This window comes from Phocoena phocoena, chromosome 18 (genome assembly GCF_963924675.1).
Source record: "Phocoena phocoena chromosome 18, mPhoPho1.1, whole genome shotgun sequence".
Lineage (NCBI taxonomy): Eukaryota > Metazoa > Chordata > Mammalia > Artiodactyla > Phocoenidae > Phocoena > Phocoena phocoena.
Window position 1 is genome coordinate 79,397,820 of NC_089236.1, and position 144,179 is coordinate 79,541,998.

The window sequence follows — 144,179 nt, forward strand, 5'->3', positions numbered from 1 at the left end:
TGGGCTCCGCTAATTCTGTAGCTGGTCCTGAATCAAGGCCTTTCTTTAATATTCTTTTTGATGAAATTAGATTAGACGTGGGCCTACAGTCCTTCTGCTACATAGCAGTCTCAGGTGGTCGACTCGGGAAGGAGCTGGTGGGATTGCTTGGGTTGCAAGCTAAACTAGCCACCTGTTCATGGAGTATCACTTTTATGTGAGAGATCACTTCCTGGCAGATCAGCTGCTTATTCAGACACAGTGATCTGGCAGACATTTTCTCCAAGAAAAAGGACAATGTAAGCCTGTCACTTTAAAGAAAGTAACTGACAGTTTTGTTTTCAGTGATAAAAATTGAGGTTTCAATCAAAAATTCCCCAAAATGGGTCTATCACCCTGAGCTTCAAAGATTCTTCATACCTAAAGGCTTTTCTGATGAGGTCAGTGGTGATATTAATGAACGTGACTTTTTGATATTGTATTACGCAATGTGTCCACATTTGCAAGCTGTCTGTAAGTCAGTGCACGGGCAGAAGGTCTGTTCAAAGTCCAGTGGATCTTAATGTAAGTGTATGAGCAGTTCCTCAGTGTAGCTTTAGGTTCACATTGTAACTAACTTTTTAAGAAACTACCACTTGCTGCGCTGTGGTGTAACATCAGAGCAGATTATCCACATTTACCTGAGAAAAATGCTCATTCTTTTTCCAGCTATGTGTTGGAGGGAAGCTGCATTGTCTTATACTACACCCAAAACAACATACTGAAGAAAGAGATGAGAATTCAACACCCTTCTATCTAAGCCACACATTAAAAAGATTTGCAAACATGTAAACCAAGACCATCCTTCTCATTAAATTTTATTTTGGTTTGGAAAATATCACTTTTCATAAAAATATGCTCTCTTTGTTTACTTATATTTATTTTATGTGATTTATTATTATTATTTAAATAAATAAATATTTTAAATCATTCAATTTTAATATCTATTACTGTAACCATAGGTAGATATAACTCATGCAACAAATGCTGTTTGGCATTTCAGTAACTGTTAAGAGCGTAAAGCTGCCCAGAGGCTGAACCGTTTGAGAACTGCTGCTCTTCCCACTGCGTCAGCGCCGCCAAACCACCACGTGGCACAAATGGATGTATCTATGAAACAGGAACAGACTCACAGGCAAAGAGAACAGACTTGTGGTTGCCAAGGGAGAGGGGGAGCAGGGGAGGGAAGGATTGGGATTTTGGTGTTAGCTGACGCAAGCCATTATATACAGAATAGATAAACAACTAGGTCCTACTGTAGAGCACAGGGGACTGTATTCAATATCCTGGGGTAAAGTGTCATGGAAAAGAGTTGGTATGTGTATAACTGGGTCACTCCACTGTACAGCAGGAATGAACACAGCACTGTAAGTCAGCTGCATGCCAGTTAAATAGGTTGGAAACCCCGCCATGTGGCAGACGCAGACCCACTCCATCCAGGAAGCAGAGAGACAAGCATTGTCTTTTCTGTCTGTCATTTCAACCCCACAGTGAAAAGCCAAGCTTCTGTCCTCTTGGACACATAGGCCCGGCTTCCTGAAGGATGATACAGCAGCTCCCCTGCAAGAGTTGAGCGGGACCAAAGCCCACGAGGGCCTCCAGATGTGGCCTGGGTGATCTGGACGCATCTGCAGGAGGTAAATGACTTCTTTCATGTTAACCATGAGCCGTGTTAAGGGACTTCCGGTTCTGGACAAGATGAAGTAGACACACTTCTCTCTAATCCTCCCACTGCTATACGGCTTGTATATCAAACAAACATGGAACGGTGGGGACAGGTGGAGAGAAGAAGACAGGCAGGCCGTGGACATCAGGACCCAAGGAATAACACGACACATTCTCTTTGCTTTGTACATCCCAGCTGAGAAAACCAGAAACACCAACGGGCGCGGACAAAAAAAGTGCCAAGAAAAGCCAGTTCTCTCTAACCAAAGGATCAGGAAAGGGGTCACCTAACAAGACAGAAACCCTTTAGAGGACAACAGCCTCTTCCAGCCAAGCACCAGCAGAGGCCAAGCAGGGAGACTGGACCATACCCCCAACCTGGAGGAATGGAGTTCCCCAACCCCCTGAGGGGGTGGTGTCAACGGAGGCCTGAACTCCTAGCCCTGCCCTGAATCATGAGGTCCCCTATCCCCAACCCCAGATGTTGATGGAGACCCAGTGAAAACATTGAACTTTCCCCTCAATCAACAGCACAAAGCAACAGCCTCAGAGGAGGGCTGCTAAAACAGAAGATTCAAATAAGAACCAGAGTCTTGTAGCGTAAGATGTCCCGGACACAACTGAAAACCACTCCTCATAACAAGAATCCAGAAAACCTCAACTTAAGTGAGACAAGGCAAGCAAAAGACACCAACACAAACCTGATATGGATGTTGGAACCATCTGACAAGGATTCCAATGCCATCATCATAAAAATGCTTTGGCAGGTAATCACCAACACACTTGAAACAAATGTAAAAATAGAAAGCATCAGCAAAGAAATAGAAGACATAAAGGGAACCAAATGGAAATTTTAGAGCTCAGAAACAGGATAAGCAAATCAAACACTCACAGGGTGGGCTCCAGAGCAGAATATAGATGATGAGGAAAGAATCAGTGAAGACAGAGCAGTGGAAATCACCAAGTCTGAGCGGCAGAGAGAGGCTGAAAAGAGGAGGAGCAAAGCCTTCCGTGGGCCCGAAACAAAAATCTAGTGTTTCTGTCACTGGAACCTCAGAAGACAAGGAGGAGGAGAAGGCTGACAGTATTTCAAGAAATAATGACTGAAATCTGGTGATAAATGAAGAAACCTTTAGAATCAAGAAGCCAAGGAAAGTGCAAACAGGATAAATGCAAAGAAGTCCACACAATAGTCAACCTTCAGAAAACTGAAGGCAAAGACTAAGTCTTGAAACCAGAGAGAAACGATGCTATTTACAAGGGGAAAAACACAAGGCAAAGACACTGGAGACCAGAAGGAAGTGTCACAAGTGCTGAAAGAAAAGAACCATCAACCTAGGATCTTATTTCTTCAGGAATTGAGGGGAAATCAAGACACTCTCAGGGAAAATGAAGAAATTTATTGCCATCAGAAGAATAGACAGAGGGAGTTCTCTAAACAGACAAGAAGTGTTGAAAGAAGGAATCTTGGAACATCAGAAAGGAAGAACAGAAAGAATGAGACTAAGGGTAAATACGATAGACTTTCCTTCTCCTCCCGAGTCGTGTGACCCGTGTTTGTCGGCTGAAGCGAAAATGACAACACTGCGGTTTTCAATGTTTGTGGAGGAAAGCTCAAACGGAGGAGGATAGAGAGACCTACAGAAAGTTTCTATACTTCACTTGAACTGGTAAAATGACACCAAAGCAAAATGCATAAAAGAATTGTATCAAGTAAAACATGAAATAATTCACGGATTGCAGAAAACTTCAAAAGAGAAAACTCACTGAGAATGGAAGGGGGAACTCACAGGGCAGCCCCTGGGATGTCAGCTGGGAGTAGAACAGGTGGGGGAAGGACACAACCCTCTGAGCCCTGCGGAAGCCAGCTGACGAGATGCCACCTCCTGCCCTGCACATATTGAGACAATCAGGCAACCTCCACAGCCCCTTGTAAAGTGGAGTAAGAATTCGAAAGCCAACAACAAACGCTGGAGAGGGTGTGGAGAAAAGGGAGCCCTCCTGCACTGTTGGTGGGAATGTAAATTGGTGCAGCCACCATGGAGAACAGAATGGAGGTTTCTTAAAAACCTAAAAACAGAGCTAACATATGACCCAGAAATCCCTCTACTGGGCATATGTCTGGAGAAAACTCTAATTTGAAAAGATACATGCACCCCAATGCTCATAGCATCAGTATTTACAACAGGTAAGACAAGGAAGCAACCACTATATATAAAACAGACGAACATATTATATAGCACAGGGAACTCTACTCAATACTGTGTAATGACCTATATGGAAAAAGAATCCGAAAAAGAAGAGGTATATGTAAATGTATAACTGAATCACTTCGCTGTACACCTGAAACTAACACAACATTGTAAATCAACTCTACTCCAATATAAAACAAAAATTAAAAAAACATGGAAAAAATTGCATACAAACAAAAGAAGTAACATTTTTAAAAATAAGAAAGTATATATATTTTCCTTCCTCTTTTCATTGATGAAGTAACACCATTAACGGTTTGCTGTGTACTCTTTTCTCTGCCTATAGAAACATAGATATATGTTTATGTATATATATAGTAGGTTAATAGGTAATCCCACTTTGTACAGTACTCGGCAACTTGCTTTTTTATTTAACAGTATAAAGCGGACATCTCTCTAACGTGCACGTGTATGACTATTTCTCCTGGCTGCAGAGTATTTTATAGTATGCATGAACCACTAGTTATTCGACTCTTTGCCCGTTAATAAACATTTGTTTTGTAAAAAAAAAGAATCCAAAAGCCAAATGCAGTGTATCTGCTCCAATCCAATGGTTCTGCACAGCCTCTCTGCTTACTAAGATGTAAGAAATACTCAAAGCCGGTAGGCTTTCTTCCTGTCCTGAAACGTGAGGGAGGTTTAACACTTTTAAAGAACTCTAGTGATGTGCAGACGGAGGGCTGGGAAATCTACTCTTTGGTGGTTTCCGGGGTGCTTGTTCTCAAGCGTGGTTGCAGGTGAGAACCCCCAGGGGTTCCTGAAATTCCTGCTGCCTGGGCAGTACCGGCTGCAGGCTCCCCGGGTCCAGGCATCTGTCCATCTGTCAGTCTGTCTGAAATCTAATGTCACATTTCACTCCAGCGTGCAGCCAGGCGACCGATGCTCTGGAGTGAATACCAGACCTTCATCTAGTTTTCTGAATTCAAGAACCTTTTAAAATCTCACTGTTGACCGGAAGTCAAAGAAACAGCAGGTGACACGGCCAGAGGACGTGGGCACTGAGGCCTGGCGTCAACCCCAGCTGCCGTGCGTCGGTGCTCCTGAGCCAGTTTCTGGATCTCGTGGAGTCTTGTTGCCTCGTCTGCAGGATGGAGATGGTCCAAGCCTTGCTCGGTGCTTGTCAGGGTGAAACCCGTGAGGGGGTGGATGGTGGTGCCCAGGAAGGTGTGTCCACATCCCGGCGCCCGGAACCTGTGACAGTGACCTTGTCTGGAAAGGGGTCTTTGCACATGTGACCAAGGATCTCAGATGAGATCATCTGGGATTCTCTGGCCCTGAATCCAGTGACGAGACAGAAGACATGAAAACTGGCCCGTTTCCCTCGTGATTAGAACCACGATAGTGATCACAGCGCTGTGACAAAGAGCTTTGCATATGTGTGTTCATGGGGGCGGGGCGGGGGCGGGCACATACAAGTCAATAACTGTATCCACACCTGTGACGGTTAATTTTATGTGTCAACTTGACCGGGCTAACGGGTGCCCAGCCCCCCAGACGGCTGGCAAAACATCATTCTGGGTGCTTCCGCGAGGGAGCTTCTGGAAGTGACGCGCATTTGAATCTGCGCACTGAGTGGAGATCGCTCTCACAGGGCCGGCAGGCGTCCTCCAGCCTTGGAGTCTGACTGGGACCCACATCACTGGTTCTCAGGCCTTCGGGTTTGGACTGGAACCGACTTTCCTGGGCCTCCAGCTTGCAGACGGCAGTTGGAGGGACTTCTCAGCCTCCATAATCATGTCAGCCGATCCCTCGTTAATAAATCTCTTTCTGTACATCTCTGTATATCCTACCAGTTCTCTTTCTATGGAGAACCTTGACTAACACAGTATCTGGACATACACCTAGGCATCTATCTATCTGTCTATCTGTTAGCTGTCTATTTATCATCTATCTCGAAAGCTACTGAATTTGTACATGGGTTAATAGGAGGAAACTTTCTAAAGGATTCATTTCTCCCATGCAACTTGCCATAGTTTTCCTTCTTGCTGAATGTGCGTTTTTATTTTACACAATTTTACTAAAAATGTCTCTAGTTTAGGATTCAGAAAGAATGGGACCTCTATTGCCATACAGGCCACCTGAAAAGCATCCCTTTTTTTTCCTCTTCTTTTCTTTAGATCCTAAGACTTCCAGAACATGGGCAAGACAAGACATGCATGAACCTTCTCCATACTTGCTTCCAGGGACAAGAGCCCTGGACCAGGGTCTCATCAAGAATCAGAGGGTCAACTAACACACCATTGTAAAGCAATTATACCCCAATAAAGATGTTTAAAAAAAAAAAAAAATTAAAAAAAAAAAAAAAAAAGAATCGGAGGGTCCTAAAGGACACCTGCCCCTCTGCTGTCCCCGGCAAACAAATGTACAACAGGAGACCGTTTCTCAGCATCCTGTTAGAGAAGTGTAAGGTGACACCGCCAGTGCGTATTCAGGGTCCCGCGCTCATGAAGCTCTCCAGGGATGAGCTGCTCATTGAAGAGGGTTGGGCTGTGCTGTGCCTTCTGTGACCAAGAGAAGAGGCATCCCAGGGGTCCACCCAGAGCAAGGCGCTGCAGGAGGGCCAAGCTCACAACACAGGATCCTGAAGATAACAGACTGCAGAGCATTTGTTTTCTGGAGAGAGTCGTTGCCATGAAGTCATAAACGCAACCTGCGGCTTGATAACCAAAACTTCAGCTTGGTTGGTTTGCTTGTTTTTTAATTGCGGTGAAACACACACCAAGCCATGTACCACCCTTACCATGACTAGGCACTGTCAACTGTCAGCTCTGCACAGGCTGACGTGGGACCTTCTCATCCTCTTCCCAGAGCATCTCCTCCTCCCCTGCCACCAGCCCTGGCCACGCATCAGCTTTCGGCTTTTACAACTATCAACCAGGATCTGATAGAAAGATACGGAAAGAAAGGAAATTCTGACCAAAGGAACTGGGGGCCGTGAGAAAGATCGAGGGTGTCTCTGGAATGGGGGGAGGCCCCGCGCCAGGTCCCGGGGTCTGCGTGACGTCGGAGCCATAGCTGTGTGACCGACACGCGCGGCTTCCCGGACCTGAGAGCTTCTGCCCCCATGCACCTGTCTTTCATGACTGTTGTTGCTGACCTCCTGCGTGAAAGGTGCCAATCCTTGTAAATCTCGCTCTCCATGAGGTTACGTTGCTGCCCCCGGCAGTTCTGAAACTTGCTAGAACCCTCTGCTTCTGCAGGTGGATTGCTCCCCAGCACTCGCAGGCCCCAGGGGACACTTTAAACCTTTGGCATTTGAGGAATCAAGTTCGCAAGCCCACGCCCCTGCCTGTGACCCTGCCTCTGCGGTGGAGGTGGCCCTCAGTCCCAGCACAGGCACAGCTGGCCACCAGGGAGGGGACCCAAATGTCCCGGCACATCCGCAACTTACATCACAGACTTGTCTCTTTATGGAGCTGACGCAATGCCGTTTTGTGTCCTTTTCACACACCAAGAACCCAACAACCGTATTCATTGTGTGGCTCTCACACCGAGCCATTGATCTTCTCACCAAGAAACCCTCAAGGTGATGGGACACTGTGACAAGGTCGCTCCTGAAGGGAATGCCCTAGGCCAGGGGAGCGGTGCTCTAGGTGGACGCCCAGTACCACTCAGGCCAGCGTCCCCAGCAGAGGCATTCGCACGCAGCAGGAAGGCTAGCGGGGCCAAAGCCTCACACACAGGCCTCTGGAAACCCACCTGCGCCAGGAGAGGGCACCCGGCATCCCGGAGCGAAACGTGTGCGGGCCGGTTGCCATCTGGGGCCTGACCTCCTCCGTGCCATCCTGGGGTCACCTGGCCTCAGCCGTCCCCTCTAGGGGCTCCGGGGAGTAGACGCCAGCAGCCTCAGGCTCAGACCAGTCCAGGGCTCTCGGCAGGCCAGGGTCCCCTCGGGGGACGCTGGAGGATAACACCCTCTGCTGGCCCAGCCGCCCTGTCATCACTCATCAGAGGCTGCGGGAAAGTCACTTTGCACGGAGTGGGCAGGGAGGCAATTCCCTGAGATTGATAGCGCTAAATATGAAACCGCGTGTACCCCATCCATGAAGCAGGGAATCAGAGGCGTATTGTTCGTGGGGAGATGAATGGAACTTGAGATAACCTTGGCAAATCAGGCATACGTTAGCATGAGGCTTTGTCACTAAGCAGGCTATAAATTACAGACACATTGTAAGTCCGTAAACTCTTCTAATGAATTGAGTGACAGTGGTAATTCAATGCGGGACATGCCAGCTTAACCCTTTTAAGAAATTAGCCCCAGGTCGCTACAGTGCAACAAGCCAAAATGCGTTCAAAGTTAGTGTTTAATATCTCCCGAGGGAGTACAGGCAATTAGATAAAAATACCTGGTTAAATGTTCCTGCAAACGAAAAACAGAAGTTCAAGACCCTGTGGGCAATTACATTATTTCACAGTTAATTCTTTTAGGAGTTGTTTACTTTTTTTTTTTTGTCCTGCACATAATCTTCATTATAGCCCTTTTCCCCTAAAATGATGCCAGGAACTAAATGGTAGGCGTAAGTCCCAGCGTACAGTGCAGTTCTGGTGATGGCTGAACTCATCAGGGTGCATTATGTGCTCTGGGGCTAAAGGCTCAGACACTTTAACCGGAAACGGGGGCGGTAACTCCATACAAACGTACTGCCCGTGGTGTCTTGTTGCCATAATGAAGTAGAATTTATAAATAAAACTAAGGTGCAAAGACAGACCCCGTGCATTTCCTGGACGTTACTGACAGGTATGACACTGGTGACAGCTAAGCTGGGGTCGGGAAGCGATTTCAGAAATTGCTGTATATTTTAGTAAAAGTTGCATGTAGAAATAAGTGACAAATCAGTGTTGATCAAAAGAAAACTTTAAATTCAAATGGGAGAATTAAAGGTAATATGTCATGATTTAAAATGTGTTGACACAGTAAAAAGCATTCTTTCGTTCTTATTCAGCTGGAAGTAACGCAAAGCAGCACCAGCGGATATAATTATCGTATAATAGGTACTGCTCTGGCTCCTAATGTTACAAAACTAAGAATTTTAAGAATAAGTCACCGCTATCTAGGTATACTTTCTCTCTTACAGAACACAATTATATTTTACTATAGCTGTTCAAGGGAGACGCGCTTTTTCTTTCTTTATCGTGGGACCAGCATCCTGTAGCCCTCTCTCTCTCTCTGCCACGCAAGGAATTCCAAGCAGATTCGATGCCTGCAGACCTTACGTGAGCAGACCCACAATTTGCGTCATTTTCTCTGGCTCCAGGACAAGGTGTTCACAGAACATTTCTATCCAGCCGAACTGTACGATTTACATTAACAGGGACAAGTACAAATCGTAATTTTATTTTCCATATTTTACATATTCTAACTGTATCTTTACTCAGATGATCTGCAAGGACCTTGACCAGAAATGTCAGACAATAGTCTGTTTCCGTAACTTATGAAATGGGATCATTCGTTTAAATTTTTAATTAAATTTTATTTAATAAAGTTTTATTTTTTTAATTTTAAATTTTATTTGTTTTTGGCTGCATCGGGTCTTCGCTGCGGTGAGAGGATTTCTCATGGTGGTGGCTTCTCTCGTTGTGGAGCACGGGCTCTAGGCGTGCGGGCTTTAGTAGCTGTGGCTCGTGGGCTCTAGAGCGCAGGCTCAGTAGTTGTGGCACACAGGCTTAGTTGCTCCGTGGCAGGTGGGATCACCCCGGACCAGGGCTCGAACCCGTGTCCCCTGCATTGGCAGGAGGATTCTTAACCACTGCGCCACCAGGGGAGCCCCTGGGATCATTAATGAATCATTTACCTAGAAAATCTAATTCAGGAAAACAATCCATGGACCCGCCATTTGCCATTTATGTGGGAAACAAAGGACAAACTCTGACCTATCGAATTTCCATCACTTTTCTGGGGGTGCACGCATTCTTTTGTTAAACTGGACCCTAATTTTTGAACTAAGTAAACGGGCATGGTTTCAGCTTGCAGGCGAGCAGGTGCCTTCCTTCTGGGGAGGTCAGTGGCGGTGCACTGGCACGGAGACCCCGCCCGCCCGGCTGCGGGCTCTGCTGCTGGTGGGGACAGACAGGGCACGGGCTCACTGTCCTGCTCCCGGGCACCCTGCTCTCCTGGTTCTTGCTCCCCCCTCCTGGCCACTGGAGTGCCCGTGGGCACACGGGGCCCTTGATGGTCGTTCTTGGTTTCTGTGAATGAAAAATGCTGCTGCCGTATCAGTAAACGGAGGGGGATACATCCATCAAGCCGTCACATTCCAGCTGCCCCCACGGCGCCCCTGAGGGGACTCCGGCTGGGAAAGCACAGGACGCCGGCCCCAGAGAGCTGAGGTGCACGTCAAAGGAACGATTCCAGGAACCCAGACTCCCGTACCTCACCACACATAGAGAAGCGCTGCATTCCTTAGCTGGAGATGTCGGGTTTTCTTTCATTAACAGTAATCTTTTGATGTTCCGACTACCTGGTCTTTGTTGCAGAAGCTCCTGGATATCCTGGCTCCCCTCTGACCTATTCAGAGGAGTCCCTCCGAGCCTTCTGAGAGGCTGCGTCCCAGGCTTAAGTCCTCAGTTTTGTTTGCCAAATAAAGCATAATTTTATCAACTTTTATGTTGTGCATTTTTTTCAGTTGATGCAGAGACGAGCATGACGTTGACACCCAAACTTCGAGAAGCTTCTCAGCCCTCGAGGGTGGCCACAGGAGCTGAGGGGGCCATTGGCTTGTTCTGTTGGGCCTGCTAAGTACTTAAGGTGGCACATTCTACGTAAAATGCAGCGGCAAAGCCTCTCTCAAACATCGGGCCCGACCACGCGGAGCTACAAGTCCGCAGGCCCCCCGGCATCACCAGGGCCTCTGCTCAGAGCACATCACCTCCCACCCCGCCCTCCCTGCCTGGCCCCGGACTCACGAGACACCCAGGGTGGGCGTCTCCCGCCGGACCCTCCGCTCTGTGTGTCTTTCCAAGCCCAGGTGGGCTTCAGTGGGCAGAGACCGTGGTCGTTAGCACCTGCTCTTCAAAGTGCGGCCCGAGGGCCGGTGGCACGGCCACCACGCGTTAGAAGTGCCATCTCAGGTCCCTGCTGGGATCCGCTGGGTCAGAGCCTGCTTCGTACCAGGATCCCCAGGCCCATGTGAGTGCTTAAAAGTTTAAGACACCACGAACAGGCCCTCTGGGTGCTCAGTCGGTACAGGTGGTGGCTGAGAGGGAGGTGGTGAGTAGTGACAGCGCTGGGCCTGATGTTTTTTAAGCAAACTAATTAAACCTACACTCAGATGAATAAAAAAAGTGAGCTGCATCTACTCCAGAAATCTCAGGCGGGGGTGTGGTGGGCTGAAATTAAGGAAACTGGCTAGAATTAGCAATTCCCGCCTTCCAGCTGGCCGCTGCCCTGGGGACTGAATCACACCTGGGACTTTCATTCACCAGGTTTCCAGAGGACCGAGCTCCCCTCGCCAGACAGGGCTGAGAAGAGTTTCATGTCACCTGCACGGGCCTGGCATCCATGCCGCTGAGAGCTGTGCTCGGGGGCAGAGAGGAACCTTCATCACAGGCCCTCGGGAGCCTCCGTCTGGGCCCCGAGTTTGCATGTTTCCTACTGCGTCATATGGAAGATGCCAGGAAAGGTGGCCATGGGCCCAGAGAGCCTGGACAGCTGTTACCCACGTGCACCCCAGCCCAGAGGCCACAGGCCGAGGCCATGTGTGCTCGTCTCGCTGGTGCACGCACACTGGTGCAGGATTGGGGCTGTCTGTCACTAACGCTGTTCTGTTCCTGTCCCGTCTTTCTAACATTACTGCATTCAGGACGACCCAGGACGACATGCTCCTTGGGCCCCACGTGAGGACAAACCAGAGGGAGGTTCGGATTATTCACATCAGCAAAGCCTCGGTGCTCACCCCTGCTGGAACCCGACGCGAGGACCCAGCCCCGCAACCCCCTTCTGCCCACCGCCGCACCTGAGCCCGTCTGCTGGCTGCGGAGGGAGCCTGCGGCCCCCTCGTCTCTGGCCCCCGTCGTGCCCCTACGACTCAGCACAGCTTCACGGGCCCCGAGGGCAGGGCCGGCTTTCCTGATGGGCTGCCCACCTGCCCCTCACAGCCGCCCCACGTGCAGAACCCCGCCACGGGCCAGGCCTGCTCAACGCCCAGGGGCAGGAAGCACCCACCCAGCTGTCCCATGATGCCGCCGGAACTGAGGGAGGACCACCAGCTGTAAGGGCCTCAAACCTGCAGGTGAGAAGCTCCAAAAACCTCCGGCACCTACATTCTATCATGAGACGCTGTCACCGTCTCACTGTTTCCCAGTCCCTTTCACCACAGGTGGCAGCACCGTCACATGTGGCTCAACAGCAGTGCCCGCACAGCTCTGTGCTCAGGTGTTGTGCGTGGTTGTGGACGGTGGTCCTTGATTGTGGATGGTTCTATGTGGTCGTGGATGGTTGTGGACGGTGGTCCTTGATTGTGGATGGTTCTATGTGGTCGTGGATGGTTGTGGACGGTGATCCTTGATTGTGGATGGTTCTATGTGGTCATAGATGGTTCTGTATGGTCGTGGATGGTTGTAGACGGTGGTCCTTGATTGTGGATGGTTCTATGTGGTCATAGATGGTTCTGTATGGTCGTGGATGGTTGTAGATGGTGGTCCTTGATTGTGGATGGTTCTATGTGGTCGTGGATGGTTGTAGACGGTGGTCCTTGATTGTGGATGGTTCTATGTGGTTGTAGATGGTTGTGGATGGTTGTATATGGTTGTGAAAGTTTCTGGATGGTTGCAATGTTTGTGGGAGGCTGTCCATGGTTAGAGATGGCTGCCCATGGTTGTGAATCGTTGTCTTTGTTTGTGGACAGTTGTATATTGTTGTGAGTGGCTGCAGTGGTCGTGTATGGTTGTCCACGGTCGTGAATGTTCTAACAGTTCTGGAGGGAGCAGGGTTCATCTCGCCTACTTCAGGTAGATGACCCTCTACAAACTCTGCATCTCCTCGGCAGCACCTGGGGCCACAGGCTTTCACCCAGAACAATCTCAATGTCACTTCACTTCTTAAACTCAAACGGATTCATTCAAAAGAAGTGCAAATCTTGGTCCGTTTCATTTTGCTCCGGGATTTACATGTTGAAATAGAAACTATTATAAACTCATTTCCTTTTATTACAGTTTGTTTTGATTAATTTCCCATTAAGCACGGTATTGTTTTTCAGGCGCATAGATGACTGTATTAGCGAAGACTCTCATTCCAGGGAAAGGGAGGTTACAACCTGTTTGTTATAAGAATGGTGGCATTGGTTTGATGCGGGTGTAAACTGCGGGTGTGGACGTGTGGCCTGCTTGGGAGCACATTCAAATCACCAGCTGATAGACTGGGCGCAGGCAGGTGGCTCTGTAGGCGCTCAGTGGAAAACACACTCGCTTTCTATGATAAATAAATAAGTAACCCTTTTGGTAAAGCAAGAAGGCCGTCTACAGTCTGCCTCTGCCCACACCCAGAAGCTGCTAGAGTCATAAATCCACCAGAGGTCTTGCATTCTGACCCAACCACACAAGGCCAGCAAACAGCTGGAGCCCTGAATCTAATACCAGCTTTTTCAGAACAAGGAGCTCTTGGAGCCTCGTAGCTAAGCCGGCCCCAGTGGCTCTCGTCCTTGGAACCAGGGATCCGCCTGCTGTTCGTGGGGAGAGCTGACGAAGGACGATCCGTCTTCTTGCTTTTAACCCCCACAGCATTCATTGTCTTCGACCAAATGACAACCAAAGTTATTTCAGAAGTTTCTCATTAGCCTCATCTCTTGAGGACACTTCATCTCAGAGACTCCCCTTGACTTTCAGTCTCTCAGACACTCCCAAGGAGCCAGGGACCTTGCCTGGCTGCCAGAGCTCCAGGGTGCAGTGGGTGGATTCTGGGTGGTGTTTTCAGAAGAGGAAATCTTAAAACGCTTCCCGAAGTCCAATCAGTGGGCAACAGGCTGGAATAAAACGAGAGGCCAAGAGGAGAGTGAGGACAGCAGGTGAAGGAGAGACGAGTTCAGTTACATCCCAGTAGCATGGACAGGTCACCGAATGTCCAAAAGCCTTTGAAGTACTTGGCGGGGGTGACGGCTTCTGTGCCAGTGGGGGGCACACTGGCTCTCTTGAGACTGAGAAGAGGTGGCATCGCCCTTCCGCGGCTCTGAACACTCCAGAGTCAGGAGGCACTGGGAGCTGGGCCAGGAGGAGGTCATCCGCCTGAAGGAGCCCGTCCTGCTGGGCCCGGCATGGGAGGGGTGGGGAGCCAACCACGGCGGGACCCCACTGGAGCCCGGGGTTGGTGAGGACTGTGGTGGAGGGGCGGAGGGGCTGGCAGAGTCGGACCCTGACCCCAAGACCCCGGGGGGAACGGTGCCGGGCACCCACCTCGGAGGGGCCTTGGTGAGCTTCCAAGAATGGCACCTGGGGAAGTGACCGTGACCTCTGACCCCTCCATTGCCCCTACCACTCGGCCACCCGGCAACAACACCCAAGCTAACACTCAGGTCCCCTCCTGCCATCTCTCCTACCTCCACCTCCTGCTGCACCAGAGAGGGGAACCCTCCCCCGGACAAGGCAGCTGACGGGCCTAGAGCGGGGCTGGCCCTCTGGGGGTGGGAATGGCCCGGCCCCAGGTCCCAGGTGCACAAGAAGCCCCCGGCCCCCGAAGCTGGCATGGCGACTCAGAGGTCCCCCAGAGCCAGCGGGCTCAGCACGGCAGCCCTGGGCCCCCCGGGGCCACAGGGCACCTTAGCAACCACCCTTGACGCTGTGTCCTGATGGGAAATTTGGCTGCAGAGAAATGCATCCGAACACGTAAGACCCAGCTTTGACTTCCTTCCCTTCAGAGCGAGATAAAATTTGAAATGTTCAAGATCAAAACAACCCTGTTGTTCAGGTTTTTAATTTAGACATTGCCTCGTTCTGCTAAGTCAAGGTTTCCCACCTCTGGCGCCACCTACCCACTGAGTCCGTAAAGTGATCATTTGCAAAGAAAGAAGCTGTAGGGACTTCCCTGGTTAAGACTCCGTGCTCCCAAGGCAGGGGACCTGGGTTCGATTCCCTGTCAGGAAACTAGATCCCACATGCATGCCGCAACTAAGAGTTCACGTGCCACAGCTAAGGAACCCTCGAGCCTCAACTAAGGAGCCCGCCTGCTGCAACGAAAACCCAATGCAACCGAATAAAATAAATAAATACTCTTCTTAAAAAAAGAACCTATAGGCATCCAGCCTGGTGTCCCCACACATGAAGGGACGTGGCTCTGAAGCAGAGCGGTCACTGGGCCAGGGCCAGGTTTGTGTCCGTTTGGCTTCCCAGGCTAAGGAAAAGGCATCTTTCTTTTTAAGATCAAAATTAATTTTTAAAATCTCCCTCAATTATTTCAGATAAAAATCTGAAGAGAAGTGCCAACAAAATCACTGGTTGTTGAACTTGTGATAGAGCAGGACAGTGTTTTTGGCAGGAATCTCCCAAACCCGCCTCCTGTTGTCCACAGAATTACGCTTCCTTGGTTGTGTGTGTCCCACGAATAAAGATTCAGAGGGTGCATTCGCCTACTTGTGCCCCAAGCGCAAGATTTTCTGTACTTCGGCCACGGCATTGGCCTGTGACCAGCTAAGCGTTTGGTATGAATTTGATCTCGGAATAAAATTAGCCCTCGATTCCTCATTCCAGTGGAAATTGTATGGCCTTCCCTCTCCACTTTCTTAATGGCTCCTTCACTACAAAGCCTCAATTGAATGGCCAAGTCGGCCATCAGTAAGATTTGGAATTAGATGTACCGAGCGTAAATCAATAGAAAGGAAATCAAAACTAAAAGGCCAGAATTATTTTTGCAGCTCGCTTTGTGCAAGACAACTTTGCATTGAACCTCGGGACCACCTGGAGACTCCAGAACAACTCTGCGTTCCCGCTTCAGGCCACTAATGTAATGAAGCTACTACTTTTATGAGCAGACATTAATGACAAGGTCCATAAAATGGGATTATATACCTGGCCCGTTCACCTCCAAGAGCTACTAGATAACAAAATTAGAAAATTCAGAATTCCGAGTGTTTGATTCCAAATTGAAAGGGACGATGCATTTGCAAGGGTTTCAGCTGCCTCTCCATGGTTCCTGACTCAGATTTCCACAGAATTTCATGCTCTTGTGAATTTCAGGTGCATGGTTTCCTTGATTCAACAGGGGGAGATATAAGGAAGCCCCTCAGGCTCATTTAGAATTGAGAGGAAGTTATCATCCTCCCTCCAAGACAACCTCCCCAAGAGCTCTGGTCGTTCTCCAGCAGGCACACCAGGTAGGGACCTTCATCTGTCTCTGGTCCACCCTGGTCCTGTGCCTTCAGACTTGCCAACCCTTTATCACATTAGGAAAGTCATTTTCCAAGCCAATCAGCTCTTGGCTACCAATGGCTGGTCAATTATTAACATGTTATCCCTTCCAAAAGTATCTCATCTTACATGGTACCCCCAATAACATAATATTTTAAGCAAAGGAAGAACTCTCTAATGGTAAAAATCCAACCGCCTGAGCCAATGAGAAGACAAGTTTGTGTCTTTATGGTCTGAAGGAGCTGCGTACTGTGTCGCCATCTATGGTTGGATCTGTGAACTGCAGATTCCTGTTGTGTTTCCACAGTGGGCAACCGAGCAGTAAAAGATAGCAGAACTAACTGTTCTATTCTGAATCTTTATTAGTCAAAAGAGAACCATTTCACTTCCACCCTTCCTTCTAGTTCCAAAGCATGGAAACTTTTATTTATTCTGCATTGTTCTAAGAAACATGAGTTCTTACTCACAATGAAGTGTAAACTCTGATGAACGGGTGTCGGGATGTGTGATTTCAGGGTGAAAAGAGACAGCAGACCCAGCTGTTTCAAGGCTGTGGTGTTATCTCAAGAAAATCAGCACCTAGAGTCTGTCATACAGAGTGAAGTAAGTCAGGAAGAGAAAAACAAATACCACATGCTAACACATATATATGGAATCTAAGGGGAAAAAAAAAAGGTCATGAAGAACCTAGGGGCAAGACGGGAATAAAGGCGCAGACCTACTACAGAATGGACGTGAGGACACGGGGAGCAGGGGGAGGGTAAGCTGGGACGAAGTGAGAGAGTGGCATGGACATATAGACACTACCAAACGTAAAACAGATAGCCAGTGGGAAGCAGCCGCATAGCACAGGGAGATCAGCTCGGTGCTCTGTGACCACCTAGAGGGGTGGGATAGGGAGGGTGGGACGGAGACGCAAGAGGGAGGGGATATGGGGATATATGTGTATGTATAGCTGATTCACTTTGTTATAAAGCAGAAACTAACTCACCATTGTAAAGCAATTATACTCCAATAAAGATGTTAAAAAAAAAAGAAAATCAGCAAATGAGAAAACTATTTTTCACTCATTCACTGCAAAATTTAACATCAGGCAGAATGAACTTTTCTGCTAAAGTTGATCTTACCTGTAGAATACTAGAATGACAGAACGAGATCTCTGCACTTTTTTTAAACTGAAAAATTCTACTTCTTTTCTAGAATCTCTGAGTTCTGGGATGCACTTACCGACATGAAGAATAGAAGAGAGAATTTCTATGGGAAAACTTGGGAGAATGGAAATAAAACATGAAAAATTGGTGCTAAAAAAGAAAAAAAGTGAGTGTGTGTGTGTGTGTGTGTGTATATATATATATATGTAATAAATAAATACCTGATGGGATCTGCATGTTTTGAAATAGAACTCAATTCTATTTTGAAAGTGAGTTTCCTTCAGTACCCAGACAATGAGCGGTGATTGATGACCTTTGATATTTTTCTCCAAGAGTGATTTCAGGTTAAAAAAATATGTTCCATGTTAAGGTGAAGTTCTCACCAAATGTAAAATTTTACCGCCAGTTCACACATTCAGCCAAACATTCCTTTAAGTTAATTATACATTATCTGAACAAGTGTATAGGCGTTCAGTCTCTTCGTATCGGTACACATTTTCTAGTACTTTTGTTCTGATTTTTAAAGAACCTTGACTAATTCACTTTAGCGTGAACCTAATCCTACACCGTGGGGCTAAGTATAAAACAAGCGACATTCTCAAATGGGTGACAAAAATGAACAGACTGGGGACAATTAAGTCTCATTAGCTGCGTGTTGTCACATCAGCTACGGGGTGTAGCACCAATTTTCTCTTCTCTGTCACGGGCCAACACTCCCCCCGCTTTGACGGAGCGAGCCTCTTGGTGATGAGATGCCCAGAGCAAGCCCTGGTTCGCCTCTGTTCATGTAGAGGCCCTCTGGACTTTATTTCCATTGCCACAATCTGAGAAGTTCACCGCTCAGGTCTGTTGGTCACAGCGATGAGTCACTGAAATGGTCAAGTAGCAGAAAAAACTTCTTTCCCTGCTGCTCAATCCGCACCGCAGTTAGAGCCGTGGGTGGGAACAGAGTGATTTTACTTCAAGTCATGATTTTAGAATCTTAAAGGCGGTCATGAGACCCAGACCTATAGGATGCCCAGTTTTAATTCTTAGTCACTTAATCCCAACAGTCGTAGGACTGACAACTGTGGACTTGTGAACGCACCCAGGGGGATTAACTGTCGTCTGCTTTTCCACAGTGATGGGGAAGAACAGCAGTTAGGCTGAAGTACGTGTATTAGTGGGAGTGTTGCTGGTTTAAAAGCATCTTTAAAGTTTCTTTACCCTGTTTCCCTTTTTGTCTCTCTCTAGTTAATGATGTCTTTTGGGGGAAAAAACCCTGCATTTAAGCTCAGCTAACAGAGGTCCTACTCCATAATGGTATGTTTTGCAAGGAGTGGGTCTGGACAAACTTTTCTAGCACAATTTTATATCTAAGCCCTGATTGCTTTTTCTTTGAATTTTCCAGTTAATACTTAATTCTATGTAAGCAACTTTTTTTCCCCTTTAACTGTAAGGTAAGCCCATCCTCAAACAACATTGTGTTTTGTATAATATATTGGATTTTGCCAAAATTATTTCTTAAAGCATATTGGATTCTTTATCTGAATTCAAGAGAACGATACAAAACAGAACCTGAAAATGGAAGTGGTCTCAGGGAGCACGTCTGCCCAAGTGTTCTAGACCTGTCTTTGCCATCCTGAGGCGCTCACAGCTGAGCAGCTACACTGACCAGCCATTGCCAAGAGATGGGATTTTATTACATGTAGAAATATGTAAATAATCTGATTTCCTTTAACAGCAACACTGAAACACAGTCTTCTCAGAAAACACAGCCCATGCGGAGACAAAGAGGATGAATGAATGAACAGATGAATGGATGAAAAGATGGCTGGATGGATGGACGGATACAGCGGTGTTCTCAGGGGTCCCCTTACTCAGGCAAATCCTCCCTGCTGCTTCCTCAGCAGATGTGGCATTTCACTTTTCTTGCCCACACTTAGAATTCCCGGTAGAGGGGTCCTGGGAATGCAGAGCTATTTTGGCCCATTGAGGTCAAGGTTGGGGTCCCCAAACGCAGCGCCCGGCACCACCAGCAGCCTCGGGCTGGGCAGTCGCAGGGCTGGTCTGCTCGGACTCACCTCCCGTGGACCCTCCCCAGGTGGTAAAGGCCACTGGCCACGGCCCACGTGGCCTCCGTGCAGGACCCAGGTCCCTTCCTGCCTTTACAGCATCCACATAACCAGTCCCTACAGTTAGTCCGTGAAGCATCAGAACTTGGTGACTGACACAGTTCATCTTTCCCAGCAACTCTGTTTAAAGCTTTCTGAGGACAAAAGCAAGAAGACAATTATACAGATTGCGGAGACCAGAGAAAGAGCAGGAGAAAGAGAGGCTTGGAGAGACACAACCACAGTGGAAAGTGCACAGCTCGGCAGTTAACAGGGCAGCGCCCCGGCTTATAGGACGACGGCCTGATTAAACACCGCAACGCACACCCGGAAGAAGGCCGTAAGCTGGGACACGTCTGTGCCAGAAGCAGCACGTTAACCGCTGCTCACGCACTTCTCCAACTGCAGTCCTTCAATTCTTTCATTTAGAGAACAGTTTACATTATAATAGCCAGCATCACTTCTGTTTTAAAACAATTGATTATATGGCTATTGCCCAATTATGGACCCACTGGACATTTCCATAAGTGAAAACAACTGCAAATGTGCTTTGAAGATGACCTTTAAATAGGGAGTCTGGTGACACACAGAGGCACGGCCTAAGGGTCCTGGTGCCCCTATTCCGAGGCCTCCCGGAGGTTGAAACATCTCTTTCCTCTCAAGTTTTCTGGGAGCAGAGGTCTGTGGACTCGGCAGCGGGAAGCCCGTGAGCTACAGCCCCTGCCCCCCACCCTGGGGTCTCTGCCCCGCAGACCCCCGCCCTTGCAGACTGTCACACTGCATCGGAGGGCCACATGCTGGTGACTCCACGCGTTCATTCTGTGGCCGAAAGTGCCTCAAACAAATCTTCCCGGAACCTCAAAATCCTGCCAACCCCACCGGCTCAGCAGCACCCGGCCAGCAGGGAATCTTCCCAAGTCCTAAACATCTCAGAAGCCAAGGTGCGGCCGCAAACAGCAGAGGCCCAGAGACCAAATGCCCCCGGGATGAGAGCAGGGCCTTGAGGAGCTCCTTCAGGGACAGGAAACGGCACAGCCGGTGGGGGGTGGAGGGGGGTGGGAAGGGGGGGGTGGGACATGACCCCCGAGGCCAGACCCAGCCCAGTGATCTCAGCATTAGCCAGAGACAAGTGACCCAGCCGCCTGGGGAGGGCCGTCCTAGTGGGATCAGTGTAAGAGGCTTGTCTGTGGTCACCACCCAGCACGTGGCTACGCTGGGAAGTCAACCAGCCCCTGCGACTGGAGCTGACCTCTTAACCCTGGTGCCCATGGCTGCTGCAAACTTGCCCCAGCTGGACACGTGCCCCCACGTTTCACAGAGAGCCTGCATGCTCTTCTACTGCATGAAAATTGGAGCAGACATCTTTTCCCCTGTTCTTCCCACTAAGCACCACGAAAAGCCCTGGTCGTCACGGACAAAGCAAACATGGGAAGCCTCTGGAAGGTGCAGAGGCAGCAGAGGTACAAGGAACACGAGGCCCAGCCTGGCCGGGAGCCCCTAGTTCGCGGTTTGGCTTATGGCTCCCACCAGGTGCTGGAGAAAATTGGCAGACCTGGAAACACCCACAGATCCATACGAGAAAGCCTGCTCTCCAGCCTAAGGACTGGGAGACCAGTCGGCCTCCCAAGACCCGCAGTGCTTCCACAGTAATGGCTCCACCCCAGCCAAACAGCACAGAGGAAATTCAGGCCCTGTCCCCAGCCTTCCAGTAGAAGTTCAGTGGCGAGTCAACACCTGCACCATCGTGGGGCTGAAAAGAGGCAGCCAGGCCATGTTTGGGGTCGTGGTGGAGCAGGCTGTGTGGGGAACATGGGCTTCCCCCCCAGCCGACAATAACAGTGCACAGTGCGGGGTCAGGAGCCTGCCTGCTCGAGGACAGGTTTAAATGAGATCCAGAGTCTTATAACACACACACCACCCATGTTTCCATCAAAGAGCATCTGCCACACCGAGAACCAGGAAAATGTCCTATGGAACAAGAAAAGGAGCTCAGTAGATGCCAACACTGAAATAACAGACGGTAGGATTATCTGATGAGGACGTGAAAGCGGTGATGGTAAGAATGCTTCAGCAAGCATTTACAAACACACTTGAAACAAATGACGAAATAGAAAGTCTCAACAAAGACATGAAGCGTTCGGCCAATAAATAGAAAATACAAAGCAGAACCATCTAGACATTTCAGAACTAACAACTATTGTATATGAAACAGTATCAGGTACAAATATTGTATCTGACCCACAAGGTTGGCTCAATGGCAAAGTGGGAAAAACAGAAAAAAATCAGTGAGAAAAGGTAAAACAATAGACATTCCTCGGTGTCATTGACCATCTTAGCAAGCTGATGAAGAAAGAGTCACACAACCATATCAATTCAGGCAGAAAAAAATAGTTAACAATTCTCCTCAAACTGATGTACAGGTTTCACGCAAAATCCCAGCAAAATATTTTGCAGATATAGACAAGATTTATGGAAAGGCAAAGGAACTAGAATAGCTAAAACAATTTTGAAAAAGAAAACTAAAGTGGAATGACTCTACCTGTTTTCCAGACTTTTTATGTAGCTTCAATAATCAGGGCAGTGTGGTATTGGTTGGGGCATAAACACATAGATCAATAATACAAAAGAAACAGAATAGAGAACCCGGAAAGAGCCCCACACAATGACGGTCAACTGATTCTCTAAAAAAAGGCAAAAGCAATTCAGTGGAAGAAGAATAGCCATTTCAAAAAATGGTGCTAGAGCAATTTTAAATCTCAAGGCAAAATAATGAACCTTGAACAAAACCCACAACTTATCAAAAAGTAACTCAAAGTCGATCATAAATTTAAACGTAAAATTATAAAATTTTTAGAAGACAGGAGAGAAGCTTCAGGACCTAAGGCTTGGTGAAGAGTTCTCAGACGTGAAACCAAAAGCACAATCCATAAAAGGAAAAAAGCAATACATTGGGCTTAGTACAATTAAAAACAGCTGTCGTTCTACAGAAGACTTTGTAAAGAAGATTAAAAGACAAACTATGGACTGAGAGAAATTTTTTGCAGACCAAGTGTCTAACAAAGCGCTCACAGTTAAGAATGCATAAAGAGCTCTCAAGATGTAACGGTGAAAACCCCCAAACAATCCAGTTGGAAAATGGGCAAAAGATGTTGTCTGCAGGATAATGGTTCCCCAAAGATACCCATATTCTCAGGCCTGTAATCTCTAGAACCTGAGAATATCTTGAGTTTTATGGCAAAGGATAACTAAGATTGCAGATGGAGTTAAGACGCTAGTAAACTGAATTTGAGGACGGAGATTATCCTGGGTCATCCACATGGGCTGTGTTAGGGTTCTCCGGGAAGCAGAGCGGATGTAGTAGGGGATGTAGGTATACATATAGGTGGACATGGTGTAGGTATATATATAGGTGTAGGTGGTGTAGGTATATATATATAGGTGGAGGTGGTGTAGGTATATATATATATATATATATATATAGGTGGAGGTGGTGTAGGTATATATACATAGGTGCAGGTGGTGTAGGTATATATATAGGTGTAGGTGGTGTAGGTATATATACAGGTGTAGGTGGTGTAGGTATATATACAGAGAGATTTATTTTAAGGAATTGGCTCACACAATCGTGGTGACCGGCAGAGCCCAAATCAGCAGGGCAGGAGGGCGGGCTGGGATCCCAGGGAACAGGTGGTCCTACCATCTGCTGGCACAAGGTCCTCTTGCCCAGGGGACGCCAGTCTTTTCTTTCTATCCAGGCTTTCAACTGATTGGATGAGGCCCACCCACAATCTGCTTTACTCAAAGCCCACCAATTTTTTTTTATTTCCTTTGATAACTAACATTTACTGAGTACTTAATACATGCCACGGACTCTTCCATGCACTTTATATTATTTATATTTTTTCCTTCCCAATTTGAAAACCAACATAACATAAAATTTACCATTGTAACGATTTTTAAGGGTATAGTTCAGTGATATTAAGGGCATTCATACCGTTGTTCAATCATCACCCCCATCTATCCCCATAAATCTTTTTTAGAAAAAAAAAGGACATTTATTCAAAGAACAGAATATACTTAGAATTGTTTGCTTCTAAAAAGCCCATTTCCCCCAAGCTTTAACTTTATGATTTCGTATTAAGCAATGAAGTTATTTTACACAATCTAGTTACACAATTTTACAGAGATAGTCCCATAACTCTTTTTATCTTGTGAAACATAAAGTCTATACATTCTGCCTTCACTCTGCTCCTTGCACCTACCCATCTACTTTCTATCTCTGTGATTTTGACAACTCTAAGGATCTCATATAAGTGCAGTCAGACAGTATCTGTCTTATCGTGACTGCAAAGCCCACCAATTTAAACCTAAATCTCACTCAAGACACCCTCCCAGAAACAGCCAGGATAGGATTCAGTACATGTAGGTACTGTGGCCCAGCCAGAGCGGCCATTGTAATCACAGGGGTCTATAGATGTCACAGCAGAGAGTCAGAGACAGGACAGGCTTTGAAGATGGAGGAGAAGAGCCACAGCCCAAGAATGTGGTGGCTCCTGGGAGTGGGAAGAGGCAAGGAAACAAATTCCACAAGCCACACGGCACTGCTGACACCACGGTTTTAGGCCAGGGACGCCCGGCTGAGGCTTCTGGTCTCCAGAACCAGTAAGATTATAACTTTATATTGTTTGAAGTGAGCGTGTAGGACACACCTGCCCAGGGTGGGTCTCTCCGGCTTTGCTGTCCACACCCTTACAGGGAAACATCCAGAGCTTCATTCGTGAGAGCCCAGCTCTCTCTGCTTGGTCTAAATTGGAAGTGGAGACAAAAATTAGGAAAACTGTCAGTTACTGATCAGATCCCGGCAGAGGCTGTTGTTTACCTACCTGGATCTACATGGACGGTTACTGTGGATGGCACTCTTTGCTCCTGGATGGTCACCACGGACACTGGTTTCCCTTCCCGGGCTGGTCACTGCAGACTGTGGGTCAAAGTTCTACATCCCTTCATGGTGCTGTTTTCCATTTGAGGCTGCTGGTCAAAGGACCACACTTGAATGGAAAGTGTCCAGACCACTGGTCTGTGTGTCATCAGACCATTAATTAACTCAAATGGGACACGGAACCCCACGTGCTACCTGCAAATGTAAGCTGTGCTCACATTCAACATGTCCATGAACACTGCAAACGTCTGCAGTCTCCTCCGTGGCTATCCCTCAAGGTAGACTGCTTTCCGCTACATCTACCCAAAGAAAATCCTTAAAGCATCTGCATTGGTTCCCCATAACAGCAATAAAAACGTTAAAAAGCCAAAAGATCCCTGGTGGGCCTGCCACCTTTGGGTCCTCCCCGGGTTTGGGGGCACCGTTGTTGTGCATCCAGGACCACCCCCCTGTGGTTGGAGGACTGTCCACCTGGGACCCAGCCCTGCCCTGGGGTGGACCAGCTACCCCATTCTGAGCCCCAGACATAGGAATCGGTCCGGGATTCGGATATGGGATGCGATATGGCCCAGGCAAGCCAACCAAAATCCTGTGGGATTTCCTCACTGGTGTGAATGGAGCAAGAATCTCTGAGGGGTGGAGCTGGGAGGTGGTGCGGGGGGACAAGCAGCCTTGCTCCTGCTGAGATGGAGGGGGGACTGGGGATGCTGGGGAGACAGGCGTCAGCCCCTGGACCCCTGCTGGCTCCAGCACCTGCTCTGTAACTCAGTGAGCTCCCAGCCTTTTCCCAACGTGCCTCTTTTCCCCGAAGCTGGCTTTGTTGGGTTCTGCCAGGTCTCAGGGTCTGCAGGACTGAGGGAGGACGGGAACGGGCAACAGAAGTAAGGAGAGGGGATCCCCGTCCCCCAAGGCCCCAGGGATCTCCCGCATCTTCCTGTCTCTGCCACCCACACAGGCAGGACGCTGTTCACTTCCTGCCGTGATGTCACACACCCTGGACATTCCACAGTGTCCTGGAGACCACGCGGGAGAATCTGAGGGGACCTCAGGAGAGGGTCCTCCTTCTGCAGCTGGAGGAACATGGCGGCTAATACAGGAGTGACCGTCTTCGTCCTGCTGCTTTGCTGCGGGCAGGGAGCTGAGTTCCGGCCGATAAACGTGACCACGGGTACAGTCACGGGGCGTTGCTGTGGGTGGGAGACTCCCCGGGCTGAGTCAGGTGGGCCATGGCCTTCTCCTAGGGGTCCCTCCCCTTCATGCCTCCCCAGATTTACCGTTTATTGCCGGGGGAATGGAGCAAATTGAAGTGTTGTTCTGTATTTGAAGCTTTTTTCAGATCCAATACTCAGATCCAATACTCCATACATCAGATCCAATACTCCATCCAATAATTCAGCATACATTATATATTTTAACTTTTAATCATGGAAAATTTCTAGCTCACCCAAAAGAGGGGGAATCGTGGAAACTCCATCACCCAGTTTCAATCGTATACGTTTTGCCATCTTGTTTTACACACACACACACACACACACACACACACACACACTTTGGTTGTTACTGGAGCATTTTAGCATCGTCCAAGATGTCTTATGATCTTATGCAAACACCTTCTTGCTAAGATAAAGGCATTTTTCTCTTACATACCTACAGTGTCATTGAAACACTAGCAAAATTAACAAAACTCCCGTGCAGGGCTAGTACTGGCCCACACTCAGGCCTCCCCCCAGGTCTCAGAATGTCCTTTACAGGCGGCTGGTTCGAACCCCACCCAAGCAGGCCCCACCTGGCTCCGGCTGTTGTGTCCTGACCTCTGAGTTGAGGAAGGGGACAGTGGACACGCCCCCTTGCTGGGATGTGACTCGCTGGCCGAGGAGGCCGAAGGTTCAGACAGGGGCGGGGCCCCCCGACCCCCTCTTCCTGGCAGGAGGCTGCAAGCCCAGGCTGCCTGCTCCCCCCTCCCCTTCCTGCCCCCTCAGAGGTCACCAAGGGCGAGCTCGAGGAAAGGGGTCCCGACAGACCCCCGGCCCAGCTCCCAGGCCGGATGAGCAGGCCCTGGAGAGTCAGCACAGGGCCCATGCGGCTCCCCTGAGAGCAGGACGTGGCCCAGGCCGGGCCCAGAGTTACCAGGGGGGCGGCCCAGCCCAGCCTGGGTCTGGAGGTCACCCTGTCTGACCTCGTCACGAAGAAGCTACTGTTTCCAGCTGCTTTCCTGAAAGAAACTTTGAGTTTTGAGGCGCCGACCAAGGACTGCATCCTCTGGATGCTGGGGTGTCGAAGGGTCTGTGACAGGTGGGGACGTGCGGTCACCCCACACCGCTGGGTTCCCCCGGCTGCCCGTTCCTTTCACGACTGTCGGTCCCCTGGTGCCCGCGGGAGCTGCTCCCACACAGGCTTGACCCAAGCGCTCCTGACGCAGCCCCAAGTCGGTCCATCTCCTCGTGCAGACAGAGACGTCCGCAGGTGACCGTCAAGGGCTTCCCAGCTCGGTTATCCTAACGCGAGCACAGGGCGGGTGGAAAACTGAGAATGTCAGGGGGGGGTTGGCGGCTGCACTTGACAGCGCACTCCGCAAACCGGCCGAGACCACAGAACGTAAATATTCTTCTGCATGCGCTCACTGGCTGGCTGGCACAATGGCTCCACTATAACTGGGGACAGACACAAAATGAGAAGAATATTTTTAACAAAGTGCTTGCACGAGCAGCTGTACCCGTTCGTAATGACTCGTTAGTGTCGCAGCCAAAGAGGACTGTACTTTTGTTTGCTGCGTTTACGGAGGTCAGCACACGGGGAAGCCATTGTCATCACAGCGCGGCCCTCTTTATGCCGGTTTCCTGTGTTGTTCGAAGCCGCGGGCGCGCAGATGAGCCGATCGGTATGCAGATCGCCCATCATTAAAACTGTTGGAAAATCAGCGTCGTCCCCGCTTTAGTGCTGGAACTTGAGCGCCTGCAGGCGCCACCTGAACGCTCTGTGCGCCCCGAGGGGACGGAGGCCCTGCCCGGCCGGCCCCTGGGGGCGGCTGTCTGCTCTCTGCTCTCCCCAGGGGCCGGAGGAAGGGGCTGACCCTGACCTTGAATGGAGGACCTGGAGCCGGACACCCAGCCCTAAGAAGAGGGGGAGGAGCCCTGGGCGGTGCTGCCGGGGGGCCGGCACTCAGAGTCCCCGCCCACTGCCCGGCCCGCGAGGCTGCTTCAGGTCGGCCAGGCCGGGGAGGCCGGCGGCCAGGAGCCCAGGGGCCCCACGGAGGACTGCTGCCGGCGGTCAGCTCCCCCAGGGGACTCGGAATCGCTCGCTTACGGAAGAGGAGCCGGCGGGGCCAGTGCCTCTGCCCCCCCGCCCAGAGAGGCACAGGGCAGGTGGCCGTGACGGTGTCCCTTCTGCACGTCACATCCTCAGCCCGCCGGTCATACGGGAGCCGCGTGGGCTTTTTACGGAAGGACGTGCGGGTCGCTCTTCACCCGCCCGGCGCTCCTTCCCCCCCCGAGGGGCGGCGCCAGTGAGCGCGGCCCGGGAGCGCGGGTGTCACCTCCAGCGCCCGGCGCGCCACCCGTCCTCACCCACCCTCCCGGCGGGCCCCGAGTCCCAGGAGCCCCGTGCAGGGCCCCTCCCCCTCGAGCAGGTGGTCGGCCCCGCAAAAGCCAGTCGGCCGACGGACAAGTCGTTGCAAATTCAGGGAACGTTGTTAAACTATTGGGTTTTTCACACACACACACCCCCCCCCAGTTTCAGGCACTGAACAGCCAGCAAATTTAAGAAATCTGGATGGCGATATGGATACAGGATTTGGTAAAGAGGCTCCTCTTATCACACATCCGGTCCATGCCTGGAGGGGGTGGGTGACCGTCGGGGGTGTGTCCCAGAAAAGCTGGGGCAGCCGCGCAAGGTGGAGCCAGGTGACTTGGTTTTAGGCTAGGATCACGTTCCCACGGCCCGCGCAGGCCTGAGCTGCGGCGGAGTGAGACCCCCTTCAGGATGCTGCCGGTTAGGACGCGCAGCTCTGGGGCCGCCGGTGGTCAGCTGAGCTCTCGGGGAGAATCCGGCTCCACCAGGTCAGGGAGTGGCTGGGACGAGGACTCACACTTGCCTGGCGGGTCTGACAGTTACCGTAGCGGAGAATTAGAGTCCGAAACCAGCACCCGCTCCGTCCGGGCGGCCCACCACCCAGAGCCCCAGACAACCTTTGGGAAAAGGTCAGAAACAATGGAGTCACCGGGATTTCTGACGATTTTCTGGGCTCAGCAAGCTAACCCTGCAGGGGAACTGCAGCCCCTGCCCTGCCCTTACATCCCAGGTAGAAAGTGGAGAGCCTCAGAAGTGAAAAATCCTTGTGTCTGGAAATAAGCCAAGGGGACCCACATGAGAACAGCAGAGGTGCTGATTCAGAGCTCGCTGTGCAGCGTCAGCCACCGTCACTGGCGTGTGGCAGAGTCAGGCAGATGGGGTGGGGAGAGCTCATGGTGGGAAAGGGGGTTCAGGGGTGTCCTGGGGGAGGGGCTGGGGGGACAGCTCAGGGGTGTCCTGGGGGAGGGGCTGGGGGACAGCTCAGGGGTGTCCTGGGGGAGGGGCTGGGGGACAGCTCAGGGGTGTCCTGGGGGAGGGGCTGGGGGACAGCTCAGGGGTGTCCAGGGGGAGGTGCTGGGGGACAGCTCAGGGGTGTCCTGGGGGAGGTGCTGACCAGAAGCGGGTCCGTGTGATGGGTTAGGGGAGCACGTCTGACTCTCTCGCGTCCTGAGTTGGAAGCAGGGAGGAGCACGGGAAGCCATCAGTCACTGATGAGGCCCGGCCGGCCGTCAGGGGGGCGCCGATCCCTGCGGGTGGGTGTTTGGCCTCCAGCGTCAGCTTCCTGCGATGTCTGGGTGCCAGCTGGCTGCCCTGCAGGGCGCTCACGCAGCGGCCAGAGTGTTTTCTATGTTATGTAGGTCATCGTCCGATTGCACGTTCAATATCTCACTTCTCAAAAAGGAAAATTTTAAGTAGAAAAGGACAAGGTTTAAAACCACAGAGCTTTCTCACCTTGCACACCTGGTCGGCTCATGTCTACCTGAGGGTTCTTCCAGCTACGATTATACGCACAACACACAGAGGTGTGGAAGTTTCCGGCAGCTTTTGGTCTTGATTTGCCCACCTTTGGGGCGTCCCCAGCCCCCAGCCCTGAGGGCGACTTCGGCCCCTCTCACCCGAGGTTGTCCCTGCCCACCAGCAGGGAGTGTGTCCTGCTGCAGGTGGGCTGTCACCACCCGCTCCGGGGACCTCTCAGGATGTCTGTGGGTCATGGCGCGGGGGGTCCCCGGAGGCCACCCCAGCGTCCTGCGCGTCACACTGACCGCAGGAGGCCTCGCTTCTCTGCGCTGGTCGGCCCAGCCCTGTCCCCTGCCTGGCCGCCGCACCAGCCCCGGGTAGGGGCCCTGTGACAGCCGGAGGTCTGTGCACACCTCATCCTGCCCTCACACACGGCTGGATGCCTCGCGACAGAGACCAGGGACCAGGGCTGGGCCGTCCCTGACCCTCCAGCACCTGGACCGTGTCTGGTACACAGTAGGTGCTCAGTAAATGCTTGTGGTTCCCTTGAGTGTCCACTCTTCCCCGTGACCCCCGGTCTAGCCTGACGCCATGACGTTTTCGGGACTTAGCGGTGGTCCTTCTGCACAGTAGCTCCCGGCAAAGGGGCCGAGGCCAGCTCGAGGTGGGGGAGGTGCTGCGGAGCAGCTGCAGCGGCCGCGCGAGCAGAGCCCGGGGGTGGGGGGATGGGGGGTGGGGAACCCCGCCCCGCGGGGTCCTGTCCTGTGTCCCCAGCAGCCCCACCAGGAGGCCGCGCCCCTCAGGTCGCCCTGGCCGGCCCTCCAGCTTGTGCCCCGGGGTCCCAGGGGGTGTCCACAGCTTCAGAAATCAGGGCCGCCGCCAGGTCGTCGGAAAGAAGCAGGGCTGCAGGTCCAGACGCTCCGCACATCCTGTACCCCCCCACCCCGGCTGCAGGGGTCTCAGAGCGCTCCTGGGTGCACACAGCCAGGCCCTGGCCAGGCTCAGGCTCTCTGGGGAGGGAGCCACAGAACTGGGAGAGCCTGGCCCCGTGTGTGGGGAGAAGTCTCTGCTTCCTGTGGTGCTTGCGGGCTTCTCCCCTTTCCGTGTGTCTCCACGTGAGCTGGAACCAGGGCACCAGCGACAGCTTCAACTTGGCTGGGACTGAGGGGCTCCCGGGACTTGGGACTTTCATGCTGAGCCAGGAAAATCAGGGCTCGAGTCAATACAAACCCAGAGCATGGATGGCCGGTCACATGACCACCGGGCTCACAGCTGGGGCTCAGCGCTGCCATGTATTCATTTAGCCTCAACCCCATCCCAGTCTACGTTAAGTGCTCCCTACATGCCCTGCTTCATTTGAACCTCGTAAAAGTCCCGATGAGATAAGCACAGACCCCATTTTACAGATGTGAAAACCCAAGGTTCAAGAGAAACATGTGTAAGAGCACAGCCAGTGAGAGCCGAACCAGAGTGTGGTCCGGGGCTGCCCGACACACAGTCCAGGATGCCTCTGTTAGAAGCTCCCTGGCAGAGGTCAGAGGATGTACAGGAAGGAAACCCTGCCGCATCAGGTAGAAATCAGGGAAGATGCTCGTGCCTGCCTGCCGGGGGACAGCTAGAGAGAGGAGTCTCAGAGAGGGGACAGACGGCAGCAGGGGCGGGAAGGAGAATTACGATGCCGCCCGGGACACGTTTCCAGCATCATATCTCCGGGGGCATGTTTCTTGTCCAGGGTACCTGGATGATCTCAGGTTTTCAGAAGTTATTTAGGGAGGCGGTGGTCTCCCCACTGAGACAAGGTTCTTTAGAAACCAGGTCCATCTCCACGGAGCTCCCTGAGTCCCTGTGTCCAGTCCAGCATTCGCCGCCTGCCTTAGGTCTGCGTAGAGCAGAAGGATGTAGGTAGGGGCTTGCATTGCTGGTTTAACTGTCCTTGTGTGCTTTTTCCAAGATGAAATTCTGGTCCAAGAGATGTTGGAGCCAAATAAATCATCATTTCTTGAAACACAAAGACACCCACCAACATCGACAAAGACTCCAACAAAGAGAAAAAGCAAGTACACATTTCTTAAAGCCTAATTACATGTGTTCCTAGAGGTCTGTGGTACATATGCTCAATCCCGTCATGGTCGCATTCCTTGAGGCCAGCTACCTCTGGGGCAAAAGCAGATGGAGATGTGGACGAAACAGTCGTCCCAAACCTCTGCTGTGATCTTCCCTAGACTGGGGAGGTCACACCTAGACAGGCAGAGACAAGTTCCTTTCTCCCGGCTGGTGTCTGGGTGCAAGAAGGGCCTCTGCTTGGGATGCAGGTGGGGTTTAGCCACTGCGGGAACCCGGGGCGCACGGAAATGGGAGCTTTCGGCCACCCAGCACGTTTGATGCTCACCTAAACCTCTGAGAGCAGGGCAGTGACTACGACCCCATCCGACAGGGGATAAAAGTAAGGTCTGGAAGAGGACTGGCCCGAGGACCCAGAGCTAGTAGTGAACAAAACAATGTGCTTTCCCAAAGCGCAGCTTCATGCGGTCCAAATGCATACAGATAAGTCAAATAGCACCCTGAGACCCGAGACGGAGCATCTGACCCTCGCTCAGGAGAGAGCAGCACGGCAGAAATCTACACGCGGCGCGTGAAGACGCATTCAGCAGCAGGGACGTTCAGCATTTTCTTGAAATTTTACATCCAGATGGAAGTTCCAGTAGCCTATGGAACATCTACCAAACAGCTGGGCTCAAGGAGGTCAGATGAAGCCTGACTGTTTACATACTAGGTTGCCAGAGCACGTTTTCAGTAGAAGTTGAAAACTGTGTTAGCATCCCAAGCTAAAGTACAGTATGGATGAAAACGTTCGCGGGAGTGTACATTTATGTTTTCCCTCATTCTTTTCCATGCTTTTCATCAAAGATGCCGGCCTTGACGAGAGCTATCAAGTTGGTGGTCCTGAGGATTACCGTGAGCTCTCAGATATTTCATCATTATCTCCGGACCCTGAGGACGAAATTCTCAATAACGGTAAATGCAGCCTGGCAGGTCCCAGCCCGAGCTCAGATGAGGTGGGAGGACAGGAGGATGTAGGCAGAGACGCCTCCTTCGTGGGGGGTGAACAGCGTGGTTGGAGGGTTGGAGGGCGATGCTGCTTCCGCCACCATGACACCTCCCTGGTCAGGCAGATTTCCCGCCTCCTGGGGACGGAGAAGACAAGAGGTGACTCAAAGACACATTCCCGGGCCCATCGAACATCTCTGCAGGTGGTGCCCGGGAATCTGCATTTCAGCCCATTCCCCAAACAGTCTTTCCAGTGAGCCGGCGGGCGTCTGGTGTTTGGAAGATTGAACAGGAATAGGGTCGCAGTTACAGTTAATATTTCTAACGCCTCTGGGTGCGTCCCACACATTGACCTGTGCAAATCGCCCAATGGCCAGTGTGGCTGCCAGGTAAATTCAGTGGAATAGCATTGCTTCCAGTCTCTCTCGGCAGACAGAGCTGGAAAACATATGAAGACACACAAACACACATGCAGATGTAGAGTGAGACACACACACACACACACAGATGCACACGTGCACGCAGACACGCACAGACACCTCTGTGCTGACTTCTCAGCCTCCCTCCCTGCTCTCTTTGTTTCTCTGTATAAACCCGTGAGTTCACACTGGCGCCTCTGGTTCCACCCCAGTATCAATTTCAGGGGCTCTTCTCGAAGCTCCTTCTCGGTACCACTTTGTAAGGAACGTGGCTCCCACTTTCCACACAGATTTAACTGCGTAGTCCTGGAGTTCAGAATTGCTATCCCCACCCCTGAGAAAATCCAGTCACCCCACAAGAGAACAATATTTTTCATCGGTCCTTTCATCTCTAAGTGTCATTGTTTTCCTGTGTCGCCAGGGCCATCCTCCCTGCCCACCGGGCACCCTGCGTGTGGCTCATTTCTAATACATAAGGCTCCTTGTTACTGTTTGCTTTCCCTTGTCGGTCCCCTCATCCTGTTAATTATAAATACTTATTTACATTTGACTCTGTGAAGCATCACCATGGTTTTGAAAGTCACACTCTAGAAAATGGAACACACAAAGCCCCCCCTAGCCCATCATCCCACCTGTATAGGGGACCAGTCTCCTTAGTTCCACCTTCCTGTGCCTCCTTTTGCACAAATGAGGAGATGAGGGATATTCGTGTATCCCTCCTTTATTGCATGAGGGGTACACACCATAAATCTCCTCTAGTCTTTTTTTCCACTTAACAGTGAAAACTGAAAATCAGTCCACATCCGTTAATATAGATCTCCCTCTATTTTTCACAGCTGCAAAATATTCCACAACGTGTGTAAACCATACTTAGCGCCCTGCTATCTGTGTACAGTCTTTTCACTTGGTTCCAACCTTCTGCAGTTACAAACACTGCTGCAATGAACAGCCTAGTGCATACGTATTTTCCTATTGTTGGAGATGTATCATCAGGGTCAATTCTTTTTTTTTTTTCTTTTTTTTGCGTTACGCGGGCCTCTCACTGTTGTCACCTCTCCCGTTGCGGAGCACAGGCTCCAGACCCGCAGGCTCAGTGGCCATGGCTCATGGGCCCAGCCGCTCCGCGGCATGTGGGATCTTCCCGGACCGGGGCACGAACCCGTGTCCCCTGCATCGCCAGGCGGACTCTCAACCACTGTGCCACCAGGGAAGCCCCTCCAGGGTAAATTCTTAGAACTGGGGTGACGGGATCAAAAAATGAGTGACTATGTAATCTGAATAGTCAGATAATTCTATATTTACACAATAACTTTCCAAAATGCTTTCCAATAAAATTTGAAAATAACATGAGTGTTTCAACCCAGACTTTTAAAGTAAAGTGTGAGCCGAAATGTTCATAAGTATGTAATCAAATGCTCCCCCATGTTTTCTATGTTCTTCATCCAAGAACCCCAAATTGATGAGAGTTACCAAGTCGGTGGTCCCGAGGTTTACCATGGATCACAGCTCTCCTCTGGCCTTGAAGACAGGTCTCGCAACAATGGTAAATGTAACCTGGTGACTACCCCGGCCGGCCTGTGCGTGCAGTGGAGGGACGGGGCGTGGGCATCGAGCATGGCGGGCACGGCAGCCTCACCATCAGTGTGTGCTCACACTTGTAAATTATCACCAGTCCGATGGGGGAGGAGGGTGTTTCTGTCTTGTTTTAATTTGCAATTTTCTAATTATGAGTGAGTCTGAACATCTCATATTTTAAAGGCCATTTCTTTTATCATTTCAAAATCTTTCCTTTTATCCTTTCCCTTCAGTCTTTTTTCAAGGCTTATTTTTAAAATATAGTTGGAAACATACAATATAAATTCTGTATCTTGCTTCTTTATGTAATATGATAATGATCTTCTTTTTTTCTTCCAGTTTTATTGAGATAGAATTGATACACAGCACTGTGTAAGTTTAAGGTGTACAGCGTGATGATTTGATTTACATACATCATGAAATAATGATCACAATTTCACTGAACATCATCTCATTTAGATACAAAATTAAAGAAATAGGAAAATATAATTTTCCTTGCGATGAGGACTCAGGACTTATTGTCTTCACAACTTTCATATATAACTTGCAGCAGGGTTAATTACATTTATCATGTTGTACATTACATCCCTAGTACTAATTTATCTTATGACTGAAAGTTTTTACCATTTGACCACCTTCACCCCATTCCCCTCCTCCTGAGCCCTGGTAACCACAGGTCTGATCTCTTTATCTATGAGTTTGTTTGTTTTTGAACTATAATCGGCCTACAACACTACGTTAGTTCCTGTTACACAACATAGTGAATCAATATTTCTATACATTTCAAAATGATCATCGCAATAAGTCTAGTTATGATCTGTCACCACACAAAGGTATTACATAATCGTTGACTATATTCCCCACACTGTACATTTCATACCTATTACTCATTTAGTTTGCAACTGGAAGTTTCTACCTCTTAATCTTCCTCAACTATTTCTTTTTTCTTATTATTGAAGTATAGTTGATTTACAATGTTGTCTTAGTTTATGGTGTACAGCAAAGTGATTCATTTAGATAGATAGCTAGCTAGCTAGCTAGATAAATAAATAAATAGATAGATATACATATATATATATATTCGTTTTCAGATTCTTTTCCATTACAGGTTATTACAAGATATTGAATATAGTTCCCTGTGCTATACAGTAGGTCCTTGTTGTTTATCTATTATATACACAGTGGTGTGTATCTGTTAATCACAAACTCCTTACTTATCCCTCTCCCTCCCTTTCCCCTTTGTTAACCATAAGTTTGTTTTCTATGTCTGGGAGTCTGTTTCTGTTTCGTAAATAAGTTCGTTTGTATCATTTTTTTAGATTCCACATGTAAGCGATATCATGAGATATTTTTCTCTCTCTGACTTACTTCACTTAGTATGATCATTTCTAGGTCCATCCATGTTGCTGCAAATGGCATTATTTCATTCTTTTTTATGGCTGAGTAATATTCCACTGTATATATGTACCACATCTTCTTTATCCATTCCTCTGTCAGTGGACATTTATGTTGCTTCCATGTCTTGGCTGTTGTCAATAGTGCTGCAATGAATATAGGGGTGCACGTGCCTTCTCAAATTAGAGTTATCTCCGAATATATGCCCAGGTGTGGGATTGCTGGATCATTTGGTAGCTCTATTTTTAGTTTTTCAAGGAACCTCCACACTATTCTCCACAGTGCTGCTGTAATATTTATAAACCTTTGGATTTGAATGCCTCCAGGTTGGCAATACTTCTACAGGTAGTCATCATCCTCAATAACCCCCGCTGGCATTCATGTAAAGTAAGTGCCCAGGAGAAGCAAGGATCTAGGTGTTTAAACCCTGACAGTGAGAGAATGTTCTAATTTCATTCTTTTCCACGTAGCTGTCCAGTTTTCCCAGCACCACTTATTAAAGACACTGTCTTTTCTCCATTGTGTATTCTTGCCTGCTTTGTCGTAGATCAACTGACCATAGGTGTGAGGGTTTATTTCTGGGCTCTGTCCTCTCTTCCATTGATCTATGTGCCTGTTTTCATGCGAATACCACACTGCTTTGATTACTGTAGCTTTGTAGTATAGTCTGAAGTCTGGGAGGATTATGCCTCCAGCTTTGTTCTTTTTCCTCAGGATTGCTTTGGCAATCCTGGGTCTTTTGTGGCTCCATATAAATTTTAGGGTTATTTGTTCTAGTTCTGTGAAAAAATGTCATGGGTAATTTGGTAGGGATTGAGTTAAATCCGTAGATTGCTTTGGGTAGTATGTCCATTCTGACTGCATTAATTCTTCCAATCCAAGAGCATGCGATATCCTTCCATTTCTTTGAATCAGCTTCAGTTTCCTCTATCAATGTTTCACAGTGCTCGACATATGTCCTTCACCTCCTTTCCTTTATTTGCAATCATTCAGCATCACTTTAAGTATACCGCGTACTACGTATACTTGGATCTTGCTTTCTAAGGAGTATTGCCAAAAAGAAAAACATTTAATGCATGAGTTAAGCCTACATACACTGTAAAATCCTGAGAGTTTCACACTGATAGGATTTTGTTTTAAGACAAACTGCTAACTATGGGGTAAATCCAAACAAGGATTCCGGGGTAAAACAACAATGATGAAGCAGCTCCTGCCTCATCGTGATCGTGCAGCCGCGAGTGCTGGTCGCCCCCCGGCCTCAAACAGACATTCCTCCTCCCCAGCCAAATCATCCAGGCAAGTTTCACTGCCTCTGCCTGATGAGGAGTTGGTGGGAAATACTCCCGCATCTCCACCGCCACCACGTTGATACTTGTTCAGTCTTTTTCGCTGCACGAATGTGATGTCTCCTATTTCCTGATCAGGCATTGATGCCCCCTCCTTTTGCTCTGCAGGCGTCCATTTTTGATTTTTCAGGGCATCTAGGATGATGGGATACCAGGGCCAGGAGGGGTCGGGATGACCCACCAGGACCTGCTAGTTTCCAGGAAAGAATGGATCGGCAGAAGGGCTACACAGCCAGTCAGTGGCTGGTGACATCCTGTTAGAGGTTCAGCCCATTTACTTAAAGGGAAACGGCGTCGTGAAGCCCAAACCTGCAGGGTAGGTGTCTGCAGGCTCTGAACGAATGAACTGGCAGATGAATGACTGAAGTGTCCCAGCTGGAAGGGAACACTGAGCCCTGGAGCTCATCTGAGCAGAGGACCGGCTTCTACAGGCATGTGTTTTATTAACACGGAGAAAAGGCGAAGTCCCATCGTGATCTAGTAACTTCACGAGCAGCTCAGATGCAACCTGACAAGAGTTTCTGCTGTGGCAGAAGGGGTGGGTTCTGGGGTCCGCAGGCAAACCCACCGAGGGCCTCGCCGAGGTGCTCACTGACCTGTCGGGATCAGGCCAGGAAACTGTGCCAGAGAGAGATCCTGTGGTCACGGAGGAACTGGACTGGAAAAACAGTGGCCAGCAAGTTAAAGGAATACTCCTCCATGTTCACTGAAGGCAAAGGGCAAAGAAAAAGTCTGGCAGAAACAGAGGGAAGATCAGACAACAGCATGGCTATAGCTGGAGAGGAACCCATCTCCGTGCTGGGGGTTAGGACACAGCTGGTCCCTTCAGCCCCGCCTGGTGGGCTGACACCTTTCCACGGGAAGCGGGGCTCCACCAGGCCAGTGGTTTCCAAGCCACTGAGTGGGTCCTGAAATCAATTCATTGGGTTGGCACCAACATCTAGAAGAGAAAAACAGAATAAAAACAATGCACGTGCTGGTGAAACTTTTGTTTCGAGAGACAGGAGGTGGTCACTGGTCACGGTACAAAGCGCCTTCCTAGCTGTGTGGGAAGATTCAAAGACTGTGAAAGCCACAGCTTCGGGGGATACGCTCACCCTTCTGTGAGTCTGAGATCTGGGCCGTGTGTGCATCACGGGTCTCCTCGCTGCCCTGGTTGGAGCCAGGACCCACCTCCTGCTGGGGGACCCGCGGGCACATTCCGTCTACACTCGGGCCCCCCTTCCCTGGCAGATGTCGGTGCTTGAGGGAACTGCTTGCTTTCAGCTTCTCATCCCGAGCGAGGATAAGGCCCATCGCCGGCACCTGCAGCCAGTCCATCCGCCTGTGTCTGGAACAAAATACCGCAGACCCGGCGCCGAAACACTAGGACCACCCGCCTGTCGGCTACGCAGGCAGAGTCCAGACCAAGGGGGGCTGGGCCCTTAATCTGCTCCATGCCCCCCGACCCCGGTTCTGGTGGTTTGCACGGTCCTCGGCTTGTAGAGACATCACTGCATCTCTGCCCCTGCCGTCACCTGGCCTCCGTCCCCGTGCACGTCTGTGTCTGCGGCTAAATTTCCCCTTTTCATAAGGACACCAGTCATGTTGTTGGATCAGGGCTACCTTGCTCCAGTGGGGCCTCACCTTAACTAGTCCCGTCTGCAGCGACCCCATTCTAACTAGGTCACCGTCAGAGGCACTGGGGTCAGGACCCCAACACGTGAACTTCAGGGCGACCCCTGACCCCACCTGCCGGCAAAGACCTTCCATCCAGCGCCCAGGAAATTGTCAAGCCAAGAGGAGTTTCCCCGCTGAATGTTGACTGCCTTCTTTACAAAGTAAAAATAAATACTTCGCCATTTTATTCTGATTAAGAAGCGGAGTGAGGCTTTGGGAGCCCTGTCTTCTTTCCTGTGTTATTTCCTCCCGTGATGCCTGGGTCCCAGGCACGTGGGGATGGCGCCCATGTCTCCAAGGAGACTGCAAAGGGGGCTCCCAGGGCTGCTCAGGACAGGCCCGCCGGGACGACTGGAAGGCGGTTTGGGGTGATCAAGCCCAGTCAAATATCAAGTCCAGCCCCGAGCACCCTCCAAAGAGGCTGTGGCCCGGGTGAGAAGCCACGACTCAGATTCTCCCACGTGTGAGCCTCGACCGACGTGTGCTCAGGTTGCAGTTTGTCTCTGCCTTGAGCCTGGTTGTCCTGGGCAGGAACGTGGACAGAAATTCACCCAGCGCGAGATTGCCAGGAATGGAAGAAAAAGCAATCAGCCTGGTAACGACGACGACGTCAGCCCTTCAGCGCCTCCTACTGACAGACGCAGCCCCACCTATCCGTGGGTCCCAGGACCGCCCTCGGGCCACGTGTGGACGGGGCCGGCGTGGCCTCGTGCACCCCCTCTGCTGTCTTCCCGCAAGCTCACGGGTGGGCACGTGTGCCTTCTGCGGAACAGGAAGTTGTTTAAGAAGCAGGCTGGCGGCAGCCCTGACCGCTCGGCTACGAGGCCACCGGGGCTGTCTTCTCTGTTCTAGAACAGTGCACCGGAGAGAAAGCAGCTCCCAGAGGTGCCCGCTCCGTGGGGACTCAGAAATGCAGACTGGGAGCGGGGTTCTTAACGAGCTGGAAGCGTCGCCACGGAGCACAACGCAGCGGGTCTGCCTTCCGAGTGCGTGTTCACTGCAGAGCCCCCTCCATCTAGAAGCCGGCGGCCAGCGCCCCCTGCCTGCCCCTCGTGACACCGGGGGGACCCCGAGCCCCGGCGCCCCACCGAGATCGGCTCCCCCGGAACAGGCAGGATCCATCCCCCAGGTTGCGTGGGCGGATTTATCTAGAACCTTGCCCTGCTGCCGAAGATAAACTCACCTCCAGGAAGTGCGGCTCCTGTTTCCGCTCACGGGAGGCCGCCTGGATGCTCAGCGCCGATTTACGCACAAGACCGACTTCTGTTCTTGCATCGTCTAAGACCCCAGAGTTTGCAATGATTCGTCTGAACTAGGTTACAGATCAACCCCATATTCTCTGTAGACAAATGATCACCTAGAAGGCAGTCGTCACACGTGTCTCTGTTTGGGGGCCGTGGGAGCCTCAAAATTGGAAAGAATGGGTCGATTATAACGCCTCCTGAGGACCACGTGTTAGGTTGAGCCGTTGGAAATTCCTGTTTGTGAGATCAAACATGGTCCAATACCCGCAGCGCCACCGGTCCCACCCAGTCCCTGGCGCCTTCCAGGCCCCTGCTCCAGGCAGGGCTCCCGCCCCTCGGGGTCCCCGCAGGGAGGCGCACCCTCCTCTCTCCATGCTCGGTCCCCCAGGCACCCACGCTCTGCTGAGCAGATGCCGGGCCTCCTGACCCTGTCACCACAGGCAGAGCCTTCCCTCCAGACAGACACACAACCCCTAGCACACAGGCTGCCTCACACCCTCTGGGGGTGTGTTCATTTCTTCCACGAGCAGAGCAGCCCCACGCTTCCCAGACTCACTGTTCGGGGCTACACTGAACCCACCACTGACCCCCCAGAGACACAAACGTACAGGCTTCGTAACATCGTCCTCATGAGCCAGACCTCGGAGTCACGAGGCAAAGAGGTTCTAAAGGAGGGCTCCCAGGGATGACTCGCTGGCGTGGAGTCCAGGCTCCACGGCAGGGTAGCTGCTCTCACTTCCCTTCCTGGGCCGGAAGAGGCTCCTCACCACCAAGGGGCGTGGTGCCACTGACCATGTAATATATCACCTTTCCCCGACGTTGATCATGTTAGCCAGGTCTTAGATTCTTATTGGTATCTGTCATAGTCCAGAGGAATCCAACCTCCCCTCCTTCGTCTTTCTCTGCTAACAGGAGCGGAAATGGAAAAGTTTCTGTGGGACGTGGGGGCGTGGGAAACAGTGCAGGGTAGAGGCCAAGAGCTGATCAGATCCTGGCTCTGCCTCTTATTAGCTGTGCAACCTTGGGTAAGTTACTTCACCTCTCTGAACCTGTTTCATCGTCTGTAAGCTATGGAGTTACTGTGAGGATTAAACGAACTGACAGAGGTAAACAACTTGGGGCAGACAGAGTCTGGTTCATAAGAAATGTCAGGCGTTATTACAAGACTTTTTGGTTTTTATTAAGGTGTAACTTACATACAGTGAAATCCATCCTTTTTACCGTCCAGTCCTGCAAGTTTTGACAAATACATAGGGTCATGTCGCCATTGCAACGAACAAGACAGAACAGGTCTATCGCCGCAAATTCCACGCCTCCATTGTAGTCAATTCCTTCCACCACCCCCAGCCCTAAAAAGGACGGACCTGTTTCCTGTGCCTCTAGCGTCGCCCTTTCCGGAATGCCGTCCACGCGGTGTCGTTCGCTGTGTAGACCGTGAGTCTGGTTTCCTCCATGTCGTGTGTGTATCCGCCGTCGCCCCTTCTCAGTGAGTGGTGCTCCGCCGGAACCACATTCCTCACCAGCAGAATGACATCCAACCTGTTTCCAGGTTTGGGAGCTACAAGTAAAGCCACGGTAACCATCTGCGTAGTAGTTTTGGGGTGGATACAGATTTTCGTTTCACTTAGGTAAATATCTAGAGATATGGTAACTATGTTTTACTTTTTAAGAAACTGTCAAGACAGATTTTTGCATTGACTAGAAGGATTCGAGTTGCCCTGGGTCCTCCTCAACATTTGATATTTTCTATCGTTTAACCAATCTAATGAGCCTGCAGTGGTATGTTATTGTACTGTAATTTGCATTTCCCTAGTAACTAGTAATGTTGAGCGTCCCGTCCTGTTCACTTGCCACCTGTGTATCTTCTTTGGTCAGATGTCTGTTCAGACATTTTGCCCATGATTTATTATTTATTCTTATTATTGCATTTTGAGAGGTATTTGTACGTTTTGGATACAAGTCCTTCACCAGATATGTGATTGGACAATATTTTCTACCAGTCTGTGGTCTGCTTTTTCATTTGCATAACATGGTTTTTCAAAGATCAGGAATTCTTAATATTGATCAAGTCCAATTTATCCATTTTCATTTTACGGATCATGCTTTTGGTGTCGAATATCAGAAATCTTTGCCTAGTTCAAAGTCACAAATATTTTCTATGTTCTTTTCTAGAAATTTTACAGTTGTAGATTTTACATTTAGGACTATGATTTACGTCGAGTTTGTGTCCGCGATGAAAGGTAGATATTTTGTTTTGGTTTGATTTCTTGCCTATACTGATGCTCCATTGTTTCAACACCATTTGTTAAACAAACTCAGCTTTCTCTGTTGAGTTGCTTTTGCTGACACTTTGCTCTTTGAATTGCCAGATGGTGACAATCAGTTGATCACATATGTGTGGGTCTATTCCTGGATTCTTTCTTTTGTTCCACTGCCATAAGATCTATTCTTTTTCAGATTTCACATTGTGTTGGTCACTGTATGTTTACAATAAGATTTGAAATCAGGTAGCGTGAATCCTCCCACTTTGGTCTTCATTTTCGAAATTGATTTAGCTATTCTGGTTCCTTTGTCTTCCCATATAAATTTAAGAAACAGCTTGTGAATTTCAACAACAAAAAACTGGGCGGGACTTTGATTGGGGTTGCTACAGATCTGTAGATCACTTTGCAAGACGCTGACATCTTGACATATCCAGTCTTCTGACCTTGCAATGATTTCATCTCTTTAGGTCTCCTGTGACTCCCCTCATCAGCAACAAAACCCTGCATAATTAGACTATACATAAATATTTCCTATTTCTTGGTGCTACTACAAATGGTACTTGTTTTAATTTCCAACTGTCTGTTTCTAGCATATCGAAATGTGATTGTTTCACACACTGACTCTGTAACCCACCACCCTGATCAACCTGCCTTCAGTTCCAGCAGTCTTCCTGTGGATTCTTCAGGATTTTCTACAAAATTATATTATCTGTGAACAGTTTTGTTTTTCCTTTCCAATATATACACCTTCTATTTATTTTTCTTGCCTTATTTCACCAGCTCTGACACGATGCTGAATGTTAAATAGGAGTGGTTAGAACAGACATCCTTTCATAGCTTAGAGTGAAAACATTAAGGGTGCTTTTACTAAAAGCTGATGTTAGTGGTGGGCATTTTTAATAGAATCCTTTTATTAGGTTGAAGGAGTTACCTTCTTTCTACTCCTAGTTCACTGAGCCTTTTGATCAGGAATAGATGTTGAAATTTGACAAAGTTTTTTTATGTTATCTATTGCAGGCATAGTGAACTTTTTGGTAAAAAGTCAGATAGTAAATATTTTAGTCTTTGAGGGCAATATGGTCCCTGTTGTAACTACTTAACTCTGCCATTGTAGCACAGAAGCAGCCAGGGACAATACATAAAAGAATGGGTGTGGCTGTATGTCAATAAAACTTTATTTACTAAAACAGGTGTTGATCCTATATCTTATGGCCCATAAGCCATCGTTTGCCAACCCTGATCTTTTGAAATCATCAGCTGGGTTTTTTTAATCCTGTTCATATGATGAGTCACATGTGATTGATTTTGAGACACACACACACACACACACACACACACACACACACACACACACCCCTCTGGAATTCTCTTCGGACCCCATCTTTGAACTCCAGCTGCTTTGGCCTCTCCCTGCCCCCAACCCCATCTCCTCCGCACATTGAGACCTCTGGGCTCCGCTGTGTCCCCCATCACTGTCTGGCCTGGAAAGTCTCCAGGCAGTAAACTGGAGGAACCATAGGAAACCCTTCATTAGTTTCCCCTCTCAGGGATTCCTATTCTTTGCTGCCTGTCCGGTGTATGCGAAATCATTATTTCCTTTTTTTTTTCTAGTTTTTAAATTACCTTGGGAGGATAAATCTGTTCCTTGTTATTCCATCTTTTCCAGTCATGAAAATTCAAATACTAGGTTATACTGATGCGGTTCCATTGGGAATCCTGTAGCTATGAAAATCTCTGCATTTTAACCTAGAGAGAAGATTCAGGTGGCCTGGAAAGAGCAGAGGCCAGAGACCCTAGCCCCCTTGGTTCTTTCCCAGCTAGGTCACCTGCGGCCCCAGTGACCTTAAGCGAAATCTGCCTCTCTGGGGTCTCACCTGTAAAAGGAAAGTAAACATCGTTCCCGAGCTTCGTCAGGTGCATTGACGGTCAAATGGAACCCCACCTGCATAGGGACCATGTGAATGTTGTCATGATACGTGCTCCCTTGGGACTCCCAACTCCACAAATAAGCAAATTTAAGATGTAAATTTTTATATTTATTGATGTTCTATGTTTTTCCATAAATTCCCAGCCTGAATTATCTGCCAAAACTTCCTATACGATTTCCTCTTAAAAATACAGGTATGGTTTTAAATATTCAGTGAGAGGATGATGTTGGTAATAATCTCTACGATGTGGAAAATCCCTGGAAGGACAACACACAGGGAGGGCATGACAGCTGTGACTCCAAGAGGAAACTAGAGTCAATAATTGGAATGGCCTGACTTATCACGGACAGACTTTTTCAATTTAAAAATTGTACCATTAAAAATACAAATGTGGTACTTAAATAAAATTTAGCTTAGTATTTTTAAAGCCTGAAGCATCTTGAAGGATACTGGAACTGCACACGTCTTCCCTTCCTTGTTGCCAGCGCAGCCAGCTCTGCCTCTGTGATTTCCGGGGTGTCTGAAAAGTCCTCTTGGTCCCCGACACTGTCCCCGACATCCTGACTGTGCCTAAGTGCCCGGTTTAGACTTGGGGCTCTGCTGAGATCAGAGTGTCCCACGGGATAGATATAATTTTATGCCATAATCACTACTTTCCTATTAACTTTAGCTTTAACAAAAGATCCTTTCACTCACTCAGTAACTACTGAGCACCTGCTCAGAACAAGGGGTTCTTTTCCAACAACCCACGGGGTAGCCAATGACTCGTTATTTCTCATGGGTTCAACAAATATAAACGTCTAAACCTGAAGGTTTTTCTTAAGTGTTCCAGGCTGTACTTATATGGAGTTTTGGGAAAACCGAATGGAGGCAGGTCTTCTTGGTGAGCTTTGTGAGTAGGGCAGGTGGGAAGGGCAGCTTCCTGCAGGGGAGCTCGTCCCTCGACAACAGGGACCCTCGTGGGCAAAAGCTGCCTGAAGTGGCCCCCACCCCTCACGCTGCTCCCCTTTTTTTGGCAGCGGGACCAGCGAGTCCCACGCAATTATGCGTGCAAAGGGGTGGACAGGAGGGAGGGTGGAGAATCGCCCTTTGGAGGATTGAAGCATCTTATAAAATGTGTGTCCAGGACCAAGGACAGCAGCCAAGCGGTCAGGAGCGTCGTCCATAGAAGGAAGCAGTGCCAGCACGCACAGTAGACGACACAGATGACGCTAGCGTGTGCTCAGAGCGAGGAGAGGCCCACGGGAAGCAAGAAGACGTGGCGTCCACCCCGTGCCTGAGTGCCCAGCACGCACTCTCGGCTCTGGGCTCCTGCAAGGAGGGATGTTTCGACAGCCTCACCCGGGGCCATGTCACGTCACGTGCTCTGCGAAATACTGCATTCTCAGAGCTCGTGGTTGTCCAAAGCTGAAAAGACGTTTGGAATCCTGCCTGAACTCTTCACCAAACCTTGATCGTTATACTTACTTTTCCTCCAGGAAAGAAGAACCCAGACAATGATCAACATGCGAAACAATCGGTTCGGGACACAATCCTTCAAAACACTGGAAAACCTCCAGGTAAATGGGAACAACCGTTTGGCTCTAATAGGGATTCTCCTCCCTGGTGAGAAGGGACGTGAGGTGTCCACTCGAGGGCCCCGCGTGCCCTGAGAGCAGCTCTGGAGGAGTAGGCGGCGCCGTCCCGGGGGCACCAGCGTGGGCGCGCAGGGGTCTCCTGGCCCACCACGTGCGCGTTCCAGGAGTCCCGGGCCACCTGCGGCGCGTCGCCTCCCTTCCCGCTGAGCCCAGTGAGGCCGTGCCTCTTTCCCAGGAAGAACAGGCAGCAAAGTGCACACGCGTGTACAACATGCACGTAGACACACACACAGACGTGCACGCACACCCGATGCCATTGTGTCCTCACGTTCGCCGTGCTGGGGAAATGCAAACTGGGTCTCTCTGGTGTGGGAGGTGAAGCCGTGCTCCAAGTGGGGTTTCCGACCTATAGTGCTTTCTTGGCGAGGCGACTAGGGCACAGCTTTCGGCAGGTTTTTTTTATCCAAACCCATTCAGACTGTGGGCAGGTTGTACCTCTGCCTGACTTGTGGAAAGAGTTCCTTAGGACAAAGTGGGGTTGTCCCATTTCTCCAGAAAGGCGGGTCTGGAGAAGGTCGTGAATCCTGCCTTAGAAATAACCACGGAGAGAGAACTTCTGTTCCGAGGTGCACACTTGGCAATGGGTTGGTGTTGGTTCTAAAACCCCACTGTTTTTTTATAAATTTATTTTTATTTATTTATTCTTGGCTGTGTTGGGTCTTCGTTGCTGCGCGCGGGCTTTCTCTAGTTGTGGCGAGCGGGGGCTACTCTTCATTGCGGTGCGCGGGCTTCTCATCGCGGTGGCTTCTCTTGTTGCGGAGCATGGGCTCTAGGCGCACAGGCTTCAGTAGTTGTGGCACGCGGGCTCAGTAGTTGTGGCTCACTGGTTCTAGAGCTCAGGCTCAGTAGTTGTGGTGCATGGGCTTAGTTGCTCCGCAGCATGTGGGATCCTCCCGGACCAGGGCTCAAACCCGTGTCCCCCGCACTGGCAAGCGGATTCCTAACCACTGCACCACCAGGGAAGCCTTGATACTTGGTTTTAACGACTATCACGTCTGGAAAAGATTCCTCACCAGGACACGTAGATCAGAATGAGAAGCGCATCACTGGCTGGACTTCTTCATCGCGTTGGGGGTTAGTCCAACCTGCCGACCGATTCTACAGGGGATTTGGTTAAACTTTGGGCAGTAAATCTCTGTGCTCCAGGACCACCATCAGTTGCTGCTCCAGACCACTTAGAATGTGTTGCATTTTAACAACTCTAATAAATGGGCCCAACCACCTGAAACCCTCCGCTTGGAATATCTTAAAACAAGTTTAACAAGTGGATTCCTGGGGCTTCCCCGGTGGCGCAGTGGTTGAGAGTCTGCCTGCCGATGCAGGGGACACGGGTTCGTGCCCCGGTCCGGGAAGATCCCACATGCCACGGAGCGGCTGGGCCCGTGAGCCATGGCCGCTGAGCCTGCGCGTCCGGAGCCTGTGCTCCACAACGGGAGAGGCCACAGCAGTGAGGGGCCCGCGTACCGCAAAAAAAAAAAAAAAAAAGTGGATTCCCAAGCTTTTTAAGTGTTTAAGCCCAACTTACAAAAAATTAAGGGCTACATATCATTCTTCACAATAAAATCCCGTAACGGTTATATAACATTTCTGAATGTTCATTTTCAAAATGTTTTCTCTGCAGAACGGTCACACCGACGGGCACCCAGCTCAGCACGGGCGGCCAGGAGCCGGGCCAGAGCCGCGACAAAGACGCCCTCTTCCTCCCACACCTTCAGCCTGAACACCCGCGATCCAACAGCCCTCCCGGGACCCCCTCCCGCTCCAGCTGGAGACCCTTAGCCTCTGCATCTTCCACCAGCAACGCGAGGACGCCGCCTCGTTATATAATGTTATATAATACACATTGCTTTTGAAAAGTAGCTGCTTCCTCACTTGTCACTCGGGAGGTTCCCCTCGCGGCCGGCTGCGCGTCTGAACGCCGTTGGAAATGTTTGCTCAGTGGCCACTTCTCCTCAAGAGAAGACCTGAAAATTGGACATTTATTCTTCAGTAAAATCGAACATCTGACTGTGTGAAGGCTCAGCCCTGAGGTTACAGGGCATCACAGAGGACTTTCAGGGCCTCTTCCCATCTCCTGGCAAAATACTGTGAAGATTCCACTACTTAAAGGATAAACTGACGCTTCTGCTTCCGCTTGGGCTGCAAAGGTCAAGCAGAAACGGGGGCAGCCCAGCTCCTTCCGAGGCAGGGCCGTCGCAGGGGCCCATGTGCTGTGATGTCCCGGGAAGGGGGGCAGCGAGGAGGGGGCACATCCGAGACGATGCGAGGCCTGTGGTCCCGGAGGAGCCGTGCCCCGCAGACCCCCGCGGGGCAGCTGAGACGCAGGAAGAGCGGCCTGGAGACCCCAAGAGAAACGCTGGGCCCCTCACTCCCCTGGGGGCCGGCGTGTGGGGTCCTCTGTGCCCCTGCTGGGGACACGCAGGAAGCAGGCCCCCTCGCCCGCCGACCGCAGGGCAGAGGCTTGTCCGCGGGGACCCCTTCCCCCATGTACGTCTGGTGTCCCCGGCACACGGGCGGCATCGTGCCGCGCCCTCCGGCCGTGCTCTCAGGGTTCGGAAAGCTTTGCATTCCCGTGTTTCTGAGCATCCCTCCTCCTCCTCCGCAGCCCCAGCCTGTGATCCCTCCGGTCCCGTCAGGGGCTCCCCGCCCCCGCTTGTGGTGCCGGGGTCACCGGGGCCCCCAGGGCTGGAGCCTTGGATGGACCACGTCAGGCTTCAGGATGCCCTCAAAGGGCCTGGTGCTCCCTTGAGGGTCCCAGGGGTCAGGCGCAGCTGCTCTGGGCGCCCCAGCCAGCCCAGGCCTGCAGCCCGCAAAACGGAGCGGCCTTCCCCCAGCCCCGCCCTTCACGTCAGGGCATCTAAGGGAAGGACCGCAGCTCTCCGCCAGGCAGGGCGGACAGCACAGCCTGCAGGACAGGGCGGCCTGTCAGGTGTGGGCGGAGGCTGAGACAAGCCACCCCTGGTCCAAGCATCCCCGCGGGCAGCGGACCGGCAGGCCCTGCAACGACACGAGCCCAGCTTCGCGAGAGAGGGGTGAGCCGAGGGCTGCTCGGACGGCAGAGGCTGGTGCGCACGTCCGGTGGGGACAGATGCAGGCTGTCGGGCTCTCTGACGCCCCCCGGGGGGACAGGGTTAGATTTCCGGTGGAAACCGGAGACCGTGTGAGAAAGCCGGTCGAAAGTGCTTGTCAGCAGCATGAATCTGGGCTCCGCGCAAGTTGCTATGCGATTTTCCCTGGCTGCATTTTTATTAAAACCTTAAACCGGAATAAAGGCAGAGAGATACAAATTTACTTCTCTTCTTGAAGAGACACCTGGCAGCACGTCCACAGAACAATCTCCATGATCACTCAAATTTCCACACCATTTGACTCAACTTTCTGGAAAGCAGAGGCATATTTTCAGCGCAGAGAGCCGTGTGTGATTCACGGCCCCCTGCGCCCCCAAGCCCCCGCAGAGCTGGGCGAGGCCGGCGGGGAGGCTGCGGCGGCAGGGCCCTGGCCCCGAGCGCCTTCTCCAGGCAGGCGGCGGGATCTGACCCAGTGTCCCTGGGGGCCCAGATCCCAGTGAGCAGCTTTAGCACCTGGCGGCCCGCTCTGGCCGGGCCTGGCGACCTCAGCCACCTCAGCCCCTGAACCTGGGTCACCCCGCAAAACCACAGCAATGGAAACATCTCTGGGGCGGCTGGAGGGGAGGGAAAGCGAAGCGCGGGCGCTGCCCGGTAGCCCCGGGGTCCGTCCCAGCCTTCCCACCCCACACCCCTGCTGCCGCTGCGGTTTCTGTCGCGCTCCCCCCTCACGTGGCCGTGGTGCCTCGTGACCCAACTTGAGTGTGACCGTGGCTATTTGATCAAAGGGCTCTTTTCCCAACAAGTGGGATTTTCAGCTTGGCTGTGCCTTTCTGCCCTGCAAAGCCTGCAGGACGCATCCTCCCCAGTGACAGAGAATCACACGCTCGGAACTCTGCTGGCGACATGGTTCAGGCTACGCCAACAGGCGGGAGGGTGGCAGGTCCTTTGAGCCTGAGGATGGCCTTCGGCCTTCAGCCTCGGCAAGTGGCCTCCTGAGCAGGGGGAGGGCTGGGCCTGCGGCGGTCCGGGCAGGGGCTTCTCTCCACTGAGTGCACGGGCGCAGGCCCGCGGACCTCGTGCGCCGGGCCCTGCACGCAGCTCCCCAGCCGCAGCTACCTAAAGCTCAGAATGATTACCACCTCCTGGGTGAAACGGCGGCCCTGCCCTCCCGGGGCCACGCGGGGCACCTGCCTCCAGAGATGGCTCAGCCTGCAGTGGGCTCTCCCCTCCCCAACCCAGCACGGAGCCCCCCGCTCCCCGAAGCCGCTGCCGACTCTGGCTGCTGAGACCCTGCTCGGGGGTGACAGGCTGCCCGACGCTCCACAGTCAGCACCTCCACCTTCCAGGCCCACAGCCCCTCCTGAGTGAGCCCCCCGACCCGGGCCGGCCCGGGCTCCTGTCGGAAGCGACTCCACAACCCACGACTCAGCCTGATTACCTGATGGCTCCTAAGTCAAAGGGCATTTCTGTCCCCACATCTAGAGTGGCGTTTTCTAGAGTGGCTTCTACTGAGGAGTCACCTCTGGAGACATGCTTCAGATAAATTAAAAGCAGGCTCCAAGGTCAAAAAGCTTCGGGCAGGTTCTCCGGGAGACACGCAATCCATCATCGTTTCTGGGAAGCTCTGCGGCAGAGAAACCTGCTTCAAATTTCTGATTGTGTGAATCTTTAAACTGAAATTCAACGTATATCCTAAGAAGTTCCGACCTTCGCCCTGGGTCCATCTCTGCACAGCCAGCACCCCTGATGCCCCTTTTCTTCTACAGGGACTCTGCACCCAAAGGAATCGGACGTGGGTAAAAACTGAAAGGACGCATCACGCAAGCGGCAAGGGGGGCGTTCCCTCTGGATCTGCACCGGAAGTTGCACACGGTCTGAGTTCTTGGTTTCACTGATTCAATAATTCATATGCTGAAGCACGAACTCTGCCAACCCCCAGCCCCCGAACCTGGCAAGTGAACTATGTCTCTTCATAGACAATCAAGAAAGAACCAACACATCGGAAAGATAATCGCTTTTAATTTTCTAAGTTTTCACTTACGCAACATGATAAAGGCAGATTTATGCGACTCGATATGACATTTTTACAAAAAATGTCCCCCCAGCATCTGGGCAGTAGTATATAAATATTTACAATGAAAAAATAGGCAAGGAAAAAGGAAATCTTCATGGTTCAAGACAATTTCTTTCCAATGCTTCCCAGAATCTTGAAAATAAAATACTTCATTACCTTTCTTAGTCATCCATATTTACATGTTGATCCAGCTGATGGTTCAAGAAATCTAGGCTTAAGGATGTTTTGTTCTACATCACTCCTGCTCTTTTTCTACACTATTTTCCAAGTTATCTGAGAGTAAATTAAATATAAAAATGTAAACTTTGAAGGAAGAGGAAAAAAAGAACACGTGTAAATGCACTGATAGAAAGGTCCTTACAGAGGTTAATATTTTACAACACTAAAAACCAAAATAAAATGCTCTCTATATTTCTTTAGTAGGGACATTTGGTTTCAATGTAATCTGATGACATTAACAAAAATTGCCTCTAAAGAGGACGCCAAGAAAACAGCAACGATGTTACCATCCTAACTGATGAATATCCATCACCCTAATTTTCTCTAAAAGAAACTGTGGTTTTTTTCAAAAAGTGACAAATATGAATTATATCACGGAGAGCTTAAAAGCCTCAACAAAGTGTGGTATCTTTTAAATATGAAGACTTTGAAAAATAAATTTGAATAGTGCAAGCCAGCCTCTTTAACGTAGTGATATTACAAATATATTCAACTCCAACGTAGGAAAGCACGACTCTGCCGCCGCCCGACGCCGGGCTGTCGAGGTTGCCAGGATGGAGGGCAGCAGGCGGTCCCCGAGGATGCGATGCGAGCGTTTCCATGATGACGCCTCCAGCGGTACCTGCCGCCCTGAGGCAGGGCCGGGGCCTCACGTGTGGGAGCTGCGCCGGCCCCTGGCGCCCAGGGACACGCGGAGCCGCGGCTCCCGGGCGCGGTAATGCTCGTTGAAATCCAGCCTGAAGCTCAGGAAGCGCAGGCTCTCATCAGGGCTGGTCGTCAGCAACACCAGGAACTGCTGCACGATGCCCTGGAGAGACGCAGGGGACACACGCCCATCTCAGGTCCAGGAAGGAGCTGCCCACACAACCGCCCCGCCTTTAACCCCCTTCGGAGTTATTTCCATCAACACCCACCCTAGCGGTTGTCCCTGGGACCAGAGTTCACCTAGTCAAGGGCAGCCCCACGGGGAAGAGATGCTCATTTCCACAAATGCAAATTCACAACAGTAATTTCATGGAAAAGAACTAACCAACAGATTCTTCCTTTCTGCCCTTAAGTTCTACAAGAATGAGCAAAACAGCAAAGCAACTGGTGGGAAAACATCCAATTTTTAAAATTTTGATTTTGAATAGATAACTTCAGTGTGACACTTTTCATCTTTCACATGAGTTATGAAAGAGTATTTAATCATACAGCCCTGATGGGAGGACAAATTGAGAACACCAAGAACAGACACGTGATGTAAACCATGGCTCGGGGCCCCGGTGCCTTTGGGGGTGTCGGGCTGCGGCTGCCCCCGAGGGCGGGCAGTGCGGCCACATCACCTCCTCATTGGGGGGTTTGCAAAGATGACGACAGGGTGTGAGAGACGTTCACTCAACTTTAACAGAACAGAATTCCCAACTGCTTCTGTCCGGGCTGAGTCACTGAGGACACCTCCCATCCCTGCCAACCCCCCGCGCGTCTCACATCAGCTGACCGTCACCTGCTCAGGGGAAGCGCTCGGGAAAGCTCTGATCGGCAGAGAAAAGGTCACCGACACACCCTTGTCCATCCTTCCCGAACTCTCGAGGTGGACACTGCCCCCCACCCTTGCTTCTGGTGGAGCTCCTGGGAGCTGGGACGCGTGCAGACGCGTGTGTGCGACACTAGTCACTTTACACTGAGCGAACACACTGCCTGCGTGCGTGTGCGCGTGTCACCATCTCTCTGGGTAAGGAGGACTTGGGAGAAAGTCCCTAAGGAACCACGCTGCTCAAAACACCGCCAGGGCTTCTCGCGAGCGTGAAACTGAAACATGCCGACGAAGGACGCCTCCACCTGGACATGTGAGGACATGCCTTCCCGCGGGGCCGGGCCCAGGGCCGCTCACAAGCAGCAAAGCACGGATGGCTGTTAAGACTCTATAGTGTTTCAGCCACCGACACAAAGAAGACAGCAAAGGACTTATGTGCTCAAGAAAAGAAGTCTGAACGGCAGTGATTTACAAAGATCAAGGCTGTAACGTTAAGTAATGCTGGGATTACATTAAGATTACTTTTTAAAAACTGTATTAACTCTACCGGGAAAACATGTAACCACCACTGGCCTTTTGGAAATCAGCACTTGGACACGTTAAGTTACTGAGCTCCTCTGCAGCTGGGCAACTATCTTTTTTTTTTTTTTTGCGGTACGCGGGCCTCTCACTGCTGTGGCCTCTCCCGTTGAGGAGCACAGGCTCCAGACGCACAGGCTCAGTGGCCATGGCTCACGGGCCCAGCCCCTCCGCGGCATATGGGATCTTCCCAGACCGGGACACGAACCCGTGTCTCCTGCATCGGCAGGCAGACTCTCAACCACTGCGCCACCAGGGAAGCCCGGGCAACTATCTTAATTAACAGCACGAACGTAACCATGAGGCGCCCACTTCTGAGAATTATGAACCCACACCACGTGCAGGACCTGGGTCAAGACAGCGCCTCAGCATCAAACACCTGCCCGACAGATATTTTTGCATTGGACATAAACCAGTCATTACCGCCATTTATGAAACGTGTTTGCAACAAAAAGGTAACAGGAGGCCAATGCCAAAGTGAGGCCACTTACAAAAGGGACAAATTTACCCCTTAGTTATGCAGAAGAGAAATTCAAAACTAAAAAGTATGAGGACCTTGGGAAGCAAACTAGACGCCTAGGGAACAGGGTCGTGGCGTTTCAGTTAGAATTCTGAACCAATGAATACATGGCACAGAAACATAATTTGTCAAGGTCTGGGGTTCAACGCTTGATTTGTCTAATTAGTTACCAGAACTGAGTGGAAGAACTCTTCGTAAAATCTTTTCACCTCTATTTCCAGCACTAACATCACCTTGAGAAACATGAAATCAGAAAACAAACCCTCAAAAGAGACAAAGCAGAGCGTGTGGCCTCCGCGGCCCAGCAGCCTGAGGCCCGTCCCGCACGCTCCCCGCACGCTCCCCGCCTGTCCGCAGAGGAGGGGGCCGCAGAGCCGCGCCCACCAGAGCAGCCACGGGAAGGAAGGGCCACCAGATGTCGGACAGCCCCGAGGGCAAGACTCCCACCCAGCGGCAGAGGCCGGACCGGCTGGAACGACGCCCCTTCCATCATCTGGCATCGAGCATCAGTTACTGTGACGTGGGCGGCACCCTGCTGCTGGACACGCACCTGGTAGAAATGCGTCAGTATGCGCAGCTGCGAGCACAGCCTTGGTATCGACTCCTGGAACTCCCGGACCCTCTGGCTCTCCTGCTCTTCTTCTGCGGCCGTCACCCCCCACTGGCCCTGAGAGTGAGAGAGAAGCAGACGGGTTAGACTCTGGATGGAAGACGCTGGGGGGCGGGGCTGAGGTGCGTGTTAGTGGCGGGGCGCCGACTTCCACCCCTCTGTGCCGCTGGAAACGTCCATGATCGTTTTCTGATGCCACACTGCTCTCTAGCTTACTTTTTTCAATTAATAACATACCTCGGGAGTATTTTACATCAATACACGAGTACACGTAGAACCCCCTCACTGTCCGTCACCATGTCCATCGGCCACAGGGTGACATCCAACTATTCAGACGATTTGTCACAGCTCGCCAGGCTTCTGCTATCAGAAACAACGCTGTAATCAACAGCCTTGTATCTGTCACCTTGCACGTATTTCAGAGCAGATACTTTACGTGTCTGTAAACTGAACCCGACGGTTCAAAGCACTGGCGCCCTCACACGTTGCATTAACTCCTGACTTGAACGGGAACGGTTCTTACCATTTCCCTTAGCCGTGATGCATGTAAAAGACTGTTCTCAATCACTGGTGAAGCTGACTAGCTGCTTTCCAGCCAGCACACGCAGGAATTATCACAGGACCATTTCTTATCAATTAACATGGTAAATTACACGAATAGATCTCTTGAACCCCTGCATTCCTTAAATAAACCCCAGTCTGGGTGAATTATTCTCTCAATATTCTGTTAAATGTTTCCACTGAATTTTCTGTAAGACTTTTTCCATCAACATGTACAACCTAGGTCTGGTATAAAGATTCTCGCATCTGGTGTCAACTTCACAGAGCTTCCCAAGCAGGCTCTGGACGCTTCCCTCCCTGTGACAACTGGCACAGAGCACAGCGCTCTCCACGCCAGAGGTCCGGCCGCTCCCTTTCCGGTGGCAGAGCTGCTGATAAGCAACCTTGCTCCTTGCTGAGCCACTGTTCTGCCTAGAATTTGCCCTCTGTCCAGAGAAAGCCCTTCATCTCCCTCCCGTGCGCAGGCTGACTTCACGGGTCCGAGCCAGACAGCAGGCGGCACTCCCTCACCACCTCGGTGTGTCTGCCTTCCCCCCACAGCCTCCTGGGCGGTGCCCGGCTTGTTCTGCTCCCCCTGGGCCGGGGACGCCCTCCATCCACGCTCACCCTCATCTCACCGGGGCCCTCCTCCTGCTGCCCGGCCGCCTCCGGGTTTCGCTGCTTCCCCAGCTGCTTCCCCAGCGGCTTCAGCGGGCGTCTGGGTGACTCTCTCCCCGTTTATTCCCATCGGCATGAGGGTTGCGCATTTTCAGAATCGCGTCCTGGGGCTCCGCGGCCTGAGAGACACGGGTCACCTCTAGCGCCCCTCCGGCCCTCCCTCCGTGGCGGGACCTCACCGCAACCCCATCTTCCATCACAAGCTGGCCCTGTCCTCTCTACTGCCTTGTGCCCTCGACGGCAAGCTGCTTCCCTCTGGACAACTTCAGTGCCCAGTGCGTCGTCCGTCCTTTCCACTCTGTCCTGTCTCTTCTGTCCCAGAACCTCCCGACCAAGCAGGTCTGCCCAGACGAGCCCTCAGCCGTGGGCGAGCAGGCGACAGGTCCAGAGGGCAGCCCCGGCCCAGAGGTTACCCAGAGGCCTCTCCTTTCATGCGGTGGGCTTAGCCCCGCTGCCTCTGCTGACGGGACAGACACGTCTGGTCTCACTGTCATCTCAGCAGTGAGACGCTTTCCGGTCTCCCTGACGGTGGCCATCTTTTACCACATGGTCTGTGCTTCTTCTGATAACCAGGAGGCTTCTAAGCCTGTTCAGTGGCTACCTTTAGAAGGACAGCTTCACAAAGCGGGCCGTCCCTGTGCTCTATTTCTTCAGACAGCGTTAACCAGCCTGAGCGCCCCCTTCTTGCTGCCTGATTTTTAGAAGGCATTATTTTCATGTCTGTATCTTTTTATATATATATATATATATATATATATATATATATATATATATATATATATATATATACACACACCTGTTTTACTTACTTCATGAGCTTTAAAGAATATCTCTTGATGCTGGGTTTTAAAAGATGAAGTAATTACTGAACTTATATTACTTTCTATCTCTTCTCCCCCTACTACCTTTTGTCTTTTCAAACACATTTTTTAAATACTCTATCTTACTGTAGTACATACATATAAAAAAGCGCACGAGTTCTACGTGGACAGCGTGATGCAGTGTCACGATGCGGTACACGCGTCACAGCTGGGCTGACATGCACGCTCACGTCAGCAGCACAGCGGCTGCGTCCAAACACTTTGTCTTGTACTTGCAGCCAGGTAACGACTTTACATAGTTAAATTCAATTTTGTTTTATAAATAAAAGCTATCCCTAATAATTAAAAGCAAAAATGAAACCAATTAATCTAACTGGGTACTGAGCTGGTGGCAAAACCTTACGGGAATAGCTATTTCAGGGAGGTCACCTTGCAGGAGCGGACACGTGGCTGGGAAATCGCACGGCTGCTGCACTGTGGGGGGAGGGTCAGGATGCCTGTTGTGAGAGAGTGGTGTGTACAGGTGTGTACAGGTGTGTGGGGGGCAGGTGGAGTCAGAGAACAAAGAGCTGGGTGAGCTCCTGCTAGAAAACAAGATTTCCAATTGTAAGACAGAAAAAAGAAGAAAGAAAAGGCCTTTAGCCCTAAATTTGAATTGGACATATTATCACAGACGGTTTTGAGAAGTGGGAAGAAAGCAGAAAACTGAGGGCAGGGACTGAAGGAGGAAGAGGCGCCCGGGAGCCCTTGCCCAGCAGCAGCAGTGCGGAACGCTGCGGCAGGGGCGGGCAGAGGCCCCCGACCAGGCACGCTGGGCCCTCCGAGCCGTCCCGCACAGCCCCTCCAGCCTGCGGGGGCCTCAGGTCTGATGACAGCGCGCAGATCACCCTGCCTCGCGAACGTTAACCATTCCGCGGGTACACTCGCGGCTCTCGCCTCTCCCGCGTATCCCGAGCACGTCCGAACAAACACGCTGAATAACCCACCTTATCAGGCAGGTCTGCTCCGAGGCGCTGACAGGCAACAGTCTGGAGAGTGAGCCTGGGCGCCCCCAGAGCGCAGACTCACAGCTCAGCGATTCCCCAGGGGCAGAGCTCTGGGCAAGTGGGCAGCGTGAGAAACCACGGCCATGGATGGATTTACTGGACACTTAACAGCTGACATACACCAGCACATGAAAATAAGGAGCTCCAGGGGAGTCTGTTTGTTTATTATCACTCCCATTCTACAAACCAGGAAAACTGGTCTCAGAGAGGTCAAGTCAGCAAAGGCACAAAGCTGGCCACGAGGTCGTGGCCTTCAGTCCGCCTGGTGCGCAGGCTTCCTGGGCGGGCCCAGCCGGGAAGCCCCGGGGGCCGGGGGTCGCCAACTCTGACACTTCAGCCACAAAGCCCTGCTCCCGGCAATGCAAACAGAGTGAGCAGTACACCCATCCCTAGAACACCCTGAAGGCTCGACACGTACACGACGCGCTGTGACCCTTCCAAGTTAACGATCCTCTAACGCAGACTGTAAGGGAATAGTCAAAAATAAACCGAATCCAGCCGCATCAACTGGACAATCTGTCACCACCCCAAGGATAAGCACCTTGAGAAAGTGAGAGACCACAGGTTATATCCAGTACAAGAGATCCCATAAAGACTCAAACTCATTCCATACATCTCTGTACTAAGGTCACGACGGACACGAGCCACTCAGTAAGGCGACTGAAAATAGCCGACGTGCACAAATCCGGTTCCCACGGGTATACGTGTGCCCGCCAGCTCCAGACGAGAGCAACGCAGAGTCGGGCACCACCCAGCGGAGACACCGACGCAGACGAACGTCTCGACACTCAACTGAGGGACGCTGGCAAGAGACCAGAGCTTCCCACGAACTCTGCCTTCACTGATAGGACAGTGATGGTGCCCGCTCCCTGTAAAAGAGTCCAGAGCCGCTCAGGACCCCGGCCGGACGCGGCTACGACCACAGCCTCGGCGGCAGAGTCTGCCGCGCTGGTGAGCGCGGCGGCACCAGCTCACTGTCGAAGCGGATGAGCCACCAGCACCAGAACCGCACCTCGGCTCCACGCTGCTGCTTCTTCTCCTCGAACCGCAGGCGCCTCTGCAGCTCCTCCAGGGCGGCTCTGTAGATGGCATCTTGAGTGTTCTGAAGCTCGATGATCTGATCAAACACGGCCCTCAGCTGGTTTAAAAGTGCCTGGGGAGAGAGGACGAGTTTTTTCTTTTCATGAACAGAGCCCCCAGCACGCTTATTACTAAGTTTTTCAAATAAAATATTGACACTTAGTGAAATTCTCAAGGCGCTCTTTAGCTGTTCATCCATGCATCAGCAGACACCGACTGCACACCCGGTCCTGGCAAATACGCGAGCTCTGAATCACCACAGCAACAGCAAGCAGTCAGAGCCCAGGCTCTCGGCTCAATCACCTCCCATCCTCACCGAGACCTGGCAACCCAAGGTGCTGCCCAACTCCGAAGTGTGGAGCACGTAGCTGCATCCACAGTGGGACTGCCTGAGGATTAGAAAGGGATGGGAGAACACTTTTTTTTTTTTTTTGGTGGCACATACCAAAACCAGACATGGAGAATATGAGAGAGGAAATTCTTTAAAAAGTATAAGAAACAGATCCTGCAAGGTTTTTTAGAAAAAGGTATCACGCTTTACACCAGGAATGACAGGATGGTTTTAAACCAAGGGCGACAGTGCGTCTCCCTAATTCACAGGGTTCCTCAGGGCACACACCTACCGCAGGTCACGCATTCTTTCTCTAGTGCGGCACGGAAAGGAGGAGACCACGGCACACAGTCTTGTATGTACACCAAACGATATCCACGCCCCAGACACATCCTAACCCAAGGCTGTACGGCGAGCACCACGACACCAGCGCCGGCGGAGGGGAAGGGGCAGGGGGCTGAAAGGTAACATGAGAGCCAACACCCACGGGGTCTTTCGTGGACAGCAAGCAGTGCACTCGGCTCAGAGCTGCCTGTTCCTGGTGGGGCCTCAGCCGTAACACAAAATCAAAACAAAAACTGGAGACGACTTTTTAACAAGGATTTATTTCTTCTAGTTTGTTTCTTTATTGTAGTCAAATAAAAATTTACTATTTTTGGAGCTGGGGTGACTCACTGTTTACTCCAAGCTAAGAGTGCAACATGTGCTTCTGTCGTCAGCAGTCTGTTCAGACAGGGCGACGACGACAGCGCCTTCTGTGCTGACACCGGTTTGCGACAACTTACAGTGTGACTCAGGATTTTTCTCAAGAATGCACAAACAGAAATTACAAAAATGTATACACACACCTGTCACAACCTCCAACTTCAAAATTACGTGTATCAAACAGCCTTGTTTTTCTTACTAAGTGACGTAAGAAAAATACATTTAATTTATGTCAATAACAGACTGCCTTAATTTGTTTTATATATTGGGTTTCTTAAAAAACAAAAAACCCTCTAGTGATTACTTTAAATAAACCATCAAATTAAAAGTAAAACCCTCAGCAGACGGACCATTTCAGAAAAGATCATTAAGGTCTTCAGCAAACGACTCCTTCCATGAATTGAGCCAGGACCAACTCACACGTAAACATTTACTATCATGAGAAAATTACGTTACAGGCAAAAATAGTTTCTCGCTTGGATTCTGTTCATCCCCGTAGACATCTTTAGCAGTGAGCAGCGTGGCCTCTAGCTGTTTACAATGGAACTTCCACATATGCAAACGGGCAGAGACACCGCCACTGGCAGGTGCATGTGCTCCTGATTTGCCAGCTTGGGGACAACCCTCAGCCCTTCACATGTTTTCTAAAAAGCATTAGATCTAACGAGCGTAAATCTCCCTGCAAAACACACACACACAAGATGACTTTTAATTGTTTAAAAACAGTAGCAACTCACATGTCCCAGGCACTATGGTAACGGCTTACGAGCAGCACACAATTTAATTCTCACAAATGGAGGGAAGAAAGAGGGGTGTCGTGCTCTTTCAAAACACGGGAACGCCGGGGTCAAAAGCTGAGAAGCAGGACGGAGCCTTAGGTCCACCTGCCCGTGGTGCCCCGCGCTGTGCGAGTGGACAAGGACACGGTGGCAGCGAACGCCCGCAGCCCACCAGGTCGGGCCCTGGACACTCATCTACCCGGACTGAACATGAGCGTGTCAGCAGGCAGACCCCTGACAGGACCTGCCCACAGCGCCAGCCTGATACAGACGAGGCGCAGTGATCGAGGCTGAAAGCCCTGAGGTGTGCGCTTCCTAAGTTCTCCTTACGCTCCAAGTACTTTAAATTACTCCTGTGCCGCTGTTCCAATCTATTTATGAACATTCTATATAGAAGCATCTTTGATCTGAAGCATCTATAAAGAAGCACACATGATCAATAATTCTCTAATAATGAAATCTGGCATATCAAAATACCTGTTTTCCCAGCCACGGACGGCTAACCAGATATACCTAAAAAATCAGACAAGTATAGCTGATTCACTTTGTTATACAGCAGAAACTAACATACCATTGTAAAGCAATTATACTCCAATAAAGATGTTATAAAAAATGATAAAAAAACAGCTCTAAGATACAATTTCTCACCTATCTATCACACTGGCAAAAATTTTAAAGTATGACAACATGTTCTGTTGGCGAGGCTGCAGGAAAACGGACTCTCACGCACCTGCTGCTGGGAGTGCAAACACACACACGCTTCTGGCAAATATCTACTAAAGCGTCTACTAAAAAAGAAATCAGACGAAACAGCGTGTTCCCACAGAAGGACCCCTGCAGCGGGTGGAGGTTTAGTGGGAAGCAGCCCTCTGCAATCCTGAAACGTCTTTAAAGTCGCACATTTAACGTCAAAAATGTACTTGCAATTTTGCTTCCTACTTCACATTTGTCTCAAGTGAAAGCAAAGTGTTCCTTATTTTCCCAGATCTCTGAGTAAGATCTAAGCTCCGGGAAGACTTGCCACATGGAGCATGCAACTTTCAGCAGGGCCTACAGGAAGGAGTGTCAGCAAATAAGCAGGGGTTTATCCAGACAGCCTGTCCTGACTCTGCCGCCCACACCCCCTGACCTGAGGGGTGGGCTCTGAATGCTTGTTCTCGCACTGCCACCCCTCAGGACGACTCCCCCCTGAGCAGCACGCGAGGACATCGCTGCCACCCCAGGAGGTGGATGGGCGCCACCAGTCTTCACCCTTTCATGCCCAGCTCAAGGCACGTTCTCACCTGAGCACTACTGCTCCAACCCTGAGGGGAAACATCACACTAACAGCAAGACTGTCCCGGCTACCAGGGCTGTGGCCGCACCAGGGGACGAGCCCAAGGGAAGGACTGGCTGACCGTGTGTTCTCGTCTTACCCTGGAGTCGGCGTCCAGCAGACAGCGGGAGATGACGGTGTCCAGGAAGGCCTCGTGCGCGGCGATGATGTGGTCCAGGTCCCGGGCCTGCTGCACTTTGTTCCAAAGTTCATCCCAAGAGCACTCAAGCACCTGGAAACGACGAGAGCCTGAGGGAGGCGCTGGCGCCACGCCGGCGCAGCACCTGCTACGAAGCACAGCACGACGGCCCGAGACAAGATGATCTCAACCAGAATCGAGGGCTGATCCGAACGTACCTCAAATGTAATGTAATACTGCATCTGATGGATGAAATGGACCATCTCGGAAGCCAGGATGTGGCAGTGGTGCAGCACCCCAGAGAACTCTGCAAGAGAGCCGCACAGCGCCGTCGGACACCAGCACAGCCCGCCCTCCTGGCCGCCTGCAAGCTGCCTTCCCCAAACTCCCTCACTTTCACTCTCGACCCTAAAGCAGGAACCCGCCTTTCCAGAGTCCATCTCTGTGCTATGTAAACACGTACTTAGCCACCCAATCACGCAGTGACAGATTACTTTACGGAATATAAGGATCTAACAAGAAATGGCATAAAATGAAATAACTATTTGAAAAGTAGAGAAATTCTGTTTTACAATAATGCAATATCTTGAACAAATATAAGCTCAATTTTATGGTTTCTTTACAGTCAGTCTGCCTACTGTGTGTGAGACTTTTACTATTCCCTAGCTATTTGGCGACAAAAATGACATTTCCTTAAGTACCGAATGTGGCCTTGCCACCTGAGAGAAGCATGAACTTGGAGCGGGGTGGGCAGGGCCCAGACTCCACTCCTATTCTTTGTGAGATTATAAAACCAGGACAAGGCTGGAGGGTCGCCAGGGAGCAGCATTCTCTGCTTGGACTTTTCATTTTTGTTCAGAGACTCCGCTGGACTATTATGGGATACTACTGTCCCTGAAGGCTCCATTGGGGGAATGACTTTAACGTGGGTCAGACTGGACATATTTCTGTTGCCGCTCCAAGGGCCTTCAATTAGCTACCTGGATAACTCACTTGTCGCTGCATGCGGTTATTTGAGAAATCATTCTTGTCCCTTCCTCAAAGAGTAATGACGGAGCGACGTATAAACAGGTGTGAAAAAAACAACAGTGGTGCTGTATACTTGAAAAAATACTGCTTTCTACAAGCTGAGGACTAAGAGACACTTGTGGGGATCCTGGCTTGTCTAACAGGCCCTCCTCGGCCAGGGAAGAAACAGCACGGGCCCCTCAGAAGATCGGCACAGGCTCCAAAGCCCGCCGTCCCCCGTACCATCAGGATTTGCAATCCATGAATGTGGTAAACATGCTTCTGAGAGACGCTATAAGTTTCCTGTTTCATTTGTAAGTCCAGAGTGAAGGATGTACTTTTCCTACTAAAACCATCAGAGGGGCTAAGACTTCTAGTCTAGCACTCAAAGTCTATTTAACTAAAATGACTTTGCAATGTAAAAAGGCGTAAGAACATGCTGTTTCCAGCCATATTGATCTGCATTATGGTTTAGGTAAGCTTCTCAGAGAAGTAACCCCAGTGCGCAACTCCATCTGGGGTTTAACCAGAGCTGGAACGGCGGACTGTCCCCCCCCCCCCACCCCCGACGCCAGGCAGTCCCCCTGGAGAGCCGTCCATGTACATTCAAACATCCCACAGGCACGTGGGCGCGTGCCAGTCCGATTCTCCAGATCTTTCTCGGTGTGATGGGATTTCTTCGTAGAGCGGCAAAGTTCCATAAAACGGTCTGTGATACGAAATAGTCTAGAAACCCCGTGTGGAAGGGTCTGTTTCTTTAGTGTTCTTCATGTCATCACAGACCTCGGGTGGAACTTTCCCGGAAGCCCAGCATCTGAGGCCTCGTCCAGCACAACCTCACCACTTCCGAGGGCACGGCTCTGCCCGCACTCACAGCAAACGGGGGCAGCCTGTTTCCCAGCCTCGTGAGATGGGTCTGCAGTTTACACTAACCCAGCCTGACATTTTCCCACCAAAGAAAGTTTAAGATCGCAGGCAGAATGGTAGGTCTCATCCCGGCTCCCGGCGGATGACGTGAGAACGCTGAGCGCTGCCCGGGGGCCTGGGACAGTGCAGAGGCAAGAACACATCTGCGGCCACTTGCCAGCCTCCGGCTCCAGGACAATCTTCCACACATCAGGGAAGAAGCCTGACTCCAGGTTTCACTGCTCTGTGCAGTCTGGGTGTCCTCTGTCACCTAAGCTGAAGTCTCTTCCTCCTGCCCAGATCTGTCTTGGGCCGCAGATCCATTTACCCTTAAAAACATCTCACACAGGTGAGCCTGACCTGACAGCCCAGCCCCCCTCCTCCCGCAGTGCCCGGAAGCAGAGGCCCAGGGGTCCACCCTGGCCACACCTCCCACCCCACGGCTCTCAGCCCCCAGGCTGCAGGCTCCCCGGGCTGCCTAACGCTCGCACACCGTCATGGTGGGTCATGGTGGGCCGGTCTGCTGGCCTCCAAGCTCAGCCCTCGGGGCGGAGCCTCCCTGGCCCCGCTGCACTGAAGTCACACCGGCTCACTGGGCCTCGAGGCCCTTGCACCTGGCCCAGCCCCCCTTCTGAACATGCTCCTCAGCCGGCCCTCCCCGACTCCCCACTCTTCCGTCTAACGCACTCACCTCCAGATGCCAGCCCGGGAGCCCCTCCGTCCTATGACACCACCTGGTGAGGGTCTCCCTCCCGTACTCCCACAGCACCTGGTCGTCCCCACTTCAAACGACGAGCAAAGCGCTCTAAGTGCCTGCTGATGCGTCCAGCTTGCCTGCGAGACAAGACGCTTCCTGACCACAGAGACCTTTCTGTCACATCCACCACTGGATACCAAGGACGGGCAGCACCGAGTAGGCCAATCATTATTTACTGAATGAATCATTCCGATCCTCAAACTTTAAGGAGACAATCTGCATCATCTATGTCTTGACTATTTCACTCACATCCTTTTCAGAAGGTTTCCGTGGCCAAAGGCAAATTTGGCAACAATGGTAAAATGAGTTACTTTCTTTATAGTCTTCAAGTACTACCAAATGTATTTTCACTCTAGAAAAATGATGTTCTCCAGTCTGAAGGGAGCACGGAGGACAGCATCTTTAATGCACCCTCCTCCTAAGATAAAGCCTCTGAGAGTGAAGGGACCCGAGGGCACTGCCTCCTGAAAAGGGATCTGGTAAAGTAACCCACTCGGTAAAGCCTGCAATCCCTCTGACACCACAGTGCTTCCCTTCCCCACGGGAGAGAGCAAGTGCTCTGAGCTGACGGATTCGGAACTGCTCACTGCCCAGTTAAGGCTCTAACGACTATGAACCCAATTCATATGGAAACTGAATTCACAAGGTATACTTTGGTCCTTTAACTCCTAAAAAATACAACTTACACCTGCAACAGCCCTTGAATCTCTTTACCCAGAACCTTGAAAATACACTTAAAACATACTTAAAATATAAGTACTTGTGTTTTTATAAGTGAACCACAAATAACCATATAATTCTAAAAATTCCAAAAGCAAAGCAACATTCACCCTGAGGTCCAATAAATACATAAATACAGTACATCTCCCGCTGGACTAACGTGGCGGCAGACGGCTTTACACAGACACCAGGATCCCCTCTGGCAGACTTAGGTGTGAGACGTTAGACCTGTCTGCAATCCTCTACTGCCCCTCAAGGCTGTGGGAGGGACTTCAGGGCTTTAAAATACACCAGCAGCTCTCACAGGCTTGACTGTGTGGTTTGGACATCTTTCCCAGAAGCTTCTGCCCAACTGGAGATGCACCGGAAATAGCCTTGAGTGTTGTTAAAAATTACAAAAGTTTCTTTCGAAAAAATACCCTAAAACAATTTATTCACAATTTCAAAATCACCTCCTTCAACTTTTATCTACAGCTGAAGGGATGATATTTAAAAGTGACTTCACCAAATTACCCATGAGATTCATTTCTCAAGGCTTTGGAGTCAAAGGACGTTGGTAAGATCCTGGGTCTTTCTGGGTACAAGACCTCTGGTCACCGGTCAGGGCCTCCTGCAGACACCGTCTGGCATCCTCTGTCTACCAGGCAAGTGTGAGGACACCTGTCCACGTGGGGCTCCCGAGGGGTACTGGGCTGAGCGCTGCACAGATTCCATCCTGGCAACCCTTGAAGGCAAGTGCTGCCAACCAGCCCCGACCCAGACGAGGACCCTGAGGCAGAAGACTAAGAATCAGCTCCAGGCCACAGCCCAGAATCTGGGCAGAGCACTAAGTACTCAACTTAGCAGTCTGGCAAACAAGAAGGGAACACTTCACAGGCGTGTGATCACTGAGGACGCCCTACTCACCCACGTGGACAAAAACGACAGACACAAAAAGGAACTTGCAAAGAGGAAAACATCTGCTCACCTTTGAGCCACCGCTCTACTAAGTCTAGAACGCCAGCTGTGAGAGGAATCATTATCACATCAATCACCAAGAAAGGAAAACCGGCCCCCGCCAGCAGGGGAGCTGGCCACGCCCCCACCTCCTCCTCCTCCTCCAGTTTTACTTCCCACGAGGCCCATTCTTTGGGGAGGGGAAGCTCCATGCACTCCCTGCCCCCAGGACACAAAGGCTGAGAAAGAGGCAGGAAGCTCATTTACCTGTAGTTCTGTATTTGTCTATTTCATCTGGTTAAATGTTATCTGAAATACACATCTAGTTGCCACTAACAGCAACAGTTTTTAGATTAACTGAATCTAACAAAAGAACTTCCGTTTCTTTTTAAAGGAAAAAAATCTTTAATCCATTTCAGATCAATAATCTTTTCTATCCAGCTAAATGGCAAATATATATAAAAATGGGTTTAATCGGCTTGGCATACCATTATCAAACTCTTGCTCTGAGCAAATCATTTTCAGGTGTAACTATTTACTCCAAACAACTTATTTTGATGAATATTATTAAAATTATATCTGGGATGATGATCACGGATGCTGTGCACGTGACCAGACACACACGTGCACACGTGAAGGGCTCCACGGGCTGCTCTCAGAGGCATTTTCTGGAATCTTCCTGTATTTCTGCCTCAGATTTATGGTTGGTGGGAAATTTCTAAATCTGCTGTGTTAAAAGGACTAACTACCTGGTTGACCTCTGTTCATCAAGTTGCCTGGCCGTTAATAACTAAAACACTGCCTTATAAGTTAAAGGTAAGAACCTGCACTCCAACAGAAACATGGGCAAAAAAACAATTTCCTGAAAAAACAAACACAAATGACAAAAAAAGGAAGAAAGGAAGGTGTTTACATTCAAAGATAATTTAAAAGGCATTAAAAGGAATTAAAATGAACTTCCAGGGAATTCCCTGGTGGTCCAGTGGGGAAACTCCCTGGTGGTCCAGTGGTTAGGCCTCCACGCTTCCACTGCAGGGAGCATGGGTTCAATCCCTCGTCAGAGAACTAAGATCTCACATGCCATGGGGTATGGCCAAAAATATTCTTTTAATTCATACAAAACAAGTAAATAAAATGAACTTCCATTTTCACCTATCAAATTGACAGTTTGTTTGAACATAATATCCAATGTTAGTCAAAAAAAAAAAAAGAAGAAAACAGCAATACAGACAACTATCAACCAGTGACAGCTGTACTTACAGGGATGTAAATTAAATTGGTACAAACTTTTCAGGTACGAACTTTCCTGAAAAGTAATCTGACAATATGTACCAACAGAGTTAAAATATAAATACTAAGAAATAAAAGTATTAGTAAATGTAAAGTAAAACTAAGATTCGTATCTGTTAACCCAGCAATTCCATTTCCAATTCACCTATTCTAAAGAAATATTCAGAGGCATATAAATATATATTTACACAAAGCTTATGGCATTATTTATATTAGTGGAAAAATAGTAAAAAAAAAAAAAAAAAAAAAACTATATGCCCAACCGAAGAGAAAAGATAAAATGATATGTCCACAGGAGGCAATATTATGCTATTAAAAATATTTTAGAAGAAGTTTTAATGACAAGGGAAAAGGCTCAGTGAAAGAAGCTGAAACTGAACACGATACAATAGGATCAAGTTATGTTAAAATTACACAGAAAACTGATCAAATAAATGCGTTAGTTATCTTCAAGTAGAAAACAAAACTCCTTGCTGACTATTCAAAATAAGAGAAAAGCCAATTCGCATAGACATTGCTGATATCCAAATCAGAAAAACTATCAGAACCAGCTAATACTTAGATCTGTTACAGAGCTCAGATTTTCCACAGCTAAAAATAATACAGTTGTCGGGCGTCCCTGGCGGCGCAGTGGTTGAGAGTCCGCCTGCCAATGCAGGGGACACGGGTTCGAGCCCTGGTCTGGGAAGATCCCAAATGCCACGGAGCAACTAAGCCGGTGAGCCACAACTACTGAGCCTGCGCGTCTGGAGCCTGTGCTCCACAACAGAAGAGAGGCCCGCGCACTGCAATGAAGAGTGGTCCCCGCTCGCCGCAACTGGAGAAAGCCCTCACGCAGAAACGAAGACCCAACACCGCCAAAAATAAATAAATAAATTTATATTAAAAAAAATAATAATAATACAGTTGTTTATTTCGAAAGGAGAAGAGTGATACAATGACAAATATCTGCACTGTGCTGAAATGACCTTGATCAGACACTGAGGAAGATGAGGCCCCTGTGCACACAGGGAAGGCGAGAGGGCAGGCCCAGTGGACACCTGGCAGGCGCACCAACCGTGTGACTTCCGACCGCGTGACTCCCGGGGAGGGCGGCAGAGGCAGAGCCAGGAGCCAGCGCCTCCGCCCTCATCGACTGGAAAATGGACGCTGAAGGCATATTTACCGTCCACAACCACGAGAGGCTTTCAAAGAAAACGCCCCCTCTTGATTCCTTCTCAGCTACTTCAGAGGGACCCTACCATTAATCGTCTCGAAGTGAGTCCGGAGGAAGGCAGGCCAGGAGCCTAAGAGCATCACGACCACTCGCCGAGTCCCACCGGGAAGACAGAAAGCCTGGACACCAGTAAACCTGTGATTCCGCGTGTTACCACGTGGACAGGTACCCACCAGTCCCCAGCTTCTGGGGTGTCACAGTTCTGGAACTCTGGGAGCTGCCCAGGGAGAAGCCTCGACCTAGTAAACAAGCAGAGCTCATGCAGCCTTTCTGCAAACAACTGCTCCTCTTTTAGGAACTGCTTTCACCAAAGGATTAACAGTATGACCGTGTGGTTCTTCTCTGGAGTCATAATTTGTTGAAATACTTTCTCAAATGTTTTGACCAAATCACTTCCAATATAAAGATTTCAAAATTATTCATAATTCAAGTCACTCAATATTTATAACATTAAAATGAACTTGGGGCGTCCCTGGTGGCGCAGTGGTTGAGAGTCCGCCTGCCGACACAGGGGATGCGGGTTCGTGCCCCGGTCCGGGAAGATCCCACATGCCGCGGAGCGACTGGGCCCGTGAGCCACGGCTGCTGAGCCTGCGCGTCCGGAGCCTGTGCTCCGCAACGGGAGAGGCCACAACAGTGAGGCCCGCGTACCACAAAAAAAAACAAAAACAAAAAAAAAACAAAAAAATGAACATGACATGAGAGTTTTATTATAGCTTTTAACTGTAAAATATTGTAAAATCTTCCCATGTCCTGGTTTATGAACCAAAACAATATTAAAGCAATTCCCAGACTTTAATTAAAACACTTAGTGAATTTTAAATGAGCCAGTGATTTATTAAACAGCTTTCTTTCCTTAAAGATTATTTTTTTTAAAAAATTGAAGTACATATATGAACACTACATGATTCTAAAAGAAACTTCAATGTCTAAAAAAACCTAACTTGACTCAATTTCTTTTCCTGATTTGCAATGAAGTCAAGATAAGCATATTACAAATGAGCCTCTTCACAAAAGACAAATCCAAAAGCACAAGAAACCACTTTTCAATTACGTTAAGAACACTTTTGTTTTTGCGAAGCTGCTAGAAACCAGGGGCCAGGCGGGGACACGCCCTCTGCCGGGGTTTACCTGGCATATTTCTCAGGAGCTTGGCGTTGCACATGTGCCCCTTCCGGATGTCAGTGAGGATGTACTCCATCCGCTTGGCCCTCCAAAGGAAGTTAAACACTCTCAGGTAGTGGCTCATACACTCTCGAGTGAACACCTGGAAAGAGCAGAACACAGGCTGACAGGATCCTGTGAGGTGAGGGTCCTCCCAGGGCAGGGCTCAGTCTTTTTTTTTTTTTTTTCCTTAAACAAAAAGCCAGAGAACACACAACCAACTCTAACACGTTCTAAGTAGTATGTAAGCAACCAACACAGCACACTTTAGGAAAGCGTCATCACACAGCAACCACGCTGGTCGTTTATGTGTCAGAGCACATTCAACGGACCTGCTGTACAGAAGTTCAGTGTGACTGAAGTTCCTTACAACTATGAACTGTCTCGAGGGGGGACATTCACACAGGGAAACAGCACCCACAGGACGTGGTCCCTCAGTCCCTCACTTACTGCAGAATAAAGTTCGGAGGAACACTCAACAAATAAGCCCCTGACACCTCATGTAACAGCTGGAGACCAAGGGTAGAGATACGTGGATCTTATCCTGCCCACTGTCCTTCCAGATCCTTCTTCCCAGGATTTGTAAGAATCTAAGATAATGCTGTGTTATAGAAGACGTAACTATGTAACTAAGATAGGTACCCATTCTAATTAAATTCTATACAAAAAATGACAATCTCAATGAGAATAGGAAGAAAATAGAGATTAATATGGTAAATTAAACAGGGAAAAATCAGGAAATCCATTTGCTTCTAAAATCTGATTCTAAAACCATAAATTTTTAAATAAAACAGCCCTTTTTATCTTTCTAGTAACTTCTGTATCCAACTGCACAGAATTTAATGTGATAGTTAAAAATCATTTCAATTTCTAACGCTAGTCTGATGACCTGCAGCTGTATAATACAATGGTTACAGGTACAGCCACTCCACTGAGAACATGCCAACCCAGGGCATATGCTGACCTGGGACTGGAGGGCAAAGACTGGACAGGGAAGAGGCCACTCCCTGTGTGAGTCCTGGGCAGACTCCACCAACCAATTACAAGACCTCTTCTCCTTCCAATCCAGCCTCTCCCGTCGGACCATCAACCCACTGGAGTCGGCAAGGAAATTGACACCTATTAGCCACAGGCAGGGATCGATCTTAAATTTCTTTTTAAATACATCTATGATATAAACTTATTTTCTTGACTCTACTAGAGCTTTTAAAAATCTAACATCCTGAAAATATGACATCGTGTGATCAATTACTTACGCACAGGGCATGCAATGCGTAACTCCGATACTCTCGCAAGATGTGCAAAATCATACAATAATTAAGTAACCGGGTGTAGAGCACGTTCAGTGTATCTATTACTCCAGGCACCTACATTCTGTGAAATAATCGATGTAGCTGCCCTCACTGTGGTATCATTTATACTACGAAAAAATAATATGTAATATATGCAACATTAACAAGGGAGATAATATGAAAGTTTCTAACATAAATAATTTGTTAAAATATCCTGTTTTGTACATTATAATTACTTAAAACTATTTATGACATACATCAAAGGAGAAAAAACTAACTTGAATATGACCAAAAATTAAGTTTGAGCACAGTTGTATATTGAAAATGTAGTAGCTTTGATCTGGTAAAATTTAAACAATGGGAGTTTACGTGTGAAAAGCCTGCCCCAGTAGCTACCGCCCCAAAGGAGACAGACAGAGCCCCCTGCCAGAGCAAAGCTGTCAGCCCAGAGGGAATGCAGGAGAGCCCGGCTTCGGTGCAGGCTCTCCAGCAGGAGATGGGCCCACATCACCCCTGGAGAGGAAGGACAGCCATGGACAGCCAACTCTGCAGAGACCGCTAGGGAGACACTGTAGAGCCAAACTACACTACTTCTTAACAAAATCTTTTCCCAAGAATTAGAAGAAATGCATGTCCTTCTTCAATATTTGAGATACGAAAATGACTGAGATAAGTTCAAAGAGACACCTTGGTCAAGGAAAGTCCACTCAAGCCTGAATAAAGAAAAACTGAGCACTAAAGAGGGCATTTTAATTGCAGACACACAAGAGAGCTGTGCTGGTCAATCCTTTATGACCTGGGAACCATTCAAGGAAATAGAACTTTTCTTTAAACACAGTGGAAGAGCCGTGAACAACTGGGCAGCTATTTTCTCATCAGCTCAAATGGATACTAAATATCAAATTTTATCCAAGTAGTAAAAATACAACACCACTAAAATATAGTTCGCTTCAAATTATCCTAAATTAGTCACTACAGGCTAAGAATAATGGAACAAAATGAATAACCCATTTGTTAAGTACCTGCTGAAACCTATGATGAGAACAAATGATATTAAGAATTCTTAAAATAATCCAGCACTTCAGCACTCATTAGTGACTGGTGCACACACACATGCACACGCACACACACGCCTCTGGCTTGAGCATTCATTCAATGGATGCACTGGGGATGCGAGCAAGCACTTCACGCGGAGCTCTAGAGAGAAACCGACTCTGAAGCAACAGGGACGTGCAGCCACCCAAACAGCTATGACGGCGCCCAGCGGGATCTTACGGTTGCAATGGGCCCATCGACGTGGTAATCCAAGCTGAAGACGTCCCAGCCGGTGTCACCTGGAGAGACCTGAGAGCAAAAACAAACACACAACTGCTGCAGGGCTTCCCACCACTGTGAAGCTGTCGAGTCCTCAAAGGAAAGGCATTAAAATAAAGCCCAATTTTTAAAAACCACTCAGCAGTTCTGAGCGTGAGCTGCCTGAGAGCAGAGGAGGGCATCTTTTTTCCACTCCTGTACCCTCAGCATCTAGACAGACAGGCACATACGAGGTGCCCTGCAAATATTCTGGAATAAAGAGCATATTTTTAATGAATATTGTAAAATCAGTTTTAACATTCATCAGCATTTTCTTAAATGACAAAAACCCACTGCCTTTTGTGTTCCTAATCCATAAAAGTAAACATTTTTTAAAACCCACAGGTTCTGCTAGTGGTCCTTCATCATAAGTAAGCAAACAGTGTATTATGTTTATGAAATACTCATTCCCCTAAAAAAGGTCATCTTCTCTCAACTAAAACTAAACACCTCTGTTTGTGATCAATGCTACTGCGATCTGTCACCTCTGTGCCCGGTATCGTCACCAGCAGCAACAGCGGTGGTGACTAAGCATCCACGTGGCCAGGCCCGAGGACAGAGCTGCATGTCCCCTGCCCGCAGCCCTGGGGGCCCTCTGTCAGGAGAACACACTGAGGTGCAGGGACCCGTCTGAGGCCACACCACGCCAGGCCACCGGACAGGGATTCCGACGCACGGTGGCCAGCTCCCCCCCACCAGAGCAGAGCAGCGTGGAGCAGCGAAGAGAAGAGAAGAGAGGAGAGGAGAGCAGAGAAGAGCAGAGAGTAGAGAAGAGCAGAGAGAAGAAAAAAGAGAAGAGAAGAGACTGCAGAGCAGAGAAGAGACAGCAGAGCAGAGAAGAGACAGCAGAGCAGAGAAGAGCAGAGAAGAGCAGAGAAGAGCAGAGAAGAGCAGAGAAGAGAAGAGAAGAGAAGAGAAGAGAAGAAGAGAAGAGAAAAGAGAAGAGAAGAGAAGAGAGCCGAGCGGAGCAGCGGAGCCTCAGGCCACACGGAGGGCGCCAGCAAGGAGCCCCGGGTGGGACCAGAGCTGCGGTACCTCCAGCAGCCTCACATCCAGTCTTCTGAGGGCCTCAGGGCTGTCAAACTGGGCGTTGGTGGCTCTGACAGCTGTTTCAAGAATTCCAGTCAGGTTGTGCTGGTACAAAGTCGTAGCCGGACGGACAAGCTCTGGTCTTAACAGAGTTTTGTAAAAGTAAAAGAGGATGTTACTTGGATTCTCAATGCGCTTCCTGAAAACTTCAGATTATAGAGTTCAAATGACGAAACCTAACAGGACAAATGGAACCGATACAACGGTAACAAAATGACCATGAAATCTGAATGCTACAGAATTAACTATAAATAAGATTTCATCAAGTATTTGGGGGAGCAAAACACTTCTTTAAAATTAATTTTGATTCAGCTTAAAATTGAAAATCCTTAAGTGAGCCACGCATGTTAAAAAATACAGTTTTCAAACTTAAGCCTGGCCTACAGTAGCATGAACTACTGTAACTTCCTGTACAGATCCAATGGGCAGAAAGGACTAGATTAAATCAAAACAATTGGCTGTGTGGACACCATGATTCTAAAGGCTAAAAACTACTGTATTACCAGCAAACACTTGAGGGTTACTGACGTCTGCGTTCCTAAACATGAAACTGACATCCGCGTTCCTAAATATGAAGCTAACGTTTCCGAGATCCGCCCCAGGTGTGCACAGGGTGAAAAAGGACCAGCAACGTCAGTGTCGCTCAAATAAATCTGAGGCAAGCTAGAGACTGATGACATTCCCCTTTTAAAACCGGAAACTTAAAACAGGCCTTTGAGAAGAAATAAACTTCTCATTTACTATCAAGGATGAGACACTCGAATTATTAAAACGCAGCGTAAGGCAAACACGGGTAAGTCAGCTAAGTGATGCGATCTGCAACACGGCCATGGCCTCTAAACGTTCACGAAACACCTGCTCTCCTCCACCCCAAACCTGCACACTCGGCCCCCACCCCCTGGGCCACTGAAAGAACACCTCCCCCTAAAAACTCATCTCCACCCACTCCCCACAGGTGCTGCCCTGGGACCAGTACCTAAGTCACCAGTGACCCCCTTCCTTACAGAGAGCAGAAAGGCTCCTTCAGGAAGTATAACCACCAAAACTTCACGTTCAGCAGATCATCAACTCTCTCATGAGCCAATTCCTCAAACAAGGTTACCCCTGAGCCTGCTTGCTATGTGCGCCCCCAAAACTCAATCATCTTTGGTACTGAAGACGGCCTTCTGGTTAGAGGTAGAACTACGGAGTTTCCGTGGCTGAAGCAGCTTCTCAAGTGCAGTCCCCATGCCAGCAGCTTCCCCTCGGCCGGGACGCTCTTAGGGACGCACTGTCCTGGCTCCAGCCCAGAGCCACGGAGCCGGGCTCTGCGGGCAGGCCCAGCCATCCAGTCCAACAATCCCTGGAGGGGATTCCGACACACATGGAGTCTGGGGACCAAAGGCCTGAGACACTGCTGGACTCACACAGGCATGACTGAAGTGTCCCAAAGGCAGCGCCAAGAAGCCACATGTCCAGTCCTAGGCGCCCGAGTCCACGCTGTGCCCACCCTCGGCTGCCCGGGGCCCGGCTGTCTGCTACAGAGCTGGCCCTCCTGTCTCTATGGCAGGAAGGAGGGACCCACACTTCCTTCTAGAAGGGACGGTGCCAGGAGAAACGTCATGGAACTAAATGGAAGGAGCAGTTGTATTTGCTCCATGAAGTTGTTTTGTTTTTTTTAGCAAGAAATAATGTAAACTAAAAACATGGAAGAAAAAGTTCCATTTTAAAACCTACATTTTATTTCTCAGACTACTCTCAAACTGAAGCTAAGCTAACCGACCACACCACGCACCCCTCATACCCCTGCTGGTCGGTGCCAGTGCTCAAGAAGCGCACGAGCCCTGCGAGCGAAGCACAGGACAAGCAGAACTAAAGGGACATCGGCTTGATGACGCGACAATTTTCTCTCCTCGGATTTCATCTTCCCAACGTTCTGTGAGAATTCAACACATTTCCTCTAATGTCGCTTATTCTTTTAAAGAGAGAAACTGTAAAGCTCTTTATCATGCTGAAATCTACTGCACGTCTACAAAAAAAAACCCTCAAGAGCCTTCTTACTTGAGCAAATCCATTAAGTGCCTGATAAAGTCTCCTTGACCGAGCAGCAAGTACCGCCGCATGGCCTGCATGTGGTCCAGCAGGCTGTACTTCTTATTCAGAACATCCAGTAGGTACTTGCTGGTCTCAAAATAAGCCGCGTCAATTTTCCCCTGAAATGCATTTTCCAAATCTGTGAAAAAATCTGCAGCTGTAAAGAACAAAAGGGAAAAGTACACATACGTACATAATCTGCATCGTACAAAGGAGGAATGAGACTCACACACACAGAAGTCACTCTACACCCGCTCACAGCCTCGCTGACAGGCCGAGGACGTGGTCAGGAGGGCTTGTTTGTTCTTCAGAATAACGGTCCCATCAAGAAAAACCTATTTTAGTACTGCTGCTATTCTAATTATACATTACTGCGGAGGAACTAAGGTGTCCACAGTGAGGAAAACGCAGTTTTCTGTAGAAGCGGAGGTCTGATGGTGCAGTAATGTGAGGACGCCAGGCGCCGAGCTGACCACGGTCATATTGCGGGGATGGGGTAGGGGTAGGGGCAACATACATTTCTGTTGATCTACGTCATTTTTAAAATGTCAATCTCTCCCCCCGGAAGTGTTCTTACTGTACCAGTGTTTGATTCATGAAGGGTTTTCACGCCAAAGAAAAGGTCTGATGCCAACCAACGGCAGCCAAAGCGCCTGTCAGAAGACACACGACCCAGAGCCTGCTCACCAGTCTCTGTTCCATATGCTCCCACAGGAAAACATTTACCCTTAACTCTCTAGGCTCACTTTTAAATTTCCAAAATTTTTCACATATGAGAAATATAAATGTGACTTTTCCCACTGCTTTTTGTATCGTTACCAGCAGTCCTCCCGAGTCCGCATCTCCCATCCTCCCAGCGGTACTGACAGCCAAAACAACCTTCCTCCACAGAGGGTAGCAGTGGAGGGGGCAAGAGTCGCCGACTGCGGCCCAGCGGTCTCCTGCACACCCGCCACATGCTGGGCGCTGGGCACTCGGTGGTGCTGGCCTCCCCCGTGGGTCTCCACAGCAGGCAGGGCACGGCACTCGTCCTCCCTAAGTCCTATCTTCTCCGGCCACTAGGGAAGCGTCGAAAGGCAAACAACTCTTCACCTGGCTTTTCCTCCTTCTTCTACCTCTTCAGCACAGGTGTTTCCATAAATTCTGTACGGGGACCTCCATATTCTAAGAACTAACCTGGCATCTCTGAATCCCTAAAAAGTTTACGCAGAATAGTGCGTGTCAAACACACCTGACGGGGAGCCAGAGGGGTGAGAGGGAGACGTGTGTGGTCCGCAGCTGCAGCCGCCGCCTCGCTCTGGAGCCCTGGAGCCCTGGCCTTAACCGCACAGCGACACAGCTGCAACCACATCTCCCGTGAGCCCTGACCTTGCTCTGGATTTTCAGTACAACTCCAGCACATTCTGGAATCTCCCCTAAAGTCCTCTCAGATGCTGAAAATCAAGCTGGGCCAAAAGGAACACAAGAAGGTGCTCAACGTCACTAATCATCAGGGAAACGCAAATCAAAACCACAATGAGATGCCGCACCTCAGGCCTCTCAGAAGGGCCACCATCAAAAAGTCAAGAAATCACGAGTGTCGATGAGGGCACGGAGAGGAGGAAGCCCCAGTGCAACGTCAGCGGGAATGTAAACTGATGCAGCCACTGTGGAGAACAGGATGGCGGGTTCCCCAAAAAATTAAGAATAGAACCACCATACGACCCAGCAATTCACATCCAAAAAGGAAATGAAGTCAGGATCTCAAAGGAATCTCTGCCCTCCGTGTTCACTGCAGCATCACTGACAAAAGCCAAGACATGGCAACAACCAAAGTGTCCACGGACATATGAATGGATAAAGAAGATACAGTGTACATATCCAATGGAACATAATCCAGCCTGAAAGAAGAAGGTACTTCTGCCATTGGTGACAACGTGGATGGACCCGGATGACGTCATGCCGAGTGAAGTAGGCCAGACAGAGAAGAGACGTCCTGTATGACCTCACTTACAGGTGGAATCTAAAACAGTCACTCACAGAGTCAGAGCGTAGAATGGTGGCTGCCAGGGACGGTGGAGGGGGGGAAACAGGACGGTGAAGGTCCAAGGGTCCCAAGTGTTGATTATACAAGAGGCATAAGCTCTGGAGACCTGTATATACCAAATGGCACAGTGCCTACAGCTGGGTACTGCACTCTGTACCTCAAGCACGTTACCTGTACACCTCATTTCATATATTGCTTTCTACCATTTACTACTTATTGATTATTTCACTTTTTTGTACGTTTAATCTCCATTCCTAGAGCACAGTTCACGAAAAGCATCACCATGGTGAATTCATACCATCTCCCCTATAGCTACCCCAATGCCTCACACAAAATAAACTTGAATGAGTCAAGACAACAGTATAAGTAACAAATGGAGCCAGGACCCGACAGCTGTCCGTGTAAGTCAGCCACACCGAGAATACACGAAATTACTGAGGATGGGGCAGGCAGCAAATGGGGGAAATGGCAGAGAGGACAGTAGTAAATGAGGGAAAACCACAGAGCGGTTAACGCAGTGCGGCATTCTGAATACATAAACGCTGGGAATCCGCGCTGATTTCTCAACAAGCCTCTGAGTTCATTAGCAAGTGTTTCCTCTATTTCCTTACTTTGGCATACTTTCACTGCATCATAAAAAAAGTAACACAAGCTACCAAGGAGAGTAAAATAGCTACACCTAGTTACTGTTTAACTGTATAAGAAAGGAAATTCAAAATTTACACAGTAATAGATGTTTTATATGTATCACACTGTGTATTAAGGTATCTTGGATAATAATTCAGAAAATCTGTCAGTCCTATTGAACGAAACACACTTCAAGCAATATATAGCACTGTCACCAGCACCATCACCAACGTCACCCCGACATCACCACTATCACCACGACCACCATCATCACCACCATTGTGCCATCACATTATCACCACCATCATCGTCATCATACCGTCCTGGGGTGATTCTGCAGACTTGGTCACAGCTATCATCTTTGTAGTGGGCGTCTGGTCATGACAAACCTGGTGCAGGAAATTTATTGATTTTCCTATCAAAAGGACCTAAAAGAAAGGAAAATATTCTAGTTACCTTTATTCAAAATTAAAATGATCAAGCACTACAAATATTCATAAGCAACAAATTATTCTACTGATTAAAAACTAAATAATAAGAACATCTGGGATAGTATCAAGTGAATTCCAGGAACTGAAAAAATTGTTATTAACAAACACATATTAATGCGTTGAGGCAGTCAATTAACAGATACTTCACCTCAAGAATGTAAATCCTAAAATGCCACTGAACTGTGTGTAACTGAAGACTGGTTTTGTCACCGGATGCAGGTAAATACAGCATTAGCACATCACAGTCACAGCAGTCCCACCCTACCTTCCTGGACTGGTCCATCGTCATGAAGGATGGGATCATTGATTTCCTCAGGGTGTACTTGTCGTGCCACAGCCGGTCTGTCTTCACTGTTGGATCTGATGCTACGAAAAACTGAAAGGAAAGAGGCAGTGAAACATTAAAAAGTGATATTTATGGCGAAATATTAGCTAACAGCAACATCAAGAAATAAGTAATTCTAGGGAGCAGAATTCTCCAGATATTGGGAGGCTTACCATTTATACAAGAAATCTCATTTTAAGAGGCATTTTGATAGATCCCTCTGAATGGAATCACTTATTCCCCACTTTTTAAAACCAAAATATAGTGAAAATAAGATAAGCTTTTTCTTAAAGACATGTGGTCGCCCTTGTAAATATAATATCAATCACAGCCTCTGCTGTGTACATCATGGATCTGAGTGTGAGGCCTGCCTAATCCACACGGACTCTTCCCACCACCTTAGGAAAGGCACACAAGCCTCTGGGGCTGTTTGAATACTCAATTCAAGCCAATTCAGAGTCTTCCTCTCCTCCTTCCACCAATCAGCAGCGTCTCCTCCTGCCGCTGTGCACCGCCTGCAGAGGCCCCAGGTCCACCTGCAGCACTGCAGGAAGCGACCTTCGCGTGGCGCCCTCCGAGAACCACTGCGCTCAAAGCTTCCCCTGTTCACTTCCTCCCCTTCCCTAACCCCGCCCACCGGCCTGTTCCCTGACATCCAAAAGGGCACGGGTGTTAGGGAGAAAACTAAGCTGCTATGGTTTCCAGCTCGTTTGCTACTACACTGAGGCCACTCTCCTTTTTCAGTCATAGTCCTAACAGACTTGTGCTTTTATTTCTATAAACTCGATCTCTAATAGCAGAACTGCTGAGTCAAAGTAATTTCTAATTTTTATGAACAATGCCAGATCTCCCTTCCAAACGGCCCTGTCAACTGACCCTCCCACCACAGGAAGCTCTACATTTCTGCATCCTTGCTCGGTTTGAATTTTGCCAATCAGGCAAAATCATGGTTGCTTGTACTGTCCTTTCACTGACGACAAAGGAAGTTGGGCCCATTTTCATAATGCTGATTACCACACGATTTTCTCCTGTGAATTGTCTTCTTATATCTTCATCCCAGCGTTCTACTGTCTTTTTCTTACCAATACACAGAGGCTCGCTGTTATATAAGAGAGAGTGACCATTTGTGAATCATTAAGAATTACAAATGTTTCCAAATTGATGATCTGCCACTGTTTATGGTCTGCTCCATGTTTTGTCTTTTTCTTTCTGGGTCATATTGGTGACCGTCTTCCTTTATGGCTTCTGGGTCTCCTGTCTTCCTAAGAGCTCCCCATCCTAGATTATGGAATGGGGAGCTAGATTATTCTCCACTATTTTAGTAAGCACGCTGGGCCCTCTGTATCCACAGTTGGGTGCATCCACGGATGCAGAACCCAGGGATGCGGGTAGGGTGGGCACCACACCATCTTACACAAGGGACTTGAGCATCTGCAAACATTTATCTGCGAGGGTCCTGGAAACAATGCCCCATGGATACCGAGGGACAGCTGTATTCCTGCTGCTCTGTTTTCGTTCCTTAGATCTTCCATCCCTGCACACTGTAGACACTGGGGTCTGTTTCCTTCTGGGCTGTATTTTCTCTTTACTGGCCAGGCCAGCACCCTTTCCTCTGAGCTAGCGTCCTCACCAGGAGCGATCATGACAGTCACTTACATCGAAAGATTAAAAGGGGAAAAACTGACTCCACCAAGAGACGCTGAGGAGTGTCTGATAGTATGTTTACACCCGTCCACAGCGACTAGTTAGATGGACTGGAGCGCATCTGGTGCTTCGATCCATCTCAGTTACTATCCCTCCCGGCGTCCCGTTGCCCATCCTGGGAGGGCGGAGTGCCTTGAGCTGACGCTGCATCCTTCAGACTCCACGCGAGGTGCCTTCCCTGCTGCTGGCCTAATCCAGGCTCTAGGTTCCTAAGCGTTCATTTCTCCCTCGACCTAGAATCAGCTGCTTCTCCAAGGAGCCCCAGTCCTTTTCAGGGAGAAATGGCATTTGGACCACAGCCTGAGTACTTGGAAGTACTTTAAGTCAGCAGCTGGATGTCTGAGATGCAGCAATGGCCACGTTACACATGGCAGCTCGGTCCTCCCACTGGACTGTAAGATCCATTGAAGTCCTAACATACCTAAATGCCTTTTTGTTGATTTTTACGTAAATTCCAAATCACCAATTGGTGTATAACACACAACCCTGGCTACAAAGGTGTGTCTGCAGATACAAAATGGATTTAAAGAATTTTTAAAATATTTTTAGCAAATATATAGCAATACAAAATTAATAGTTTCCTAGCAAAAAGTAAATAACCAAAATAAACCTAAGGAAGGGGCTTGAGAAACAGAGGAGGGAGGGAGAGAGAAGACTCTAAAAAGAACAGTATCTGTAGAAGAAATCAGAAATGTAAACTGCTATCACTAAGACGTGGGGCCTACTAAACTGTAAAAAAAGGTATCTTTCTTATATTATTCTAGACCACAGAAGAATGTGCGGTACCTGTTTATTTAATGAATCTTGTTTAACACGAGCTAATCCTGATAAAAATAATGCCCCAAATGGAAACTACAGACCACCTTCGTTTGTGAATACAGATGAAGAAACTTTGAGTGAAACATTATCCTTGCGTTACTGGAATAAAGTATTTGGGGGCACAACATACTTCTAATACACACTAAATGTGTAAAAATGAATTACAGAATATTATCATGTAGTCATTCATTAAAAATGAAGTATGGGCTGAAAGTGATGAAGGAGAAAAACCTGCAACCAAGACTACTCTACCCAGCAAGGATCTCATTCAGATTTGATGGAGAAATTAAAACCTTTACAGACAAGCAAAAGCTGAGAGAGTTCAGCACCACCAAACCAGCTTTACAACAAATGCTAAAGGAACTCCTCTAGATAAGAAATGCAAAAGAAGGAAACGACCTATAATAACGAACCCAAAACAATATAGAAAATGGGAATAGGAACATACATATCGATAATTACCTTAAATGTAAATGGACTAAATGCTCCCACCAAAAGACACAGATTGGCTGAATGGATACAAAAACAAGACCCTTATATATGCTGTCTACAAGAGACCCACCTCAGACCTAGAGACACATACAGACTGAAAGTAAGGGGATGGAAAAAGATATTCCATGCAAATGGAAACCAAAAGAAAGCTGGAGTAGCAATTCTCATATCAGACAAAATAGACTTTAAAATAAGGACTATTAAAAGGGATAAAGAAGGACACTACATAATGATCAAGGGATCGATCCAAGAAGAAGATATAACAATTGTAAATATTTATGCACCCAACATAGGAGCACCTCAATACGTAAGGCAAATACTAACAGCCATAAAAGGGGAAATAGACAGTAACACATTCATAGTAGGGGACTTTAACACCCCACTTTCACCCATGGACAGATCATCCAAAATGAAAATAAATAAGGAAACACAAGCTTTAAATGATACATTAAACAAGATGGACTTAATTGATATTTATAGGACACTCCATCCAAAAACAACAGATTACACATTTTTCTCAAGTGCTCATGGAACATTCTCCAGGATAGATCATATCTTGGGTCACAAATCAAGCCTTGGTAAATTTAAGAAAATTGAAATTGTATCAAGTATCTTTTCTGACCACAACGCCATGAGACTAGATATCAATTACAGGAAAAGATCTGTAAAATATACAAGCACATGGAGGCTAAACAATACACTACTTAATAATGAAGTGATCACTGAAGAAATTAAAGAGGAAATAAAAAAATACCTAGAAACAAATGACAATGGAGACACAACGACCCAAAACCTATGGGATGCAGCAAAAGCAGTTCTAAGGGGGAAGTTTATAGCAATACAAGCCCACCTTAAGAAGCAGGAAACATCTCGAATAAACAACCTAACCTTGCACCTCAAGCAATTAGAGAAAGAAGAACAAAAAAGCCCCAAAGCTAACAGAAGGAAAGAAATCATAAAAATCAGATCAGAAATAAATGAAAAAGAAATGAAGGAAACGATAGCAAAGATCAATAAAACTAAAAGCTGGTTCTTTGAGAAGATAAACAAAATAGATAAACCACTAGCTAGACTCATCAAGAAAAAAAGGGAGAAGACTCAAATCAATAGAATTAGAAATGAGAAAGGAGAAATAACAACTGACACTGCAGAAATAAAAAAAATCATGAGAGATTACTACAAGCAACTCTATGCCAATAAAATGGACAATCTGGAAGAAATGGACAAATTCTTAGAAATGCACAACCTGCCAAGATTGAATCAGGAAGAAATAGAAAATATGAACAGACCAATCACAAGCACTGAAATTGAAAGTGTGATTAAAAATCTTCCAACAAACAAAAGCCCAGGACCAGATGGCTTCACAGGTGAATTCTATCAAACGTTTAGAGAAGAGCTAACACCTATCCTTCTCGAACTCTTCCAAAATATAGCAGAGGGAGGAACACTCCCAAATTCCTTCTACGAGGCCACCATCACCTTGATACCAAAACCAGACAAGGATGTCACAAAGAAAGAAAACTACAGGCCAATATCACTGATGAACATAGATGCAAAAATCCTCAACAAAATACTAGCAAACAGAATCCAACAGCACATTAAAAGGATCATACACCATGATCAAGTGGGGTTTATTCCAGGAATGCAAGGATTCTTCAATATACGCAAATCTATCAATGTGATAAACCATATTAACAAATTGAAGGAGAAAAACCATATGATCATCTCAATAGATGCAGAGAAAGCTTTTGACAAAATTCAACACCCATTTATGATAAAAACCCTCCAGAAAGTGGGCATAGAGGGAACTTTCCTCAACATAATAAAGGCCATATATGACAAGCCCACAGCAAACATCATCCTCAATGGTGAAAAACTGAAAGCATTTCCACTAAGATCAGGAACAAGACAAGGTTGCCCACTCTCACCACTCTTATTCAACATAGTTTTGGAAGTTTTAGCCACAGCAATCAGAGAAGAAAAGGAAATAAAAGGAATCCACATCGGAAAAGAAGAAGTAAAGCTGTCACTGTTTGCAGATGACATGATACTATACATAGAGAATCCTAAAGATGCTACCAGAAAACTACTAGAGCTAATCAATGATTTTGGTAAAGTAGCAGGATACAAAATTAATGCACAGAAATCTCTGGCATTCCTATATACTAATGATGAAAAATCTGAAAGTGAAATCAAGAAAACACTCCCATTTACCATTGCAACAAAACGAATAAAATATCTAGGAATAAACCTACCTAAGGAGACGAAAGACCTGTATGCAGAAAATTATAAGACACTGATGAAAGAAATTAAAGATGATACAAATAGATGGAGAGATATACCATGTTCTTGGATGGGAAGAATCAACATTGTGAAAATGACTCTACTACCCAAAGCAATCTACAGATTCAATGCAATCCCTATTAAACTACCACTGGCATTTTTCACAGAACTAGAACAAAAAATTTCGCAATTTGTATGGAAACACAAAAGACCCCGAATAGCCAAAGCAATTTTGAGAACGAAAAAAGGAGCTGGAGGAATCAGGCTCCCTGACTTCAGACTATACTACAAAGCAACAGTAATCAAGACAGTATGGTACTGGCACAAAAACAGAAAGATAGATCAGTGGAACAGGATAGAAAGCCCAGAGATAAACCCATGCACATATGGACACCTTATCTTTGATAAAGGAGGCAGGAATGTACAGTGGAGAAAGGACAGCCTCTTCAATAAATGGTGCTGGGAAAACTGGACAGGTACATGTAAAAGTATGAGATTAGATCACTCCCTAACACCATACACAAAAATAAGCTCAAAATGGATTAAAGACCTAAATGTAAGGCCAGAAACTATCAAACTCTTAGAGGAAAACATAGGAAGAACACTCTATGACATAAATCACAGCAAGATCCTTTCTGACCCACCTCCTAGAGTAATGGAAATAAAAACAAAAATAAACAAATGGGACCTAATGAAACTTCAAAGCTTTTGCACAGCAAAGGAAACCATAATCAAGACCAAAAGACAACCCTCAGAATGGGAGAAAACATTTGCAAATGAAGCAACTGACAAAGGATTAATCTCCAAAATTTACAAGCAGCTCATGCAGCTCAATAACAAAAAAACAAACAACCCCATCCAAAAATGGGCAGAAGACCTAAACAGACATTTCTCCAAAGAAGATATACAGAATGCCAACAAACACATGAAAGAATGCTCAACCTCATTAATCATTAGAGAAATGCAAATCAAAACTACAATGAGATATCATCTCACACCAGTCAGAATGGCCATCATCAAAAAATCTAGAAACAATAAATGCTGGAGAGGGTGTGGAGAAAAGGGGACACTCTTGCACTGCTGGTGGGAATGTGAATTGGTTCAGCCACTATGGAGAACAGTATGGAGGTTCCTTAAAAAACTACAAATAGAATTACCATATGACCCAGCAATCCCACTACTGGGCATATACCCTGAGAAAACCAAAATTCAAAAGGAGTCATGTACCAAAATGTTCATTGCAGCTCTATTTACAATAGCCCGGAGATGGAAAGAACCTAAGCGCCCATCATCGGACGAATGGATAAAGAAGATGTGGCACATATACACAATGGAATATTACTCAGCCTTAAAAAGAAATGAAATTGAGATATTTGTAATGAGATGGATAGACCTAGAGTCTGTCATACAGAGTGAAGTAAGTCAGAAAGACAAAGACAGATACCGTATGCTAACACATATATATGGAATTTGAGGGGAAAAAATGTCATGAAGAACCTAGGGATAAGACAGGAATGGAGGCGCAGACCTACTGGAGAGCGGACTTGGGGATATGGGGAGGGGGAAGGGTGAGTTTTGACAGGGCGAGAGAGAGTCATGGACATATACACACTAACAAACGTGGTGGGGTGGATAGCTGGGGGGAAGCAGCCGCAAGGCACAGGGATATTAGCTCGGGGCTTTGGGACAGCCTGGAGGGGTGGGAGGGGGAGAGTGGGAGGGAGGGAGATGCAGGAGGGAAGACACATGGGAGCACATGTATATGTATAGCTGATTCACTTTGTTATAAATCAGAAACTAACACACCATTGTAAAGCAATTATACCCCAATAAAGATGTTAAAAAAAAAAAAAAAAAAAAATGAAGTATGGGAATTCCCTGGCAGTCCAGTGGTTAGGACTCAGCACGTTCACTGCGTGGCCTGGGCTCAATCCCTAGTCGGGGAACTAAGATCCCGCAAGCCACGTGTCACGGCTGGAAAAAAATTAATTAATTCATTAAAATGAAGTTTGTTAACTATCAGAAGCCATTCTGAGAATCTGATGAAAACTACAGATTTTCTTCCCAGGAAAAAAATGCTTATATCCACAAAATACACAGTTTTATGTGCTATTCAGGAGTTTCAGAGATCACATTTTAAGAAGTCTTGGTATAGAAGAATAAGGTTTAATGGCACGAAATTATTTCCTTTATTTACTTCAAATAAAAATAGAGGTTACAGGACTTCCCTGGTGGTGCAGTGGTTAAGAATCCGCCTGCCAATGCAGGGGACACAGGTTTGAGCCCTGGTCCGGAAGATCCCACATGCCGCGGAGCAACTAAGCCCACGTGCCACAACTACCAAGCCTGCACTCTAGAGACCGCAAGCCACAACTACTGAGCCCACGTGCCACAACTACTGAAGCCCACGTGCCTAGAGCCCACGCTCCACAAGAGAAGCCACCGCAATGAGAAGCCCATGCACTGCAACGAAGAGTAGCCCCCGCTCGCAGCAACTAGAGAAAGCCCGTGAGCAGCAACGAAGACCCAACGCAGCCAAAAATAAATAAATTTATTTTTAAAAAAAAGAGGTTACAAAATACTATGCGTGGTATGATATACACACACATAAAAATATGTAAGAATACACTGTAAAAAAGGGATATACAAAAATATTAACAGAGGTTATAGGTTCACGATGAGATTCAATAAATTTTAGTTTTCCCCTCTGTGCCTACATACTCAAATCGCTTTAACTGCACATTTTTAAATCAGAAAAAAATACTGTTCAAAAGAACTGAGTAATTCAGGCCAATGAGTGAACACATGGTACAAGTAATTTTTTTAGAAACACTGTTTTCCCAAGGCGATCAACTAAAAAAGATTTTTTTTTCCTGTTCACAGAAATCTACTCCCAAGGGTAGTTATTGAAGGAAACAAAATTTCTAATGATGTTAAGGTCTTATCTTTGATCCTTGTAGTTGATCCTAGATGGTATCGAGGACCCTATTCCAGTTTCCTTTAAGTAGCGTCTGAACAAATGCCAACATTTTTATGATCACGGGGACGAGATTGCTACATTTATTTCCAACTCATATTCTTATCTTTAGATATCAATTTAAATTATGAAAGTATTTGTTGATATTCCTTTCTTTAGTTTTTAAACTTATATTCCCTTTCTAATTTTAAACACATAACTAGCGACTGCTTTCAGTACTGTTACGATGAGGCTATCACCACTTTAACATGAACTCAGATCAGCCCTGATAGAAACCACAGTGTCACAAGCTCACCACGAACAATCGAAGAGGTTACCCAGCCACCACAGTGTCCGCTCTGCGGCTTGCCATTCAACAGATTCGATTAACTGCACATAAATTGTTATTTATCTGTTATTCACTGAAACAGAAGAGCTAGTTTCTACAGACAACACACTAATTTATCCTGATAGTTGGAGTACAGCTGGATTTTTATCAGTATGAACAATAAGAAAATTTAATTTAAAAGATAAAGGACTCAGGCATTCAGTCATCTTTAGAAGTTACGAAAGCATCACTTCATCCGAGGGCAAAGTAGCACTCAATCACCCTCCTGGCAAACACCTAGAAGCAAACACCGAGAGACCTGGGCATACTTTAGAATATAATTAATCTTGCGAAAAATGTAGCTACGGAGGAAAAGAATCAAGGTCAGAATATAATTGCAATACGCTTTTATTTTACTGATGCACTTTCCACTCAAGGTTCTTTAATTTTCACCACTGTGTCAGACACAGAAAGAAGTGAGGGAAAATATAAAGCATAATTGAACCAGGATTTCTCATGAAGTGCTGGACGAACGCCAAGGTCTTCCTGCTAAGAACAGAAATAAAGAGGGTAATTTCCTCAGCAAGCGACTTATCTTCTAAGACCAGATCCATTCATTCAGACCACAAAGGACCCCAACTTCAACGGGTCGACAGGCAGGCCGCCACCAAGAGACCCGCCTCTGGCCACGCGGAGAGAAGCCGGAGGCTCTGGACCGGGGGAAGGCCCTGGAGCTGACCAGGCAGCCTGGCAGACGACAGCTTTCAGGGGCGGGCGTCAAAGTGCCGAAGCGTAAGACAGGTACACGGTCAACCTTTAAATCCAGTAATTCCCAGCAAAAGTGTAAGCGGAACAAAATAAGGAGAGGGCTGAAGGCGTCCACAGAGATAGTCCAAAAAGCAGCCCCTGCATCCTCTCTCGTTGGTGCGCCGACCTTGCGATCCAAGGATGCGGGTTTGGGAGCCTCAGCAGAGCTTTTCAGCTAACGTCTGATTGCTGTCTGAAATTTTTCTAATTTTGAAAGCAAGAGTGCTGACTTTTAACTTTTCCCTTATTTTCCCGTTCCTAGTTGAAGGCCCCAATCCTTTATAAAACAAATTAGCACTGAGTTATCATGTCCTTACCTTGAACACACTGGCATAATTTGTTCACCTCTCTCGGTTTACAGGGGAGAACCCATGTGAGCCACTAAATGTCTCATGATAGAGTTTCCCTAGACAGTCATTGGAGCAAAATGAAAAACTTTGGTTTTCTTTTCAGTACTACTCTGTAAGAACCAAAAATAATTTGAAACTTCTCCCCAAACACTGGAAGTACTTTTTACACCAATCATTCAGTGCATCTGTAAAATCTTTTGTTTTAACTGAGGTATAGTTCATGTACATTTTATATAAGTTCAGGTGTACAACATATTGATTCACAATGATTAAAAGTCTGTTTACACTTATTATAAAATACCGGCTATAGTCCCTGTGCTGTACAGTATATCCTTGTAGCTTGTTTTATACATGACCGCTTGTACCTCTTAATCGTCCACTTCTATCTTGCCCCTCCCCCTTCCCTCTCCCCACTTGTAACCACTAGTTCGTTCTCTACATCTGAGTCTGCTTCTCTTTCGTTACATTCACTAGTTTGTTGTATTTTTTAAGTTCCACATATTAGTGATAGCATACAGTATTTGTCTTTCTCTGACTTATCTCACTTGGCATAATGCCCTCCAAGTCCATCCACGTTGTTGCAAATGGCAAAATTCCATTCTTTTTATGGCGGAGTCGTGTTCCATTGTGTGTATATGTACCTCATCTTCTTTATTAATTCATCTGTTGATGGACACTTAGGTTGCTTCCATATCTTGGCAAATGGAAATAATGCTGCTATGAACATCGGGGTGCATGTATCTTTTCAATTCAGTGTTTACGTTTTTTCAGGTATATACCCAGGAACGGAATTGCTGGCTCCTATGGTAGTTCTATTGTTAATTATTTTGAGAGCCCTCCACAGTGGCTGCACCAATTCACACTCCCAGCAACAGTGCACGGGGCTCCCTTTCCTCCACGTCCTCGCCAATGTTTGTTATTTCTTGTCTTTTTGATGATGGCCATTTCTGACAGGTGTGAGGTGATATTTCACTGTGGTTTTGATTTACATTTCTCTAATAATTAGTGATGTTGAGCATCCTTCCATGTGTCTGTTGGTCATCTGTATGTCTTCTTTGGAAAAATGTCTATCCAGAGGACATCTGTAAATTCTTACAGGGCTCTAGTCTTGCCTGCCTTTGCACTTCATCCTAATACAAGATAAACAAAATAAAAGCTGGATACTAATCCCTGCACCACTGGACTAAAGGATCATATCTTTTTAATAATTAAAAGAAAAGTCCAGTCTGCCCTGGTGGCACAGTGGTTAAGAATCCACCTGCCAATGCAAGGGACGCGGGTGCAAGCCCTGGTCCGGGAAGATCCCACGTGCCGCGGAGCAACTAAGCCTGTGAGCCACAACTACTGAGCCCATGTGACACAACTACTGAAGCCCGCATGCCCTAGAGCTCATGCTCCGCAACAAGAGAAACCACCGCAATGAGAAGCCCATGCATCGCAACGAAGAGTAGCCCCCATTCACCGCAACTAGAGAAAGCCCACGCACAGCAATGAAGACCCAACGCAGCCAAAACTTAATTAAGTAATTTAAAATAAATAAATAAATAAATAAAATAAAAGTAAAATCTCAACTGGTGGACCCAGAGGCAGTTTTAATGACACCACAGAAATAGCAAAGCTCAGAGGCCACCTGGAAGTTTTCCTTTCAGATAAAAGGACTGAAAACTCATCCTTGGGCTGCAAGTCGGTCAAACCCAGAGTCAACCAAGGTGGGACACTGAGAGTCGCTCTGCAGCAGGAGGGGGAGAGAAAAGCCTCCCGGGAACCAGGTAAACATGGGCGTTTCAAAGAGCTTCCTGGAAGGACCACAGGATGAAGCCACGTTACACAGGAAGTGAGCTCTGTCTGCAGAGCCTCCAACAAAGACCAACAGGAGCTGCACACAGGGAAGTTACTGGGGAGGAGTGGACGGCGGGCCAGAGGAAGCAGGTCCAGGAGCCCCGCCAGGCAGACAGGGGCAGACATGGCGCCGGCCCCACTCTGGTCACATCCGCCAGTGAAGCCATCTGGCCCTGGGCTTTTCTTTACTGGAAAGGTTTTTAGAGCACTGATTTATTCTCTTTACTTGTTACAGGTCTATTTAGATTTTCTTTTTCCCATGAGTCAGTCTGATAGTTTGTGTTTCTAGGAACTCTCTCAGGTTTTATCTGGCAGAATGAACAAGGTAATTCTAAATCTATATGTAAGTAGAAATGTGCAGAAACAACAAGGACGACTGTGAAAAGAGCTGCCCCTACCGGATATCAAACTTTAAAGCTACGCTTAAGTACTACTGACAAAGAAATAGCAAACCAAAAAAATCAGAAAAAAATAGTCCAGAAACAGACTCCAGTGTAAATGGGAATTCAGTATATGATAAAACATGGCAAAACCAACATCTGGAAAGCATCCGTCAGGCCTATGATTCTCGGCTCTATTCTTACACCTCTAAGTCTGAAATAATGTGAAAACAAATGATTGAAGAAAAATAATTAAAGGAAAAAAGTGCAATTACAGATACAAGATATCCAAATGTATAAACCCATCCCATGATTCGACTCTTAAAAAGTCAGACAAATCCACAGGACAAATGGGGAAACAATACAAACAGCAATTAGTAGGACAAATAAAAATAACCGATACACACGAAAAGCTGGTCAATCTCACTAGTAACCAGTGAAACACAAATACATAAATACCATAGGAGACGCCACATCTCATACATTAGATTAAAAACACTTTTACTCAGGTTGGGTAACATGAAGTGCACACAGGAAGGAGGAATAAGCCGACGGGGGTGCATGGAGTGTGGGGACCGGGAAAGCCACCCAGCACTCGAGACGGAGTCAAACCTACAGCTGTGCCCTCCCCACAGCCGAGCCAGCCCATCTCCCAGGACTGACTTCAGAGAAGCTCATACACACTCCCAGGAAGGCACATGAAGTGGTGTTCACTCTAATAATGTGGGTAAGATTTAAAACTATAAGAACATAATCTGCTCGGATAGGAGAGCTGTTAGGCAAAAGGGCCGTGTCCAGGCGGCAACAGTTACAAGCCCAACCCTGCACAGGAGGCCTACAGGGCACCCTGGGGGCCTCCACAGCACACATGCACATGTGGATGCCGTGTGTGTCCCCAAAGCACAAAACAGTACCACCTACGGTCAGATCCGCTTCCACGATTGCTTACGTGCAATTTCACCTGCGAAAAACTAGGTGAAAACAGGAGCCCAGCCACGTGGGACACACGAACATCCCCACAGACGCACCTGAAACTGCCCTGCCGCCTTCACCCACGCGTTCCAGCAGCCACGACCGTCCATCCTGCCTCCGCCCAGGCCCACAAGCTAACACCAGGGCTTTGTCAAGGTCAATGCCATATTTACTCTAGAATCTGCCCATTCCTTAACCGTTTAATATGTGTAAAAAACTGTGCTACAGCTTCCATTTAATTCCTACCCTTTTTAAATGTAACATAATGACAAGGTTTTTGAGTGTGGTGCCCCTCACTCTACTCTTTGCCAGAAGCCTGGTTGTTACCGTGTGATTTTGCACAGCAGTGGTTTTTAGGGACAAATACGTTGCATTCTGGCAGAACTAGCTGTGCTTCAATAGGTACACGTACACACACAGATAACCCGTCTCATTAAAACCGTCAGCGCCGCAGCGAACCAGATGAGTTCAGTTCACACGTCAATGGTGCAAAGCACGAGAACACGTAATACCCCCCGCCAGCAAAACCGGACGAAGACCAGGGACCCCCAGCCCGAGCTTGCTGATCAACAGGGACAAGCGATCTGACCCTGCTGAGGTCCCCACCGCTCAAACGGGGATGACGATTTCTCACTGACCAAATACAGCTCTGATCACCGAGGTAGCTGGCAAAGCAGGCCGGGCAGGCAAATGAGGTGTGGTGGCGCCACTGTGAGGAGGAAATCGTTTTGGGAAAAAATCAAGAAAGGGTAACTGCTCCCATGCTCCTCAAAGCCGCGCCTGAGAAGGGGCCGCGTCCCTTACTTCGTGGTATGTGTCCTCAAGCTCCCCGTCGTAGATCCACCGGTAAAGGAAGCTCAGGATGGGGTGCGACACCAGGCTGAGGATGTGCTGCACCAGGGACCTCATGGAAGGGTCCCCCGTCTTGGTGTAGGCGTGGACGGCTGAAGCCAGCTCACCTCCCTTCCTTCCTGGGGACACAGCAAAACATCCACATTGACACTCACAGCAGAAACCAACAACTGAACACTGATGCAGATGCCAAGTCACGGAGATACGGTGTGGCTGCTCTCTTAGATGGCCAAGTCACGGAGATACGGTGTGGCTGCTCTCAGTACTGTCTGGACGTAGGAGCAGCAGTCAACACGTGACGGACCGGGAGCCCAGAGGCCTAGGTTCTACCTGGGCTTCACGCGACTCTCCACGGCCTCTCTGGAAAACGTGACTCGAGATACGATCGAGAACACAATTCTTCACCTTCTCTTGGCTGAGACCCACATCAAGACTCACACTTTATACCGCAATCCAATACACAAATAGGCATATATAGAAAACAAGCGTTTTACAAACAATACTTACACTTTAAGATTTTCTATTTTTTCCTTTTTCCTTTTGGTATAATACGCTGGGCTCAACTCTTTAGTCTGATGTCATAACCCATTAACTAACTGGTGGCCCTACAGTTTGAAAACATGGCCCTGTGCCCAGGAGCACAGCTCAGCATAAAATATTGGGAGTGGCAAAACCCAGATCCTACAGTATAAGCACATGAAGAGTTCCCATGTGAATAATTCTGGAGTTCGTTAGATTGCAGAAAGTTTTTTTTTTAACAGCTTTATTGGAGTATAATTTCTTTACAGTGGTGTGTTAGTTGCTGCTGTATAACAAAGTGAATCAGCTATACATATATATATATCCCCTTATCCCCTCCCTCTTGTGTCTCCCTCCCACCCTCCCTCTCCCACCCTTCCATGTGGTCGCAAAGCACCGAGCTGATCTCCCTGTGCTATGCGGCTGCTTCCCACTAGCTATCTATTTTACATTTGGGAATGTATATATGTCCATGCCACTCCCTCACTGTGTCCCAGCTTACCCTTCCCACTCCCCATGTCCTCAAGTCCATTCTCTCTACGTCTGCGTCTTCGGATTGCGGACAGATTTTAAGGAAAGGACTGATGTGCTCTGACTTTAGTGAGATCCCTCTTGGCATGTGTGCACAAACAGAGACAGAGCCAGTTGGCAGGTTATGAGGACAGGGCATGAAGAAGGCCCAGAGCGGGGACCCCAGCGCCCCAGGGAGGGCAAAGCCTGGGGGACTAGGGAGGAGCTGGAGGCGCCAGGACCATGAAAGGGAGGGGGGTCGGCAGGAAGACAGCTGGGGGGCTGCCGGTAGCTGGAGAGAAAGGAGGCATTTACTCACTGTATTCGACTTCTTTCTTCTTTTGAGGAAGGTGCCCCCCACACCGTGCCCTTGGAGTCAGTGGCCCCGAGAACCATCCCGCGGGAGGGGGGCAGCGCACGCGCAGCCAGGAGGGCAGGGTGGTCACCAGCCCCCACATCTCACCTGGCCCTTCCACCCCGAGGGGGCAGGGATCCCCAGTGCCCACGGTTACAGGTGAGGAGAGACAAAGGGCTTCCTGGCCAAGGGAGCACACACAGTGAGAAAGATGCTGAGAAGCAACTAGAAACACAGGCCGAGAGCCCAGGGGAGGCCCCACCCAGACGCGCAAACAAGGGAACTTGTGACGCAGCTGCTGAGCCCAGACGTGGGCCAGAACCTGGGGGGAGTGAAGCGCTAGGAGAGGCTGCTAATTGAAAGACAAATAAGAGGCACAGAGATAAGCAGCTGGAACACCGTGGGCCACAGGAAAAAGCGAAATCTCTGAAAACTAGACCCCGCCCCTCCCCTCAAGGAAGTCCTGAGCCTCCAAAGCATAAACACTGGGCTATGCGGGCAGCTGGTTATTCTCCCTATAATTTCACGTCTATTAATTTGTATTTAATCAGCATCCTTCTGGCTGTTAAGCATACAGAAGGGCAGGCACAAAAACAAACCTCGGTGACATTCCCTAAAACCTGCTTTGAAATAAAGCGAAATGACCTTGGCAGTGGTCCACCAGGGCCGCCAGGGTCTTCAGTCTTATCTTGGGGTCGTACGTCCAAACCAGGAGACGCCGGAGCGTTAAGCTACTCTCAAGGCCCAAATTCACACCCTGATCATCTTCTAACTGTAGCTGAAAAACAGGAAAGACAGAATGTGTAAGTACAGGTCACCAAACAGGCCAAGCATGTCTTAATCCACGTGAAGTAGACACGGGGAAAGGATTATCCGCATAAAAATGAAACAGAAGGTCCCTCTGAGACAGCGACAGTTCCTTCAAGCTACAAAGGAGGTCTGTTTCAATGGCAGACAGGACCCTGAAAATTAGCAATGAACTGGCTCTAGGACACACTGAAACTTTACAGATATCCAGTCCTTCCCAACAGGATTGTCAGATTTTTATCTATAAAGAGTAATGTATGAAGAAACTTAAAAATTCTGTATAGTGGCATTTCCTAACACTTCAAATCCTGAAGGAATTAAAAATAAGGTATTTACCTGGGAATGTAAAACAGAGAGTAATCGGTAGTATTCTTTGAGTTCCTGGTGCAACGCAGCACAAAAGCTCTGTGGAGAAAGGACGGAGCACAATTAAAGCAGGACACGGTCACTGCACACGACGGTCACTACACCGCAACACACGGGGACCTCGCAGGACGACGCCTTGAGACAAAGTTCAGGTGTCCGCGAGATGAAAGTCCGCTTCTGTCCACAGTCCCCACGCAGGTGTACCCACCACGATATACGCATTTAATAGCATCCGGAAAGGGCTGTCCCTCAGCATGAGCTTTGCAGGAGGGAAGTGGAGAAACACAGTGCATTTTTCATAAGCTAAAGGGCATTCACTTTAGACACTGATGCTTTATTTTCAGATTACGTCCCTTCTAATTTTTTTTCATTGAAGTATAGTTGATTTACAATATTCTGTTAGTTTCAGGTGTACAGCAAAGTGATTCGGTTATACATATATATGTATACATCTATATTCTTTTCTTTGGACTCTTTTCTGTTATAGCTTGTTACAGGATACTGAATATAGTTCCCTGTGCTATACAGTAGGTCCTTGCTGTTTACCTATTTTATATATACATAGTACCGTGTATCTGCTAATTCCAAACTCCTAATTTATCCCTCCCACCACCTTCCCTTTGTAACCATGAGTATGTTCTCTATGTCCTTGAGAAACCTGTCTGTCCTTTGCAGGTTCTGTCACAGGCTCTCCTCCTGCATATCCCTAGGCTTATACCCAGAGTTCATTCCAGAGTAACAGGAGTATGTGAAGGTCCTTCTGATACCTTTTCAGAATTTAAGATTGAAAAGGCACAAGGCAGTTTTTAATAATGTGGATGGTACAACTCCCCTCACCAAAATGGGGGGAACTGGCATGGAGTTGCCAATTTAAAAATATCGCTAGTGAAGAACGTTAGAGAACATAAAAGAAACATTAAGTGTCTATCAACAGATGACTGGATAAAGAAGATGTGGTGTGGGGGTGTGTGTGCGTGTACACACACACACACATATATGCGATGGAATATTACTCAGCTGTAAAAAAGAATGAAATAATGCCACTTGCAGAAGCATGGATGGACCTAGAGATTACCATACAAAGTGAAGTAAGTCAGACAAAGACAAATACCATATGATACCACTTCAATGTGGAATCTAAAAATAATACAAATGAACCTATTTACAAAACAGAAACAGACTCACAGACATAGAAAACAAACGTATGGTTACCAAAGGGGAAAGGGAGGGAAGTGAGGGAGGGATAAACTGGGAGTATGGGGTTAACACATGTACACTACTATAGTAAAATAGACAAACAGGAATTTACTGCATAGCACAGGCAACGATATTCAATATTTGTAACTACAATGGAAGGTAATAAAAATACATACATATATACGTGTAACCAAATCACCCTGATATACACCTGAAACACAACACTGTAAATCAACTAGCCTTCAATTAAAAAAAGGTTTTTTTAATTGAGAGAATCAAGTCAAAGGGAAAATACACTAAAATATGTAAAGTGACTCAAACATGGTCAGTGTTCCTAAGTATTCATTAAACATTTTTAAAAATCGCTATATTTGATTATCTTTGTCACTATCCACTATGTTTTCTCTTTTCTTGAGTTGACCGTGACTGACACAGTCCATTTTCAAACCTTCTTTATGTAAAAAGAACCCTCTTCAGAATGACTTTCTTATAAGATACTAAGGAGATTAAGCATTTCCCGAGGTGAATGTCACCCCAAAACCCCACGTGTCTCCATAACAAAGAACATACCTGGCCTACAAGTCCAAATGAACGGTCCAGGCTCCTCTGGTCAGTGTATTTTCTGATTTTATTATGTAACCATCCCAACTCAGCAAGTCTGACTGTTGTATCCCTCAAAGATTTATTTAGGTTTGCCTAAAAAGTAAATATATCCAGAGTTTAAAATAAAAAAATTTTTAACACTAGGATTTTAATTATTATTATTGTTTTAACCATTTGTACTTTTATAATTCTTAGGCTTCAACATAAGAAACTTAAAGATAACTAATACACCATCACTCAAGTGAAAGCAGTGAGACTCTAGGGAACAAAAAGCATCACAGAGCAGGCAGGGAAGTAAGACACCTCGGAGCAAGTGTTAGGCTTGGGTCCCACCGCCCCAGGAGTGACTGGCCGGGGTGCCGGCATGGCAGGGACAGTCTGTGACATCAGTGGCCTCGTGACTCGGCTAAGAGTCGCAAAAGGACAGAGGGTCAACAAGAAGGACTGTGGGAAAGGCAGGTTCTGGAAGACAGAAGCAAAGATGCCAGGATACCTGGCCATCAGGTAACTCGGGCACCACCGCCACAGGAGGAAAGGGGGCAACACGCTGAGGATCAAACCAGGGTTCCGTGGTGCAGGCTGACCAGGACTCCCGAATCTGCACACCAGCCCTCGTGACCCTAGTACTGCCTCACAAACCAACCGTGCCTGCCTGGTCCTGATGCCATCTGTCTTGACTTCTGAACACTTCAGACGGGGTTTCAGTGACCGTACCTTTCCCTCCACTTTGTAACAGTTGTCAGCGTTGCTCATCTTGACATTTCTGCCGTCTATGCCCTGGAAGACGTACAGAATATCTCTGACTAGGGCTGCCTCGGCAACTTCCACAGCACCTGTAACACGGTTTTTACAAGGTGAAATAAATCGCACAACACAATTCGCTCCAGGTGATATATATTTGCAACCAGAACAAAATTTAAAAACTAAACAAATGAGTTTAAGATGAGAAAGAATATGAAGTTATAAGAAAAAAGGATTTTCTGAAAATGATATGGAGATCATATAATTTCTCTTCCGAAAGTCTTTTAAAAAGACAAAGCAGGGCTTCCCTGGTGGCACAGTGGTTGAGAGTCCGCCTGCCGATGCAGGGGACACGGGTTCATGCCCCGGTCCGGGAGGATCCCACATGCCGCGAAGCGGCTGGGCCTGTGAGCTATGGCCGCTGAGCCTGTGTGTCCGGAGCCTGTGCTCTGCAACGGGAGAGGCCACAACAGAGAGAGGCCCGCGTACCGCAAAAAAAAAAAAAAAAAAAAAAAAAAAAGACAAAGCAATATGTGGGAGTGTAATACATGATCAAGGACCAGCACAAATCAATCACAAAAGGATGGATAATTATTTCATACGATGTTTAGAAAACTGGCTACACTACACAGCAAGCACGCAGACCTGGTTCCATCTCCATCACCATGACGAAAGGAGTTAACACAGCAGAAAGGGATTTATGATTTCCACAAACCTTGGAACAAAAGCTAACTCAGAATTCAGGTGTTACCCAATGTCATGACAAGAGGCAAAGCCCACAGATCCAAGGTCTCAGTGGGAGGAGACACAGTGAGAGCCCAGTGGGGTCAGGCTCCCACTCCAGGCTGCAGTCAGTTGTGGCGATAATGGTCCATAAATATCAGACTGCAGCAAACTGGGCCTATCGTCACTGGGGAAGGGAGAGCAGACCCAGGAAAGCACTCGGCAAGGACCTGAGGAGTGGGCGGCTCTGGGGAGGCACAGTCAGGGTGACAGGGTGACAAAGCCAGCCTGGAGGACTGAGGCTCCTGAACCCCGTCACCAGAACGAGAAACCAGGCCAAGGTTGTGAGCGTTTAAAACAAGGGGTGCATCCCTACTCACCACCTGCATCCCCTTCTCTCCGTGGCCTCGTCACGTTGCGAGAAACAGCGCTGGGGACACCTTTCGAGGTAGTGGTTTGTAAAGAAGGCTGGTTTGCAGTTAAAGTCCACGCAAGACGTGAGCCCAGCTGCTGTCGAAGACAATCTCCCACGCCCGGAGCTGGGTGAGACTGTCTGAAAGAGGAAGGGACCGTCTGTGTCTTCAAATGCCCGGCTCTTCACGGAGGACACTGAGACAGCCGAAGACACACTGCTTGAGTTGCTATACTGAGTGACTTAATCCTGAGACGCCCGAGCGGCCACACCACCACCGCGCCCCCGTGTCCCAGCGACGACGCCCAAGGCCTCCTGGGCTCCCGCGGTGGCTCTCGGGCTCTTCCTGCCCCCTCCACAGACTTCTCAACACACAAGTCACAACCTACTGGACTTTTCTTTACAAATACATAACACACACCACCCAGCTAAAACCACTTTGAGATTCACTACTGGTTTTACCCTGAAAGTTAACATCTTTCATCCAGTCAACATTCGTTGAGTTAAAAAAATCCGAAACACTGTCCCCCTTCCGTCCTCCCTGTCCCTCAGTCTTCACAGCACTTGATACGAAAAGAAACGTCGTAATCTGCAATTAGTTTTAAAAACGCACAAACATAAAATACAAGGCAAAGGCACATCGAAGGTCAAGACAGCTTCTAATAATTTGGAGAACGTGTCAAAGCTGCTCCCTAAAGATGTAGGAAGCTGACAGCTGATTTCTAATGACATGTTTTGACAACCGCAACAAAAATAGTGCTTCCTGGGACCGCAAAATACAGAAACGAGGATCTCAGTGGCACTACTGCTTCCAAGTGGTGAGCTCTGGTTTTCACTGGTCGAGTAAGAGAGGAAAGAAAAACCTGAAACGGCCCTGACTTTTCCCTATTTTTGACGGGGGGAAAAAGTCATCAACAACACTAAATTAAAACTATGTTTTTGAATAGTCCTAAATTTAAGAAAAAATTCTAAAAGACCACTTCAGTTCAAAGTTGTCTATACAGCTTTTTCTGTATCATGACACTAATTATTTCAAATACTTATTTTAAAGGGGAAAATAAGAACATCTGTTTATTCTTTTAGCCAGAATATGAGTTTAAGATGAAATTTTGGGATGTATTTTGCTGTCTTTCTAAAATACTAGACTCCATTTATTCCACACGTGTGGTACACACATTCTATCTTCTGATAACTTTAACAAACTCTGATTAAGTCGCACAGTGACTCATAACTGTATTGCGCTCATGTGGAAAACGTCATTTGATGGTAAATCCTTGGTCACTGTTCTCCTGGAAAAATACCCACTTTTTGACATTTTAGAGCACAGTCTGCGTTAATGGGATTTCTAGGAACGTGTATGGAAAAACATGCAGGAGAGCAACGTTCCAAGTCCATTCCGGCACTGGTGCTTCTTTATTCTCAGCCATGAGCTCTGCGTGTGACCGGACGTGACAGCACGTTGATGTAAAAGCACCGTAAGGTGCCTCAGTCTGAAGACCTCAGCACTTGAGGACGAGACAGCTTTATCGTATGTTCCTGACGTTTTAAATAACTGAGGAAGAGAACAGCACACCTATGAAGGGGCAACGTGCACTGAGAGAAGTACGAGAGCCCAGCAAGAGCCTGTCGCTCAGTTACGGCCAGAGAAGGCTCTGCACGCCGTCGCGTGAGCGGGCCCCCTGCTAACGGGTCTGTGCCTTAACAGGCGGGAGCCGGCCCAAACCCTTCACAGTCAGCTACGACTAAACGCGGGAAGAGCTCCCGTCTGAAACGGAGGGAGTGCTTGGAAGGGAACATCCTAGATAAAGCACCTCAGACCCGGCGCCTAGAACATCCCTGGCACATACGAGGCTCTGGAGGTAGTTTCGGCGAAGAGGAAATGCCTGGTTAAAGGCCGAGCACCCCCCGCTCCTACTGTGTGAGGACTCCCGCGCGCGAGCTGGGTTACCCCGGGAGGAGAGGCTGAGGCGTCGGGGTCGGGCCGCTGAGGGCGCACACGCCGATGCTGCTGACGCCGCTGCTGCCCAGGCTGCCAGAGCTCTGGGCCGGCGGGACGCTGCGGTCCTGGTAGTTCAAGGGCAGGGTCTGAGGCCTGGCGTAGTAGTAGGGCGTGGAGTGAGCATCTCGGGATAGCGCTTGAGCAAACAACGTGGCATAGCTAGAAACCTGAAAATAAAAGGCGTCACGAATATGGGTACGAAATTACAGAACGCTTTCCCACACCCGCAAAGACAATTCACATTCAGACTTTGGTTCTATTTTTGTAACTGGATTTTGTGCAGGCAGACCTCAGAGATATTGTGGGTTCAGTTCCAGACCACCGCAATAAAATGAGTAGTGAAACAAAGCAAGTCACACGAATTTTCTGGCTTCCCAGTGCATATAAAAGTTATGTGTACACTGTACTGTAGTCTATTGAGTATGCAAGAGCATTCTGTCTACAAAGCAATATACACACCTTAATTTAAAAATACCTTATTGCTTAAAAATGCTAACCATCGTCTGACAATGTAAAGTTGCCACACGCCTTCAACTTGTACAAAATGCAGTATCTGCGAAGCACAATAAAACGAGATGTGCCTGCGTTTATGAAACGAGAAATCAGTTATTATAGCTTTGAAATATGCCTGAACTGATAAAGTTCTGGAACGTTTTCTCAATCTCAAAACTCCCACATGGTCTGATAACTAAACACTTTACTCAGAAGCCAAGCAAACTGAAACTCAAATAATTACTCAAATATTTTTAGAAGCCTGGCATTATTATGTAATGAAAGAATGCCCATTACTCAGACTAAGGCTTTAAAGGTCAATATGACTCTTTCACCCACATTCTTCAACTCTCTAAACACTCAAATTTCTGTGGTCGAGCATCTTATTACACCAGACTCTCTGGGACTCTGGGCGGCAGCCCAATAGCTCTTTCAAACACCACACGGGTCAAAAACTGAACCCACTGACAACAAACTTTTCATGGTATAAGAGTAATTAATGTTCATCATGATATCTGAAAACCCAAGAAAACCCTAAAAGGTCTTCTAACCCAAAGAATAATGAAGCTGTGCTAATATTAATAACGTCACAGAATAAAAATCTGAAAACTGATAGTTTATTCTCTATTTAACCAGACATTGTTATATTTGAATAACATGATCCTCAGAAACATCTTAAGGAAACACAGCAGACTGACTAAAAATGCCCTTAAAAACAAAACAAAAAGAAAGAAAGAAAAAGAAATCTCTTGACCCTCATGACTGCCCAGAAAACTATACAAAATTATTTTGCTTTTCTCCTACTATTTTCTTAAGTATGGAAGCCAATTCCTATCAAAATTTGGTGTAACTGTCCCAGCAAAAGACACTGTGCTTTAAAAAGGCATCGAGCTGTGAAAATAGAGCCTCTCACCTTGTTAGGCTGCTTGCGTGGATCTTCACTAAGGCTTAGCAAGAGGTAGAGAATTGACCATTTATTTTTCAAAACTCCCTGTTTAGAAAGAAAACATTAAAAGAACAACTTTGTACTAGTTCCCAATTTTATCTTCCTCTCTCCTAAATTACCCTTATTTCCAAAATAGAAAAGCATTTTAAAATTCACCTGGTAACATCAAACCTAAATTTGTCGATTTTTCAGGCACTACCATAGTGCTGTCCATGAGAAGGCAAGAGAACGTTCTCAAGAGGTCAAGACCCTTGGAACCTTTAACCCCCTGAAATCTAACTCCGAAGTCCCAACGCGAACATTTTTTCAATTACCCTATTCCTGTCTAACGGTATTTCCTCCCTGAAATAATTCTTATAATAACCAACTTCCCAAACACAGTGATTATAAGAATAATACCATCACAAAATGTGTGAATGCTTTCCCCGCCTTAAGTCCAACTTAAGGCATAAAAAGAGAGTATCAGGAAAAAGAAAATAATTCCAAAGTATAAGACGTAGGTCTCAGCATCATGCATTCTTGGGAAACTCAAGGTTCTGAAGCACTTAGATGTCAGGATAACTACCCCTAGGTTTCTATGTAAGGTAATCATAATGATTTCATTAATTTCCAAACATGTATCACTCCCCCCGATTCACAACCCTTAACAGCAAGCAGCCCGCCCTCGATACGTTTTATCCCAAATTTACAGCGCATTCCACTCTATTCCTGTATTCCTACCTTTCCTATGCATAGGCTAGAAACTATAAATACTTTATTTACAAAACAAATTATGGGACGGTTACTCACGTTGCACAAGTTCTTCATTATATGTATAAAATGTTCCTAGAAAGTTTCTTTAAAGAATAATTTCATTCCAGGTATTTAATTGATTCACACAGAATTTTTCAGAAACAGCCAACTCCCCAGCTGGGACAACAGCAAGGAAGAAAGAGGCCAGCCCTGACCGAGGCCTCAGCCCAGTGGTAAGCAGACGTTCGGGCAAATACACTTTGCTATCATGAACTGCCCTTCCAGACACAGGAGGATCGCCCAGTGGTCCAGGCTCACGAAAGGACCGCCCGAGGAGACGTGCGTCTCTCAGAAACAGAGACGCGTGTCCCTGCAGCGCGGCAGGAGGGGCTCACTCTTCCCTACCCTGCCTGTTCCAGGGGAAGCCAACCAGAAGCAAGGGAGCCTAGGGGCTGCGATCCACACCCGTCAGCACCCCGGGGCCCGAAGCAGCAGCAAGGGGGAGAGAACAGAGCTGGTGGGACCGCCAGAATCAACAACTCCAGCAGCACACGTTTCAGATGATTCTAAACCACTTCAGACGCTGTCGTCTTAGACTTTGAAACTGAAAGGACCTCAATTCACACATAAAACGTTAAACGCTGTGCACACCCCGAATTCTAAATGTGGAAGCGCGGATTAGGGCCCCGTAAGCCCTAGAGGAGCATGGGAACAAGCGTTGCGCGCGCGGTTACTTAGAGCGGCGCGCACCCCGGCCCACCCCTCCCGAGGCCCAGGCTCCTCTCGCACAGCCCCGCCTTCCTCCCCCCACCCGCAGCCCCTCCTTGTCTTCAGCTCTGCCCCGCCCGCCACGGTCCAGCTTCTAACCCAGGACACCCTGCCCACACCACTGCTCCCTGACTCCCGCCTGGGGTCTAAGGACACAATGGCAAACGGCAAAGGGCCCCTCGGACCTGCCCCGGTGCCCACGGGCACACTGCTGGAAGGCCCTGACGGGCGGGAGGGAGGACCAAACACCGACCACGGCTGTGGTTCCAAAGAAGCAGACGTTTCAGCAACAAGAAGGGACGGCTCCCGCTGCTCGCTAACGTCTTCCACCACGCTTCAGCCTCCACCCCTAGGAAGCCGGCTACTATGTAAAACATCGCCGCTTTAGGAATAAGCATTTGGTGTTCCAAACTGAACTGTGGGAAACAGCCATTTAAATTAGAAACGCCTTAAATATGTTTTCACCTCATGGCCAGTGTTAACAGACACAACATCTCTTACTGATGAAATCTCCCTTTGGGGATCTCAGGAAGGCTAATGAGCGTTCCGGGAATGTGACATCTGATAAGAAGATCTTGGTAATTTTCAACGCACAAGTGAAGTTGTTTTCAAAAATAGAGAAAGTTTAAGAAAACCAAATAATACTGCAGTTTGAAACTATCTGCCTGGAAACGACTATACAAAAAAAGGTTCTTCCTTTTTTTTTTTGGATTTTATAATTTAATGTTAGATTATATTCATATTGAAAGGTTTTTTTTTTTAATCATATCTCTTGCAAGGTCATTTCTTAACTTCATAAATATCATCAAAGATGGAAAAACGTACTTAAAGCACGTGCAAGTATCAACATCCAAGCACAAAATGTTCAGATCAATTTTTTATTTATTTACCGTGACAGTAATTTACTGGAACTTATTCACAGTAACAGCAGGGATTGCACCTGATGAACAATGAGATGCACCAACAAGCTAAGCCTCTGCTGTCGTGTGTAGACACATCAAAGCTTCTGCTGACGTGCTTCCTCCCAGGGACGTAACTAAGGCTTCGGTGACACGCTCACTGCCCAGGAAGTCTGATCGCTTTCTCACTGCAGCTTCATTCATCTTTATAAGCAATTTCACATTCAACCCAGCTAGAACCTACTTCTAACACCGAACGTCTTTGAAAAGCAAACACTATCTAGAGTAAAGCCACTACCCAACACAGAGAAGGTGACCATGTGCTCCCAGCCACACTGACTGCCTCGCCAACAGCAGAGCGGCTTTCAGACACGTGCATGATACCTGTGAGTGAAGCTTCCTGTGGAGTTCTGAAAATAACGCAGCATCTGCTTCTCTTCTCTGCCGGGTAACTGCAAAGTCAGAAAATGAGCATGTTAGTGACACACACCGAAGTTTCTTCTTCACAGTAATGGATAACTCTGCCGTCTGCAACGAATCTTGAGCTTAAGAATCAAAATAACCAGGCAACGTCACTTCAGCTCCATAAATTTCGTCAGGTCACTGGATCTGAGATTTGTAAAATATGGACAAAATTAGGCTGGAATCAAAGAGTTTATGTGAAAATTAGCTAAAGTAACAGACATGATGGGATTTTTTTAGATCCTATCTATAAATAGTAACAAACCGCCCAGGGAGGCAAAGGACCACGAGTTCAGCTAGTTAATAAAGGCCACCTGGAGGGAGGGATGGGAGGTGAAAACATCTCTGGGATCCCAACTGCAAACGGTAATAACAAAGAAGTACCCCATTCATGACAGTGTGACTTAAAACCACACCTTCTAAGCATTTTTGTTAATATATACGCAATGCTTCATCTTGCTTTGGTGTAAGATATAATAGTCAGTTACTGTTTCAAAATCGAAATCGAAACAGCTAAGGGGCTAATCTTCACCCAGGAATTCGTTCCATGCCTGCGTGTCCCCAGGGCTCACGGCCACAGCACATTCTCTAGAAGCCAAGGGAACCAACGAGAAGCTCACTCGCCGCCCAGCTCCGTGGAGGAGGACGTGGGCCTGGGAGGAGACGCTCACCCACATCCACCACGCTGCATGCACCGCCTGTGCACAGATGCCTCTCCAAGGAATCCCGTTACAGCCGAGAGAAAAGCACCACCCTCAGAAGCTGGTTTACAGGAATCTGCGTCTATTTACCCCAGCGTAGCAGGACTGCTTCCTTAAAATCTCATCAGCCAAGCTCACTTAGTTTAAATGTTCGAATTCTTCTCTAGAAAGACAATGACTGACCTGACAGCCAGTACCTTTTCACATTCATCACCTAGGAAAGGGTCCCCGTATCACGTACTGACCGTATGGCCCAGCATGTCTCGTATGGACACACCAGAGACCGCTTCATCCTAATCAAAGCCGTACCTCCAAGTCTTCCTGTGCAGAACGGTAACACTCTCTTTAAAATGCATTATTACAAAATGCATTCAACAAAATGAATGCAGTTAAAAATTCAATGTAATTTACTTTTACATGTTATTTCTACAGAATGGGACTAATGCTAACTCAGATATAAAAGCCACAGTACAATAAAATATAGTAAAGGATATTAATAAAAATGAACACAGAATATTCACCCCAAAAATGATGTTTTATCTAATAGACTGCTAAATAAAGCAAAACAAGCCTTGAGTTACAATGTACCTCACTCACCAATGTGAAAAATGAAGACACCAATAGGTGTGAAATTTTGTCACACACGAGTTTTGCGATTTGTGCCAATACAAAACATACTAGCATTTTATATAAAATGGCAAGTTAACATTTTTGTGCTATTCTAGACGGCAGAACTACCATAACTCAGCTAATCTAATTTACCAAAAACAATCACCAAATTTCAAAAATATTAAAATGTAAAAACTAAGTCTAAGAATGAATGAAAGATGATAGACCACTGGTGACCACTCCGTGCACCACCACTGACACCTCAACCACAGCTGGGCCACGTCAGGGCTGGGGACTCGGGCTGGGGGCCCAAGAGCAGCCGCGGACACCAGGTGATAACGGGCAGAAGAGACGCACTGCGTCTACACAGCAAACCTCATTTCAAGGGTACAGAGACTACACAGAACAACAAACTGCACACGGTTACAGTTTTCTTCTTAAAAAAGGACCCTTCAGGACCCAGCCAACAACGTGGCTGCCAGTCCTGTAACTCTGAGGACAAATTATCTTCAGCTGCTCCAAGGATGCGTAGTGCTCTCACCAGCGGGCCTGGATCTGTACATCCAGAAAGGGCATGGTCTGTTAAATGCAGTACCCAGTAGTTGGGGCTCTCACCAATAATCTAAAATGTAACAATCATCAGGGATCAAGAAGCGAGTACAATGTTCTCAGGCTCAGTTTTACAGACAAGAAAGGAAAATAAGTCTCTACAGTATGCTAAATAGTCCGTCCCCCCCCACCTTACACAGTACCTACATGCCAGGTAACCCCAAGGTCTGAATCATCCCGGACCAAGCCGCTCACACGCCAGGGCCTCAACCCTACCCCCGGCTGCCACACCACCCAGCTCGGGTACCCAGCTCTGAAACAGGACATCCACCCAGAGCCCTGGCCAAACAGTTAATAATGCAACAGCTGAGGTGGGAAACGGTGCCGTGAGGAGCTACCTCCGAGAAGGTGGCATTACCACTTGCGACAGCCCGGTCCACCTGGGCGGCCTGAGAGCCGGGCCTGCAGGGAGAACGCACCTGCTTTCTCAGGTGCCAGGCTGCTGCTTAGGTGGCTGGGGCCAGGCTCTTGAGTCTGGAGAACTGTGAGGAAAGGGGACCCAGCCCCTGGGGAAGAACCACCTCCGACCGGGACAGGGGCGGCTCTCACAGGTGGGCCCTGGTGCTCAGAGCCCCTCCCGCAGATGCTGCTGGGACGCACAGTCGGACAACCATTCCTAACCGGGGGCTAATACGTGGAAAGCTTCCTTCTCTAAGGTAACAAACGCTGTGTATGAAAGCTTTCAGGACCATCTCAGAATTAAAACCTTCAACGGTAAGCTCTGAAGTACTGCGAGTTAACTCACTGAGTTGTTTTAACTGCCAAGATAATTCCCTCTGTTATCTGGTCAAAGGGTGCCTAAGATTAAATCCTTATCACAAGATAAGCTGCAAGTTATATGAAGTCCTTTTATCTTTCTCACATTCTTAACCCAGATTATGTTGTTATAATAGTATTTAAAACAACCCCCTTCCACTATGTTCTTGTCCTTATTTTTAATATATATTTTTATATATTTGTAATAGTACCTATAATTAAAATGTGCTTGGGAACTACATACATACATACACATACAAAGAAATACATACATACATAAAAAGATACACAAGTATATATCTGTGTATGTGTGTGTGTGTGTGTGTGTGTGTGTATAAACTTAAGCTTCGACAAGTTTAAGAATGCAACACATGATAACACTTAAGAAAAATACATACGTTCTTTCTTGATTTTTTCAGCTACTAGAAATTCATCTCTTTCAACAGTTGGGGCAAAGTTGCTGCCAATAACTCGCACGGCATACTGGAACTGCTGGGCCACATCGGCTGAAAGGTAAATAAAAGGATGCAAGTTATCACCATCACGTTATGCTGTGATCCCCTGAAGCTCCAGTTCAACACAGTGCACTGGGCATGTGCATCTACCGTCCACCTTCCCCAGGGCTTAACTGAGAGGACGGGAGAGCCACAAAGAGGCAGAATGAATGACTAAATGAGCAGAATGACAGCTTTACAGACAAAGTGAGGGAGACAGCAACACAAAGTCTGACAACTCCTAAGAGACAGAAAACAGACTGGATTGATAAACATAAAAAAAGGAGCAGGAAAAGTGCCAGCCCAAACCATGGCACCTGCTCAGCAGAGCCTACAAGGAGCGCCAGGGCTCACGTGCATACACACAGGACTGGCCGCGAGCAACCAAAATGGGCAATAACTTATGAACCACGTGTGCACTTCCAGGTAAAGAGGGTGGCTTAAACACAGACATGTGCCTCCACGCCCTTCAAAAACCCCACGAAACTGAGAAAGGGGGATCTTTTTTTTCTAAGGCATAAACCTACAAGAGCAAAGAAAACAAGGCAGATCAGTAAACCCTGCTGACTCGACCTCTAAAAGTGTATCCCACTATGATCACTCCATAGCCACTAGCCCATCTCAACAAGTCTCCCGAGTAGCCGGTGACCTACTCCTCCTTTTGCCCCTGGAGTAAATTACCCACACGCAGTCAGGCTGATCCTGAGGAAAGCCTACAACACTGGGCCCCTTGCCACCTGCCACCTCTCCTGGCCCAGCTCACGACACACCAGCCATGCTCTGCGGTCCTGCCCTTCCTTGAGGACGCCTCACTCATGTCCAGCTGAGAACCCTGACACACCCTCCCCCACCTAGCTCCTCAGACCGCCTTCCCACCTCCAGCACACGTACACACGCACACACACACACACACACACACACACGCACGTGCGGAGTCTTCCTTAAACACCACTGCACCACAACACAGAAGGTGAGTGTATACATGGGGGAAAGGAGCAAACAGAAGTAACTCACACTGTTTCTGTGGAGTCACAGGATTAGAGGGGAGACCTTCTTCATGTTTTCCCACTTTAAAAATTTTCTACACCAAGTATACATTAATTTTTTAAATATTAAGTGTCACTGAACATCACTTATTTAAAAGGAGTGCTTGTATAACTATTTTAGTTAAAACTCATTTTTAGATTACCATGATCCTGAGTTCTACAAACAGCAGTTCATTAACAACATACTCGAGGACATCACAGAAAAATCCCCACTCTGAAAGTTTCATGAACTTTTGAATTTTCTCCCACCCAAAATTCAAACCTCCTCAGTACCAGACACACTCTCCTCTTCCTTGTCTTCACACCTTCTCCACACCTCTGTACGTCTACCACATCCCTCCCACCTCTGCAGCCGCACTGCAGTTTCCCTATCTGCCTGCCAGCCAAGTTTCCAGTCTATCTTTCTTGTTGATGATAAAGTATTTGAAAAACCCATCAGCTATTTCTTAAACCAAACCCACCTATCTTGTGCTTCAAAGGTAGACGCATAGAATCCAGACCGTGAAGGAGGTTAGCAGAGGCAGTTATTCTCTTTAATAATGACTATCATCAAAGATTAAAATGCAAAGTATCAAACAATGCCAACCACAGATTTCTCCTGTAACACTCCCAAAACATCATCCAATTTTTAAAGTATAAGTAAACTCAATCAGTAGTTCAATGAATAATTGCAAAGCACCTACGACGTGCCAAACAGTACAGGCCCTAAGAATAGAATAGACAAGAAATAGTGGCTAACAAGGCAGCCTTTGTGAGAATACAAAAAACTGAGACACAAGGTAATCAGACTGTGACAAGAGCGACTAAGAAATAAGCAGGACATTACGACGGCAAATAACAGGGAAGACGTCGTGACACAGGCTGGCTACGCAAGGCCCCTCCGAGGAAGCGACCTTTAAGACAGGCAGGAGCCTGCCAGGTGAAAAGCCAGAGACCCAGGTGGAAAGGACACAGTCGTGGGATTCAGGGCTACTCAGGACACTGTTCCTCGAGGAGGCCAATGACACTGGATTCTAAAATCCAAATCATCAAAGCCAAACGCACTCCATCAAGAGTCCCAGACAAGGAGGTCCACACGGCAGCTCTGTGATGATGTGGCTTAACCCACGACTAAAAATAGGAGTATTCAAATTTTGGACCACAGAGTACCAGAGCACTCTCGCCTCCAATCTGCTCTGGGTATGTGCCAGGGGTGGGCGGTTTTCAGGAGCGGGGAAGGGGAGGTACACCCCCCGCCAAGCCTCCCACGACATCTCTTCAAGAAGCAATGGCACCGGTGAATTCAAGGATACACTGCCTGACGAGTGCCAGAGCCGCTGCAGTGCTGCCCACACACACTTCCAGCCACGCAGGTGAGAGGCCACCCCACAGGCAGGGCCACGGCTTTCCCGCCTCTACTCAGCGGCAGGAGCAGGAATGAGTGAGTTCGAGACAAGACGCTCCGGGATCAGAGGCCTGGGCTCCCGGCGTGGCCCTGCCTGCCGCAGCCGGAGGACAGCGGGCCGGCACTTCACCTCTCCAGGTCTCAGGGACCTCGGCTCTAAAACGAGGCCACTAGGAACCACTGCCACCTCCCAGAGGGCGCGCAGAGCGTCTGGCACACAGCAAGGACTCAACAAACGTTAGCTACCTTTATTATTATTAACCTAAAAATGTCATTTAAATGTACATTTTGTCTAGCACAGCCATCAAAATCACAACTCAATACAGCACCCCTAGTTTTTAACTTTAAGCAAGATAATGGGGTCTTCATCCAGTAGGTTACAGACAGGAAACAAAATCAGCCTTCAACAGAAATGACCCTCTGGCTGCGGGGTGGGAGAGAAACTGGGAGGAGGTGCAAAGCCAGGGCCGCGACACCGTGGGACCACAGGATCTCAATCCGACACGCGAAGGCCCAGAGAGCACGCAGGTGTGGGCCCAGGAGGTTTCAGATGGAAGACAGCTGCCTCTGTATCCTGAAAGGGTTATTATCCACACGTTCAGGTAAAAGACAACCACTGAACTTCAAGGTGCACAAAAATAAGCGAGTCCCCAGGAATTACAAAAACTCTACAGGCGTGTGCTTCCCAGAGATTCAGAAAGTGACGGAGGACAAACTGTCCAAGTCGTAAATTCCTGCCTTCCTGCACCTCTTCTACCTGTGGGCTTGTGCGCACGTGACACTGCTTTCGTGAAGGACAGGCCAACAGGTCAGTAACCTGAACCAGCAATCCCCACCCCAGACACAGGTCGGAATGACTGTGTTCCAGACGCCAAGCTCCAACAGACACCGCCAGGACCAGTTCTCTGGAGATGGGGCCCACAATATTAGTTGTGAGTAAGTGCCACATTTAGAGAATTCAAAGTGAAAAGACGTAACACCGCATACAGTAAAAAGTCTTCCCCCTCCACTACTGTCTGGCCACCAGCTCCTCTCCCCAAAGCAGCCAGCGCTACCAGGTTCTCGTGAGATCACAGATGACTCTGATCACAGCGCTGGTTGAAAAGCAATGCTCTAAACAAAAACAAAATCAAAACCATTGCTCTAGTTTGTGGTTCTCAAACTTTTTGGTCTCAATTCCCCTCTACACTTTTAAGACTGAGGACCCCTAAAAGTCTTTTATTTATGTGGGTTACATCAATCTATACTTACTGTATTAGAAACATAAACCATGATCATTTTTAAATACTAATTCATTTTAAAATAGCAATAATAAACCCATTAAGTACAATTTTCAAATGAAGCCTAAACCTTTAAAATTTCAATATACACATTAATAGACATTTAGTGTACATTTTAACATACACATAATAAGTTTTTTTTCCCACATAATATGTTTTGATGTATATTTAATACACATTGATTTTCCCAAGGTAAAGACCACACTTTGTTTGGAACTTCATCAAGAACTCTTCACAATTTTCAAAAATCATAAACCCAACAGCAACAGCACTTGTGGTCCACAAACCAAGACGACATCCTTTCCCTGCCTGCACCATGGCTCACGCTGCCCTCACATGGCTGTTCCCAGTCAGGGCCATCGTCTGACCTCAGTACGTGGGCTACTGTAGTCCTACCTAAGCGTTTGTGCTAAAACACTTACCTAACAAAGACTCCTGTATTTCTTCTTAATCTCTAGTTAGAAAGAGGATTACAAAGTATGAAAAGGAATGTGGCCTCTGGCAGAGCTGAAACACTATAGCATCAAGTACACTGTTTCCAAAGACAGAAATAATGACTATCCAAAGATGTAACAATGAGTAAAATGTTCTCCAGGAGAGGCTCAAGGATGTGGAGAGAGAATTCTCCTCTCACTGACTGGCACTGTGTGTTTCAAACAAATTCACAAGTGTTATAAGCTGGGAAAGGTGGGCAGCAATGGTTATACGAACTTTATAAAAGTGTCAAGCATCATTATGGCTAGGTGCTTTGCTTCTGAAGGTCCCTTGAAGCTAACTACAAATTAAAAAAAAAACTTTATGAAAAACTGATTCATATGAAATTCACATTAAAAGTAACAAGTGTCTATCATGCCTCAATTTCACAGTATTAAAAAAGCAATATATTATAAAAAAAAAAAAGGCCAATTGTTTGTAAGCTCACTAGAAAATGTAGCTAATCAAACGTTCTACTAAGTTAACAGATAAAATACCCACCAATGAAAAGAAATTTTTTAAAAATCTCAAACACTGTAAAGGCAGCAATAACACTGCTCCTTTGTTCACTAAGGAAGAATAAATTAAAACAGAACAAGGCAAGCTATTAAAGACATATATTCTTCAGTAAGTAGTAGTATAATTTGGAATTATGAAAACAACTGTTTGGCAATCCTAGCTGTCCAGAACAGAATAAAGAGAGCATCGTTTTAGTGGATTTTATGATATATTTCACTCTGAGAGGACCCCTCAGGATCTCACAGACAGCTTATTTACTTCTTTTTCCTTCCAGTTTTATTGAGATATAACTGACATACATCACTGTATAAGTTTAAGGTGTACGGGAGCCAATTTACTCTTAATTTAGACACAATTCTACACGGTGCAGAACTTTCTGAAAAGTTTTTCAACCTCCTGGAATGGGTGAAACTAAATCAATCAAAAGGAGCCTCAAATGTTAAAAAAGAAATTTGAGAAACATGATGACACCTCGCAATGAATGAATGGTCTTCAAAGTCTAGTTGTGACAATGGAAACGGATGAATGTGTGGTTTATCCCTGGAGGAAAACTGAGGGCCCACGGGTGTAACGCAAACCCTGACTTTAACATGAGTGAATCATGACCAACAATCTCAGTTCCCTGGTGTCTCCTATGATCAGGAACATCAAATCAGAAAGGCAACTCAGACACACACAGAAGAGCTGGAGATAAAAACAGAAAACAGCCAGGCCCCGCCCTCCTCAAGACCTTGGCACAGGTGTTCCAGGACCCCTCCCTCTCTCCACCCAGGTCTCTGTTTAGGTATCCTCAGCTTTCCCTCAATATACCTTTACCCTGGACTTCCCTGGTGGCACAGTGGTTAAGAATCCGCCTGCCAATGCAGGGGACATGGGTTCGATCCCTGGTCCGGGAAGATCCCACATGCCATGGATCAACTAAGCCCATGCGCCACAACTACTAAGCCTGTGTTCTAGAGCCCACGAGCCACAACTACTGAGCTTGCACTCTAGAGCCTGTGAGCCACAACGACTGAGCCTGCGTGCTGCAACTACTGAAGCCCATGTGCCACAACTACTGAAGCCCGTGCTCTGCAACAAGAGAAGCCACTGCAATGAGAAGCCCGTGCACCGTAACAAAGAGTAGCCCCGCTTGCAGCAATGAAGACCCAACGCAGCCAAAAATAAATTAATTTTTAAAAAACGATTAAATCTAGTCTAATAACTTGTAAATTTTAAAAAATCCCTTTACCCTACTTTATTTTTCATCACAGCACCACTAAACAACATTATAAGTTTACTGATATTTTTTAATAAGGAACGTTTCTTCCACTCTAACGATGAGAGAAAACCTTCTTGTTTTTAATTTTTATTTATTTAACTTTTTGGCTGCGCCGCACAGTATGTGGGATCTTGGTTTCCCCGACCAGGGATCAAACCTGCGCCCCTGCATTGGAAGCATGAGTCTTAACCACTGGACCGCCAGGGAAGCCCCTAAGTTTACTGATTTTATCACATATCCTCCACTAGAATGTAGGATCTATGAGAGGAATTACCTGTCTCTCTACCTCTGCATCACCAGCGCCTAGCACAGTGCCTGGAGGTGGGGGGAGCCCAAAGATTTCTTAGATGAACAAAGAGAAAGAGTGAAACTTCAAAAACTGGAGCAAGAACCGTGTAAAGTCAGTGTCATTTAGCAGACTGACCAAATAAAATTCATCTTTTTGCTCCTAAGACCATCAAATAAATTATGTACGCTAATCATGAAAGGTCAAAATGCAGTCTCAATTCTTTAATTTTGTTTTAAGTCTCCCTGCAAAAACTGCACACTTTCTTTCCCACATTATGGTGCTCAAGGAATAAGTAACCCAGTTGCTTCAATTACCCAAAAGATCCCTTCGTAGTGCATCCCCTCTTCCCCCCTCCCTCCCGCCAAAACAAACATCGAGAGACGACAAACTGTGCCGTATTTTACGGCTCCAGAGCTACACAATGGCTTGACCTACTGCACGGGACTGGTCTGGTAGCAGGACTCGCCATGTGAACCCTGCAGAAATGGTTTCACATCAAAAGCAACCAACCCTCAGCCCTTCGTCGAAAGAAAATGTGGCAGGTAACCGTCATAGGCACCTTTGCATCACCCTCAAATCCGCTCCTTTGCTAACGTTAAGGGGAAACTGTGTGGCTCCACCACCCGGACCCCCTCCGCGGCGTCGCCCCCGCGCAGTCACGGGCGTGTGACCCGGGCCAGCCCGCCGCACTCTCCATCCGGATAAGCGCGGGAGCGCCCGCTGGGCCCTGCGGCCGGAGGCGGACGCGCGGCGGCTGACCGTCCTCCGGGCTGCACCCCGGCACCGCGCCGGGCAGCGGTGACTCAGCCGCCCCGGGACCGGCCTCCTTCCCCCGCCCAGGGGGCTGCAGCGCCCGCAGGCCCGCCAGCCCCGACCCCGCCAGCCCCGGGGACGCCTCCCAGCCGCCCGGCCAGCCCCGCTACCTTCACTCCTGCCCAGGATCCGGCAGCACAGGTTCTGCAGCAGGACGTTCGGCGACTTCTGGTCCGGGGTCGCCATCCTAGCCCGGGGCTGCCCGCGGGGGCCCCGCGAAGCCCCGGCGCTCGCCCGCCCCGCCCCGAGCCTGGCGTGCTCCGGAGGCCCGGCCGCCCGCGTCCGCCCCGCGTCCCGCGGGCTCCCGGGTCCCCCACAGGTTAAGGGCTCGCGGGCAGCGCCGGCAAGAAGGGCGCCATTTTGACGGAACCCGCCGAAACGCGGGCCCCTCCCACAATGCCCCGCTTCTTCCGGGCGCTCGGGACCGCAGGTGCTCCCGCCTAAGGGTTCCTCCCGACAACTGCGGCCCAGCCAGGAAAGTTCCGGAACCAGGCGCCCCAGCCGCCGGTGCTCGGAGTGCTCAGACGCACAAACGTCCCCAGGTGTCCTCGAGGGTCAGGAAGGCACCGACCCCCAGACGTTCTCAGCAGAGGGTCAGGACGGCCCCTGACCTGCTGTAAGAGTGGAGGGTGCCCTGCAGCGCTTTCACAGTCCATAATTTTTTTTTAAAGGATCATTGGTTCTACTTACACTTTGGGTGGAGAAGTCTGTTTATAGAAGTACAAGGGTTTTACGATTTTCGACACGTGGCTGACCATCGACACCGGCCACATTGTCCAGCTTTTCATAAGAGTGCTGTTTGGCACCTCCCCACCCCCAGCCCCAGGTAACTAGTCAGTCCGACAAGAGCGAGAGAAGGGGGCAGGCTCGACCACCAAAATGTGTTACGTGGTCACTTGTGGCTACCTGGGGAAAAGGGCTGGCTGATGGCAAGACGGGAAAATTAAGCAGCTGCTGCGGTTAGGGGTAATGATGGCTACAGAGAGCACAGGGTGGCGTGGACTGTGCTGGGGTACATGCGGAAAACTAGGGTCCTTGCATTTCTAGCTAGAGGCTCAGCCATAGGCAGAACCAGAGGGCGTCTATAACAGCCCTAAAAGAAATCTCTTATTCTTGTACCTGCTAAGTCATCAGAACTGAGGACCAGACTCCAGTTATGATGCAAGTCCAACACACAGTCCTTCCAAGTCTCTCCTGTTAAGGGTGGATGGTTAATTGAGAAGAAGTGGACCCTGAGGTTTGAGATGGAGACGTTTGGGTAAAACGTGAAAACCCAGGTCACCTGAACCTTCTTAAACACAGCAGGAAACCCCTCCTCGTGTGTGTGTGTGTGTGTGTGTGTGTGTGTGCAGAGTCTGGCCTTTCCTCCATTTTCTGAAGAATCAGGTTGGCTCTTCTCAGCAGCAAGTGAAGCAGAATTCCAAAGGACTCAAGTCATCCTAAAGAAGGAGTGAAAGAGTGGACAGAGAAACAAAAAATCAAAGAGGACAACAGAAAACAAACTTTTAAAACAGTGTACCTAAATCCAACCACTCTAATGACGGCAACAAGTGTTAATGGATGAAACGCTCCATTAAAAGGCCAAGATTGGGCTTCCCTGGTGGCGCAGTGGTTGAGAGTCCGCCTGCCGATGCAGGGGACACGGGTTCGTGCCCCGGTCTGGGAGGATCCCGCATGCCGTGGAGCGGCTGGGCCTGTGAGCCATGGCCGATGAGCCTGCGCGTCCGGAGCCTGTGCTCCGCAACAGGAGAGACCACAACAGTGAGAGGCCCGCGTACGGCCAAAAAAAAGGCTAAGATTGCCAGAATGAGTGAAGGAAAAAAGCAGGACCTAATTACAGCTTAAGACATAAAAAGTTGGTAGACAGTAAATGGGTGGAGAAAAGATATACTAAGAAAACAGTGAGGATAGCAAGGCTGGAGTGGCCACATTAACATCAGGTAAAATAGACTCAGAGACAGGGAGTGTCCAGAGACAGAGAAGGACATCTCGTGCTGATAAAAGGGTCAGTTCCTTAGGAAGACACAACTGTAAATGCGCGTGTGCCTGATGACAGACCCTCAAAATACATGAAGCCAGAGGGACTTCCAGAGATGATGGGTGAGGATGCAAGCAACCCCTTTTCACCAAAAAAAAAAGCAGAAAACTGGACCAATTTGCCAAGATGAACCAAGCCAGGGCACTGGAAATCAACCAAAGATAGACCACAAATTGGAAAGCATTCAGTCTTGAAAAAATGATGGAGCTTCTAGGGAGAAAAATGTGCATCTGTGGTCTTCTTGCCAGGGCTGCTCCAGTCCCCACCACACAGCTTGACCCAGGAGAGCCCTGGTACTCCCAGTGCATGGTGGCTGCCCGACCATCAGCTTTGGTCCCAGAAGGGGTGGGCTCAATTTGGGGCAGGAGGTGAAAAGCCATGGCTCACCAGCTAAAGGGGGCTTGGTAGGAAATGAACAGGGTGACACTCCAGCTACAGTAGCCCAAGGTTGGGGGCCTACTTGGTACGAGAGGCAGCCCCACCAGGATTTTAATGCCGAGTGTGACTTTTGTCACCTTGACTAGCCATGGTGCCCAGATGTGTGGTCAAACATTGTTCTAGGTGTTTCTGCAAGTGTGTTTTGGGATGAGATTAACATGTAAATAGTAGGCTTTGAGTAAAGCAGATTGCCCTCCGTAGCATGGGTGGGCCTCACCCAATCAGTTGAAGGCCTGAATAGAACAAAAGACTGACCTTCCCCAAGGATGAGGGAGCTCTGCCAGCCGGCGGCCTTCAGCTATTCCCTGGGTCTCCAGCTGACAGCTCACCCTGCAGATTGTGGAATTGCCATTCCCACACTTATGTGAGCCAATCCCTTAAAATAACTCAATCTCTTTCCCTCACTCTAGATAGATGATAGTGTAGAATATAAAACAATAAAAATTTTTCATCCACTTAAAGAAAAAAAAAGAAATAAAAATGAACATAGAACAGGAGGGACAAGAGAAAACCTATTAAGATGGTAGGTTGAAACCAAAGTAGCTCACAAATTACATTAAATATAAACGCACTACGTCCACAGAGGTGAAGAACAGTTCTAATCACATCCCATCGAGGCTGCAGTCTATTGACTGGACGTCTCACTGCTGGTGTGGACCTTGGTCAGCTGCCCTCCAGTGGTGTTCGTATAGTTACTCCTTTTCTCTTTCCTTTCTTGCTCTTTGGAAGAATGTCACAGTGCAGCCCATACCTAGGGAGTGGGTAGTTATGGTCCCCTTCCCTAAGTGTGGGGTACCTACACAGATTTATGTAAAATTTTTCTGCATGGAGATTTGTTTATTCTCCCCCATTTGCTTGTTTTTCAACAATTTACTTATATCGGTATGCATTTGTGGGTATTTATTTTTATACTTTGGGTCATAATCCAATAATGCATCACTTATTTTCTTGCTCAAATTGTTCCAGCCTTGGCTCTTGGGAGCTGTTTCAGCTGGCTTCTTGGACACTCCCTCATGGCCATGAGTTCTTTAAAAATAGTGAATAGACTTAATGGTTTTTAGTATCTTTTTTTTTTTTTTTTTGGCTGCATTGGGTCTTCGTTGCTGCGTGTGGGCTTTCTCTAGTTGCACTGAGAGGGGACTACTCTTTGCTACGGTGTGCGGGCTTCTCACTGCAGCGGCTTCTCTTGTTGCAGAGCATGGGCTCTAGGCACGTGGGCTCTAGAGTGCAGGCTCAGTAGTTGCGGTGCGTGGGCTTAGCTGCTCTGCCACAGGTGGGATCTTTCTGGACCAGGGCTCAAACCCGTGTCCCCTGCACTGGCAGGCGGATTCTTAACCACTGCGCCACCAGGGAAGCCCAGTATCATTTTAAACTTATAGAAAGTTAAGTAAATAGTACAGAAAAGCTCATACACCCATCCACCCCAGGCACAGCTTCCCCTATTATTAACATTTTCCACGAGTGTGGTATATCTGCTACAATTAATGAACCAATATGGACACGATGTTATTAACTAAAGTCCGTAGTTTATGTTAGTCCACTGCTTCTGGGCGGTGGCTTATTGTGGTAAGACAGTGAATTCTGTGGTCAGGTGCCCCCGTCTCAACTTTTCTGTAAAACGGTGAGGCAGTCATGTGGGATACCACGACAGAGAGTTTCCACATCTGGGAATTCGCATTCCCTCCTTCCCCGTGTGATCTGCTGCTCTGTCTCACTCCTCCTTGATATGGGCTACATTTAAAATTCTTTCATATTCTATCTCTTATGTCACATTTGATATCGTAGGAAAAAACCCATTCAAGTTGCCTCAATTGGAAACTTTGTGATTAAGGGCCTTCAGTACCCAACTCAGTGATTATAAAGACCGGTAATGATTGATTGACTAAAACTAGTGAACAGTCTTTCAAATTACAATGAAGTTTTAAATGGATATTCACTTTTCTTTTTTGAGACCATGATAATTTACTGTTTTGACATCAGATCAACAGAAAGAAACTCCAATTAGACTTAGAAAACTCATATATTTCAGGAACATGTCATTTAACCCTAGGAAGTGGATGGATAAATTACTTTAGAAGTCAAGAAGTCTTTTGAGCCACCGTCCTTTCTGTTATCTTGTTTTGTGAGGATGTAGTGTTTCTTCTCATACTTTTAAAAAATTGTAATCAGTTTTCGAAGGCTGACATCTGACACAGCGTTACTATAAATACCACCAGGACTGAGTATTACCTTTGCCCTTCTCCCTGGCTTAGGAAGCAGGAGCCCCTACTCCCCTCTTTTCTAGCATTGTTTTTTGTCAGAGTTCTTTTATCTTATTTCTCAGGTCTGTATTTACAGTTTTTGAAGTATATCACGTTTTTTAGTATGGTGTTCAACCGGCACGTTGCTTCTTTCATTTTAAAAGTATTTTAAATTAATTTTTTAAACACTATTTTAAAACAATACAAATGACTTTTCATAACGGGGATGAAATATCCTTGTTTGGGTACAAAATTCTGTGACTAGTATTTCCATCCTGCCTTCATCTCTCCCCTTTGACAGTGGATTTACCAACTTTATACCTTCCCAATTTACCTATGATCTGGTTGAATGTTCTTACGCTGTTGTCTAGGGGTGGCTGGGAATAGGTGGATTCTCTTGGTAGAAGACTGAACAGAGCTTTAGAGATTCTTCAAGCCTAAGCAGAGCCGTTGTGAGGAGTAAAGAAAGAGAAAGTGCACAGTGGGGCAGGTTGTCCGCGTAGCTGGTGGGTCGCATCTGCAGTGCTCGGCACGTGGGGCTGGCGTCTGATCTTTGGAAGATAGAACCTGCCTCCGGGACTAGGAACTGGACGCCCTTTTCGAATCAGGTTAAAGGTGACAACTGGGCTGCCTCCTGCGTGGGTCCCTCCGTGCCCTGTGCCCGCCCCTCACCACCCCAGGCACATGAGGTAGGCTGAGAAACCTGGGTTAAAGCCCTCGCCGGCGCAGGCTGGCCCTAGTACAGTGTCCGATTCCACGGCAGGATATACCCTGTGCCCCCAAAGTCTGTGAAGCTTCTGGGACCCAGACCGCCTTTGTCCATTCATCACTCCCGGGCCCTCAGGGCCCGCCCGCAGGGGCTGCGGGGGTCACGATGTCCGCCAGGCCACCACGGCCACCAGGCCCAGCATTGCTAGGTTACAGAGCTGCCGCGACCTGCTCTTTGTGTGCAGTGTGGACTAGCCCATCTCTAATCACCACAAGCCCAGTCCGATTCTCCCCGTTGCAACCTGAAGTTATCAATCCCTTGTCCAAGTTCACGGCCAGGGTCAGACCCATGATTCAAATCTGGGTCACAGGACCCCCGAGACGGTGCGTTTCAACCTCTCCTCCAGACACTCGTGATCACTGCTGAGCTGCTCTCCGGGGTCTTCAGCCCTTCGGTGCTAAGGAATTAGAGGAACGCTGCAAGGAGAAATCTGATAATGCCTTTGAAAAAAAGAAATTAATTAGTTTTCCAGATGATTAGAGCACTTAGTCCCCGTTTGCTTGAACAAATGCTTCGCCGAGTTAACAATGGGCAGATAGGGAGCTTCTTTGAGCCACAAACTCTTCAAGGAGCCGTCGTGGCCGCTGAGGTCTAACACTCTTTCTGCCGGGCTCGGGGCTTTGTGCTCAGGGATTGATTTGAAGCACGTGAATGACTGGACCGCTCGCTTATTTCTATAAATATCTATCCTATGTTACCTTGGCAGCGACAGAATTCAGCTCATCTCTGCATAGTGGAAAAAGACATTTGCTGTTTGTCAGGTTTTTATATTTGCTGTGCCTCAGACGACAATGGGATGGACCCATGACCCATCATGCGCAACCAGCACTGTTTGTTCGTTTTACATAAAATTTGCTTGAATATATTTTTAAAGACACAGCTGGAATATATCAACACAAGGCGAGTCTGTATAATATGAAGCACAGAATCAAAGCCAAGAAAATCCCCCCATCTTGTGTCTTACTCATTAACTCTTTTCTTTTAACATCTTTCTTGGAGTATAATTGCTTTACAATGGTGTGTTAGTTTCTGCTGTATAACAAAGTGAATCAGCTATATGTACACATATATCCCCACATCTCCTCCCTCTTGCGTCTCCCTCCCCCCCTCCCTATCCCTCCCCTCTAGGTGGTTCACAAAGCAGCGAGCTGATCTCCCTATGCTAACACATTAACTCTTCAATTTACACCAATTACACTCTCCCACAATCCCTTGCTGCCATTCACATTCAGTGTATAATGTAAATATAAAATTACCGTGTAGATATTCCCAAGGCAAGGTCTGCATTCTGAAGTCTCCCTGTGCGCAACCTCCATTTACAGTTTAGAAGCAACAGACTTAACCCAAATTGTAAATCAACTATACTTCAATAAAAAAAAGTGATTAATTTTTTAAAAAATGCAGCAGCCTTACTAAAGCACAGGAAGGACACCAAAACCAGAGGTGGATGATCTGACGGCCCCGGTCCTTACGCGGGCGGATTGTCTAACTTCTTCTTGCCTGCTTCCTGATCTGAAAAACAAAAACTGCAGCATTTTATTAACTTCAGATTCTTGTTGAAAGAACGGAGTGGATCACACCCCGTACGCTCTGGCCTTGCCTGACCGTGACACCTCAGGGTCCCCCATCAGCCTTCTCAGAAATTGCATCCCAAGAACGGCTGCGATATCTTTGTAGCTTTCAAGGCTGTCTTTGTGTTATAAAGGGGTTGTTTCAGAATTTTCTCCCCCTAAAACCGGGTCTTTCTTCTTTGGGTGTAATTTTATTTTATTACTAATTCTCTATGTTTGGTAGCTTTGTTTTGCTTTGTTCTTAAATTCAGAAGCCGTTGAGAATTCAGTAAAACAATCTTAAATGTTAATAACACCCACAAACGTATCGTGCTTAATTTTTTATCCTTGGTTTATAAAATGGGGTCAAAGGTAACATGTACATGAAGGAAAGCAAAGGAGGGAGGAAAGGAAAGAGATTTTTTAAATTAATTTATTTATTTTTGGCTGCGTTGGGTCTTTGTTGCTGCACGTGGGCTTTCTCTACTTGCGGCGAGCGGGGGCTACTCTTCGTTGCGGTGTGCAGGCTTCTCTTGTTGCGGAGCACGGGCTCTAGGTGCGTGGGTTTCGGTAGTTGTGGCACGTGGGCTTAGAAGTTGTGGCTCACAGGCTCTAGAGCGCAGGCTCAGCAGTTGTGGTGCACGGGCTTAGTTGCTCTGCGGCATGTGGGATCTTCCCGGACCAGGGCTCGAACCCGTGTCCCCTGCGTTGGCAGACAGACTTTTTTTTTTTTTTTTTTTCTTCAAGGACTTTTTTTTTTTTTTTTTTAATTTATTTATGGCTGTGTTGGGTCTTCGTTTCTGTGCAAGGGCTTTCTCTAGTTGCGGCAAATAGGGGCCACTCTTCATCGCGGTGCGCGGGCCTCTCACTATTACGGCCTCTCTTGTCGCGGAGCACAGGCTCCAGACGCGCAGGCTCAGTAGTTGTGGCTCACGGGCCTAGTTGCTCCGCGGCATGTGGGATCTTCCCAGACCAGGGTTTGAACCCGTGTCCCCTGCATTGGCAGGCAGATGCTCAACCACTGCGCCACCAGGGAAGCCCCAGACAGACTCTTAACCACTGCGCCACCAAAGAAGCCCCAAGAGATTGACTTTGCTCACTTTATATCCAGAATTTTGCTATGCTGGCTCTGCTTCAAATCGACACTCCAACTCTCTTGTTTTAACTGAAACTGTAACTTTAACCGTCCACCTTCTCTGTTCAGATCAGTTTTCCTCCCTGGGGTCTTAAGAGCAGATTTCCGGGCAAAGACGTCACTGCTTAAGCCCTATTTCCAGAATTCCCAAAAGCATTTTGGTGGTAAAGTGATAGGATTTCTTACTGTCCTGTGAGAAAGCAATCCAATCAATTTCAACTGCTTTGTTCTAATTTCCACCAGGTCTTATTAAGTTTTACCCCATTTTCCTTAGTGTCTTGGCATCATGACCTCTTATTTTCACTTTATGCATTCATTCTATCTTTCTAAGGTTTTCTTTTGGCATCTTTTAGTTGGGGAAATGGCCTTCATATATTAACTTACGAAACTGTTTTTATTTAATGGCAGTGTTATAGATACACAATTATTTAAAAATAAACTTTTTTCTGCCCCCAAGATAAATGTAAATGGGAAAAATTGAGAAGCGATAAAAATACCTAAAGGATAAAAATCAGGCATAATTGCACCCATAGGGACAGCCCCCATTAATTTTTTTCCCCATTAATGTTTTAGCATCTATACACCCAGTCTCCCTCTGTGTGTGTGCACATCCATATACATGCAATTGTACTACACGTACTATTTTGTGACCACCAGTTTCACTCAGTATCACATCTTGTGTTTTTCTGTGTCATCAAATAGGCTAAAGCCTGACCATTAATGCCTACATAATATCCCGTCATAGGGATGCGTCACAATCTATGTGATTGATCTCCCTCTTCATGATCCTGGATGTCCTGTTTGTTTGCAAATGTTTTGTTATTATATGCAAAGAACATTAAAGCCAATAAAGGCAGCTTTGGACCGCAAACACTGGCTGAAGTCCGTTTGTAAAGCCATCCGTTTGGAGCAGACAAGCACTCTAGGTCCTTGTCAGAACTGTTTCCTTGAGGGTGACGTTCTCTTAGCCCATCTCATCAGAAGATAGAGCGAGTTGGGAAGGATTCCGGCCTTTCCACCTCCGCTTGGCCCTTCACAGATTTGACCAGGCAGTGCCACGAGGAAGAAAGGGAGCAGGATTTGGAGCCAGACGAGAGCTTCCCATCCTGGCTCTGCTGTCGACGGTCCGTGTGGCCATCGCAAAGGCACGGACACACTCGAGTCATGGCTTCCTGGTCCGTACAGAGGAGGCAGGCACACTGCGAAGGTAAACATACTGCGAGATGCTACACAAACTGAACCTCTTAGTGACACGGGACGATGTCTCATTATACCTATGCTCCTAACCAGGAGCTACGGATAAGACAGTTTGCCTCACCAAGCCTCCCTGAAGTGGAGGTTATGATCCCTATTTTAGAAATAAGGAGCCTGAGGCTCAGAGAGGTTGAGTGTTTTGCATAAGCTCACACAGCAGTAAATGGCCAAGCAGGGGCTAGGATTCATGTCTCTTCCAGGCTGAGGCTGCTTCTGCTATTAGCACACTACCTAATAGTAACTTTGTAATAGAAATTTGGATTACCAATTAGAATGTAGTTTTTAAATCTCTATTTGATTATTGATGGTCTATAAAATGCATTAATACTTCTTTTTTTAAATTTTTAAATTTATTTGGTTGCACCAGGTCTTAGTTGCGGCAGGCAGGCTCCTTAGTTGTGGCATGTGAGCTCTTAGTTGAGGCATGCATGTGGGATTTAGTTCCCTGGCCAGGGATCGAACCCAGGACCCCTGCATTGAGAGCACAGAGTCTTAACCACTGGGCCACGAGGGAAGTCCCTAAAATGAATTATTAGTTCTTATTTTAACACTATTTAAAAATTAGGGGGACCGCAATGAGAAGTCCACGCACAGCAACAAAGACCCAACACAGCCAACAATAAATAAATAAATAAAAATTTATAAAAAAAAAATTTGGAGATAAAAACTCAGTACAAAATCGTGTGTTAAAAAAACCTTTGCAGGAATTCCCTGGCAGTCCAGTGGTTAGGACTCCGTGCCTTCATTGCCGTGGCCCAGGTTCAATCCCTGGTCAGGGAACTAAAATCCCACAAGCTGTGCGGCGTGGCCAAAAAAAAAAAAATCTTTGCCAGTTGACATCCACCGTGTCAAAGCTGCTGTCTCTGGATGCTTTTTAAAAGCAACTTTTTTCCCCCCCCAGTGAACACTGTTTCCTTCCCAAAATTCCCTGGTGGGTTACATGGAAATTTAAGCTTCTCTGTATCTTGTTATCTAGCTCCTGGGAAATCAGTTGGAATTCTTGCTGCAAGAAGTACAGTGAGAAATATTTTGGAAGATAGCATTCAATACATTTGATGCAGAAATCTGACAGGATCACCAGGTGGGGAAAATGTGCCTTTAGTTTAGAACTTTCTCAGCTCTTCTCTCCATTCTGTAAACCCACAGAGGACCAGAGAGGAATCCCCTCTTCTGCCATTAGGCCCTTCACGACTTAATAGCGCCAGGTCACCAGTGCCCCTCAAAGGGCCTGGGATGAGCTATACCCAGGTAATCAATCAGGAGAGCGAGGCCAGGTGACGCTGGTCACTGCTGGATCGTCCTCCGAGTGCCGGCCTGGTGCTGCCCTCTGCTGGCCGGATGGGCCAAATTGCTCTCCTGAGACCCGGGAAGATGCAGCGTAATCCCATCAGCTGGTTTTAGAGAGTAAACCTAGTAAGCATTGTATCCTTAACTTTTCTATCCTGGTCCACAGTCTTTGGCTTACTGCCAAAAGCGAATCCGGAGTGTGTTTTTTCTGCATCAAACGAATTAAATGCTATCTTCAAAAATGGTGTTGGAAAAGTCTGTCTCATTTTCAGAATGCTTGAGACTGTTCCATCTGCCATGAGTAAGAGAAAGTGGGAGACATCAAAGTGTACCGCAGACTCCTTCAGAGAGACTGCGGCTCAAACCCTACCACCAGGTGTGTGGCTCCGAGCAACTTATTTCTTCCAGCTTCAATTTTCTAATTTTCAAAACAGAATGAACTATTCACCTTGACAGACTTTGAGAGGATTCAACGAGTTAATGTTAAAAAAAAAAAACCCAACCTGGTAAACATTTGAAAATTACAGTTTGTAAGGGAGGTTATGGAATGTCTACCAGTAGATTTCAGTATTTGAATTTTTTCAAGATTACATTAAAAGGACCAACAAAGAGATTCGTTTTTATCACATTGAATCTATTTAAAAATGAAACTAATTCAGCATTACACATATGTATTAAAAATTAATCAAAGATAATTTGAAAGTAGCCAAAGGCCTAAATATATAAAATTATTTCAATCGTCGTAACCAACGAGCAAAGGTCTGGTCTGTAGAGATTATTGGCTTTATCTACATGGTACACTGGTCACTGTCAAGAGCACTGCTGTCCACTTGAGTCACGTGAGACACAAATGAGATCACATATATAAGGTGGAATCCCTATAACCATGTTTTCAACGCGGAAAATTAACTAATCTGTCAGTTACTTAAGATTGTGTTGTCTTTCGTCTTACTTGCTGGAAGAAAGCATTCTGGCCTCAGAGCCTGAAGCCCTAAATTTGAATCTGAGTCTGGCCACTGGGCAAACCCCTCCCAGATGCTGGAGAGCATCTCTGAGATGGACACATCTTAACCCAGTGACCACAGAGACCTCACCCCAGCAAACCATTGCTCCCTGGGATACAGTCAAACTGGCCTCTCTCCTCCAGCCCCAGAACTTCTCATCTGCTTCCTCTTTTCCTGGCCATGACTCTCAGCCATTCCTTTGACTCTTTGTTAACTTGGACCTGGTGTCTTCCATGCTAATACATGGGGTAGAAAATACATGCCCACATTGAATTTTCACTTTTCTAATTACAAAGTGAATACATGCTTAGTAAAATTTTGAGCTTTGATGAAATATAAGCAGACCAGAATAGCATTGAAAGGGCCCTGAAAACTACATTGTCACTGGAATTACAGGTCTCAGAAGCAGGCTAGGCCTTACGCACGAAACATAACCAGAAGCACTGCCTGATAAAATAGGAGACTTGAATAGGATCAAGATAAGATACTGATGAAAGAAATCAAAGACAAGGGGCTTCCCTGGTGACACAGTGGTTAAGAATCCACCTGCCAGTGCAGGGGACACGGGTTTGAGCCCTGGTCAGGAGGATCCCACATGCCGTGGAGCAACTAAGCCCGTGCATCACAACTACTGAGCCTGCACTCTAGAGCCCATGAGCCACAACTACTGAAGCCCATGTGCCACAATTACTGAAGCCCGCTCACCACAACTACTGAAACCCATGCACCTAGATCCCGTGCTCCGCAACAAAAGAAGCCACCGCAATGAAAAGCCCTGCACATCAACGAAGAACCAACGCAGCCAAAAATAAATAAATAAAATGTATTTTAAAATTAAAAATTTTTTAAAAAGAATATTAGGTGATAAAATGTATTAAAAAAAAGAAATCAAAGATGACACAAACAGATGGAGAGATATACCATGTTCTTGGACTGGAAGAACAAATATTGTGAAAATGACTATACTACCCAAAGTAATCTACAGATTCACTGCAATCCCTATCAAGCTACCAATAGTATTCTTCACAGAATTAGAACAAAAAATTTTACGATTCATATGGAAACACAAAAGACTCCAAATAGCCAAAGCAACCTAGAGAAAGAAAAACGGAGCTGGAGGAATCAGGCTCCCTGACTTCAAACTATACTACAAAGCTATAGTAATCAAGACAATATGGTACTGACACAAAAACAGAAATATAGATCAATGGTACAAGATAGAAAACCCAGAGATAAACCCACACACATATAGTCACCTAATTTATGACAGAGGAGGCAAGAACATACAATGGAGAACAGACAGCCTCTTCAATAAGTGGTGCTGGGAAAACTAGACAGCTACATATAAAAGAATGAAATTAGAACACTACCTAACACCAAACACAAAATAAACTCCAAATGGATTAAAGACCTATATGTAAGACCAGACACTATAAAACTCTTAGAGGAAAACATAGGAAAAACACTCTTTGACATAAACCACAGCAAGATCTTTTTTGAACCACCTCCTAGAGTAATGGAAATAAAAACAAATAAACAAATGGGACCTAACTAAACTTAAAAGCTTTTGCACAGCAAAGGAAACCATAAACAAGATGAAAAGACAACCCTCAGAATGGGAGAAAATATATGCAAATGAAACAACAAACAAAGGATTAATTTCCAAAATATACAAACAGCTCATGTGGCTCAATATCAAAAACACAAACAACCCAACTAAAAAGTGGGCAGAAGACCTAAAGAGACATTTCACCAAAGAAGACATACAGATGGCCAAGAGGCACATGAAAAGATGCTCAACATCACTAATCATTAGAGAAATGCAACTCAAAACTACAATGAGGTATCACCTCACACTTGTCAGAATGGCCATCATCAAAAAATCTAGAAACAGTAAATGCTGGAGAGGGTGTGGAGAAAAGGGAACCCTCCTGCACTGTTGGTGGGAATGTAAATTGATACAGTCACTATGGAGAACAGTATGGAGGGTCCTTAAAAAACTAAAAATAGAACTACCATATGACCCAGCAATCCCACTACTGGGCATATACCCTGAGAAAACCATAATTCAAAAAGAGTCATGTACCAAAATGTTCATTGCAGCTCTATTTACAATAGCCAGGACATGGAAGCAACCTAAGTGTCCATCGGCAGATGAATGGATAAAGAAGATGTGGCACATATACACAGTGGAATATTACTCAGCCATAAAAAGAATGAAATTGAGATATTCGTAGTGAGGTGGATGGACCTAGAGTCTGTCATACAGAGTGAAGTAAGTCAGAAAGAGAAAAAAAAATACCACATGCTAACACATATATGTGGAATCTAAAAAAAATGGCTCTGATGAACCTAGGGGCAGGACAGGAATAAACACGCAGACGTAGACAATGGACGTGAGCACACGGGGAGGGGGAAGGGTAAGCTAGGACGAAGTAAGAGAGTGGCATGGACATGTATACACTACCAAATGTGAAATAGATGGCTAGTAGGAAGCAGCCGCATAGCACAGGGAGATCAGCTCGGTGCTTTGTGACGACCTAGAGGGGTGGGATAGGGAGGGTGGGAGGGAGGCTCAAGAGGGAGGGGATATGGGGATATATGTACACATATGGCTGATTCACTTTGTTGTACAGCAGAAACTAATACAGCATTGTGAAGCAATTATACTCCAGTAAAGATGTATTTTAAATTAATAAATAAAAATAAAAGTCAGCCGAAATATTAAAAAAAATAAAATTATAGTTAGAGACTTCATTCAACACCATATTCTGTGATATAAATAGAATTTCTAGACAGGAAATCAGTGAGGATATAGAAAAACTTAAATACATTCAACCAACAGAATCTAACATTTTTAGAACACTGCACCCAATAATAGCAGAACACACAGTTTTTCAAGGACCAAGATAAACAATAACCTTAACCTAAGTCACAAATTTAGAAGTATTGAAATCATACAGAGTGTGTTCTCTGACCAAATGGATTCAAACTAGAAATCAATAACAGAAAGACGACAGGAGAATCTCCAACATGTGGAAATTAAACAACACACTTATACATAATCTTTGGACCCAAAAGGAAGTCTCAAAAGAAATGTTGAAAATATGTAAACTCTAAGGAGATGAACCTACAGCATATCAAAATGTGTGGAATGCAGCGAAAGCAGTGCTGACATCTAAGCGCTTAGGCAGAAAAGAAGAATATATCCAAAGAAAGAAAAATGAAAAATAATGATAAAGGCAGTAATCAATACAATTAAAAACATCAAGAAAGTCGATGAAACACAAAGCCAGTTTTTCCCCCCCAAAATCAACAAAATTGATGAACCTCTAGAAAGTCTGAGAAAGATAAATAGAATACACAAATCAGCAATATCGGGTATAACAAAATAAATATAACTACAGATCCTGGGGTCATTAAAGGATAAAAAGGGAATTCTATGAACAACATACACTCATGCATATGACAACTCGGATGAGACGGACCAATCCCTCGAAAACCACAAACTACCAAAATTCAGCCAAGATGAAATAGATACGTTGAATAGGTATATAACCTTTTATTAAAAATTGAAAAAAAATTAAATTAAATTAAAGAAAACAAGAAAAAAGGGCTTCCCTGGTGGCACAGTGGTTGACAGTCCGCCTGCCGATGCGGGGGCTGCGGGTTCGTGCCCCCGTCCGGGAGGATCCCACGTGCCGCAGAGCGGCTGGGCCCGTGAGCCATGGCCGCTGAGCCTGCGCCTCCGGAGCCTGTGCTCCGCAACGGGAGAGGCCACAGCAGTGAGAGGCCCGCGTACCGCAAAAAAAAAAAAAAACAAGAAAAAATTGACCTTGCACTAAAAGTTCTGAAAAAGTAATATCCAGATCCAGATGGTTTCACTAGAAAATTTCACCAAACATTAAAAAATGGCTACACAATTGCCTCTAGCAAACGGCCGAGAAGGGCATGTTTTGTGAACCCAGTACAACCAAATGTCATCCAGAATATATAAGGAGCTCCTACAACTCAATAGCAAAAACACACAAAAAATCTGATTTTAACGTGGGCAAGGGACCTGAGGAGATGATTTTCCAAAGGAGACATGCAAATGGCCAACAAATACAAGAAAAGTTGCTCACTAGTCATCAGGGAGATGCAAGTCAAGACCACAATGAGAGACCACCTCACGCCTGTCAGAATGGCCGTCATCAGAAAGACAAGAAATAACAAGTGTTGCCCCGTATGTAGAAGAAAAGGGAACCCTTGTGCACTGTCGGTGGGAATGCAAATTGGTACAGTCACTATGGAAAACAGTATGGAGGTTCCTTAAACAATTAAAAACGGAGCTACCATGTGATCCAGCAATCCCACTTCTGGGTGTATATCCGAAGGATCTAAAGGATATAAATCAGGATCTCAAAGACATATTGCACCCCGTGTTCAATGCAGCCTTATTCACAATAACCAAGACATGGAAACGACTAAGTCTGCATCAGTGAATGAGTGGACAAACGATGCTTTTCAGCCAAGAGAAAGAAGGAAATCCTGCCATCTCCAACAACATAGATGGACCTTGAGGGCATTGTGCTAAATGAAATAAGTCAGACAGAGAAAGACATATATTGCGTAATCTCACTTATTTGTGGAATCTAAAAAAGTGCAGCTCCTGGAAACAGAGAGAAGAATGGTAGTTGCCAGGGACAGGGCGACAGGGGAAGCGGGGTGGGGAGGTGGTGGTGCTCAAAGGATACAAGCTTTCGGTTGTAAGAGGAATAAGTTCTGCGGACCTGATGTACGGCGTGGGGACTAAAGTTAACGATACTGTGTCGGATATTTGGAACTTGCTAACACAGTAGATCTTCACTGCTCTTGCCACACATACACACAAAAAAGGTAACTGTGTGGTGTGATGGATGTGTTAACTAACCCTGATGTGGTCATCATTTATATATATATATATCTCTCATCACGCTGTACACCCTAAACTTACACAGTGTTATTGATCATAGCTCAATAAAACTGGAAAAAATGAAGGATACGCAAAATGAGGCAAAAATGTGTCCTTCTGATTTATTTTTATCATTTAGAATCCTGCTGTCTCAACACACAGCTACAAGCTCCTTTCTATATATATTTTTAAAAATGCGACAAGATATTTCAAAGGCAGGAAAAAAGATGTCTTTTATTTTAAGTTAATGAGCATTACCTTGCTCAGGAAGTGTCCTTCCTATCCACCTCAAGTTCCTTTTAGCATCTGGTAGAGATGAAGAGAAAATGGCACTCTGATATTAAATCAATATCAAAGCAGGATGGAAGGGGTGTTTTATATCAGGTTTCCATTCGCCAGCATCGGCTGTGTGATAATGCTCAGAAATGGGGCTGCGGTCCCTGCCAACAACAGACTCAAAAGTGCAATTTTGGCAAAATAAATAAAATGATGGTTAAAAAATGATTTTCTTCTGCAGTGATCTCATAGGTCACACCATTGTAATCAAGGACGCATTTCTTGCAAGTCTTGTAGAATACGTGGGAGACGGTTGAAAAGAAAAGCCGTTGTCATATTTTTAAACGATGTAGAAAGAGGTGAAAGAGACAAGAGGAAACCGGAATTCACCGTGCGCCTACTAAGTGCGGGTGCTTTACGTAGATGTAAATGACCTTCCCGGAAATGCCCGAGAACGCGCTAGCCAACACCGTCGGTGGTTCCCAATCCCAGCTGCGCAATTGCGTGAAGAATCCTCTGAAAGCCCGTCAGGATCTCTGGGGCCTGGGCCCAGGATGGGTGTTTTGTGTGCAGCCACGGCCTCCCCGCTGCGACAGCACAGAGACGAGCCCCATCCTCCACCGAGGCCCAGCGTCACCTGCTTTTCCTTCTTCACAGGGCTTTGCTCTTAACTGCCTCCGGGTCTCAATTCTTCTTTTTAATCTCTGACTCCTGTTTCACTAAAGAAGAGCCTGCCTGCTTCTGGTCTGCGTGCACCTGCTGTGCGGTCTCCCTAGATGTCAGCCCTGACCCCGAGTCCTTAGCCCTGACACCGCAGCTGTCAGAGGCCCACACCTCCCCAGGATGACTGAAGCCAGCCTCTAATGTCACACCATCTTCACCTCACCCTGCCGTGTCTGGGCAGATGGTTGATATTCAATCGGGAAAACAAATGCCAAATGCAACTGGAATGATAGCAATTTTCTAAAACTCAGCACTCTTTTGCCCTGTGGACACTTCTGTGGAGCTGGGGAGAAGAACAGCTGCCTGGCCTACCTCACGGGGTTGTGAGGAGTAGTCCGTAAAATCACCGCAAAACGCTTTCCAGGTGCTAAGACGCTGAATCACTGAGTAGTAGCCGCCGCTCCCGCGGACAGACCTCAGGGCGGCTTGTCACGGGCGGGTCCGCGTGTGCGATGCTTTCCCAGGGCTCCTCCTGTCCTCTGGCACCCTGGTCCGGGTCCCGCATCACCTCCTAGTCGCCCAGGTCACCAGCCGTGTTCAGTTCTCGCCCAGTGGGACTAGTCTCTTTCCCTGGAGTCAGGACAACTGTCCTCCCACCCCAGTCTGTGGAGCTCACGCCTCCCTGCTCTCACCTCCTGCGGTGGTTCCTGCCCCGTCAACCACCCTTTAAGGAGCAGATCGCCCAGGTTTTCACCCTCTGTCCTTGTTTAGCTTTTACGACCTATGTACACAGGGTATGTTCATTCCCCCGTCCACCAGCTCCGGGGTGGAGTTGTGCTTCTGGGCGTCAGAGGAGCCCTGGGGAAGGGGTCTCCGGTGCCAGGAACGGTCAGTGCGGGGCTGAGCGAGCGGGGGCTGAGCCCGCCCTCTGCACAGCACCCTCACCTCCCAACGTGTGGCTCATCCATCGGACCGGGAGCTCCTGGAGGGCAGAGGCCACGCTTTATTAATACCTGTGTCCCGATACCGATGTATTGCCTTTCAATAAGTATTTGCTATGAATAAATAAATGAACGCTGATTCAATATGATTCAAAAGGCACTTAGGGGAAAGACCGTTCGTGAATCATAAATATTTAGAGGAAGGGCCAAGTAGGAAGCATATGTAAGCACTTCAGGAGCCTGAGAAAAGGCAGCTTTACCCCTCATTTTGTCCTCGTGAGGTGACAGAAGTGATGTCTGATATTCATTACTTTGGCAAATAACCAATAACCTGAAAATTGTATTTCTTCAAATCAACAAGGCCTTCAATCTGCCTCAAACGCATGCAGTTTCCTTGGAGAAGGAGGAAGCCTCTCCCCACGAGGTCCCTTAAAAGTCGTCGTCACAGCGCCGCAGGGTCCACCCGCCCAGGGCGCTGTGCCCTCACAGTCATGGCACAAGGGCTATCGTGGGCCATGCCAGCGTTCTCACAGCTACCAGCAGATGGTGAAAACCCCGCTTTCCTCCGTGGAACTGTGTGTCTCGATCGCCAATTCATCTCTTTAAACCTTCTAAACCTTCCTAGTGTTAACTATAGGATCGGGAGTTCCATGAATTTACTTATTGTGAAAAATTAATGCCTTCTTTGAAAAGTAGTAAATTTGTCTCTTCCAGGTTAAAAGAAGCTTCCCCCATCCATGTTCTGGGATCTGGGTTTAGCAATCAGTCTTTTCCCTCTGCCTCTGGCCCTCACAGTTTTACAGAATTCAGTCTTGCCCTTGAAGGCTTCCTATTTCTGTCCTTCCAGCTTACTTTTCCCCAAGAGGTGACTACTGATACTGGTCTTCTCTCAGTATTTTTCATGCTTCCTCTGTGCCTCGGGCTGTAGTGTCTGAGCTTTTCCCAGCATTTCTAGAGTGGAGTTAACGCGCTTTGTCCTAGAGGATGCTTGAGTTGTACATCTACCTCCAGTACCTGTGTGGATGACCTACAGGGTTTGGCTGTTCTCATAAACCGGTGTCTAGAAGAGACCAGACAGAGCATTTTCCTTCATCTGAATCACCTCCGCACGTGCAAACAGATCACATACGAGCTCTGGCAAAGCCCGCCCAGACTTTTCAGCTTTCCAAATGCATTCGGAGTTGTACCTTCCTTACTTCAAGCGGCGGCGAGACCGCGGAATCACGGAGCTTGGAAGGACCTTGACCATCACTCGGATCCATTTCCTGCCCCTCGGAAGGACCGATTTCACCTGCCCCAGACGGGGGAAACGAATCCTGCCTGTAAAGTGCTTCAGCGAAGGTGACCCCACGTACTCGCCCAGAGATGGGTTCTTGCCGGTACAGCTCCTGCCTGGGACCTGGACTCATCAAGCCCGTCCTGAAGAATCGTTCCTTCCAGGACACCTCCCATCCGCAACCTGAATCCAGGCGCTTATTCCTCTCCTCCTCTGCCAGGTCAGGGCGCCGAGCTGCTGCCTCCTACCCAAGCCCAGCCGCTGGGGGCTGCTGGCCACCCGCGTCCCACCCGCCCCGTCTGCCTTTGTTGGAAGTTACCCAGGGCTGAACGACGTCCACCACCCCTCCTTCAGGTGTGAGCTCCTCTCTCAGGCCCCCAGATTTGGGGAGATGCAGAGGGACCTGCACCTCCCTGCGGGACCATCTGTCTCCTTCTGAAAGCGGAAACAGACCAGAGGAGAAGCCACGAGGAGCAGACCCAGCCCCGCTGGGGGAGAGCCAGACTCTGCTCCTGCAGGGACGCGCCAGAGCCTTGCCTGCTGGGAGCCGGGGCAGATGCCGATAAATACGGGATGAATGGATAAATGCGTAAATTCCCTTGACTCAAAAATATAAGTTTCAAGAGTCGCATGAAGAATTAAGATCTCTAGTTACTCTGGATGGAGGAAGGGACAGAACCTATCTCTAAAATAAGTGGTACAGATGATATATTTTCAGATCTTTCAACATAATAAGAATGGTAATTTGTTATTTGTTGATTTAAGTGTATCACCTTTTATGGGGCCCAAGGAACTTTTCGACAAATAACTAGAACAGAGCCAAAGGCAGTCAAAAAGAGGAACGGCACTGTTATTCGCTCTCTGCCCACGTTTAGCGGACATATGTCTGTTTCCACGTGCACTGCTCAGGAACAGGAACAAGCCCATTTACAGCCACTGAAAGGACCCTGCACGTCGGGCGCTGGCTTCACCCCGCAGTCGTCCTGCCCGGTGCCCAAAGTATTAGGCGTTTGTTCCTGATCTAATCCGCTCAGCCAAGTCACTTATAAGATTATGAAAGACCCCTCAGAGAAGACTGAGCCACTGAAACCGAGGAGTCCCCGTAGACCGAGTCCCCTTCCTGAGTTCACGTTGAACCTCTCCATCCGAAGCTTTAGTCCCTTTCCTGTCCCGCCCCTGTTCCCCTCAGGGTTGAGGAGTGTCACAGAAAAGGGGGGATTGGAACCAAGCAGGACCCCTTGGGGCCCTCTCGGGTGCAAAATCCCCTCCGTGTCCCCTGTTACTTGTTTGTAGAAAAAAAGGCTTTAGTCCCCTAGGCCTTCCCCGAGTTCCAAAGAGAGGATTCAGTAGTTAAATAGGACAATAAAGTCACAGGCCTCCTGGGTCCTTCTGAAGGGACAGAGATAAGACACTGATGCGTATCTCTGAGTTGTGCTCTAGAAGCTGAGAGCCCCACCCAGGTGGAGGATGGTAACCACGCGCTGACCACACGCGCGTGGACCCCGGAGCGGTTGGGACCAGAAGGTTGAGATTCCCGAAGCGTTACCTGTTGCCTCACCGCCAACCGACCTGAAGAAGGTCCATGAGCCGATCACACACCCTGCGACCCTCTCCCCCTAGACTGTCTTTTAAATCCCTTCCCTGAAAGACTGCGGGGATTCGGGCTTTTTGAACATGAGCTGCCGTTCATCTTGCTTGGCACCTGACTTGGCCGCAAACTCCCGCTGTCAGAGTTTGGCGTTTTGTGTTGCAGGCACGTGGACCCTTGCTCAGCTACAGCCTCACACATTGGAGGAAAGTATGTCATGTTCCTCATCCATCCATTTAAACGCCGACCTTCTCAAACTAGCTCTGCAAATGAAACAGAATCGTGGAAAACCACGCCTTCATCCCACAGTAAATGATACGGAAGGAAAAAGTGAGATAGAAAATGCCGTGTGTGTGTGTGTGTGTGTGTGTGTGTGTGTGTGTGTGTCAGAGAGACGGTCCTCAGAGAGATATTAAAGTTCAGTCCAGAGATTCTAAACGACTTTATTTGGGAAACCTGCAAGCTTACAGATTTGCAGAATCAGCGCAAAGAATGTCCAAAAAGCCTTTGTCCAGATCCACTTATTGTGAACGTTTTGCCCCAGTTGCTTTGGCATTTGTGTCCGCTCTCTCCCTGGCACGTACGATCGCGTATAAACACGCGTCCCTTCCCCTGAGCTGTGTGACTGTGGGCTGCGTACGTCGCCGACCCTCTGACGACTTCAGCGCGGGTTTCCTTAGACTAAGGACCTTGTCTAACGTAACCACAGAGCAGCTGCCAAGGTCAGTAAATTCAACATCAACACGATGTTTTTATCTAATCTACTGCCTGTATTCCAGTTGTATCACTGACCACATAACGTCCTTCATCCTATTTTCCCTCCAAGACAGGATCTCTTCCAGGGTCACACGTTGCTTTTGGATTGCTAGTCTCCTGGTCTCCTGTCTCCGGCCTTCCCGTCTTTTAGGGCGCGGAAGCGGAGAGCTTTGGTCACTAAGCCGCAGATGGTTTGGGTGGGTAATGTACACGGCCCGGCCCCCCCCCCCTCCAGCAAGGCAGACCCACGGGCATCAGCAGCCCTCAGCCGGTCTCCCCCAACTTGTCCCTGGATTTCCACACGTTCTTTCCGTTCCCCAAGCTGCTGGGCAATGCCTGCAGGCAGGGGCGGCTCATCCCAGGCCCTGGACAGCCTCCGTGTAGCCTTCCTTTTCTGCCCTGGGAGGACAGGGATCTGGAGGAAGAGAAAGAGGACTTCAGGGACCCCATAGCTCCCACCCCAGGCCCAGGGAGGCAGCACTGACGATGCCATTCCCAGTGGCCAAGGGTCCGGAGAAAGCCGAAGGGCTGCACAGTGGTCCCACGTCACTGCCCTGTGGTCTCTGCGTCCGGGGGTCACTGACTGAGCGGCGGGAAATGCACACCTTGCTCTGGGCTTGTCTGAAAGGCCAGGTAGAACCGTGGGGCCTCTGATAGATGAAAACCTCCAAAACCTGTTTTTAGGTAACATGTAAGCACTTTCAGGTTATCTGAATGCTGGGCTAAATCCAGACATTTCAGAATTTGGAAATCTTCAAAGGAAAAATGAAAAGCCTGGAAGCGTTTTGGATTACGAGGACAGAACATGAGTGCCTTTTTTAAAGTAAAAAGAAATGCTTAAGGATCACATGTTTGAAAGGAGAATTGATCTAGCTGATACTGGTTATTCGCTCCAGGGGGATTCCAAATACACTCTGTCCTTAAGTTTTTCTGATAGAAAAAAATCAACATCTGTTTCAAAGATCAGATCCTGGTTTCCTTAATTTAGCATTTAAATTCCCATTCTTTCAAGTGGTTCCCTTTCTGTCTGCGGCGTTTGTTTCTCATCCGTGCACCCCGCTAGCTGTCTCAGTCAAGCCTGTGTTCACAGTTTGTCAACCAGTTATGCAAATTGACTAAGTTGCCAATCCAGAATTAGCAGAACTGGGTTTCCCTTTTTATTTTAAGACTGTGATGGCGCAAAGACACAGCAGCTGTACCGTCAGGATGCTTTCGGCCGCGGTGAAGAGAAAAACCCGCTAAAGTGAGGGCGCTGCATCACGGGCAGGTCCGAGGCCAGTTGGGTGAGCGGCGCCCACTCTTCCCAGCTCTGGGATCCCGGCTCCCCGCAGCGGGGACGGCGGCTGGACCGGTCCACTCCCGGGCTGGGGGCTCCCCCTTCCCTCCCGGAGGGAAGGTGGCGCTTAGCACTTGCGGGAGCCCGTCCAAGGCAGGGTTCTCACGAACTATTACAACTCCCGTGTCACAGGCGAGGAAACCGGGAACGCGGAGACGTCCAGCGACTCAGGGTAGAGCCGGGGTGCGAAGCCCCCGCGGCCTGGTTCCCCCACCGCTGACCACGGTCTGCCCCTCCTGAGTCCATGCGTGCACAGGGGCGATGCACTCATGTCATCCCCACGTGGCACAGGCCAGCACACCATGATGTCATGCTGACCCCGCCAGCCTTCTGAGCTCCCCGGAGTCTGCCTGTGGCCCCAGCTTGCTCCCAGGGCACCAGGAAGCCGGGGCCAAGTGCTCTGGGGTCTGTCGATGACAACGGCCCAGTGGGACCTCCAGCCTCATGTGGCCACTCCCTCCTTGAGACCCATATCTCAGGGGCCCAGAGCCCTGTGAGTCTTCCAGGGGGAGGCCTGGGAGGCTTCAAGCAGCTTTACAGCCAGCCTGAAACCCTTCACCAAACCCAGCCTAAGACTGCTTCTCTCACTTAGCACGCTCGGTTCCAGTGAGAAGCACCGCCTCTTAAGAAATATGGGAAATATGGGAAAGGCCCCAGAGAAGCCGAAACAATTAAATGCTGCTTCTGCCGCCAGCACAGCCAGGCTCTGTCACGTAGCAACAAACGAGGGATGCTGCAGGCCGGCTGCAGAGACCCGGCCTTTCCGCTCCCCGCCCTGGAATCAGAGAAACCCAGACAGAGGGGCCTCAAGGCCCCAAAGGAGTTGGGTAGATCCCAGTTCCCCTAGCACGGCTCACACTTGACAAGTCGTCAGCCGCCTCTGCTTCCGGAAGCTTCAGCCGCTAATTAACCCCCAAAAATCTCGTGGAGAAACTGGGTGGAGTCCTGTAGGAGCTCTTGAAACACTTCATTCAATTACAGGAATGAGCGGCAAGCCCTCGGCTAAGTCCCTGACCCGGTCAGTTCCTGGAGAAGGAGGCTGGCCGGGCCACTCGCTCCCCCGTGCCCCTGACCTGCGCTGTGTCCGCGTGATGACCCCGAGGCTGACCCTGAGCAGACGGCGAGTACAGGCCGAGTCTTCGTTCCTTCCCCTGAGGCTGTAGTTCTTGCCTGGGGAGCCTTCCAGACAAGCCTCGGCCGGGGCTCCACCACCAGGCTTCTGAGTCCATCCCCGTGACTCTGCTGGGAACACGGGTGAAAAGCCAGACTCTGAATCTTTGTCTTGCAGGTTGGGGTAGAAGCATGTGCTCAGTTCAATGAAGCACCGATGCAGCGAACCCCTATTTTGTACCCAGGTCTGTGTGAGGTCCGAGCTGCCCCGGGATTCTGCGGCACTTGGTGTGGCCGTAGCCTGGCAGGGGCTTCGTTACCTGTCCCCAGGTAACCCCAGGTGGGGCCGAGCCCAAGAGCCGCTGTGCCCGGCAGGTGAACATTCGGACTCCTCCTGTGGGATGTTCCTGGTACGTCCACCTCTTCGGCCGCTCCAGAAACCACTTGTGTTGCTCAGGGGCTGGAGTTTCGGGAGGGACTGGTTCCCGAAAAGGCAGAGTCGCCCTAGCTTGACGTCAGCACATCCATGCCCTGTGCTGCAGCCCCAAGCTCACTCCTTCCTAGAACCAGCTTCCCTCTCGTCCATCCTGACTTTTTGCTGAATCCGCACGGCATAAAAACGCGATCACATCAACTAATTGCTACTTGATGTTACGGCCACGTAGGCAGGTGGCATCCATCCCATCAGATACGGGGCCACGGTCACTTCGGGTAAAATTACCCGAGAGACAAGAATTGGGTGTAGCAGCCCATCCTCCCGTTAGCAGCCGCTACTCTCCATCCATCTCCCACAACCTGGGGACCCCAAATGCTCCCCCTCCGCGTTCTCTACTTTAAAGCTTAGCTCATTTACCTCCGAAAGTGGTAAAAAGCAGATACATTCATTTTCCTTAAGATATAAATGGATGCGTAAGGCTTAGGACGTTTGCTTTCTTAGAGACGTCTCTATTCCACTAGCAACAGGACCTTAAAGTGTGAAAGTGAATTCCCCACCATCTCTCACATCCCGCACATCCTGCAAGCAAGGCAGCAGCTGTCCTTGTCCCCACTAGTTCTCCCAGAACGTCCGTGCGGCTGACAGCCTCGGAGGAGAGCAATGGCCGGGCGCCCTGGAGCGGAGGGCAGGCGCGCTGACTGCCTGCAGGAAAAGGTGCACGTTCCCCGAGCCCAGGGACCCACTGTGTGTGCAGGCTCCCGTGTCCCCCGTGGGGCTTGGACCAGAGGACCACACAGCCACGCCGATGCCCCTGCTGCCTGCAGGGCCAGGCGTCACCCAGTCCTCTGTCCCCGACGGGGGTCTCCTCCTCCTGTCAGACCTGTGCACCCGACGGGCTAACATGAAAGCTCGCAAGTAGGGTAACACCTGGTCGTGTCACGGTTCTGGGCGCTGTATTCCTATGATGGCAAAAGAACTACAGCAAGGCGTGGCGACCCAGGGAAACAGCAATTTAATAAGTGAAAAAGTAAGTCCGGAAACACTGCGGAAAGGGCAAGACCCTTTTTACAATGTTAAAAACAGTCACACTCACACACATACTTTTTAGAAATACATACGAATGCAAAGCCACAGAAAAGTGAAAGCAAGGCAACAACGAACGTGAGATTTAGGACGGTGGTTGCCTGGGATGGGAAGCGAAGGGGCTGGTGTGGGGCAGGGTTGAGGTGGAATTACACAGTTCAAGGTAGGTTATGGTACAAGTTCTAGCTTTGTTTGGGGGTGTGGGTTTATAGATGCTTATTACGTTATCAAAGATATCTAACGAGTAACTCACCCACCATCCATTGGCCAATGATGAAACGTGCTAATCCGGCTTGTACACCTGAGTCTGGTTAGATAGGGATAGATAACACATTAATTAAATTAATAAATGGATGGGTAGATGGATGGATGGATGGATAATAAATAATGGAATAAAGCCTGAGCCCCCCAAAATCTTCCTCACTGAGGTGGTATCTGGAAGATGAAATGAGAAAACATTATGGGGGACGTTGATTGAAAAGAACTGAGAACTGGTGCCACTGCAGAATTTTTTTTACACAAACACCAATGGTATCAACACCTTATACTGTGGAGGCCAAAGACATCCTTCAAGTTCCCACTCTAGGCCTCCCTGAACTTTGCTAGGTGTCCACATCGACCCATCTGCAGCATTAATTGAACTCCTAGAAAAGTATTCCAGGGCTTCTTCGTGGTGCAGTGGTTAAGAATCCGCCTGCCAATGCAGGGGACACGGGTTCGAGCCCAGGTCTGGGAAGATCCCACATGCCGCGGAGCAGTTAAGCCCGTGCGCCACAACTACTGAGCCTGCGCTCTAGAGCCCGTGAGCCACAACTACTGAGCCAACGAGCCACAACTACTGAGCCCGTGTGTCACGACTACCGAAGCCCACACACCTAGAGGCCATGCTCCGCAACCACAGAAGCCACGGCAATGAGAAGCCCGCGCACCGCGATGAAGAGTAGCCCCTGCTCGCCGCAACTAGAGAAAGCCCGCGCGCAGCAACGAAGACCCAACGCAGCCAAAAATAATAAATAAAAATAAAATAAATTAATTTAAAAAAGAAAAGGATTCCATTTGGGGAGTGGCCCCCTAGAACCCCAAAGGTACTGAGGGAGCCCAGAAACAACACAGAACTGTGGTTACTGGTTCCTGTGGAGCATTCACTGGGCCATGGGCGGGATGTAGAGGAGAACCTAGGTGCCCTGCACGTGACACTCAGGCCGAGACATGAAGCATCCTGGCGGCAGCTCTGAGCCCGGCCCAAACCCACTGGCGCCGCCCTGCTGACCTGCCTGGTCCAGGCGGCCCTGAGCACGCTCTGCATGTCAATGCCTTTCTTAGGACCTGACCCTTCGCCCGGGATCCCCCAGCATGGCTGGTTTCCTCCCCCAGAGTGGCACTGCCTGTGCTAACACACTTGGGAAAAGGATGCAAATTTACAGACTTGTCTAGGTCTCCGGGCTTGAGGGCAAACTTCCAAGGGGATTTTCCTGAAAGACAGAATTGCCCTGGGCTGAGAAAGGCTTGCATGGTCCCCTAGCAAGGAATTATGTGTGTGGCTTAATATTACTTCGTAGGAAATAAAAGAATAACCATCCGAAAGTGGAATTCCAAGACCCAGGCGATCCGGGACCTTGCGAGAGGCTTCGCCATCAAGGAGGTTTGCGTCCTCATACGACCCTCCACTTTTCTAATCTCCCCATCAGTAAAGGGCAGAGGCGGTCCCTCCGTGCACTGAAATGCTGCACGTCTGCGCTCGGACATCACCCCTGCGCCAGACAGGCGTCGCTTCCCGGCCCCTGGAAGAGGAAGCCCGCCTGCAGCGGGGACGCCAGCTCCTCTCCAAGGCAGCACGGCTGCCTTGGCCTGAAATTCAGTTCTGCCACTTTTAAATGTTCTCCCAAAATTTTCTTATGAAACATTTTAAACTCGGCAAGCTTGCACCTGCGAGCTTGGAAGAGTCACTGACGCTCCAGAGGTCGTTGTTTTCCTTCTGTGGCCTCCGGTCAGCAATACCCGCCCCACCAGTCGGGGAAGGTTCAAGACGTAATGTCTGTGAAGCTCCTGACCTCACTGGAGAAGCGTGCTCTATGAATCCAAGGAATTAAAACTAGAAGTGAAACCAGCAGACGTTTAAGCGAGAGGGCAGAATTTCCCGTGCACCTCAATACGCTGGACACTCACAGCTGAAGGTGAAGGGCAGCGCTCTGACGCAGGGCAGTGGATGGGGTGACGGCGAACGAGGCGCCAGGAGC

At 48.1% G+C, this 144,179-nt stretch overlaps 1 protein-coding gene across 3 annotated transcripts; it reads right to left on the bottom strand.

Moving 5' to 3' along the window:
* Positions 1 to 51,998: 51,998 nt before the first annotated feature.
* On the bottom strand, positions 51,999 to 116,015 carry TUBGCP3 (tubulin gamma complex component 3). 3 transcript variants are annotated; one of them, XM_065895957.1, is made up of 23 exons: positions 115,940 to 116,015; positions 108,668 to 108,775; positions 105,517 to 105,584; positions 102,701 to 102,778; position 102,542; positions 101,245 to 101,431; positions 99,265 to 99,437; positions 98,135 to 98,253; positions 97,388 to 97,513; positions 95,591 to 95,659; positions 95,093 to 95,225; positions 93,016 to 93,182; positions 79,222 to 79,332; positions 78,785 to 78,893; positions 75,780 to 75,969; positions 73,686 to 73,821; positions 72,573 to 72,641; positions 69,973 to 70,108; positions 62,227 to 62,315; positions 61,970 to 62,101; positions 58,672 to 58,812; positions 54,515 to 54,631; positions 51,999 to 52,157 (listed from the first exon to the last, which is right to left on the bottom strand). In XM_065895957.1, exons 1-23 carry the CDS (start codon positions 116,013 to 116,015, stop codon positions 51,999 to 52,001), a joined length of 2,694 nt encoding a protein of 897 aa, XP_065752029.1. The 3 variants fall into 3 exon arrangements, with proteins under 3 accessions (XP_065752029.1, XP_065752028.1, XP_065752030.1); XM_065895956.1 differs by lacking the exon at position 102,542 and having other exon boundaries at positions 101,245 to 101,462; XM_065895958.1 differs by lacking the exons at positions 62,227 to 62,315; position 102,542 and having other exon boundaries at positions 69,941 to 70,108; positions 101,245 to 101,462.
* Positions 116,016 to 144,179: the final 28,164 nt, after the last annotated feature.

Coding starts and splice junctions, on each gene's coding strand:
- TUBGCP3 (XM_065895956.1), bottom strand. CDS start 116,015: ATGGCGACCCCGGACCAGAAGTCGCCGAACGTCCTGCTGCAGAACCTG. Junction 98,254..99,264: donor GAGAGAAGGGGATGCAGGTG/GTGAGTAGGGAT, acceptor ACCGTGTTACAG/GTGCTGTGGAAGTTGCCGAG. Junction 73,822..75,779: donor CACTTAATGGATTTGCTCAA/GTAAGAAGGCTC, acceptor AACTCTGTTAAG/ACCAGAGCTTGTCCGTCCGG.